We start from the raw sequence: 137505 nt of genomic DNA, 5'->3' as shown, positions 1-137505 counted from the left end.
TTTTTTTTGGTAGGTAAGAAGTGAATTTATTTAGAGAAACACACTCCACAGACAGAGTGTGGGCCATCTCAGAAGGTAAAAGCGGCCAACCCCAGAATTCTTTTGACCTTTTTTAGCCAAAGTGAGTATACATCATATATGCTAAGTCTCATGCTTTATTTTTTTTTAACATGTATCAGACATCTTATATGTCAGTTTATTCTCTTTAATGCGTATACTGTATTCCATTATATGGATGGACCATAATTTACTTAACAAGACCTTCTTAAGGCCATTTAGTTTATTATCAGTTTCCCAAACTGCTAGGAACATCCATGTACCTATATCTTTGTGTTTTTGTGTAAATATTTCTGTACAGTAAATTTCCAGAGGTAGAATTGCTGAGTCAAAGGGAATTTAATCGATATTGCAAAGCTAAGTGAGGTTAAACACCTTTTCAGATGTCTATTTGCCATTCTTATTCCTCTTGGGTAAACTTCCTGTTCATGTTCTGTGGCCATTTTTTGATCAACTTGGAGATGAGTGAAGTTCAGCAGAGTCAAGGCTAGGTTTGTCAGCACTCTGCTCACCCTGTGATCCCTACACCTACGTAACGTGTTCTGCCTCTCTGATGTCTGGGGAGGGCGCATCCCCAGGAAATGTCTAATGGCAGTCACAGCCCCAGTTACACCTGGACCAGGTCACCTTGAGCCTGTCATCTCACCTCTCCAGGCCTAGGTTTCCTCACCTATGCAAGAGAGGTTGAAACTGATGGAGCTCCACTTCTAGTTCTAACAGTGTGAGAACTTAAATCCATGGAGAAAGAGGGACCTCCCGGGCAAACAGCTAGAGCAGGGGCTTCGAGCCAAGACAGAGAGACTTACAGATGCCAGGATCGCTGCAGGTGAGGGTCCCATCCTCAGGGACCAGGTGGGCATTGTACCTCTGGTTGGAAAGCACCTCTGTCATCTCCCCTGCCCTCTGCCGCTCCCCCACTTTGGTCTTCAGGAAAATCCCAAAACCGATGTCCGAACCATCCGACATGAACTGCCACCTGCAGGGGACACCCACCCACTTAGACGTGATTCCGTCTGCATGTTCCCTCTCTGGGGTCCTGCCACCAGGGCTTCTCCCACCCCAGCCCACCGCCAGCACCTATGGCCAGAAGGCTCAGGTCTCCTGGAAGGGTCCAGAACCCTACCTGAGGACGCAGCCTGGAAAGAGAATTTCATACTCCACTTGGTGGGAGGAGCCCCGGGAAATCTGCACACTGTGTTCGTACTGCTGTTTCAGCTGGTCTCGCACGTAATACTTCTTGGGGATGTCACCCCCATAGTTGATCTAGAAGCAGAGCACGGAGTGAGCTGGAATGTGCATTTGAGCCAGGTGTCTCTGGTCACCTCCGGCCCCTGGCAGCCCATACCTTGGATTTACACTTGGGGTCTCCATCAGGGTCCGTCATGGTGCCCCCATACTCCACAGGCAGCTGGTCAGGGCTGACATATTTCAGTAAAACCTCCTTCCAGTTTGCTGGCAGGAGAGGGAAGGAAGGAGAGAAAAGGATCACCACCAGGGCAGGAGTTCATCACAGCCCTGGCAGTCTACACAAAAGAGGCAGAAAAAACCTGTCTGCCCCCGCACACAGAACATGGGCATTGGAAGCACAGGACGTGCGCACAGCTCTGCAGGGGGTTCAAGAAGAGCTGTCACCCAGATGACTGCCCTGTTCTGGACCAGGAAGCAGGAGACAGAGGTCCTGTCCCCACTGCCTCTGGCCAGCGAAGCAACCTGAGGCAAATAAATCACTTCATTCTGAGCCTAGTTCCTCCTGCCCTGCAAGGTTATGGTGGGAGTGAAGTGAACTAAGTACTTGAGAGGGTGTTCGTTGTAAACTGTAAAATGCCGTACCTGTATGAGAGTGTATTATCACTCCCAGGAAGAGGGGATACAAATATTTGAAGTGCAAGCAGGAGGGAACAAAGAAAGGAGGGGAGGGCATTCCACGCAGAGGGAACAGCGCATGTGGCAGGCAGGAGGGCAGTCAACATGATCTGCCCTAGTTAGACTGAGCGTGAGGGCATGACCACTGTCACCTACTGTGCTCACTCGTGATTTATTGAATGAATGCATCACTGTAGACCGACCCCTTAAATGGGCTCCCTTGGCTTTACCCCAGCCACAGTTTCACTTCTCTTGTTTTGTAGGCTGTTTGGCTACCAGTGATTTGGTTTTTTTTTTTTTTCTCTTTAAATAACCAAGCCCTTTCCTGACTAGGAGAGTTTGCCTCAAGTGCAACCAAGGCTGAGATCCATTTCTCTGCCAGATTCCTAAACAAGTATCAGCCAAGGACAATATTTTGATACTGGATGGAAACCTTTCCCTGCTGACGACAGAGACCAGATATAGAGAGCAGCTCCAGGTCACAGGGTACCACCGAGCATCCTCTGTGGCTGGTGCTGCCCGTAAACCCACAGGGATGGTCCAGGGTCTCCCAGCCTTCAGATTTCTAGGGACTTGAGACCATGCAACTCCAGGGGTGCTTTAATCTGTGCTGAGTACCAGTGACCAGCCCAGGGTGAATTTCTCCCCTCCTCTATTGAAGATCCGGTACCTTCCCAGCCCGAGGCGGGTTTGGTTGAAAGGGTTTCAGGTGTGGGTGGGGGAACTGACTGAACCTCCTCTGCAGCCCCGCTGCCAGGAAACCGAACTGGCTCATGCTCATGGTGGGTGGGAGCCACAGAAAAGCCAAAAATCATTAGAGCCTTTTCCTCAGACGTTGTTTCTTCACCCAGTTCAGCTGGAGGGTTGGAATAAGGCCAGGAGGATTCTTCCCATCTCACAGAGAGGAACTGAGGCTACAAGGACAGAATTTGTTGCACTAGAGCCAGGACCAGCACCCAGAAGTCCTGTGCTTTCCAGACTGCTTTGCACCACACCCAGGCTCAGCACACATTTGGAAAACCTCCACTTTCAGTGTGGTGCCTGAAGGTGAACATTCAGAAACCTTCAGGATTCCCTACCCCCAGTTCAACTCCACAGGTGGCATTAAGCCGTCCACGAGCCAGTCCCAATCTCCCTTTCTAGGCTTTTCTCCCACCACCCCACATCACGCTCCAGCCAAACTCGACTCCTGCCTGTCCCTGGCTGGCTTGATTCCCATGGGTCTTCCTTGCTGGCTTCCCCTCGTCCCCTGATGTTCTCCTGCTGCCGTGCCTATCCAGTGTCCGTCTGCTCTCTTCCCCGCCAACCTCGCAATCGCTTCTTCACTCCCTGGTGGGCTCCTCTTTCTCTTCATGCCCTTGAGCCTGGATATTCCCCAGGCTTCAGCCTCTGTTCTGTGGGCAGTCTTACCTCCTCTCAAGGTTTTAGCTGCTGTCTCTATCTAAAACTCCAAATCTCCAGACTGGAGTTTGCTGCTAAGCTTCAGGCCCAGGCATCCCCAACATGTGTACACCTCACAGACTCCTAGAACTCAACTTCAAGCCTTTCCTTCTGACTGTATTATTCCCCAGTGGAACTAACTGCATCAGAATGACTGCAATGCTGTCACTCATGCCAGATACCAGGGAGCCATTCTAGATTTCTCTTCCTCCCTTCCTACATCCAGTCAATTGAGTTCTGCTGTTCCACTTCCTACGAAAGTCTGAAATCCATCCTCTCCTCTCCGTCCCTACAGCCCCCGCCGTGGCTCAGGCTTGCAACACCTGGTACGTGGGCTGTGGCCACGGTATACAAACTGGTATCTGTCCTGAGAATCAGGTCCTGTACCCCACCCCCTGCCCCGGCTCAGGAACTCCTCTCTGGTGCCCAGTGGCCGGTGGAGTTGTGTCCCAGCTTCCCGACACAGTGCCCTGGATTCTCTGTGACCCAGCTCCTGGCACCTGGCTCCCTCTCCACGTCATCTCTCGCACACCCTGCCGTGTGCCCTCTTCAGCTGCCCGTGCCATGGTGTGTAAGATCTTTGCTCATTGTTCTTATTTCTGCCCAACAGCTTCCTGCCTTGCTTCACCTGGCTACCCTACTCATTCCATAGCTCGCAGGTGAGGGAGGCATCGCCCCCTCCCCAGGCTGGGCGGGGTGAGTGCCCCTGCTCAGTGTTCCCATGGGCTTTTCACCTCCTCTCTTTTACACGTAACATCTTGCGCTGATATACATCTGTTTGTGTCTCCCTTCTCCGAGAGGCCACAAGCTCTTCAAGGGACTCTGTCTTACCTCTGTGGCCTTGACACCTACCTAGTCCAGGGCCAGGCACACAGCAGGTGCCCATCCAATGAATCCATGCGTACTTGCCCTCAACTGAAAGCAACCTCTGCTCCTGTGACCTCCCTTCTCTGCCGCATCTATGCCTTTTCTTTTTTTCTTTTTTTTTTTTTTAAAGGAATTTTATTTATTTTTTGGCTGCATTGGGTCTTTCTTGCTGCACGTGGGCTTTCTCTAGTTGCGGTGAGCAGAGGCTACTCTTCATTGCAGTGCGCGGGCTTCTCATTGCGGTGGCTTCTCTTGTTGCGGAGCATGGGCTCTAGGCACGCGGGCTTCAGTAGTTGTGGAACGCGGGCTCAGTAGTTGTGGCTCGCAGGCTCTAGAGCGCAGGCTCAGTAGTTGTGGTGCACGGGCTTAGTTGCTCCATGGCATGTGGGATCTTCCTGGACCAGGGCTCGAACCCGTGTCCCCTGCATTGGCAGGTGGATTCTTAACCACTGTGCCACCAGGGAAGTCCATCTATGCCTTTTCTAGTTTGTGTCCTAGCTTTCTCTTAAAAGTCTCCTGTTTCACTGCAAGCTTATTGAGGACAAGGACTTGCATTCCATTCATCTTTGAATTTCCCCGGAGTGTCTGAGAGAAAGAGTTCTTAGGAAAACAGACAGGAAGCCCCTTGCTAGGGCCCAGCCTGCTCCTGGGTCCCACTGCTCCCAAACCAGCAGAGGGAGCCTTCGCCCCGGCAGCTCTGGCTCTCTAATGCCATCCCCAGCGGGGCTGCAGCCATGCCGTGGAGTGGAGGAGGGTCTGGGCTACTCACCCCCCAGGACCATGATCTTCTTACGAGTGTCCTCACTCAGGAAGGGTTTGATGAGGTTATAGGCCACAGGAAACAGCTTGGGGGCTGGAACAGAGACCAGGCCATGTGAGGCCAGGAGCAGTCCCCACTCTGTCCCTAACAGTGTCCACCATAGCCCCCAGTGTCTGGCTATGCACTCGCTGGTGCTGTGGAGCCCACACAGGCAGCCCTATGTGAGGCTCGGCTTTCCTGTCTGTACAGGGGGGATGGTCTTCCTTTCTCACGGGGCTCGGTGGCTCAAAGGAGGTAACGAATACTAAAAGCTTTGTGAATTACAAAGTGGTCTGCGTACATCATGGGTCGGTCTTCTGAACAGGTCCTAAGACCCCACCCTCCACCCCTGACTTCGGCTCACTCTATTTCACTCTCCTTAATCTGTCCCAGTAATATTTTTGGCCCCTCTTTCCCATTGGGCTTCATCACAGGTAGTTGCCAACTTACCTTTAATGACAAAAAGACGCTTCAGTGTTTCGGGGTAATTTTCCTCAAACATGCAGAGAAACTGTGGAAAGAATCCAGTGGGCTCAGAACTCTGTGCCAGGGAGGGAGGCCCTTCTTCCTCTGGCTTCCCCCACCCCACAGGGCCTCCTAGCAGAGGGACCCACCCCCCCAACCCACCCCCCGACCCTCACCTCTCACCCTCCACCACCCCCGAGCCCTGGCCTTCACCTCTCCATAGGCCTCCACAGCTGGCTTCCAGAGATGTTTGAGACCAAGCCCCTCACAGTCATAAATCAGGGTGATGGTCTCTATCTTGTTCCCCGTCTGCAGGGGACAGAGGAACAGAAAGTCACATCAGGCTGCCCCCCACACAACACACACACGGAAGCCCACCCCGGTTCAGGGAAAGTGCTGATTGTACCCTGCACCCATACTGCAACCAGATCCGGCAGGGCCGTACCTAGGGTTTTCCGAATCGAGATAATTACCCCAGGCCGGAACTGCGGCCTAGACAAGTCACCCTTCCCGTTTAGATCTCCGTGTTCTCATCCAGTAAACAGCTGGGTGAACTTAGATTACATCTGAAGTTGCTCCTGTTCTGCAGTTTGACCCGGTGGCCCCCCTCGTCCTCTGCACCCCGTGCAGCCACTCATCTCGCAGGCACAGATGCTCTCTATCCAACCTAAGCCCTTAAGGTGCATCTCTAACGCTTCTCTGCGTGCCCAGCCCCACAGGGCCTCTGCGCACACTAGGTTCTCAGTGAATGTGGATGACAATGTTGAAATGTCCCCAAACGTATCACATGGTCTCACTGGATCTTTACGACTGCTGAGGAGGAGGGCAGGGGAAAGGACCATGGCAGCTCCGCCTCGCTCTTCAGTCTTTTTCCAGTAAGAGAATTAGCTGTCCTTAGCTTTGTCTGAATTCAGAGTTAGGGAAGCACAGAATCTGAGCTCACTGACACCAGCGGCACCCAAATACTTGTCCAGGGATAGGGTGGTCCCTGACAAGGATTCCTCTGGTGCCCAGATAAAGGAAGAAAAGTAATGATAACGTAGCATGTTTTCTATGAAGCTAAACTTTACCCAATTAAAGGACGGCCCTTTATTCTGGGACAATGCCGTCCCTATAGTTTGGTGGGTTAATTATGACAATTAGGGACATAGATCAGTCCCTAAAACTTTGCAATTTCACTGGTCTATGAAACCTAAACATCAGGGCCTAAAGCTGCCCTTAAAGCCACGTGTGACACCCACACTTCTGCGTGACCACCTCCACCGGGCGTAACTCCTCTTCAGCCGTGCTGGTCCCCTCACCTTTTCGGTCTGGCAGGCGCACTCCCGCAAAAGCAGCTCGCAGTCCCGCATCTTGGTCTTGACCAAGTCCTGTTTGGTGGCTGAGAGGAGCAGACCCTTGGCATCCAGAGGTCCAATGATGTCGTACCAGATGGGGCAGCCATCCAGGTCATAGCCGCACATGCCCCCTGAGAGATACTGTTGGACCACCTGGGCCCAGACAGAGATGGGGGTGCCTGGTCAGCAGGCCCCGGGCAGCCATACCTTCCCGGTGTCCAGGGCCTTCCTCTGGGTTCATCCGCCCCTGGGTGCCAATGGATACTCATTCAATGACTTGGCATTGTCAGACCTTTCCTCTGAGGGTCCCAGTCCCATAGACCCAGGATACAGATCATGGGTCTAACAGACCTCACGTGGTGTGGGGCGGGATAATCTGTTCTCACCTCTGGAGGCTGCCAGCTCATGATGTTGTCAATGTCCTTTTGCTTTCGGACCTCCACATGCTGCAAACACACGAGGGCTTTAAAAAAGCAGGGCGGGGAGGGGGTGGTCCTTAACAGGCATCTAGCAATGGGTGACAGCACGAACAGACCACCGGACCACAGGTAAGTCACGAGAAGGCAACCAGCAGGAATGGAAAAGAAGGAAGTGCCTGTTTCAGAGATCTCAGCAGAACAGATTATAATTCTTGGCTGGCCCAGAACTATGAAAGCTCTGTTTCCAGGGAAGGGAATGCACTTTGTCCTGGAGGATAAGGCAGTACGGGTCGGCTAATACTCAGATATGTCACATAAGCCACAGGCGGTGATTGGGGTGGGAGGGGGTGGACAGAAGTCCAAGCACGGCGTGATTCTGATGGGCAGAAATGGAGGCAACAGTGGGCTTCGGAGCCAAATGGGTCTCACCTTGCGGAGCATGGCCTCAGACTTCTGCAGGTCAAAGCTTCTTGCTATAACAGGGAAACATGGTCAGGGTTAGGATAGCAGCCTGGGCGCCAAGGATGGGAAGATTTCCCTGCTCCTGTGCGGAAACGCCTGCTGACTCTCAGATCACCCCACATATAGAAGCTAATGTGAGGACATTCACTGCTTCTAGAGCACCACAGCCCCTGGGCTTGTGGGGAAAGCAGGTCAAGGTTCAGGGCAGGTGGGGGCAGCATTGCAAGTTCAGGGTCAAAAGAGTTTTACCCTAGTGGATGCAATCAGGTGAAGGGTCTTATCTCCTGTCAGGGAAAGCAAACCCTGGGCCCCCTTATCATTTACCCTTCTCCTTCCACAAAGTTAATCTCCTCCACGGTCTAACATCCAGTCCTGAGAGCTTGACCTGCGGTTCAAAGATGAATACAGCTGCCGCATAATCTGGGGCAGGACTGGCAGAACATTCCAGTAGGATGGAGGGGAGATGAGCCTCCAGTCAACCTTGCCATATCCTCAGAGGACCCATGCATACCCCAGGGGGACACAGAGGGCCCTCATCCTCCCAGGGTTCCCAGAAAGTTTCAGAATTAGAGTTCACCTGGCTCAACTCAATTTCATGTACAAACCCTGACATGCTGTCCTGCTCAAACTTGAACACAAAGACCTCCCTGCCCGCCAAGGCCATCTGCTCCCAAACAATCCAAGCTGCCATTTGCACACAGCCCTCACTATTGTACTGAGCAGAGACCCTCTACAGAGACATTCAGAGAGGAGGGGCGGGGGTGCTTCCTCAGCCACGTGACCACCTTTCCAATACTCGCAAATTCTGTGCTGCCACCCTGAGTGCTCCCTGCTATCATGCTGCCCGTCCATGGATCCTTTAACCATCCTTCAAAGCTTGGTTTCAAGTCCATCAACTTCCCTTTGGATGTTTTCCAGTTTGCCAGTGCCCCTCTTGAAGTGTGTGGTCCAGAGCACAGGTGTTGCCTACCCTTCTCCAATTAAGCCTAAGAACTTTCTCGGCAACAGGCCAGGCCCTTAACTCAGGCGAAGCTTACAGTCAACTGAAACCCCCAAATCCTTTTCACCTGTGCTGCTTATGAATCCTCTACCCCATAGGTTGAGAGGTGGTTTTCTGGATCTATCCCTATCAGATTTCATCTTGTTATGGCCAGCTGCATTTCATCTTTTTTTTTTTAATTTTTTAATTTTTGGCTGTGTTGGGTCTTCGTTGCTGCAGGCAGGCTTTTCTCTGGTTGCAGTGAGCAGGGGCTACTCTTCATTGTGGTGCGCAGGCTTCTCATTGTGGTGGCTTCTCTTGTTGTGGAGCATGGGCTCTAGGCACACGGGCTTCAGTAGTTGTGGGACACGGGCTCAGTAGTTGTGGCTCATGGGCTCTAGAGCGCAGGCTGAGTAGTTGTGGCGCATGGGCTTAGTTGCTCCACGGCATGCGGGATCTTCCCAGACTAGGGCTCGAACCCATGTCCCCTGCATTGGCAGGCGGATTCTTAACCACTGCGCCACAAGGGAAGCCCCTGCATTTCATCTTTTAAAGAGTTTCTGAGATCCAGATTCTGACCAATTTTGCCATTTGACCTATGAACTGTCCCTCCCAGCTGTATGTCCTCTGTGGGTCTGATTGACATCCAGATCTGCTGACAGCCCTGGAACCTGGGCCAGACAGGCTGCCCTCTGGACTGTCACCAGCCCCTTAATCACTGCTCTTCGGAAGTGGCCGAGCACATGCCTTGACTCTGCTGTCCTGAAATGCAGTCCACTCACCTGCACTCAAGGATACGACAAGAGATTTGACCAATGCCATACCCTGTCATGTGTGCTAGACACACGTTTGCAGGAATGAGCAGCCTTCCCTCTTGGGAAGTTCCTTCTCATGGTCACCCTTCACATGCCATTGTAGCAGCAGGGGGCAGCTTTCAGAGGAATATAATCTGGGTTTGCATCTCAGCCCTTCCACCTTCTTCCTGTTTGACCTTGGACAAGATACTGCACATCTCTGGCCAAATCATCCAGTGAGCTAGAAACACTTGGAAGATGCAAGGCACCATGCTATCATGTTGGGGTAGCCCAGCTGGACCTGAAAGTGGGAATCCTCCATGGGAGGGACACGCCCAACTGTGAGGAGAGTCATCTTCCTTGGGAACAGGAGTGGTGGTGAACTTCGGGCCCCCTTATCTCAGGGAGGCTCTCCAGTTAACCTTTAGCTGCTGGGGTCCAAAATCCAGGGTCTTTTAGGGCCCTCCCCAAGTTTCCATTGCCCCTGGCAGTACCGGCCTGATGCCTCTCCAGGGCTCCTGCCGCCCTGGTCAGGGGCAGCTCAAAGCATGGCTTAGGGCACTGCCAGAGAGGCCGGCCTGGGAGCAAGCTGTCCTGGGTTCTTATTTGATCTCTTCCTGTCCTGGAAAACAAAGAGACTCAGACCTGCTCTGCCAGGCTCACAGGTTTCCTCCACCTCCTCGTTTTATCTTGCCATCTGAGCCCCCTCGCTGGGGTGCCCAGAGCTCAGGCCCACTCGGGGGGAGGCAGTGATCTGTGTGCCTGCTCTCGGGCCTGGGGCCCAGCAGAAAGCCAAGCCCGTGTCGGGGGAAGGGAGGAACCCAGTGCTCACTCGAGAAAGGGAAGAACCCAGTGCTCACTCACACCTAGATTAGCCAAAGACATTCGGCTGGCATGTGCCTTGCAAATGTTTCCTTTAGATGAAAAGGAGAAAAAGAAAAGGTTTCTCTAAAAAAAAAAAAAAAAAAAAAAAAGGGGGAATTCCCTGGTGGTCCAGTGGTTAGGACACCGAGCTTTCGAGCTTTCACTGCCGAGGGCCCAGGTTCAATCTCTGGTCAGGGAACTAAAATCCCGCAAGCTGTGCGGCATGGCAAAAACAGAAAAGAAAAGAAAAGCAAGGCGACAAAAACCCTAATTGAAATTCACAGTAGAGTCTGACCAGGCCTGAGCTCCTGCCCAGGGAAATGTGAGGCACCAATAAAGTGCAGAGGAGATATTTCCTTGGTTTGAAGAGGCAGAGCTTGGTTTCAGGAGGCAGCTGTGGCTTACTGGAGAGGACGATGGCCTGGGAATCAGGGGCCCTAGGTTTCTGCCCTGATTCTGCTTCGCATTAGCTGTGTGCCCTCAGCTAAGTGCCCTCTCCTCTCTGAGCCTCAGTTTTCTCATCTGGCAAATGAGGATAACTGCACTCTTCTATATTCCTGCAAAGAGAGGGGTTATCCCAGGACTGGGGAGTTGGGGTGCCTGGGAAACCAGGGCCCCAGGCCAGCCCTCTCTCAGATAAAAAAAGAGCTGCGAAGCTGTTCAATTCAACAGCTCTCTGAAACCACACTTCCCCCACCTCACAGTAGCTGGGTAGTTTGTTTGATCATCTTGCAGCTGGCCCTTTAATGCAGCGCTGTCTGCCCACTCTCCCCACCCGCCCCCTTCCAGCTACAGCCCTTCAGCAAAGGCTGGGCCAAAATGTCCTCCAGCTCTGGACTGACTCCACCGCCGCCTCTTTGCTGCCTCTCCACCCTCTCTGAGTGGGTGGGGTGGGGGGAGTTCACAGCTTTTTAGGGGGAAAAGGGCAAGTGGCACTTTCAGAGGCACACAGGGTCTGCTCTGGGGGGCCTGCTAGCTATCAGCCTCTCAAGAGTGTGCCAGCTCTATTCAGTTTCTGGACAGAAAAGGAAAATACATCTCTTCCCCTGTCCCAAGACTCGCAGGGTATACATGTGTGTGTCTGTGTCTATAAATAAGTAATTGGCCATGACTTATACTTTAATATTTTGGGCTCTGATTCTGTTATCACGATTTAATCTCTGTTAATCTAACACAGAGGAATTTTCTCTATTATTTCTATGTCTGGCAATAAAGTTTCTACAAAGCCAAAAAAAAAGTGTGTCACAAGAACCAGAGAGGGTGGCACATGACTTGAATCACAGGAGAGGAGGAGAAAGAAAAGAACAGAAGGATTTCAGGAGTTGCAACATGGGGTTGAGTCTGACCCTGATGCTAGTAGAAACGTGTACACTGCATCATCACGGGCATAGCACGGTCACGTCCCATCTTGCCATAGGCAGGGCACCCTGTCTCATCCAGCTCTCCCAGAGAGGAGCCTCAGACAGATGTTCACCCCTGGACCAGGTACCAGAGCCAGGCCAGGGCAGAGCTGGAATGGACCTCAGGGCCATGGAGCCAGATGATGGCTTGAGGGGAGTTTTGTTAACCTAGGTCAGGCTGAACCCCACCCACCGTGTTCCCCGTGCATTCTGCCCCTCCTTCAAGCTGCCACAGAGAGGGCCAGTCTCTCCCACGGGCCAAGACTCTGGTTCTAAGCTTGGCTCTGCCTCCAACTTCCCACAAGCTTGGGGCCTTTCTTGGCTTTTCCTCAACCTGTTTCCCCACATCCATCGGCAGAGTAGATTCATCGAGTGGATGGAAAGGGCACCGGGCTGGGAGTCAGCTGACCTGGCTATAGTCCTCTCCCTGCCTGCAGTTCAACACTGTGCGACTTGGGGCAAGTTACCTCACCTCTCTGAGCCTCAGTGTCGTTATCTATCCAACAGGAGGGTTGAGGTTATATCATTGCCAAGAACGCTTTTGGTTCTGAAGGTTGAATACTCCAGATTCTGAGATTGCCTGGGGCAGGGTTTCCAGAGGGTGCTATTCTGTTCCCCAGCCCAAGCCCCTGCCCCAGCCTCCCGCAGCCCCTTTTTCCTCACCTCGGAGCCAGCGCAGGAGAAAATAGTCATCTGGATTCGGCAGACTGGGCAGCACATCCTGGACATTCTCCCGAAACTGTAGGGAGAGGCAGCTGGGTGAGTAGCAGGTCCCACCCTGACCGCCCTCTGCCCGGGACTCTCCATAGAGGTTTTTGCTGGACCCCTGCTCAACACGGGTCAACTCTGCAGACACTGGCTGAGCACCTGAGCAGCGTGGGACACTCTGTCGGTCATGCTGGTGGGAGCTGAGTAGCAGGAGGAGGTGAGAAGGGAGTAAGACACTGCCCCTGCCTGGCTGTGCGCACTTACACGCTCCAGTGTGATGGCTGGGCAGAACAGCCCCCAGCTAACCGCCACAGTAGACACTCTGGGGTGTGCCACAGCAAAAGCGTAAGTTTACCAAGCATTCCCCGTGTGCCCAGCACCGACCTCGGTGCTTATTCATTCTTCTAGAGATATTACTGCTCCCGTTTTACAGATGAAGTAATTAAAGCTCAGAGAGGCCAAGTAACATGCCCAAGGTCGACAGCTAGTAATCAGCAGAGCTGGGATGCAAACCCCGGTCTGTCCCAGGCCAGAGCCTGCACTCTTTCCACCATGGCCTGTCCCCTTAGTAATGGAATGGTGAGCAATGTGTCCAGGGAGCAGAGAGAAGGAAGAGTTTGATGCTGACTGGGGCCAGGAAGAGGGTGGTCTCACACTACTTCATATAAAAAATGACATTTGAGCTGGGCTTGAAGGACTCCAAAGGCAGCAGGAGGAGGAAGGAGGGCAATCCAGGTGGAGGGAAGAGTTCCAGCCAGAAGTCATGAAGGGGGAAAGTGTAGGGAGTGCCAAACAAGAGAGCTGGACAGTGACCCCAAGGATGGCCACGCCCCCTCCAACTGCTCATTACCCTGCAGGTGAGCATGCCCCCACGTGCTGTGCTGTCCCCAAGCCTCCTGCTCCCAGCCACTCACCTTTCCCTAGTCAGTGACCTACAGGGCAGCCACAGAGAGGATCAATGAAGACCCGCCACCTCTGCCCCTTGCCTAGGTCAGCCAGGGCCTCAAACCATCCCATCCCCCAAACAGCTCCCAGACCCCCAGGGAGACTGGCATGAAGCCACCCCTTACCAAGGACACTACCCAGCCCCTGATATCTAGTTTAATCACCACCTAATCCCTTCTCTGCCTGACTTCCCCTGCAGGTCAGCAGTAAAATCTGAAACCTCCCTACCCGGCCTCCCTGGGATGGGGAGGCCCAGCCTGGGGCAAGGCCTCCATGGGACTGGAGCCTCTGCCCCACTACCACGGCAGAAGACACCTGCCACCCGCCCCCTCCACCACTTTCTCAGCAATGGAAAACTGCTGTGGAGGCTCCAGACCTAAGACTGGACCCAAACAGCTCCAGCTCCAAGAACAGCCAACCTTCCCTCTCTCCCCAAGGGCAGCAGGGGAGATCCAGCTGGTGGGAGAGGGTCCGGCTCTGGAACTGTTGCCCCCTCCTCCGCCCAGGCGCCAAGGCAAAGCTAGGCTTACCTCCTTGCCTTTTGAAGAGCATCAGCCCCAAGTCCCCAGCCCGGGAGGGGCCTGGGTTGAGGGAGGGGCCTGGGTTGCAGGACGGGGTGGGGAGCTGGTCTCAACTCAAACTAGCCCCAACCCAGTCAGTCACCGGTAGGATCCTAGGCTTTGCACTTGAAGCTGCTCCTTTCCACATCATCTGGTCCAACCTCCTCAATTCCTTTCCTCAAGGAGCGAACAGAGAAGGACCGGTTTTGCCCAAGGTCGCTGAGAGACTTGGTGCCAGAGCAGGAGCCATCCAAGTCTCCTAAGAAGCCCTCCGGCCCTTTCCATCGTGCCACTGCCCCTGCAAGAGGAAAACCTCCCGGAAATGGGAGGAAACCTAGGGCCCTGCCCCTGCCCCTGCCCCCAGGGCCCGGCTGCCAGTCCCGAGAATGAACTTTGCCTTTGTGCCCTCAGCTGCCTCCGTGGGCTTCCAAGCAACCACTTCTTCCCAGGTGGCAGCGCCAAGGGCTCGCTCGCGGCTGGGGCCGGGACGACCAAACTTCCCCGGGGTCCCCTCGGCGGACGGAGGGGAGCGAGGGAGGGGGCGACCGCGGACCGCTCGGTGCTGTGGCTGCCGCTCCTTCCGCCGCTCGCCGCAGACCCGCGCTCGCCCCCCATCCAGCCCCTTCCCAGCCCGCTGCCGCCAGAGGATGGGGTCCATCGCCCGGGGCGGGGCCGGGCCGGGACGGGGTGAGGGCTCACCTTGGCCAGTGCCTCCTTCTGCCTGGGGCTCAGATCGCCGACTCTGCCGCTCATCGTGGCCCAGGCTCTGGGCGCGGCGGTTGCGGCAGCAGACAGAGCACGGACTCGTTCGCCGCCGCGGGAGTAAAGTCCCAGCCTTTTGCCGGGGCCGCGGTTGGCAGCCAAGCCCCGCCTCTTAAAGGATCCCAAGGGGCGGAGTAGGGAGAGATGCGCTGGGCGCAGGAGCGTCTGACGCGGGTACCCTCCGCCCTCCTGAAGCGGAGACCTGAGCAGGAGGCGAGCAGGAGTGCCCACCCGGTCCGAGGCCCGTAGACATGAGAAGGACAGGAAGTCTGTTGTTCCAGTCCCCAAATTACCCTTAGCTTACACTGTGACCTTGGAGGAGACACCTGAACTCTCTAGGCCTTACTGTCCCCAACTAGGTGCTATCTATTGAGCTCTTCTAAGATCAGGTCCCCACGGTGCAGGACCTCTCCCTCCAATACGAGAGGAAGCTTGACTGATGCCTCTATAGGGGACCAGGGGACCCCTAAGTCTAGCCATCGCCCTGCCTCCAGGACAGTGGCCTTGGCCTTTTCTCTCTGGGGCTTCTGCCCTCCTCCTGTCCTGCCATGGATTTTGGACCACTGCTGCAAACCCAGCTTGGGGCCTTTCAGTGTTAACAGCCTTTCCCCTCCCCCTTCGGGGCAGGCAGGCTGAGGGGGGGTAAGGAAGCCCAGACCCCATCTCCCCACCCAGAGCCCTGTCCTCCGCTTCTGACCTTCGCAGCTCTCTGAGAGGCTCATAAGGTGCTGGCACCCTCAGCTGGCATGGAGGGTTGCTTCCTCTCTGGGAATCAGAAGACCTGGGTTTGAATCCTAATCTTCCCCTTGTTTATATGAGACTTCAGGGAGCAACTTCACCTCTCTGAATCCAAGCTTCTTCATTCCCTAAATGGATTTGGATGATCTGGACCCTGAGTCAGCATGAGAGGATAAAGCAAGCTAATGTACATAGCTTGCCCTGCACTCAGGGCAGTGCCTAGCACAGGGTTCCCCTATGTGACCACTCCTTTGTCCGCTCTGCAGAGCTTCCCTTTGCTGCCTGCCTGGCCAGGCTTCAGCCTCGGGGTGGAGATGCAGGGTGGACGTGGAGGAAGCCACAGTGAAAGCGATGGCCCAATGAAAGCGGGCCTTCTATCAGCTTATCTGCTTCCCCCCCCAACTCACAGCCAGGGGCCAGAGCTGTGGGTTCCCACGTAGCTAGCTGCAAGTCTGATTTGCGGGACAGATGCCATCTGACTGTCCTGCCATGCCCCTTCCCCATACAATGAAGCCATTTCCTACTTTCTGAGCTCACCAGCCCTCCCTCTCTGTCTGGGTTCCCCCCTCCCCTACTCTAATCCTACCTCCAGGGTAGCAGCTGGTCACATGCCTTGGCCATTCTTTCCTCCTACTGCGTGCCAGGCCCTAGGTGCTGTTCTGGGGATCCCGAAATGAGTCAGATGCCATCCTGCACTCTCAAAGGTAAGACACAGGCACCATCGACTAGAATACAAGGACGAGATAAATGTCCCAAAGAGAGCCGGCAAGTACCTGGGAGCTTAAGGGGGGAAAATTTGCTTTGGGTTGGAATAATCCTAGAAGGCTTCATGGAGGGAACAAAATTGGACTGGGCCCTAAAAATCTGGGATGGGAAGGAAATGGAAAGGAGATTCATTCATTCCATGCTGGCACAAAGGCACGAGCAAAGTTCTGGTGGTAGGTAGGAAGCATGGCTACAACCAGAGAGGAGGGGAGAGAAGGATTGCGCCAGGAGGACCAGCAGGACCTTGATGTGGCCCTGCTTAGGAGCATCTGCCCGGCTAGACCATGAGGTCCTTGGGCACAGGACCCTGTTTACTCACCCCTGAATCCCCACAAGCCCCTCCCCCCACCACAGCATCCTGCACTCAGGGGCTGTTCAATAAATGAATGCCGAATGAATGAATGAATGTAAGAAACACTCCCATAGGCACAGAGCTAGGTCCTGGGGGAGCCCTGGGAAAGAGACTCAAACATAGATCATTCAGGGATCAAGCAGCTCACCTCACTTAACAGCCGTGGAAACAGGCCCAAAGAGGCCATGGCCTGCCTAAAGTTGTTAGTGGCGTGACAGATGTGGAGAGCTTCGCGGGGTGCCTGGCCCGTGGAAGGTGCTGAGTCGCGCCCTCCTCTTACTGCCTGGAATTCATGCAGAGCGAGCCTAGAAGCCTGTGAGCATCACACCTCCCAGAGCAAAACCCCTGCCACCTCTGTACTCTGCACTCCAGGAGAGTGGAAAGCAGACCGCCCCTGGCTCTCTGGGTTAGAAGGCAGAGGCAGGCTACAGCAGGCCCATTAAAGACCCTTGGGAGGACTTCGCTCTGCACCTGGCGAGGCCTCCACCATGGAGGTCTGCAGCCAGGCGCAGAGTGAGGGTCTTGGGTCCAGCCTGGTGTCTGAGAGGCCCCCGCTCCACCCCTGTGAAGCATTTTCAGGCAGTCCTAGCAGTCCTGCCCTGGTTACAGACTCATCAGCTTTGGCTCAGGGCAGGGCACAGCCAACTTCCTTGCATGCCTGGCTGAGATCTTTCTTTTAGACCCTTCCAGGGGCAAGATGTTCTTTTCAGTGAAGGACCTACTCAAAGGAAAATAGAACAACTGCTTAGGTTGGTTCAGCACTTTACAGTCTACAAGACACTTTCAGACCTAGCTTGTCATTTAAGACCACGGTGACCCCCTAAGGTAGGTAGGTCAGGTAACTTCTTGAGGAATCTGAGGGAGGGAGGCAGTCATGTGAGAATGCCTGCAGTTGTGACTTGAACCCAAGTCTCGGGCTTCTAGGCCAAATGCTCCCAGGTGCCCACGGGCTGGGGTTTGGACTAGCCTGGGAACTGCCTAAAGAGGCTTCCCAGGAAAGCACAAGGCAAACATTCACCCAACAGGAAACAGTCCCCAGCCCCAAACAAGCCCCCTCTCCCAAGACATCTGGATTTACCCACTATAAAGGCCTAAATGAAGTACCCTTCCTCCAATCTGCCCTTCCCAGGCCCTGGGGCTGCCTGCTTCTCCTTTGGCCACTGAAACTTACCTATCTCCAGCCCACTATGGAGCGGCTAATCTGATCAAATCCTAGAATCAAAATCTGGATTATATATTTATTTATTTATTATATATTTATTATCTATAATTAAACTCCTCCAGGCTGGTTACTAAGAGAACTCCCTCCTCCACATCCCCACCTTTTCTCTATCCCCCCAATCCTGGTCTGGCAATTCTCCCTCCCTGTTAGGTATGTTGCTCCCCTACTCAAGAATCTGCAATGGCTCCCTAGTTCCTTCAGGAGTCAGCCCAACCTTACTGACTTGCATTCAAGGCCCACCCCGAGCTCATCCCAGCATCCCTTTCGGCCTTGACTGCCACTTCTCCCCACTGCACACTTTAATTTCAGTCACAGAAGCTCCAAGCTGCTCCTCAGATGCACTTCTGCCCTCCTGCCTCTTCAGAGCTGCTTCCCTCTCCTGTTTCCTCCTGCCAGATCCTCCCTGGTCTTCAAAGCCTGATCCAGGGATGTTCCCAGGAACTTCTCCCTGATCCACCCAACCCAGCATGACCTCTGCCAACCAGTAGCCCCTCTGTCTTGGCCTTGACACTGACTGCTTTGTGTTGTAGTGGTGACTGTCAGGAAATGGCCTGACCCAGGAGAAAGAGCCCAGCCTCACAGATCAGGCAGGCCGGAGGCGAGATCCAGGCCCTGCCACCTGCCAGCTCTGTGATGGGTGTGCTGTTCTGAGTATACCCTGCCGGGCATGGCATGTGGACAGCTGAAAGAAGACTGCTGGAACCCAGAGATTTAGGAGGCATATTGGGTAACAGTTCTAGTCTTGGGAGGTAGTGCCCAGGGCTTGAGATTCCTCTGGGAGGCGGCTCTGAACACAGGCAGGAGCGCTGGACTGGGAGTCCAGAGCCTGGGCTTTAGACCACATTCTTTTTTTTTAACTATTTATTCATTTGTTTGTTTATTTATTTTCTCTGCACCGGGTCCTAGTTGTGGAACACAGGATCTTCGTTGTGGCATGCAGGATCCTTTGTTGCAGCACGCATGTGGGATCTAGTTCCCCGACCAGGGATCGAACCGGGGCCCCCTGCATTAGGACTGCAGAGTCTTACCCACCAGACCACCAAGGAAGTCCCTAGACCATGTTCTTCAGTGAATGTGCTGCAGTGACTATTCAGCAGGGGGCCTCCTTGGGGCCATCTGCCCTTGACCTGGGCCTTGGATGACTCTTCTCTAAAACAAGGGCATTGACCAGGAGGTTGGAGGCCCCTGGGTGCCCTGCCTTCTGATTCTGTGGTGCCAACGGGGAAGGGGTGGTGCGGAGATTGGCACGGGGATTTGAGAGTCAGAGAGAACTGTCCTTTAAACCCTTCAACAAATATTTGTGGAACACTCTACTTCCAGGAGGCTGGGGTAGCTGGAACTCTCTGGAAAGCCCTTGTACTTGTGGGTGGCCATGCAGAAAGGCCCTGACTCTGAGCCTCCTCCCAGCCCTGCCCACGTGCTGCCTCAAGTCTTTTTCCAGCAAAGTGGGGAAGGAATAAAGAAATCTGTACCACCCAAGACTACACGGCCTGGACAGTGGAGGTGACAGCAGCAGAATGAGGAAGCAGTGGTGAGGGACCCACTCCTGTGCCTGCCCCTCCCCCCCACCCAGGCAACCCAGACTTCGGCTCCTGAGTGGAGCTTGAAGCTAGAGCACCTTTCATGCCTTTGCTCCACCAGCACTTATGCAGCGGGTGTGGGGCCAGGCATGGGGACACCTCAGAGGATGAGGCCAGCAGGTCCTGCCCTCCAGGAGTTCCTGGTCCACAGGGGGATAGCCAAGGCCAAAGACCATTCGGTACAGAGTGGCCAGTGCCGCCATAGGGGGTGCAGAGGGGAGGGTCCCCGTCCAGTCAGGGGACGGGATCATCCTTGGTTTCCCAGAGACCTGATAGCTGAGCAGGGTTCTGCCAGATTGGAGGAAGCAGGAGGCCTGGGGACCATTCATTCATTTATTCAAATGTTCATTCATTCATACATACATTTGTTCATTCATTCGGCACTTATTTAACTGAGCGCTGTGCTAATCATGGAGTCAAAAACTATGCCCGGGGAAATTACAGTATTGGTGGGGGGCATGCCCAGACTGAGATCAGGCTGTGGAGAAGGGAGGGGGCAGTGGGGGCCAGATAATGAGTCAGGGCGTGGGGGGATGTGGCTGTAGGAGGGCCGGGCGTCAGGAAGGACCTCTGAGTGGTGGGGAGGGCCTAGTCTGAGATGTTTGAGCAAGGTGGGTGGTCTTTCTTCTTCTCGTGACTGGGCATCCTTGATGTTGAACAAGAATAGAAAATCCACCAGGGTAAGTTCAGACTGTGGATGAGAGTGCCTTTGTAGGTTGAAGGGACACACGTGGATCTCTCTTGGGGAGAGGGTTATATCTAGGGGAGGGGGCAGGATAAGGAGCCCTCTTTGCAGGCCCCTCGGGTTCCAGCTGCAGCCCTGCCTAGTTGCCCAGTATACAGGATGGCAACCTGTCTATTACCTCACGGTTTTTTCTCCCTCCTGCTTCCCCCACTGACCCTCCACCCCCCACCCCCAAATAAGGAGGCCAGAAGTGTTCAGGCACTTCCGTCTAGGAGGTGGCAGCCTGAGTTCCCGATGACTTCTGCTGCAGCTTCTTGATCCCCTGCTCTTGCCTCTCCCCCTGCACTGATGTTGTGAAAGCAGAGGCAGCAGACCTGGACCTGGAGCCAGGAGACCTGCGGCCAAACCCTAGCTCCTCCGGTGGCAAAGTCACCTACCTGCTTTCTCTGGGTGCCTGTCACCTGGGGAGAAAAATAATCCTTGCCTCTCTCCCAGGGCTGCTGTGAGATTTCCAAGCGAAATAATGGCTGGAAAAGTGGTGGGTGCACAAATGGGAGGGATTATCAGTACTATAATCTATTATGTGTTATTTCTGAAGGTACAACAGAACATGAGAAACCAAGCCCGCCTGGCTCCTCCCCAGGAGCCCACTTCCTCCTCACTTCCGCAGTCTACCCTGGCTTTGCAAAGACACAAATCCTCTCCCTGCCCCACTTCCCACACCCGAACCCCCCTAATTAAGTCCTTTACCTTCCCGGGTATCATTGTCTAATCCCTAAGCCCTTTCTCACCAGTCTCCAGTTCTCTCCAGGAGTCAAATCCCTTTAGAGTGAGGTGGCCCACTTAGCTGTGAACCAAGAGGCTGGGGGCAGGGAGCAGGCATTTCAGGGCTCCTGGAGGGGAGGGGTGAGGAGGAGAAGGGAGGGGAGGGCAGGAGGGGTGCTGGAGACTCTGCCCTGGCTCTGCCATTAACTGGCACAAGCCTGGAGGCTTCCCCTGGGAGGAGTGGGTTGTCATTTCTACCCACACCCAAGACAGAATCCAGATTCTACAGCCAGACTTTTCATTCCCGGCCAGTGCCTTTGAGAAGCAGGACAGCTCAGGGTAAGCCCACCGACTCTGCAGCCAGACCACCTGCATTCAGGTCCAGGGTCCATCACTTACTGGGGTTACTTGACCTCCGTGCCTCAATTTCCCTTCCATCAGATGGCAATGACAATCTTACTACCTCATGCGGTGGTGATGGGATTAAATGAGCTAGTTCAAGCAATTCGCTTGAACAGTACCTGGAACATAGTACATGTATCAGCTGTTTTACTTGAACTTCCTGCTTCTTTCCCCAGATATTTTTGCCATTCAGGTCTTAAACCTCACTACACTGCTCTTGGACAGTCCTTCTTTCCCTGGCACTGAAGCTGAAGCAGCCCCCAGCCCTGGTCACTCTCTAATGCTATTTTTATCTCCTTCAGGTGGCACTTACCATGGTCTGAAATACATGGTTATGGTTGACCATCTATTCTCAAGGGCAGGAGCCATTGCTGGTCATAGTCATGGCTACAAGCCCAGTGCCTAGAACCCCGCAGGTGGTCAACATCCATTTGTGGGCATGACCCAACACTCACTCTGTCCCCTTAGGACTGGATCCTGACCACCCTGACACACCTTCTACTCTGAAGCCCCTCCTCTTGCCACACCACATTTACATTCCTTATCTGCACCTGCCCTGTATGATCTCAGGTGGGTCAGCACCCCTCGCTGGGCGTCTGGGTGAGTAGATGGAGGTGATGATGAAACCAGGCAACCAAGGGACAGTCTAAGATTTTTCTAAGATGATTTCTTATATGTTCTGGGGCTTGTGCCTATAAGGTGAAGAGATCTCAGGGACCTCTGAGTTCTGAAAATCCAGTCCTCCCACCAGCCTAGCCCTCTGTTGCTACAACTGGGCTTGAAGCCCCTGTCAACTGAAAAAAAAAAGCACAATCTACAAATTATGTTTTATTCGGTGGCCAAATCTGAGGACTTAAACCCGGGACACATCATCTCAGATAATTCTGAGAAACTGTTCCGAAGAGGAAGGTGGGGAAGCAAGGATACAGAGGAGTTTTTGCAACAAAGACCAGGTAGTCAGAACATCAAAAGATTCCTGTTAAGATAGGAAAATCAGATATCTTAAGTTAAGGAATGTGGCACTTTTCTGTGTATGGGAAGAGTCTGGGCTCACTGAAATCATTTCTTTGATATGCACCTCAGCTACATGGGGCCAGCATCCTTTGTTTTCTCATCCTGAGTTCCCTCAGGGCTCACTGGTGGAGTGGCTATAATGTGGTAGCTTGATGGCTGCGACATCCTTTGTTTACTGATATGGCAGGCAGCCTTTTTAGTTCACACCCCCATGGGTGGTACATTCCTGTGAACAAGGCATTGCCTTCCTCAAGGCCCCTTTGTAAAAACAGCAGAGACCAACATTGGGCCCCAGTGTGGCCCCATTCCCTGGAGACTAGCCTGCCACCTGGTGGCAGCTCAATCACATTGGTGCTCCTCCATCACAGGGGCCGAGGTTCGTGCTCACTGGAGCAGACCTGTATTCTGAACATGGATTTGCCTTCCCTGCCCTTCATCCTTCTGCCAGCACCACCATCCGTGGACTCATGGGATGCTTGACCATTTTATGCACAGCCTGGAATCACAATGAAGAATTAGTTTCACAGCAGAGGAAGAGCAGCCCTGGGCTCGTGCCAGCCTCACCACGTATCACGTTCCTGGTACCAAGTCTAAACCATTTCCCTGCCCCTGCCCCATTAGTGCTTGGGGTAAGGCACCCCATGTCTCACACTTTCATTAACGGCTTCATTTCTTTCTCTGTCCCCTTGCAACTTTAGGGGGGGTGAGGAAAGATGGGGGATGGGGGGGCCTCCTCCACACAGTTCACAGCCCAGCCCAGAGCCAGGAAACCTTGTATTCCAAGACACAAGCCACTTGGGATCACAGCATGCCTGGTGAAAAGACCCACCCCCAAAACTTTTAGTCCAACTCCCAGTTGCGGACCCAGGCCAAGAAAAGGGAAGCGGCTTGCCTGGAGGCACAGGCTGAGAAACTGATGGCTCTGTCCCTACCAGCTCCCTACCCTGCCCCAGAAGTGAAGCAAGCCAGGATTTGGGGGTTTGGCTCCTCTGGAGGGGTCTGCAGGGCTGAGCATCCTGTCCATCCATCCCTGAGAGTAGAGTGGCCTGAGGGTCAGCACCAGGCCCCGTGACCCACCTCCTCCCCCAGCTGGGATTCCTTCTGGGATCCCTTCCTCCCCTGTGGTCTCTTGTCTTTATTTTTTAATTTATTAATTTTTAATAAATTTATTTATCTATTTTTGGCTGCGTTGGGTCTTTGTTGCTGCATGCAGGCTTTCTCTAGTTGCAGTGAGCAGGGGCTACTCTTCGTTGTGGTGCACGGGCTTCTCATTTAGGTGGCTTCTCTTGTTGAGCACGGGCTCTAGGCACGTGGGCTTCAGTAGTTGTAGCATGCGGACTCAGTAGTTGTGGCTCGCACGCTCTAGAGTGCAGGGTCAGTAGTTGAGGCGCACAGGGAAAGCCCGCATGTGGCAACAAAGACCCAACGCAGCCAAAAATAAAAATAAAAAATAATAATAAATTAAAAAAAAAAGAGAAATGGAAAAAAATTGTGATGATAACTCTTAGGATTTACTCTGAACAACTTTCATATATAATATTCAACAGTGTTAATTCTATTTATCATGTTGTACATTATATCCCTAGTACTTATTTATCTTATAACTGGAAGGTTTTTTTTTGTTTATTTTTTTGCGGTACGCGGGCCTCTCACTTCTGTGGCCTCTCCCACTGCGGAGCACAGGCTCTGGACGCGCAGGCTCAGCAGCCATGGCTCACAGGCCCAGCCACTCCGCGGCATGTGGGACGCGGGATCCTCCCGGACCGGGGCACGAACCCATGTCCCCTGCATCGGCAGGCAGACTCCCAACCACTGCACCACCAAGGAAGCCCTATAACTGGAAGTTTGTAGTACCTTTTGACTGCCTTTATCCAATTCCCCCTCCCCCAGGAGAGATTTCTTACTACATAAAAGCAGATTATAAAGGAAAATATTGAAAAAAATTCATCCACAATAAAAAATGAAAAACTCTGTTAACCCAAACATTGTAATAAAGCGGCAGGGAAAGCCACCAAATGAGAAAAGGTATTTGCAACCAAATGATTCATATGCAGAATATACAAATACATAGATATGGGCACAAGATACAAATAGGCATTTGCCAAAAGAGGAAACAAGAATGGTCAATAAATATGAAAAGATGCTCAACCTAATCATTAATCAGAGAGATACAAATTAAGGTCTTATGAGAGATCAACTGGCAAAAATTTGAAGTCTGACAATGCCAAGTACTGGTAGGAATGTGGACCTGTACACTGCTGATGGGCGTACAGCCTGGTTGTGCTGGTACAGGACAGCCACGCTGGTAATAATTGTACATCAAATAAAACTGAAGATGCACACTCTCAGGAATTCCACTCCTGGGTATACTGTGCACTCTAGAATAGTGGTTCTCAACACAGACTGAACATTAGAATCATTTAAGGATCTTCTAAAAACTACTGATGCCCAACCTCTACTCCAAATCAACTGAATTGTTATCTCTGGAGGTGGGGCCTTTGTTGTTGGAAATGCTAAAAAGCTTGCACACCAGGTGACTCTGCTGGCTGAGAACCATTCCCTGGGCATGTGCAAAACATCCCTATTTGAATAGTAAAAGACTGAAAACAGCCCGACTCACAATCACTAAAGAGATAAATCGTGATATCTTCATGTGTAGCATACAATGCAATAGAGAAAAATGAATGGACTAGGTATGTGTATCACCATGGATAATTCTAACAGAATGCTTAGCTCAAAAAGCAAGTCTCCAAATAATACATGCTATTTAAGTTCAAAAAAATCGACTTTAGGTCAACATACAAAAATCAGTTGTGTTTCCATACACCAGCAATGAATAATCCTAAAAGGAAATTAAGACAACAATTCTATTTACAATAGTATTCAAAAGAATAAAAATATCTGGGAGAGACTTCCCTGGCAGTCCAGTGGTCAAGACGCCGGGCATGGGTTCCATCCCAGGTTGGGGAACTAAGATTCCCGCGTGCTGCGCAGCGCAGCCAAAACAAAAAGAATTACCATCTGATCCACTTCTGGGTATATCCAAAAGAATTGAAGGCAGGGACTCAAACAAGTGTTTGTACACCAGCATTCATAGCAGCATTATTCACAATAGCCAAAATATGAAAACAACTGTTACTGAACCAGGTTCGTTTTGCCCGTTGCACAAGCCAAAACGCTGGGACACTGAGGTTTGCAGCAAAGAAAGGGTTTATTCATAAGACAGCCAAGTGAGGAGATAGGAGTCTGCCTCCCTGAAGGCAAGGGGCTCCGGGGTATTTATGGGATGAAGATAAAGCAAGCAGGGCGGTCTGAGGCATGGGGAGTGTGGGGAGTGTAGGGAAAGGCGACTGGAAAAAGGGGCGGTAATCTTCATTCTGCACAGGTGTAACTGAACTACAGGTCTCTGCACGTTCACAGCACAATCTGAGGGTGGAATTTTGGCCCTCTGACATCAAAAGGTCACCAAGCAGGCACTCGAGCATGCCCAGTTGGAGGGTCAGTGGTCCTATCCAGTCTTAACCAGCTCACCTCGAACTAGGCACAGCTGACTGGAAAACAACTCGGGCAAATCTTACTGTTTAGGCCACTGCTGCTTGGAGAACATGCATCTTAAAATGACCTTGATTAGTGAAGGCAGGTGAAATGGATTTGACTCATTACCCACAGTTTTGCAACCAAAATGTCCATCAGTGGATAAATGGGTAAACAAATTTTGATATGTCCATAAGCTGGAATATTATTTAGTCATAAATAGGAATGAGGTGCCGACATCCATGACAACATGGATGAATCTTGAAAACATTATGCTAAGTGAAAGTAGCCGTACACAAAAGGCCATGTATTATTGTATGATGTGTCCAGAATAGGTAAATCCATAGAGATGGAAAGCAGATCGGTGGCTGAGGAGAAGGGGAAATAACAAATGACTGCTTCACAGGTACGGGGTTTCCTTCTGGGGTGACGAAAATGTTTTGGAACTGGATAGAGGTGTGGTTGCCCAACGTTGTGAATGTACTCAATACCACTGATTTTCTGACTTTAAAATGATTCATTTTATGTTGTGTGAAACTCACCTCAATAGCAAAAGAAACCGGAGGACTGTCTGTATTTTTAATGAATGCATTCACTTGTAACAAAACTCTAAAAATATCAGGCAAATGAGAAACACAAAGTTCAGTTCACCAGTGTGGGATGTAATTGGGGAGGGACACCCTCCCTAGCAGTCTCGGCAGATTCTTAACCACTATGCCACCAGGGAAGTCCTCCATTTCTTTAATTTTGTATCTATCTGAGACGATGGATGTTCACTAAACTTATGATAATTTCATAATGTACGTAAGTCAAATCATGATGCTGTAGCCCTTTAAATTTATACAGTGCTGTATGTCAATTATATCTCCATAAAGTTGTAAGAAAAAAAAAATCTCTCTTGACCTTGAAGTAACCAAGATATTCTCCTATGTTTTTTTTCTAAAAATGTTTAGGGTATTACTTTTCATATTTAGGTCTTTAATCCACATGGAATTGATTGTGTATGATGTGCAGTAGGAGTTTAATACCATTTATTTTCCTTATGGTAACCCATTCCCTTAGCACAATTTATCAAACAGTCCATCCTACTGCACATCATACACATCCTCCCCTGTCCTCAAATGCAACGCTTCTTCGTACACAGCCATGCTTTTGTGTGCGGGTCAGTTTCTGGCTTCTGCGTTTGATGCCCTATTTGTCTGACTTCAGGCTGGTATCAGACTGTCTTATTCTCTCCATCTTATTCTTCAGGAGCATCTTGATAGTTCAACGTTGGTGGTTATACAAGTGTTCCCTGTAAAATTCTTTCCATTTTTATGCATGCTTGAAATTTTTCATAATAAAATATTGGGGGAAAGAGTGTCATGGCTCCTCAGGCCTTTGCCCTTTTATCATGATACAATTTTTTAAAAAATTTTCAGACTGAGCCAGCTCCCAGCAGCAGCAGCCCCTGGGAGAGAAGGATGAATTTTAGGACCGTCCATGGAACTTTCACATTCCGGTGGGCATCAGACATGACTTGTTGGGGGTGAGGCAGTGCTGGTCTTCTATCGTGCCCGTTTCAAGGCCTGAAGACCCAGCCTCTGGGCCCCACTGTGGAACTGTGTTAGCTGGGGGTCCCTGGCCCCTCTCTCTGCCCCTCCAGGACCCTTGCCTCAATCTCGCCCCTCCCCACCCCCGGAACACCTGTCAGGCCAGTCTCTGGAGTTCAGTCTGGTGGAGAAATGGAGAACCAGGCCAACCGTGTGACCATCAGGCGGCTCCAGAGCAAGGGCTAGCGTCCAGACCCCCAGAAGTTCCTCGTTGCTGCCCTTCTGGGGCCCCGATCGTGCCTCCGGCTCCCCAGGTCGCCAACTATCTTCCAACTATCTCCGTCGGTCTCCCTTCCTCTGGTCTCCGCCGTCTGACAACCAAAAGCTGGGAGCGCCTCCTCTGACTTCCCACCTCTGCCAGTTGACCTGGGCTCCGCCCGGCTGCAGCCCCGCTGACCGCCGGCGCCTGTGTTCTCCACGGCCACCAGGGGGCGCGCGCGGCCGGGTCTGGGAGCGGGAGCCGCCGCGAGCCCACCCCGCCTCCCGGCGCTCCTCCCCGTCCGGCCACGCCCCCGCCCCCGCCCCCCCCGGCGTCCCGCCCCGTCCGGCTGCGGCCTGGCTCCCTCCGCTTCCCCACGCTCCCAGGACCCCCGGCGCCCCTGTGTCCGGCCATGGGCCCCGCCGCTCGCCCCACGCCGAGGTCGCCGCCGCCGCCTCCTCCGCCGCCGCCGTCGCCACTGCTGCTGCTGTTGCCCCTGCTGCCATTCTGGCTGGGCCTGGCGGGGCCCGGGGCCGCGGCGGACGGCAGCGAGCCCACTGCTAGGGAGGGGCGGGGGGCGGCCCGCGCCGTGCGGGTGGACGTGAGGCTGCCGCGGGAGGACGCTCTGTTGCTGGAGGGCGTCAGGATTGGCCCCGAGGCCGACCCGGCGCTCCCTCTGGGTGGCCGTCTGCTGCTGGTGAGCGCCGCTGAGCCATATGGCCCCCACCCCGCCGTAGACCCTGCACCCAGATCCAGCCTTCATCCTGGACCAAGCCCTGTCAGCCCAGCGCCCCTTCCCCAGGCTGCCCAGGTCCCCAGCATTCCGGCTTCCAGAACCTGAGATCAGATGCCCTCCCCTCCAGACTCATTCCCAAACCCTGGCCTTGCATCGCTTGTGTGACCGATCCCCCTTCCTCCCCCTCCTCCTTCTACCATGGCCCCTTGCCCCACAGATGGACATCGTGGATGCTGAGCAGGAGGTGCCCGTAGAAGGCTGGATTGCAGTGGCATACGTGGGCAAGGAGCAGGAGGCCCAGGTTCACCAGGAGAGTCAGGACAGCGGTCCACAGGCCTATCCTAAGGCTCTGGTTCAGCAGGTGCAGGGGGTGTATGTGGAAAGGGGGCTGGAGGAAGGGTTTTCAAGGCAACTGCTAGAGCCAGACTACCAGGTGGGCCCCTAAGGAGCTTCCAGAGAAGCCCTGGGCCTGGCTGGGGCAAGGGACCCCAGGGGTAGACTGGAGTCAGTGTGGTTGGCAGCAGAGAGGTGGGAGGAGGCTAGAGAGAGTCAGGAAGCTCAACCAAACTCTGAGAGTATACAGTGGGGAGTTCCTGCTGGGGGTCGGTGGGCAAGCCTGCCCTGCTTGGACCAGGGAAAGCACAGTATTATTTGGGTCCCACAGAGCATCTGGGGGGAAGGTGAGAGGAATAAGGGTTTTTGCCCTTGATCTCAGGGAGCTTATAGCTGATCTGTCCAAAGGAAATGCTAACCGCAGAGCCAGGAGCTGAGAACAACTATGACCACAGGTGGTGAGACAGGTGTGTGGGCAGGGTGTGTGCTAGCCTCTGCCTCTGTCCTGCAGATGCGGAGGGCGCTCTTCCTGGGAGCCTCTGCCTTGCTTCTCCTCATCTTGAACCACAACGTGGTCCGAGAGGTAAACCGGATCAGGCTTTTGGGGCACATAGGCTGGGGAATGGGTGACCCGGCCTGGCTGACCTCCCTGTCCCCCTACAGCTGGACATATCCCAACTTCTGCTCAGGCCAGTGATTGTCCTCCATTATTCTTCCAATGTCACCAAGCTGTTGGAGGCACTGCTGCAGTGAGTTGGGGTTTGGGCTCAAAGGACTGGGCTTGGGTGCTAGGGTCCTTGGCTTTGTCGTGGGCTCAGGGGTCCTGGGACCAGGGCCTTCCCTGTTAGTCTGAGACTGTAGCCTCCTAGTCTGAAAAACGGGTGAGAGGACTAGAAGGAGATGATTCTATGGGCTCTATAGGTGGAGGTGATTGGCTCCAGCAAGGAGGAAGCCAGATTCCTGATTGACTCTTCCCTGTGCTTGAGAGCCTCCTTGGCCGGCTGTTATGAGAACTAGAAAAACCACTGGCTGGGAAAGGCGTGGGGGCCAAAGCAGAAGGGCTGTGGGGTGATACTCAGGGGTATCCTTTTCCCACAAGGCTGGGGTGAGTGGGTCCGGGCCTCTCCTCCCAAGAGCCCTTCTGTCTGGCCCCTTTGGCCTCCCCTCTCAGGAGGACCCAGGCCACAGCTGAGATCACCAGCGGAGAGTCTCTGTCGGCCAACATCGAGTGGAAGCTGACCCTGTGGACCACCTGTGGCCTCTCCAAGGACAGCTACGGAGGATGGCAGGACTTGGTGTGCCTGGGAGGCAGTCGGGCCCAGGAGCAGGTGAGTGCCTGGAGAGAGGAGGTGGGGGTGGGGGGACCACACACATGACTTGTCTCCAGTCCTGCGGCGTCTTGCTGCCCTGGTGGGGAGGACCACCCCTTGCACCTCCCAGGGCTGCTGTGAGGGTTCAGGGGCTGGGTGGGTGCTCCGTGTGGTGCCTGACCCGGGGTCATGCACAGTCAGCTTTAGCTGCTGCTGTTGTCACATCCCTGTCCCTCTCAGAAGCCTTCTTTGACTCCCTATCACCTGCAGAATGAAATTCAAACTCCTTACCTGGCTTTCACAGCTCTCCTGATCACTCATCCTTCTTTTTTCCCAGTCTTCTCCCTACACTCCAGCCACTCTGTGCCATTTACCGGTCTCCACTCACGCCCCGGTCTCCTGCCACCGGGGCTTGTCTGTAGGCTTGGACATTCTCTTTCTCCAGCTCTGTATGTCCCAGTCCAGCCAGAACCCTCACAACTCATCCTCCTGCCTTCTTCGGAAAGCCTCCCTCACATTGGGCTCCCAGCCCCCCTACTGCTTTTATTTTTATTTTCTTAAATTCTTTTTTAATTTTTAAAAGAAATTTATTAATTTAATTTATTTATTTCTGGCTGCATTGGGTCTTCGTTGCTGTGCGTGGGCTTTCTCTAGTTGTGGTGAGCTGGGGCTACTCTTCGTTGTGGTGCACGGGCTTCTCATTGTCGTGGCTTCTGTTGTTGTGGAGCATGGGCTCTAGGCATGTGGGTCAGTAGTTGTGGTGCGCGGGCTCAGTAGTTGTGGCTCACAGGCTCTAGAGCACAGGCTCGATAGTTGTGGCACATGGGCTTAGCTGCTCCGTGGCATGTGTGATCTTCCCAGACCAGGGATTGAACCCGTGTCCCCTGCATTGGCAGGTGGATTCTCAACCACTGCGCCACCAGGGAAGCCCCCTCATAGGCCTCTTAGGGCAGCCCATCCTGTGTGACCGTTGGGGACTGTGACTGTGTCTCCCGAAGGCCAGGCTGTGTCTTATTTGTCTCTGGCTTTCCCAGTGCTTGGCATAGAGAGGGTCAAAGGTATTGTGTCTGCAAGCATTTCTCAAATCCCCACTCTGCAGGGCAGGTTTTCCCCGCTCTCCTGATGAGCAGCCTCCAGCATGCCTCGGTGGATGGGGAGCCGTGCAAGGCAGCTTCAAGTCAGGCGGACTTGGAATGAGGCTCTGAAACCTTAGCTGAGCAATGTTAGGCTGCGTGTTTAACCTCTGGTCTCACGTTCCTCATTTGTGAACAGGTATAGCACACGGCCACAAGATTGTTGAGATCGTGTATGTAAATCTCACGGCGGGCACTGAGCAGATGGGTAGCTGCTCTGCTACAGTACCTTTATTGTTATGAGTGCTCGAATAAGTCAACAGTCACCAAAGGTGACTGTTCTGATATTCTAGGACACTTGGGGGTCCGTGAGAAGGGCTGTGGAGGGTACAAAAGGCCTTGGAAGACCCGGGCTCTGCTGTTCAAGGCCTCAAAGACGGGCAGAGAAGAGGAACTTACACGGAGGCAGCCCAGAGCACAATTTCGCTTGAGCAGCGTGAACCGCAGTTCTGCAGAGCGAGCGGGGAGTGAGGCTGCGGGAGTGGAAGGAAGGGCTTTCTGGAAGAGGAGAGAGCCCGCCCTCTCTCCCCCTGGAGGGCAGCCCACATGGACTTCTGGGAGGGGCAGGCATTTGGTGAGGGGCTGTCAGATGAGAGACTGGGAGGAGTTGCAGGCAGAAAGCCTGGAGCTCAGAGAGGATCAGACTGGGAGCGTGCCCAAGAGGCCAGTAGGTGGGCATGTACTGTCGGTCAGGTCAGGCTGGCTGGTTGTGAGGGCAATGCTGAACAGCCTTGGCCTTGCTGCTGGCTGGGGTGGGCCAGTACAGGTGTTGGGAGCCCACGGTAGCTGAGGTGTCTGAAGGACAGCCAGGGCCAGCTCTCAGCCCCAGGGCCCAGTCACCACTCCTCCAGCCTCTGGGCATCCAGAGTTGTAGTCACCATGTATCAGAAAAGTCTGATGACCATGTCCTACTGCTCTGATGGACAAGGCCCAACTCTGCCCTCCCTCCTCACCTGGGAGTCCCCAAGATGCACCGAGCCTGGGGAGATGGGGTCTCTGGCCTCCAGTAGAGCTCCAGGCCAGCCACAGCCTCGGCCCACCCAGAACTCACTGGCCGCTCCAAAGCACAGAGCTCCAGGTTCTGCCCCAGAGAGTTTACAGTGTAAAGGTCGTGCGAGTCCTGCCACGTGTCAGCCTGGCTCAGCATGGCAGGGGGTATGAGGACAGGGCAGCTCCAGCCCTGGGCTCATGTGGCCCTATCAGGGGAGGAACTAGGCCAGAGACACTGTCACCTGTTGGGGTGATTACTGAGCTGGTGAGGGGCATGGCCCTTCAGGCATGGTGAAGGCGCCTGAGCTCAGCCTAGGGGCTTCGGGAGAGCTTCCTCAGCAGGTGTCACCATCCCTCCATGGATGAAAGGGGACGCGGACACAAGCCAGGGGGCGAGGGTGGGACAGAGTGTGAAGCTGGGGCTCATAGACCTCTCTTGGCAGTGGCCCCCAGAGTGCTTCCACCCTGAACCAAAGCAACATCTTATGACCCTAACAGCACCCAACCTTGCCCATCAAATCATTTCTCAGCCCCTCTCCCACCACGTGTTGGCAGTTGAACTTCAGCATTGGCTGGGGAAGAACATGGTGGCAGAAAAGTTTTTTGTTTTGTTTTGTTTTTTTTTTTTGCTGTACGCGGGCCTCTCACTGTTGTGGCCTCTCCCGTTGCGGAGCACAGGCTCCGGACGCGCAGGCCCAGCGGCCGTGGCTCACGGGCCCAGCTGCTCTGCGGCATGTGGGATCTTCCCGGACCGGGGCACGAACCCATGTCCCCTGCATCGGCAGGCGGACTCTCAACCACTGCGCCTCCAGGGAAGCCCAAGGCAGAAAACTTTTAAACGAATGCATTTATTAGTTGTGACACGTCCGCAGGCCCGTGTGCTGGTGGGTTAGCGGCTGGGTCTTGTTTCCTCCGCTGTGTCACCTCCTGAGCCAGCTGTTGAGTGGTCACAGCCTGTCTGCCACACTGGATTTGGTGGCAGTTCAGTCTAGGTCAGTGTGTCCCCCTGGGGGCCTCTCAAAGGCGAAGTGAGGTACCTCAGACGTGGTTCCCTCCCACCAGCGGGAGCTGGAGGACCGCTGAGGGCAGAGTGGGTATGAGGAGGGTGGCAGGGGAGGTGAGGGGGGAACATTTGCCTGGCAGGGTTGGTCAGGGAGAGCTTCCAGAGCAAGAGGTGTCCAAAGCCATAAGCCAAGGGAGGGAGCGTGGAAGAAGAGCATTAGTTCCCAAGACCTGGAACAGTGTGGAAAGGCACAGACGTGGGAGGGGCAGGGAGCATGGGATGGGGGAGGGGGGAGGGGTGGAGATCAAGGGCCTTGAGGGCCCCCTGGTAGAAGAGTTTGGGTTTCCTCCTGAGGATGGGGAATGCGGAGGAGGTGGGAGGGGAGCATCAGAGGGAAGGGTCAAGTAGGGGTGCTGTGTAATCGGGTTTGCAGGTGAGATCCCTGTGACTGTGGGTGGGACCTGGGCGGGTGAGGCCTGAGCAGGGCACCTGAAGAGCAGCAGAGTGGGGAGGAGAGGAGGGGCGTGCGGGGCCTCTAGGGAGTGAGGAGACAGGGCCTAGGGACTAGCGCCCTCTCAGGCTGTGAATGCTCAGCCTGGATGGGCGTGGGTGGGTGGGTGATGGCTCCCAGACCAGGAGGAGTGCTGGGTAGGGATGGGGGTCCTGGGCTGGGGAGTCTGTGAGGCTGCCAGTAGATGCTTCTGTGAGTGCATAAACACCGGGTTTGTTGCCCAGGATTGGCCTGGGCTGAGCACTGATGTAGGGTGAATCTGGGGCAGCCCCTGAGAGAGCACGGGGCAGGGGCGGGGGACAGCAGCTTCAGAAGAGGAAGCCTGGCGCCTCCGGGGTCATGGTGCCCATGGACCTCATCTGCCTAGTCCTTGGGGTGGATTTACTGGGTAAAGAGGGTGGGGTGGCTCCAGCGCCCCTGACACCCTGCTCTTCTCCCCAGAAGCCCCTGCAACAGCTGTGGAACACCATCCTGCTGGTGGCCATGCTCCTGTGCACAGGCCTCGTGGTCCAAGCTCAGCGGCAGGCATCCCGGCAGAGCCAGCGGGAGCCCCGAGGCCAGGTGGGAGCCAGCCCTCGGGGGCCCTCGGGAGCCCTGGTGTCCCCAGCCCTTGGGAACTGTGTGCCCTTACCCCACAGGTGGACCTGCTCAAGCGCCAGGTGGTGCAGAGGCTGGCGTCCCTCAAGACCCGGCGTTGCCGGCTGGGCCGGGCGGCACAGGACCCCCCGGAGCCTGGTGCTGAGACCTGCGCCGTGTGTCTGGACTATTTCTGCAACAAGCAAGTTAGTGCCCTGGGCAGAGACCAGCCTTCGGCTGACACGTGATGCCCCCTACCCTGCTCCCAAGAGACCTGAGAAGTACCCCAACCAGGCCTTCACCCAGCCCCACCAGAGCTATGGAAAGCAGCATGGGGGTGGGGCAGGTCACAGGGGTTTCAGTTCCCCAGCTCAGGTGTGGGCGTGGGGCCTGCTACCCCCACTGGAGGCCTATGCCTGTGGCCTGAGCCATCTCCCCGACTCTGCAGTGGCTCCGGGTGCTGCCCTGTAAGCATGAGTTTCACCGAGACTGTGTGGACCCCTGGCTGATGATCCAGCAGACCTGCCCGCTGTGCAAATTCAACGTCCTGGGTGAGCACCAAGGGTGGGGGCCCTTGGCCATCTCCACCTGGTTCCCACCTGACACCTCCCTCCCTGATATTTTTTCTCCTCTCCTGCAGGGAACCGCTACTCAGATGATTAGCTGCCCCAGCTGGATCTCTGCATGTGGGATCTCTGCATCCCTCCATCTGCATCCTGGCCCTGGGCCCTTGGTGCCTGAAACAAGACGGCAGGGGGAACAGGACAGAAAACCCTATGGGTGGAAGGAGGGATAGGGGCCTCCCCTGCTGAGGGGCAAGGTGCCCACCACATCCACACTGGGATGGAGGGACCACAGCCCCCAGGCTGAGGATGCAGGGCCCAGACCCAGCAGGAAGAGAGGCTGCTTTGGGGCCTTTCTCTGCCATCCTGGGGTGTGCCTGCCTTCCACTCAGACAGCTCCCAGGACTCTGGCCAGGGACCTGGGGAAGAAGGTGTGGGCAGTGCTGCTGTTCCCAGGGCTCTGGGAGCTCTCTGACCTGCCTGTCAGGGCATCCCTGGGGCCTGAGGCTGCAGTGGCCAGGTTTTGTGCTTATTTATTGGGGGTGGGTTGGGAGAGGAGCTATCTGGCCTTGGGGGCACTCTAACCTGACCACGTTCCATGACACATCTTGAAGGCTATGATGTTTAACCTAGCAGCCCTTCCACTGCCTGCTAACCCTTGGTCCTTGGGTACCGGCAGCTGCAGGTCCCATGGCCTGTCCAGCTGGGCTCCCTTCTGGGGCCTGGCTGGGACCAGAGGCCTTAGAAACCATCTAGTCCTGTGCTTCTCCGTGGGGTTACAGGTTGCTGACCAGGATACTTGAAGCCACAGGATAAATGTGGTACATCTTACAGGGGCATCCGTTTTTTTAGATTTGGGGTACGGGAGATTTAATATTAAACATGGATATATTTTAACATAAGATGTAAAATTTGTGTGGATGTTTTAAGATAAACAAGTTGCCCTGGAGTCTACTGCCCATGGGAGGCAGATTCTAAAATGGCCCCCAAGATTCCCCCAGCCCTCATGGACACGCCTTATGTGATCCTGGCACTATGACGCTGATGGATTTTACTCCCATGATTAGGTTGCTTTATGGCACAGTTGACCTTAATATGGGAAAGCATCCAAGTGGGCCTGACCTAACCACGTGAGCCCATTAAAAGTAGAGTTTTCTCCAGCTGGTGGAAGGAGAGGAATTCAGAAATTTGAACCATGGAGGGGATTCAATGCCTGAGAAATTCTCTGTTGCCGACTTGAAGATGGAGGGGCCATATGGCAAGAAGCTGGATGGCCTCTCAGAGCCCAGAGTAGCCCCGACAGCGACCAGCAAGGAAATGGACATCAGTTCGACAGCTGCAAGAACCAGAATTCTGCCCACAATCAGAATGAGCCTGGATTCTGCCCCACACCCTTGCAAAAGAAAGGCAGATGCTTTTTTTATTTTATTTATTTTTTATTTTTGGCTGCGTTGGGTCTTTGTTGCTGTGCGCGGGCTTTCTGTAATTGCGGCGAGCGGGGGCTACTCTTGGTTGTGGTGCGCGGGCTCCTCACTGCGGTGGCTTCTCGTTGTGGAGCACGGGCTCTAGGTGTGCAGGCTTCAGTAGTTGTGGCATGCAGGATCAGTAGTTATGGCTCTTGGGCTCCAGAGCACAGGCTCAGTAGTTGTGGCACACGGGCTTAGTTGCTCCACGGCATGTGGGATCTTCCCGGACCAGGGCTCGAACCCGTGTCCTCTGCATTGGCAGGCGGATTCTTAACCACTGCGCCACCAGGGAAGCCCCTGGCAGATGCTTTGATTTCAGCCTTGTAAGGCCCTGAGCAGAGAAACCACCCACACAGGGCCCGGACGTCTGACCTACAGACCTGTGAGCTACTGAATGGATGCAGAGAGGAGCCAGGCTGTGACAGGTCCTCCCCCTGCACTTGGGCCTGGGCCCCCTGCCTCAGGGAGCACACCTGAGGGCTGGCTCTCACCTGGGAGGGGCCCAGTCCAGACAGCCCAGGCTCCCTCAGCGAGCCCCCGGGCTCCACAGAAGCAAGAGTTGGGCAGCCTGTGGCCATGCCAGTTCAGCTACGTACACAGCTCTTCTTGACTTTTCTCTGTAAACTGAGGTGCTCTACTTGTTGGCCTCCTGACCAGGGAAAACTGTCATAGAAAGCCGAGAGCATCCCCCATCCCACCCCCACACCCAGAACTCCTCAGCAAGGTCTTAGTGCCTGTCCTTCACAGGCGGGGTAGCTCAGGACAGGCTGGAGGCTTCGTGAGGAAAACTGGACTACTGCAGGCCTGGTGTGCCTGGCGGCATCAGTGCCCTGGCCCCAAGGGACAGGCCTGGGAAAGCCAGGGCTGGCTTGGGGTGTCCCGCTCTCTGGCTGGGTGAAGCCTTGCCCTGCCTTCAGTGGCCTGGGGGTCCAGCCTCCTGGATTTAGAGAAACCCTTTCTGACTTGTGTTTCCTGAAGGTGAGGCGTTCCGCAGTGAAAGGGGGGCTGATTTTCTTGGATCCTTAATGTCCCCATGCCCAGGTTCACAGCTGGGTGGTCCCTGCCTGCCTTTGTGAGCCTGAGCCAGAACCCTGGCCTCTGACTCCTTCCTTGCCTCAGGTGTCCTCACTGGGCCCACCGTGGCGGCTGCTCTCCTTCCCCTGCGCACCCCCTACCCTGACCCTGCTCTTTATTGGTGGGGGTCACTGAGTCCATGTTACCCCTTAGTCTTTGCAGTGAGGATGAAAAGACTGCCTTTCACATCGCCCAGGTGCTAGAAGCTTCTTTCTGCCCTCAGTGTGTCCTCTTCCTCCACTGTCCCTGTCAGGAGGGAGGCAGGAAGCTCCCATTTACTGAGGGTGCACAGTGTGCCAGACCTCTGCTGGCCAATGACCCACATGGCTGGGGACTCAGGACAGGGAAGGAAGGACTCTTGCTCTGCTGAGCCAGTGTGGTGAGGCCAAGGTCGCTGTGAGCAGATGGCCTGGGCTTTATTACATGGGGTGGGTTGCCAGCTTCCCGCCCTCCAGCCCCACCCCACTGCAGGCTATGTGGGCCGCTCCTGGGGCTGGTATGCAGGGCTGGCCTGGCCCCGGCTTGGTGACAGTCTCCTTCTCAGCCTGGCCAAGGCCCGGATGGGGTTCTGGGCACAGTTGGTCGAGTGGGTCACATCCTCTAGGGAGGACTTGCTGGGTCGACTGCAGGGCTGCTGAGGCGGGGAGGCCTGGGGCTGGCCCTGCGGGGTCCTGCCCGCACTGGCCGTCCTGCTGCCAGGTGAGTGCTGCCTGCCCAGGGGCCTGAGGGAGGATCAGACGGCAAGATCCCCTGTGAGCGAGGGGGACCACCCCACCCCCACATGCCCCACCTCTGACAAAGCCTCACTCACCCTGGAGATGCTCTCTGGGCCTGGGCTGGGGGCGCTGCTCTGTGGATTCCCTTGCTGGGAGGGGCCCAGAGCTGGTCCTGTGGGATCAGCTGCAAAGAAAACCAAGCTCAGAAAGGCCCAGGATCCCCTCTGCAGCGAACAGAGAGGGTGTCATAGAGGAGGCGGGAGGGCCTGAACCTGTTGCCATGGCCCCTTCCTCTGAGGGGCAGAGTTTGGAAAGCCTTCCAGGACCTGTCCTTAGCCGTGGTAAGGGTGGGAAGGTTTGCTTTCTCATAAGCCTCCTGGTGCACTTGAAATAAAGGTTCAAAGGGCTAGAGGGGGGATTTGGAGCTGGAAGGCACGGTAACATCCTCATGCCTTCCTGAATCGTGGCAGATGGTTCACAAAAGCACAGCTTAAAGCCACCTGAGAGCCCCATGTGCAATGAGCTGGGCTGATGGCAGAGTCCCTGGGGGAAGCTGAAGACCTCTGCTGGGTTGGGGGCCTCTTCCAAGTCCCCAAGGGCCGGCCCCTTTCAGGTGGGGGAGCCATGCTGCCCACCTTGAGGGCCCCCTGCTGGGCCACCTCCCGGATCTTAGACAGCATGGATCGCAGCCGCCTGTTCTCCTCCTGTAGGACCCGGATACGGATGTCGTTGGCCTGCACCTGCCTCTCCATGTCGTCCGTGACGTTGCCAGAGCCTGTGGAGACCCACTTTCTGGCACCCCACCCCATCAGGTCTGCCTCTTGTGCCCAACGAGACAGGACCTCAGAGGGCAGACACGCCAGCCGGTACATGCCTAGGGTCCCCGTGCCTAGGGTCCCCTGCCGGTGGCCCTGCAGGTGGGTGGGGTCAGCATACTGGACCTCCCACCTCATCTTTTTTCTCCTGAGGCCTTGTTCCCCCCCTTCCCCTGCACTCCCTACTCCCCTGCCTGCTGGGAGGTGACCAAAGCCTTGCAGAATTTGAGAGCTGAGGGGGACCTGGAGCTCACCAAAAATTTAGCACATAGGTAAGAAAGTGAAGCTCTTCCAAGGCCACCTGTTTCCGGAGGGCCTGGGAGACAGTGACTCGTTCAAAGCCACAGCCGGCTCTTGGATATGAGTCTCAGGAATTCAGCAAGGATGTTCTTTCCCACTGCTGGGGGGACAGATGCTCCCCCTGACTCTGAACCCAGGCAAGGTGCTGCCTGCTCTGGTTATCAGTTTCCTGGTTTGTCACAAGCGGCTGCTACCTGCCTCGCGGGGCGGTTGACAGGGTAACACAAGGGCCCAGCACTCACAAGTGATGACTTATCATGACAAGCTAGATTGCAGTGGATCATCCCAACAGCTCTGCACGGGGATTCACCCCAGAGCTTCAGGGGACTGGAGGGGTTGGGATGAGAACCCAGGCCGCCGGGCAGTCAGTCTTCCACTGAGATGGGTCCCTAGCACTCCCATGGACACTGGACAGTTGGGGCTGTTTCCCTGGAGCTGGCCCCATGGTGTAGTTTGGGGAGATGCCAGGACAGGGGACATGGAAGCTGAGCAAGGACTGGCCTGTGACGTGGTAAAGAGCACAGGCTACACAGGTAGCCAGACCTGGGTCTGGATTTGGCTGGGTGACCCTGAGCAGTCAGCTCCCCACTGGGCCTCTGTGTCCCCATCCACACAGAGGAGTGGGTAACACGCAGAGCACCTGTGGGGGGGGGGGCTCTGCCACCCTTGCTGTGGACCCATGTCCTGCCCTGATGAGCCCTCAGCTGCCCACCCCCAGCCCCGGCGTGCCCTCTGCACCAACCCCGGGCCCCTACTTTGGATCTGGGCTTCCACAGGCCTGTGCAGGTCCGGAAAGGCCACCAGCAGCCTCTCCCGCTCCCTCAACTCCACGAGCTCACGTTCTCGCTCCGAGATGGTCAGCTGCAGATCCGCTGTTGCCTGCTCCAGGCCTTGCTTCTCTCGCTGCAGGCTCTGCAGCAGCTCCTGGGGCAGGGGAGGCTCAGAGCTGAGGACCGGCTCCCAGCCCGCTGGGGACACCCCATCACCTCCACTCCCCAGGCACGGGGCAGGCCCGCAGGTGCTTAGCTGGCTGCAGGTTCCTCCAGAGAAAGGGAAGTACCGCCCCTGCCCCCTCGCCCTGCCTGCTCACACCTGCTGGGCCCGGAGCTGGCACTGCCCCTGCTCCCTCTCGCTCTGCACGTGCTGCAGTTGCTTCTCCACGTGGACCCGCTGGGCCTCGGCCTCAGCCAAACTGCCCCTCAGCTCCTCACGCTCCTGGTCCAGGGTGTCCAGCTGCTGTAGCAGGGCTCGCTGTTTGGCCTGCAGGGACTGAGCCGGGATGGGCAGGAGGGAGGCCATGAGGCCCATGGGGCCAGGCCCAGACACGCAGGACAAAGGAGGCAGCTGTATCCAAGCCCACCCCATTGTGCTACATCTGTCTGTGCACATGTGTGCAGTAGAAGGGGTGGAGGGAAGAAGGGAGCAGACCCCAACCCTGGCAAGGCCAGGACCCCCAAGCTTGGAGACCTCGCCCCCACTTCTTTCCAGTCACAGTCGCCACTCAGGAATTCTCCTTAGGTCTCCAGTGTCTCCCCCCTGTCAGTGGGGAGCCCTTTCTCTCCCCTTCGTTGCAGGAGACCAGGCGCTGACCTCACCTCCTGGTGGCGGACCATGCTATCGACACGGACCTTCTCCTTGTCCAGCTCTGTGCTGGCCCAGCGGATCTGCTGGCTGGCTCCGTCCAGCCGCCCTGCCAGCAGCTGCACCTGCTCTTCCAGCTGCTGCACCTGCCTCTCAGCCTCCGCCCTGTGCTGAGCCTCCTCTTGCAGCTCCTGGGCCTTCGTCTCTGCAGGATTGAGTGGGCGGGGGAGGGGGTAGAGCGGGGGAGCCCTGGGGAGTTCCTGCACTGCCTCTGACCCAGGACAAGACCTGGGACCGGGGTCAGTGGTCACAGCACATCTCTGGGCCTCAGTGTCCTCAGCCACAAAATGGGGCTCTGAACCCTGCCTGAGGTGGGTTCTGAAAACAGTAGGTACTCTCTGGGTGGGAGGTAGCATCACCCAACAGTGTGGCCTCTCAGACCCAGCTTCCTCTGTGGTTCCCTTTAGCTTTGCCCCCAAAGCCAAGGAGACAGAGGGTGCTGGTCCAGCCACCGAGCACATGGCACACAGTACAGGGCTCCATGGCAGGGCTCCTCACCCACGGCCCGCGTAGACTCCCGCTGCTGCTTCAGCTCCCCCTCCAGGGTGGACACCTTTGTCTTGAGGTCACTTGTTTCTATGGCAGCCGAGAGAGAGGCCCTTCAGAGGCTCCCTTGGGCCTGGCTGGCAGCCTTAACGCCCAGTGCACCCCACAGCATGGTGGCAGCCCTAGCCAGGGTGGAGGAGTGCCTGGGCTTGTGGGAGGAGTTCTGGGGAGGTGCCAGGAGGCCTGGGTCCCTGTCCACTCTGCTTCCTGTCGGCTGGCTGACTCTCTGGGCTTCAGTGTCCTCCATGGGGGTGACTTGCCCAACTCCCTCAGGCCTCACAACTTCAGCAGGAGCTGGCCCACTGTGAGTGCAATAGCTGCGTCTCTGCCTGACGGCTTCTACTGAAGCCAAAGAGGGGCCTCAGCTGGCTGGAGCTACCTGGGGGATGAACTTCCCAGGAGTCCCCTTTGGTGACCGACAGGAGTGAGTGTATGAATCCGCCGCTCCCTCACCCCTCTCGTGGGACGACTCGGACTTCTACACAGGCTCCTGCGTTCCCCAGTGGGATTAAGCTCCAGTTGCCCACAGTGTAACCGGCTTGATGAGCACACCCCTTTTCCCCTGCCTCCCCTTCCCTGCGTCTGCTGCCCACTGCCAGTCCAGGTTTCTTCCACACCGACTCCCAGCACCCACAGCCCCGTTGCGGGGTCTGCTCCCGGGGGAGCCCATGCTCAGGCTGTGGCAGAGCCTGGCACTGAGGGTCCGGCCTCAGGCACAGACCTGCGAGCAGCTGCCGCCTGTCGCGCTCCCACTGGGCCAGGCGCTGCTCGGCCTCGTCCGCCTGCCGCCGCTGTGCCCCCTGCTCCTGCTGCAGGGCCTGCTCCAGCTCGCCCACCTGCTTCCTCAGTCTGTCCTTCTGCCCCTTAGCCTCCTCCAGCTGGGCCCTGAGGGGCCCCACAAGCTGAGTGAGGGCCCCCATGTGCTTGCTGAGGCGTGCTAGGTCTTTGCTCTGCTCGGCCGCCCAGTGGCCCACGGTGGTGGCCGGCAGCGGCCTGAGCCCCATGCTGTCCTGCACGAGATGCTGGAACTGGCCTAAGGATGAGGGCAAGTTCTGGCTCTGACACAGGCTGATGACCATCTTGCCCACCTCCTGCAGGCTGCCCTGGACGCTGGTGCATGCATCACAGGGCACCAGGGCTGTCTCCATGGTCTGGGAGTGGACACTCCTGGTGTTTTCGGCCATCCTGGCTAGACACTGCAGGGAGACGCTGACAGGGAGTCTGTCCAGCTCTTGGCAGGTCTGGGGCAAGCCTGGCATTGGTGAGGTGGGCTTGATGAGCTTGGCAGTCACAAATTCAGGGCTCCTGGCTGGCTCGCCCTTGGCTGTGGGCTTGGAGGTGGGGGTCTCCCCTTGGTTTGCCCTTTTCTGTAGTCAGGAAGAGAAAGGGAAAGCAGGTGAGGGAGATGGGCCCTGGAGGTGACCAGCTCTCTGGGGATTTCTCTGACAGCAGCCACTCCTGATGCTCAGACCTTCAGATGATATCTGATACCAAGGTGAGTGAGAGAGCATGCCTTCTCCTTTCTGCTGCCTCAGCTTACCAAGCCCAGGCTCCATGCTGTTACATGCATGGCACTGGGAGGGTAATACAGTGACAGACACAGCTGCCGGGTACTGGGCCCTTGCTTAGTGGACTTGTTTGCTCTTGTGTTGCTGAAGCCACTGTCAGTTTCAGTTTCCTTCCCATTATGGTGACAGTGGTCCTGCCCACCAGGTGGTTGTGAGGGTTACGGAATAACCCATAACAAATGGGGTCGATACAAACACCATTCCCCAACAATGCCCTGGGAGGTAGGGACTGTTATCACCCCCACTGCACAGATGAACAAACTGAGGTTCAGACTAGGTAGGATTTTTCCAAAGCCCCACAGTGTAAACTGCAGAACCAGATGGCCCACACATGACCCCCAAGGCCTGCATTGTGAACTGCCAGGCTGCATGGGCCTTGAGTGGGGGCTCCAGAGTGGAGCCAGCGACAGATGCGGTGCACATGTGGTGTGCGAGGAGCCTGGGGCAGGTGGACTGATGTGAGGGTGACTGCAGTTGGGGAAGTGGGTGGCTGACCCACCTGGGGGGCCACCTGCCGAATGAGCATGACCAGCCTCAGCAGGCTGTTCCAGAAGCGCCGCACCGTGAGCCCCACGGACATGCAGGGCCTGGCAGCCCTGGCGGGGGGCACCGTCTGCTCCACGCTGAGGTTCTCCAAGTAGCTCGCGCAGCTCTGAAGCAGCAGCAGGAGCCTGTGGGCAGAGATGGCAAGGTTGGCTGGGGCAGAGCCCAGCACCAGTGTGCCCTCACACCACACGACCGGCAGCCTCCCGCTCTGGGAACCAGCCCGGGCGTCAGGGACTCGGAGCGTCTCAGAATACACTCTGCCTGACCCAAGAGCCACTTCTTCCAGGAAGCCCTCCCTGAAGGCTAAGCTTGGGGCCCCTTCGGGGCCTCCTGGGTGGCAGCACTTCTGCCTGGTTGCTCCCCACTGGACTAGGAGGCTCTGGGAGGCTGGGCCTTGCCTTGGTTGTGTTCAGAGTCCTCAGAAAGTGCTGGGTAAGTGGCTGCCTTCCACCGTGTGGCTCAGAGCCTTCACCTTGCAGAGGACCCAGCTGAGACCCCCAAAGCGGAGGAGGCTGCGCACGGCCTCAGGGTGAGTGTGCAGGGCAGTGTGCCCTGCGGTTTCCTGATTCTAGTTGGGGGTGGGGGTTCTCCTGTGGGATGAGCTGCTTCTGCCACAATGGAGACTGGAGTGAGAGAGCCAGGTCCCTATCCTACCCTGAGTCAGGGGCTAATTGTAAGGAAAAGGGGTGTTGGGAAGAGAAGTAGGTATTTGCATGGGAATCAGGCTGTTTTAAAAGAAGAGATACTGTGTTTACAAAACATATGGGCAGATAAGTGACCTCAACTTGTTGCAGGTGCAGGAGGGTCATCCCAAACCAACTGTGCCCTTGGGCAGAGAGGGCCTGGGGGAGGGTTGCTGACCGCTCCAGGCCATACCCCTCTCTAGGCCAAGGTGTTCTCCTCTGTGAATGGGGACAATGAATGAGCAGCACTGGAGGGTGGAGAGTGACCTGGACAGACGGGCCAGGCGAGGGGTGGGAAGGCGGGTCAGCTCCAGCTTTCTAGAAGGCGGATGGGTGAACTGGGCCCTGACGGGCTCAGCCAGCACAGGGACGAGTAGGCGGGGCACTCCTAGCAGAGGGCACAGCAAGGAAGGAAGGTGTGTTCTGGGCTCACACATGTTCAGCCCCCTACAGGGTCCAGGTAGTGCTTTCACACCGTCGGCTCCTCCAGGCCTCTGAGTGGTTACCCTGGCTTCTAATTGTCTCCAGGCAGGTCATCCCCAAACTGCTGGGGTCCCTGCCTGTCTGGCCCCCGTGACTTCATTAGCATGCAGGGTTTGGAGCACATGGAGCCTGGGCTGTGGTCCCCAGGGAGTGGAGGCTGACGACCATGCTAATGTGAAAGACAGTGTAGAAGTGGTGGGGCTGCAGGGGAATCCACTGGCCTCCTTCCCAGCAGGGCCAGGATTTGGAAAAGCACATCCCGTGTCTGGCCCTGTGACACATGGAAGGGACAGGAAAAACAGCCTGGGATGGAAAGTCTGAGCAGCATCTGTAGTGTCCTCGACACACAGAAACCTTAAGGAAGCAGCTGGCGGTGGCTGGAGAAGTAGCCGTCAGAGCTGTGGTGTCACAGAGACCAACAGGGTGGCCAGCAACTCCCTGAAGGTGGACTATAAGACACACGGCACAGGGGCTTCCCTGGTGGCGCAGTGGTTGAGAGTCCGCCTGCCAATGCAGGGGATGCGGGTTCGTGCCCCGGTCCGGGAAGATCCCACATGCTGTGGAGCGGCTGGGCCCGTGAGCCATGGCTGCTGAGCCTGCGTGTCCGGAGCCTGTGCTCCGCAGCGGGAGAGGCCGCAACAGTGAGAGGCCCGCATACTGCAAAAAAAAAAAAAAAAAAAAAAAAGACACAGCACAGCGCGACACAGGTGAGATCTCTATGAGGGCCCTGAACCAAGCTGGCCCCCGACAGCATTCAGTCAAAGGTGATTGTTGTCATCAATGTCATCACCCCGCCAGAAGCGGATCCTGTGGCTGCTACTGGTTTATGGGGTGGGTGCCAGCATCTTGAGATGACCAGGTTTGGTCCAGGCTCTCACCTGTCGATGACCAGCTCCAGCAGCACAGCGTGGGACAGCTGCGTGAACTCGGGGTCACCTGGCACGTGGTCGTAGTGCTCTAGCAGGGCCACCATGTCCAGGTCACAGGCCATGCGGTCAGGGAACTTCCAGGAGGGGAAGTGCACGGGCCCGGCACGCGAGAACACGTCCACGATGGTGCCCTGAAGGTCGGTGAGGTCCCTGCGCAGGCTGTCCATGCAGGCCTGGCTGCCCAGCAGGTGTGCCATCCTTGTGGCTCCTGAGGTGGACAGAGAGGATCCCCGTTAGCCAGAGCCACGTGGCTGCTGCTGGAGGAAGCTTCTGAAAACCCCAGAAAACCTGCTGAAATCCAACCTCGACCCTGGGGAGAAGTCGGTTCCCTGGCCCCTTTGGGACCTGCTTGTGGGTGACCTCACCAGCCTCTCTCTCATCCACCCTACCCCACACCCACACTACTGATTTCCTCGGTCCACAAGTCCCTCTGAGGACCTGTGTGTGCCTGGCCCCTGCTAAGTGCTGGGTGGATACAGCTGTGTATGAGGTTGTACTTGCTGTCCTTCCCTCCCTGAGCAAAGCACTGGACCGGCTACTGACAACAAAAAGACAGTTGTAGCTACAGTATGACGGGGAGCACTGAACCACCCCTGGCCACTCTCGTCTCCTGCCTGGACTGCAGCAGCAGTTCCAGCTGGGCCACAGGCCTGCCCACTGGAATCTGATCCACTTCTGCTATGGAGACCTGGGCCAAGCCTATCTGACCACATCACACTGGCCAACAACCCCTCAGGACTCACTTTGGCCCTTGGGAGAAAGGCTACCTCCAGGCACACCCCTCCCCTTGTCCTCTCTCATCACCTCCCCTCCCCTCCCCTCTCCTCCACTCCACATACCATCAGCTACAAACAGCAGCTCCTGTGCAGGCACTCGTTTCTGAATCCATGCCCATCTGTCTCTTCCATCTGAGTCATGCTTCCCCCATCCAGTTCCCATCACCTGCCTAACTCCTCTCATCCTTCAGGGTTCCCGGACATCACCTCCTCCAGGAAGCCTTCCCTGAGCACCCTCCAGGCTGGCTTAGATACTCCCTCTGGGCTTTCCCCATCTTGGCCCTGATTGGTCTCTGCAGGAACGGCCTCTGCTCTCTAGGACAGGTCCTCACCGCACCTCAGTCACTGTGGTATCCCCAGTATGGCAGCCTGGGGCCTGGCCTATTGCAGATGCTCACTGACAAATGAACGACTAGTAATTGAACGGAGAAAAGAAAAAGAATCCACAAAGAAAATTTAAAATACCTTGACTTTGGGAGGAAAACAAGTCCTGAAGTGTAAGAGAGGAACACCTGAAAATTTGTATGGATAGCTATCCTAATCATTCTAGTGACGGGGGTCCATTATATGTTGATACAGGGGTCCCAGTCCTGCCCCTTTCTGGCTGTGTGGTCATGGGCAAGTCACCGCACCCCTCTGAGCTCCAGCTGTCTCACTTGTAAGATGGGGACACCATCCCCCATCAGGCCAGGTGGTATCTGCAAGTAACGTGCTTGGTCCAGGACTTCCCTGGTGGTGCAGTGGTTAAGAATCCACCTGACAATGCAGGGGACACAGGTTGGTTCCCTGGTCTGGGAAGATCCCACATGCTGCGCAGCAACAAAGCCCGTGTGCCACAACTACTGAGCCTGCACTCTAGAGCCCGTGAGCCACAACTACTGAGCCCTCGTGCCACAACTACTGAAGCCCATGCGCCGCAACAAGAGAAGCCACCACAATGAGAAGCCCGCGCACCACAACAAAGAGTAGCCCCTGCTCACCACAACTAGAGAAAGCTCGCAGGCAGCAATGAAGACCCAACACAGCAAAAAACAAAAAAAAATAAAAAAGTGCTCGGTCCAGGGCAAGGCACCAGTAAAAGTTCTGCAGCCATAGTAACTATTATTACTGTGATTACTATTACTAGCAGTAACAACAGCAAAGACCATCCTTGTCTGGAGCTGCTGTCTACCTTCCATATTTCCTTTTCTCCCCTGCGGCCCGCACAGATTGCTTCCCTTCCATCTTTGCCGTGTGTGGACATCTGAAGACAGTGATTTGGATGAACCATCCCTGGCCCTTGACTCAGAAGGTCTGGTCCCTCCCGTGGCTCTTTGCAGGCCTCTGACAGCAGGTGTCAGAGCCAGCAGCCCTGTGGATGCTGAGCCCTGGTCCCTCCCCACCCTGCAGTGGGGGCCCCTTGTCCTTTGTGGTTTTCTCAGCAGCAGAAAGTTCCTTGCACCAAAGCCCCACCCTGCAGTAGGGGCTGCTTGGGCAGGATTTAGGCCCCCAGGAAGTCCAGGCCTGGCAGGGAAACCTCTCTTCCTCCAACCTGTTTCCATCTCCCAACCTTCCTCATTGCAGAAAATGGCACCCTCACTGGAAGCACCTGGGCACTTCCTCGAATCCCTTTCCTTTATCCCCACATCCAGGCACCCAGTGCTGCTAGCTCCACATCCCACCCACTCTGAGAACCCGCCACCTCTGTCCATCAACACTGCTCCACACCCCCCACCTCCCCCAGACCACTGCCCCAGCCTTCCTGAGGGTCGCCCTCTCCCCTCCCCAGCACCTCCTCGCACCTCGGCGTCTCACCCCCGTAGAATATGCTTCCTCCCCATACTCTGTCTAAATAAGATGCCTCCCTCAGATCCCCGGGCTGGTGAGGTCCCCTGTTACACATTCTCAAAGCAGCCTGTGCTTTTCCCTCCCAGTACACACCACAGTGGCATGGAATCATTGAGTCATTATTTGCAGTTGGGAATCTGTCTCCCTGCAAGCACGTAGACCATTTTTTAGTTCACTGCGGTATGACCTGGCCACCTGGGCTGGGACCCGAGGGCCTGCCTGTGCCCACAGGTGCAGGGAAACCCAGAGGCCCCAGGGTGGTTCCTGAGGGCAAGCCAGCCTCTCCGGCCTCCCAGAGGACTGGGCCCTGTCCTCACCTCTGCACAGGTGCCTGTCCGTGGAGCTGGATGTCTGAGTGCCCCCAGCTCTTGGACTTGCCTGCGGGCTTTCGGGCTCAGGGTCAGAAGCTCAGCCAGGTGCCTGGCTTCCCGTGTCCAGCTCTGCAGTCCCTGGGACTGGATGTAGGGAGAGTGAGGGAGTGGGCACTCAGGGAGGGCTTCCTGGGAGTGGGGGGCAGGGAGGAGGCTGTCCCAGAAGAAGGGGGTTGTTTCAGGCTGGAGGATGGGGCGAGGGAAAGGGCAGGTGGGGTTGCCAGCCTTGAGCCTGAGCACCGCTGGCTCTGACTAGAGGACCTACTGTCGGCCACTTTCCAAATCCACCTTCTTTATTTATTTATTTTTATTTTTTGGCTGCACCACGCGGCACGTGGGATCTTAGTTCCCTGACCAGGGATTGAACTCGCGCCCCCTGCATTGGAAGCGCAGAGTCCTAACCACTAGACCCCCAGGGAAGTCCCCAAGTCCACCTCCTTTAAACAGATGAGGAAACTGAGGCTTTGGGAAGTTAGGGGGCTAGCCTAAGATCACTCAGGGAGCTGAGACTCTTGAGTCCTACATCTTCAGGCCATACTACTTCAGGCCAGCACTGGACAAAAGAAATATAATGCAAGCCATGTATGGGTTTTAAAATTTTATACTTGCCACATTAAAAAAACTAAAAAGAAAGAGATAAATTAATTTTAATAACATATTACTTAATACACCCAAAATATCTCTTCAATGTTAAATCAATATAAAATATTAAGTCTATTTTTTTGCATTAAGTCTCAAAATCCAATGTCTATTTGACACTTATAGCACATCCCAATTTGGACCAGCCACCATTTTCATATACAGCACCACATGGGCTGGTGGCTATTATATTGGACAGTGCAGGGGTAGGGGGTCAGATCCTGTGTTCATTAAGCAGATGGTGACTGAGTATCTTCTACATGTTGGGCATTGTGTCAGGGATAGGGACAGAGCAGGGCACACAGAGCACTGTCCCCCAGGAAGCACCATCTATGTCTGAGGGTCTCTGCAGGGGGCAAGTCTTGGTGTGTCAGCTCTACAGTTCCACCCACAGGTGGGGTGATGAGTCCCCACAATACACACACACACACACACACAGGTCCACTTCCCACATACAAATGTTGCCTCAGTGATGGCCTCTCATAAGATATTGCCACCCATGAGGTGTTATGTCCCCAAAGAATGAGGCAGAAACAAACAGAAAAACCGACTGAAACATTCTGAAACACAACATTGAAAAACATCCGAGGTTACCCTACGTCGTTTCTTCTGAACAGTGGGGATTTGCAGATACAAGCCTGTTTTGAGAAACACGTGTGTGTGTGTGTGTGTGTGTGTCAAGTGAAGGAACATTTGACACAGGCTTTCTCTGTAATTCCTGGGTCCTGAGTAGAACCCTCTCCCTTTAGCTGCCAGCCCCGCACTGTTCCTGAGATCACACAAGTGCTGGCACTAATTGAGCCACCACTACCCTGGTGTGGGAGCAGCAGGTAACTCTGCCTCTCCTCAGGCCCCTCAGCCCAAGGTGGACTTTTAACTCGCAGAGAAGTGAAGGAGCCTTTCCTGCACTCCCGTTTAACATTCGAGTCCTTTCCCTCTCTTCTCCCGCTTCTCTCTCGAGACCGCTGGGACCCTACCCCTCAGGTAAAGATTATGCCTCCCTCCTGGCCAGTGCACCCATGGAAACACTTTAGAAAGTCTAAAACCATCTAAATGGCAGTGTCAGTCTCTGACTCAGGAGTGCTAATTGCCTGGATCCCTGGGGACGCTGAAGGAATCCAGTGAAGACAAAGGAGTAAGTAACTGCACTAATAGAGAAGAATGGGCTGGGTTTGGATTCTCACTCCACCATGTGAACTGAGGATGTGAACCTCTCTGTCCTCACCTGTAAGTAAGTTGCTATATGAAATAAATGATGGAATGCATGTAGTGTTTGGCACATGGTCTGGTTCATGGTACGTGTTCAATAAATCCTAACTATCATTATAATTCAACAATAATAATAAGAATGACATAAACCAGCTATGGTGTGTATGTGAGGAAGAGAGACGGGGAGGAGACTTGGGAGGGCATCTTTTCCTATCCCCCCTCCCCCACCCCCCATTTCACAGGTGAAGAAATTGAAGTCCAGGCCAGGGTTCAGGAGTTGGGAGAGAGGGGAAAGGGAGGAGAGGATCTCAGGAGGTGAAGCGAAAAGGGCGGGATTCGAGGTGTGCTGCGGAGCGGGAAAGTGGTCCGCAGGGACCAACCTGCGGGCGTGAGGGGTGGAGCCTAAAGAGGAAGCCTTGATTTGAGTTGGTCTACGGGGTTTGAGGGGGGGACTATGAAAGCCAGGGGTGGAACTGGAAAAGGCAGGCCCGTGGGAAAAGGGACCCGTGGGAATTAGGGATTGAGATTTGGGAAGGGGGTCTGAAAGAGGTGGGCCTGAAAGCAAAAGAGGGGGCTGGGGGAATAGGGAGGCGGGGCTTTGGCCAAAGTGGGAGGCCAATGGGAGAGAGCGGGGGCCTTGGAAGGCGGGGGTCGGAGAGAGAGAGGAATCTTCTGGTGGAGTAAAGGGTAGGGGGGCCGGGGCCGTGGGGTGCGTGCGAGGGCGTCGGCGGGAGATGTAAAACGTCTCACCAGTCTCCGGCGTCGCAGCCTCAGCCACTGTGTCTGGTCGGCTCATCAAACTGCCCCTAGGCGCGCCTGCCGCTCCTGGGATCCCCGGCAAAACGCATCCCGACTCCCCGACCGCTGCCACGGCAACGGCGTCTATCGAGAGGGAGGGGCGGGAATTTACGTCACGGAGAAGGGGCGGCCCCGGAAGTGCGTCAGCCTCGCCCCCCTCGGCGACGACTCGCTCGGCCGCCGCCATCTTGCGAGCTTGTTGTACTGTTGGAGCGGGGAAGCCGCTTTGACGCCACACCGTTCACCTATACAGAGGCGGACTGGCAGCCCTGAGCATCGCAGTCATGCCGGCCGGACCCGTGCAGGCGGTGCCCCCGCCGCCGCCCGCGGCCACCGAGCCCAAACAGGTACCACGACCCCCGCATCTCGACCTGGGCCCTCCCCTCGGGCGCGGGCCCTCTTTACTCGTGCAGGAAGAAACGGCGATTTGCGAGGGCTTGGAGGGACTCCAGGTCCCAGGAGGCAGCGCGCTTCCCGCCTACCTTCTGGTAGCGAAGCAGGCCTGTTAGGAGTTCTCAAAGTGTGGTCCGCGGACCGGCTAGCATCACGTGGGAGTTTATTAGAAATTCTGAGTTTCCACCCTAGACCTTTTAAATCAGAATCTGCATTTTAACAGGCTCCCAAGGTGATTCAATAAAATTTGAGAAGCACTGATCCAGCGCATCCACCGGTCTTCTGTGTTAATTGGGCCCACCGGCCCCCAGTCTTTGCCCAGGAGTCCCTAATTTCTCAGCCTGCACGGTGCATCTTGGAACGTTAATTCTCAGCATCTGTGTAGTGCTTACTCTAAGCCAGACACTGTGCCAGGCTCTGACGGAATGAATGAAGCGCAGTTCCTGCTTTATTTAGGGAGCTCACACACTAGTGGGGAGACAGATATAAGTGAATACTCAATAAATGTTTATTGCCTCGGTTACCATAAATGATACAGTTTCAGCCAGCCCTTCAAAAGATCTCAGTCAGCTAAGGAGGAAAGACGTGGGTCAGTAATTGCAGTGTGATATAAATATCAAGTACAAAGGAGACAGGAATTCTAATCAACATTGCTTTGGTGGGATATAGGGGAGATTAAGGTAGGTGAAGCCCACCGGCGTGAAAGGTAAATTGCGTTTAGAAGAATGAATCAGTAGTTCACCAGATAGGTGATTGGGAAGGGAAATACCATTCTTTATTCATTTAGAAAAACTTTATTGAGCACATCCTGTATGCTGACCACTGCAAATACCTATGTATCCCTGGCATTTTCCCAGTATCTTGGGGAAAAATAACCAAGGTAATACCAGATAAGTGCCAAGATACCAAGGTGGGAATCAGATGGTGCCTCTTGTCAAGAGTAAAGAAGGTTAAAGCATAGGGTTGGGAAAGTGGTGGTTAAGAGGTGTATTTCTGGGGATTTGAAGTTTTCGTAGCAGGCTATTGGGAGAAAAGGAAGGGATGTAAGCCGGATAGTGACATATTTGTGTTTCAGAAATTCAGGTAAACAGTGATGGGGAGAATTGCTAGGAGGACAGGTTAGTCATGTTATTCAAAAGATGTTGAGAGCCTGGCCTAGATTGTGGCTGGGGCATGGGACAGAGGGGATGGGCAAGCTCAGATCACAAAAGGGCTGTGGTGCAGGCTCTCCCTCCAAAGTGATGCATTCGAATCCTGGTTCTGCCATTGGGCCAGTTAAGGTCTCCATTCCTCAGTTTGTCCATCTGTAAAATGACAAGACAATAGTATAATAATAAGAGTACTTAATCTCTTAGAGCTCTGTAAGGGTTATAGATTTAATGTGCTTAAAGTGCTTAGGAAAGTATATGGAACCTACTCTATGTTTGATAAATGTTCTTATCATTGAATGTGTAGGCTGAGGAAGGGAGAAGAGACCCACGTTTCTGCCCGGGATGACTGGAGGCATGGTTGGCCGTTCATGAGGAAAGCGGTTAGAGATGAAAGTGCCCAGAACTGCTGGATCTAAAGCTTTGTGGCACATAAGAGTGATGTGGGACGTTGACGGGGGTAGAATGGTTCAGCCTATAGGTGCTAGGGGAAGTGGAGGACGTTTTGTAAGTGCCTGACTGAGGACAGTGTGTATAGTGTGAAGAGAACCAAGAACAGAATTTTGGGGACCCCCTAACACTATAGGGCAGGAGGTGAAACAGGAGCCAGGAGAGAAACTTGGATGGAATGGTGAGCAAGAAGGAAATACAGGTGAGAACGGGACCTGGGAGTTGAGAGTTTTGTGAAGGAGCGGTCACTGGTCACACGGCCAGATAACTGATGTAGCTGGCTGTAGGCCGTCATTTTTGACTTTGGCATGAGCACTTGAAATGAAGGGGGATCAAATGGGAGCTGAGCAAGTGGGAACGGCAAGGCTGAGAGAACTCAGGCTGTTTAGCTACCAGAGGAAGGCGGGGAGAAGGCAGTAGCAGAAAGGAGCATGAGGACAGAGGAGAAACTTTGTTTCTCCAAAATGAGAGACTTGAACCTTTGTTTACTAAGGGGAAGAAGCTGGTGAGGAAAGAATATTGGAATTTATGGGGCAGTTAATGTTGAGTATTCCAGTGGAGTTTCACGAAACATTTGAACATTAAGTGATGGTTTAGACTACGGAATGGATGCAGAGGGAAAGGGCATTCAAGGCAGAAGAAGTGGCCAGCAAGGAGTTTCCCATTTCTTTATTCAGCAGACAATTCTTACATATCCCGTATCAGGCACATCCAAGGGTGGGGATACAGGCATGGCCTTCTGGATTCGGGAATGTGGTTTCTCAGAACGTGGTTAGATTTCCCCCCTCCATCTGAATCACATGGACACTTGGTAAAAATGCAGATTCCCAGTGTCACAGAGATGCTCTAGCTGGAGGGGAGCCAGAGAGGCTGCTCTTTTCATTGGTTCCCTGGGGAAGTCCCATGCAAGCACAGAGCAGTTGAGAGAGTGGCTCTTCTGGAGCAGAGGTTCCTGACTCAAGGAAAGTCTCGATGAATTGGGCGGGAGAGCCTGTATTCTCAATAATATCCTAGAGGAGTTTAATGGTGGGCATCTGGCACCAAGCCAGGAACTTTAAGACCTTCCTTTTCCTGTTTTCACAGCCCACAGAAGAGGAAGCATCTTCAAAGGAGGATTCTACCCCTTCCAAGCCAGTGGTGGGTATTATTTACCCTCCTCCAGAGGTCAGGAATATCGTTGACAAGACTGCCAGCTTCGTGGCCAGGTAACATAGCTACTCCTGCTCGTGTGGGTCACGGGTAGATTTTAGCATCAAGAGCTCCTGAATTTGCACAAGGGTAACACTTGGGTTTTTAGAGTGGTATTGTTGGCTTAGGCCTGTCAGCTTATCTAAAACCACAGCATGGTGTGAGGTAGGCAGTGGGCAGGACTGGCATCGCTAACATGGTATGGTGGTGGCAGAGTACAAGGCACACCCAGCTCCAGAGTCACCAAGAACCTGTGCTTCCAAACCGAGCCTGAGGAAATACCTGGAACGCTGCTTTGTCATGGATAATGTGTGTCTGTATCTGAGCTGCAGGCCTTAGGAAGACAAAAGGGAGTTGATGATTCTCATTGTGCAAGGACTGCATTTCCTTTGACCCATCTGCAAAACAGAATAAAATAACACCTAGAATTGTTGTGAGGCAGGGGTGAGGGGACTGAGTGCAGTTCGGGTACATCATGTAGCTGTTACCTCAGATGGCATGAAAATCCGCTTGATTTACTCTTGTTCCTCCCCATTACACTTCCTCAGATGGAATCTTCTTGATGGCCACTTGACTCCAAAGGTCAACCATCCCCTAGTTTAGGGCATTTCAAGTATTCCTTTGGCAGCCAGCAGGCCACATCCAGCCTACAGATCTTTTTGTTCATTCTCAACAATATATAATTTTTTAACTTTTGAATTAGTTGTCACTGTTTAAAAATGAGATTGCACAGTAAATCTGGATTTCTGGCTTCTCTTGATGAATTGGACGGCTCCTTGCGTGGAAGCAGTAGCTGGCCTTGAGCAGACTGTTGCCCTCAGTCAGGGCATATGCTCTCCAGGGAGCCACACCTTGACCCTGAGGCAGCATCCCCATCACGATACATCATTTAACAGATGGGTCCTTCCTTTCTCAACCTCTTTTTAAAATGAAACATAGAAAGAGGTTACTCTGGTTGATGTCTTTCACTGTGTCAGACTACATGCGGGTGAACCTTTCACATTTCAACAGCTTTGACCAACCTGGATATTGGGTTAAAACAGCTCTGTGCTTGATTGAACATTATTAGGCCATGTCAGATTTAGGGCAGCAGGTGTTGTGTTTATAAGTTTAATATTTCATAGCAACGCTTATTCTTCCCCTTGTCCCCTGATTTTTTTTTTTTTTAATTAATTTACTTTTGGCTGCATTGGGTCTTCGTTGCTGCGTGCAGGCTTTCTCTAGTTGCGGCGAGCAGGGGCTACTCTTTGTTGCGGTGCACGGGCTTCTCATTGTGGTGGCTTCTCTTGTGGCAGAGCACGGGCTCTAGGCATGTGGGCTTCAGCAGTTGTGGCACATGGGCTCAGTAGTTGTGGCTCGAGGACTCTAGAGCACAGGCTCAGTATTTGTGGTGTGTGGGCTTAGGTGCTCCGCAATATGTGGAATCTTCCCAGACTGGGGCTCAAACCTGTGTCCCCTGCTTTGGCGGGCGGATTCTTAACCACTGCGCCACCAGGGAAGTCCACCTCCTGATATGTTTTCCTATTTAAAACAATAAATAGGAAAAGAGTGTAAGAGGAAGAATCACCACAGTCTCAAGACCAGAATAGCTTCTACTAGCTGTTTTCACTTTTTCCTGTTTCCTTCTGGCCCTTGGCATCCTTTTTTAGATTCTTGTAATACTAGTAGAGATACTTTCATATCCTGCTTTTTCCATTTGCACTGTGTTGTGAGCATTTTCCTGTGTTGCTCCATGGTCTCCTGGTGCTGTGTGGTCCTCTCTGGAAAGGATGCACCATGTTAAGGTGATGGGCCTTCCTTGACTTGGCTGACTCCTCTGTATTTTCCTTTGAAGTTGTTTCCAACATTTCAGTTTGGCAAATGAAGCTATGGGGAAGTCTCTGAGCATTTTCTTTCCCTTTTAGATTGTTTTCCTAGAAGAAAATTCTGTGTGGCACATTACTGGCTAAAAGAGCATTTTTAAATATTTCTTATTTTGCCAAGTAGCTTTCCAATAATTTTGTGCCAGCCCCAAAAATAAGAATATCTCCAACTTCCCTTAATAAATCTATATGTCCACATCTCTAGATCTATTTTTGACTATGATGATTGCCTTATAGGCATTTCTGAAATCTGTGGACTTGCTTTTGTTTACGTTGCCGTGAAGGGACAGAGCAGCATCTCACTCTGGGTTAAAAGCAGACATGCAGGACCCTCTGCTTTACTTCTGTTGGGTTCACATGTATTGATTGATTGAGCATAGAGTAAAAAATCACCAACCCAGTGTGGTTTTCTAAAAGGAGTTTTTTCTCTCTAGGTTTGGTCTTCTCTTCCCTGTATTTTACTGTCAAGAAACTAAGGGAAATTACTCTTAAAAAGTCCCACCAGCTAGGTTGAGTCAGAATCATGTCTTTTTCTGCTGAAATCTATTCCTTGTTTTAGAGAATATAATTCTAAAATTAACATTAAGCTAATTTAAAGCAACAGAGTAGCTTGGAATGAACATGCCTGCGTTCTCGTATTATATTTCAGATTGTTCCCAGATGTGAGGTTATGGCTTAGGAGGCGGTGGTAGAGGAGACAACCAGAGCCCCCTTTTCTAGCAGCCCTTTGTATGGTGGCCTAGTTTAGCCATATTTAAATGCACATTTACCCTCGTCCTTGTGTGGCTTGCATTATTTAAGGGGGTGGAAGAATGCTTCTTCCTCAGGCATGGGGTTTCAGCTGGACTAATGCATTGTCACATCCAGACCTCAAGGTGTTAGTCACGCTGCAGAGTGTGACCAGAACTTGTGGAGGAGCTAGCCAGGGTGCTGATGACCACTGCCATGGTGGCTAAACTGGGGCACAGCGTCACCTGCACCCTGTCTCCTGCCCTGTCTTCAACTGACAGGGCCAGGGTATGAAAGTGGAGTGACCCAGGTGCCACCAGCCTCTGGAGCTGTCCCTTGGTGTATTTGGGGCACCTCTGAGTGCAGGGCTCTGGTCAAAGGAGTGATGGAAGTCCCCCAGATCATCTCTCATCTTTATAGGACAGCCCCTTCTAGCCTTCATAGGAGTCACAGTCCGTGGCATTTGCAGGCCACTGTATGATTCAAAAAGACTTTGGCATCTCATTAACTAATTCGATTTTCTCTGAATTTCAAAGTAGAGAGAGAAGGTGGTTTTTGCCATATTTTACACATGGGAGATTGAGTCAAAGAGAAGTTTGGTAACTTGGTGAGTCAGTAGTGAACCCAAAACTTGAATGTGTCCACATCTTGTGTCTTTAAGGTTAGTGCATTTCCACAGATGTTGTGGATGTGTGACACCTTGAAATATTACTGTTGGGATTCTTTAAAAAAAATAAGCGTTGCCTACACATCATGAGAGAGACATTTTTCATTCTGAGTGTTTAAAGGCATACAAATTGGGGGACTTCCCTGGTGGCGCAGTGGTTAAGAATCTGCCTGCCAATGCAGGGGACACGGGTTTGTGCCCTGGTCTGGGAAGATTCCACATGCCGCGGAGCAACTAAGCCCGTGCGCCACAACTACTGAGCCTGCGCTCTAGAGCCCGCAACCCACAGCTACTGAAGCCCGTGCTCCTAGAGCCCGTGCTCCGCAACATGAGAAGCCACTGCAATGAGAAACCCGCGAGCCACGATGAAGAGTAGCCCCCACTCGCCACAACTAGAGAAAGCCTGTGTGTAGCAACGAAGACCCAATGCAACCAAAAATAAAAAATAAATTATTTTTTTTAAAAATGCATACAAATTGGGGACATAGGGTGTATGTGGGAAACTATTCCAGATACAGAGAGAGATGGGGACCTCCCTGCCGTTCTCACCACTCCCCTGTCATCTGAATGCACCTTACGCAGCAGCACAGATGTGGTCCTTGGAGAACAGTGTTTCCTATATGAGCCTCACCCAGTAGTAAATGAGGTGATTTTAGCCAATATTTGGACAAGGCATTAAATCCCATTAAATTTTCATATTTTTTTTTTCTTGTTACCCAAAGGACAAAGTCTCAGTTTGGTGCTAGCATATCTTTTAATACCTCCCCAGCACTCAGTCATCCCATTTTTAACTAAGAGAACTGGCCTCAGTCTCAGCAAACTTCAGGTAAACTTTAACCATGTTACTTTGTTTTCATTGTATTGAATTTTATGACTGCCTTTTGTTAGTAAAGCCATAATGATTTTTTTTTTTTTTTTTTTTTGCGGTACACGGGCCTCTCACTGCTGTGGCCTCTCCCGTTGCGGAGCACAGGCTCCGGACGTGCAGGCTCAACAGCCATGGCTCACGGGCCCAGCCGCTCTGCGGCATGTGGGATCTTCCCGGACCGGGGCAAGAACCCCTGTCCCCTGCTTTGGCAGGCGGACTCTCAACCACTGCGCCACCAGGGAAGCCCAGCCATAATGATTTTTATCTGAAGTAGTAATACATGCCTTCCCACCCCGCCTCAGCTGTGCCATGGCTTGTGGGATTTTAGTTCCCCAACCAGGGATTGAACCCAGGCCCTCAGCAATGAGAGCACGGAGTCCTAACCACTGGACCCCAGGGAATTCCCGTGCCTTCTTAGGTACTTTTTTTTTTTTTTGGCGGTACGCGGGCCTCTCACTGCTGCGGCCTCTCCCATTGCGGAGCACAGGCTCCGGACGCGCAGGCTCAGCGGCCATGGCTCACGGTCCTAGCCGCTCCACAGCATGTGGGATCCTCCCGGACTGGGGCACGAACCCATGTCCCCTGCATTGGCGGGCGGACTCTCAACCACTGCGCTACCAGGGAAGCCCAGGTACATTTTTTTTTTTTTCCAGGTACATTTTTTAAAGTAAATACATTTTATTAAAAGAAAAAAGAAATAGTCCAGATGGTTTTGGAAATGGCAAGACTGGCAGAGGAGCTGCAGGAATGATGGAGGTCTGGAGACCCTGTGGTAGAGGAGGCCTGCTCAGGCCGAAGGAGGCAGGGGGCACTGGCCGCTGATGCCAGGAGTCTCGAAGAGGACCTCTGCTGTGTTGAGGGATGGGCTAGTTTGAGTGATGGGTGGTGGCAAGAATGGGGCTTGCATGGGCAGTGTTCTGGTCTGAGCAGCTGCAAGGGTTGTGGTATTAGTGCTTCTCTTTTTTCCTTTTTCTAGAAACGGACCTGAATTTGAAGCTAGGATACGACAGAACGAGATCAACAACCCCAAGTTCAACTTCCTGAACCCCAATGACCCTTACCATGCCTACTACCGCCACAAGGTCAGCGAGTTCAAGGAGGGGAAAGCCCAGGAGCCCTCGGCTGCCATCCCCAAGGTCATGCAGCAGCAGCAGCAAGCCACCCAGCAGCAGCTGCCCCAGAAGGTTGGAGCCAGCCCCTCCCTTCGCTTCCCCAGGGCTAAGGGAGGCTGGGACAGGGAGGGGAAGATAATGAACTCTGCTGTCCAGACCTCACTGCCACCCAGAGAGAAACTTGAGGTCTTTATCCCCATCTTACAGAGGTAGATGCTGAGACTCACACAGCAAAGTGTTGCTGACAGTTGGCATTTGCTGAATGCTGCCCTTCACGCTCTGTGCTCAGTGCTTTGGGAGCCTTGTCTCATTGGTGCCTCACAGCGGCTACATGAGGAGGCCAGTAAAGTGACCATTTTTCAGATGAGGAATCTGAGGCTTAGGGAAGCACAGTTTACCCAAGGCTGCAGAGTCAGGACCCTAAAGTCCATGCTCTCAGTTCCTACTCTTTTCCTTGACCGTGGCGTGAGGGCAGTGCTGCAGTGTGGCTTGTGGACCCCTTCTTGGGCATCCCTCTCTACTGTCTCACCTTCCCAGGGCCCCTCTTTCTGGCCTGCCCTAATACCCCCTTAGCACTAGGGACGATTAGGGCTGTCAGTGAGGACAGGAGGGGCCCACACATTTTGCCTCCTGTGTAGACTTGGACTAGTCCTTTCTCTTTGCTTCACTCCTGAGCCATGGTGGCAAAGGTTGCCCCTTGTTTTACAGTGGGAAGTAAAGTTGGAATAGGTTCTGAGACCTTGTGTTGCAATTTACTACTCCTAGGGCCTCAGGTGACCTCAGTTTCCTCATCTATAAAAAGAATTCACAGTACTTGTTCTGTCCACTTCGTGGTTCCTGTAGTGGCCAGATGAGGTAACAAACGTGGAAGTCTTCTGGCCAGTGGGGTCTTCTGCACACATGTAGAGCTTACCACATCCTCTCTCTCCCTTGGGCGGGGTTTCATAAGCTGTGTTCCTGTTAGATCTTCTGCCACCCAGTTTTGGTGCTCAGTTTCAGGGCAGCAGCAGCGATACAGAGGGTCTCGGTTCTCATTCAGAAAGCCATTTAGCGAGTCGAGGCTACAGTTGGCCAAGAAATCGGTGCCCTTGTGAGTTAGGATTCTCTCACACCACGTGCCAATGGCGTGTTCGTGATCAGCAGAAGTATAGAGGTCTGTGCCGTCTGCCGGGGGTGCGTCCCCGCCACCTCTCTGGAGTCCCACCACCCCTGTGCCTCTTGCCTCACATTCCCTTTGCATCTTAGGTTCAAGCCCAAGTGATCCAAGAGACCATCGTGCCCAAAGAGCCCCCTCCCGAGTTCGAGTTCATTGCAGACCCCCCCTCTATCTCAGCCTTCGACCTGGACGTGGTGAAGCTGACGGCTCAGTTTGTGGCCAGGAATGGGCGCCAGTTTCTGACCCAGCTGATGCAGAAAGAGCAGCGCAACTACCAATTTGACTTCCTTCGCCCGCAACACAGCCTTTTCAACTACTTCACGAAGCTGGTGGAACAGTATACCAAGGTGCCTGGGCAGGGCGGGCTCCGGGGTGCTGGGCCCAGGGAAGGAAGGCATCTTACCATCAGCACTCTATCCACTCACTGTCTGCAAGGACCCCGCTCCTGTGTGGGGCCCCCAAGCAGATGTTAAATATCCCAGTTCAGTATAAAATCTTGATTTCTATTCAGTTTTCCTAGTAAATGCAATGTAGACTGCTGTTTCTAAAGAGAAAGGAAACGCGCGATTGATAACTCATTAGGTGAGTGCCTGCTGCGTGATAAGGCCAAGTGATGCTAGTTGCTTTTATGTACATTTAAATTAAATTTCAGTTGCCTCAGTAGGGCTTGAGAAGAAGCAAGCTCTTAATAGTTGCCTCCTATTATTACCTAATTTTATCCTCACAAGAATCCATAAGGTAAGTGTTTTCCTTCCTATTTCAGAAAGCTCAGAGAGGTGAAGTACTTACTTGTGGTCTCTCAGCTAGTAAGTAGCTGCAGAGATTTAACCAACATTTGACTCTGAAACCTCTGTTGTTTTCCACCCTAAAAAGTACCTTGAATTAGAAGTATCATTTAAATAGGCATTGGGAATCAATTTAAAATAAATAAGTGTAGCCAGTATTGAGTACTTATATTATGTAGTATCTTCTCATTTAATCGCTAATAACCTATAAGGTAGCCACTGTTATTATATTTATTTTACAGAAGAGGAAACTGAGGTACAGAGAAGTTAACTTGACCAGGGTTGCACAGCTAGGGGGTTGCAGAGCAGAGACTTGAGTGCTGACATTTTTATTCCAGACCCTAAGATCTTAATTATCATGCTGCGTTGTTGCAATCAAGAATACAGACAAGTCAATACTGGTATTTAAAATAATCAGATCGCTAATTTATTAAAAAGTACACTGGTATAGATATGCCTGTGGAACATTTTTCTTGCTACACACATAATGGAGGTTGTCTTTCCTTTTTAGTGGCATGGTTTGCACATCTGTTTTTGATATCTAGAAACAATATGTTAAAGATCTGACTTGAAAGGTTATGTAATGACTTTCTCTAACTTCATTCACGTTAAGTATGTAACTAGAAAGAATGACAAAAATGTTTGTGTTTAGGAAGTCCAGAAGCTAGGAGAGTAGCTGAAATAACAGTCATTCAAGTCATAAGACCCAAGGGTTATTGTAACTACACAGTGTCAATTTTAAGTGAGCCCTGGGTTAATTTCTCTTCAGTGGACTGCTTCCAGAGTTAAAGGTCCGCAGATTCCTTTTTATTCTGTTAACTTTCTTATTCCTTCTCCCTCAGAATTTGGGTATTGACATTCATTACTCTAATCTGAGGGCACCGGTGTGTCTCTAGGCCTGGGAACTCTAGGAGCAGATCAATTCCTGAGGAAGAAGGACAGAGAGGATGGAGAGGGGCTGAGCTGCTTTTCCAGTGAGAGTGGATACGCTTGGGGCAGTTGGAAAGACTGACTGTTTTAAACAAAGCCAGCATTTGTTCTCAGCAAATATGCTTTGAGTGTCAGACACTGTTCTAGGTGCTGGATAGGTAGCAGTGAGCCGAAGACAGGGAAACCCCTGTCTTTGTGGAGACTGGTCTAGTGAAGGGGCAATAAGCAAGTGCAACGTAAGTGTATGTCGGATGGTGATAAATACTATGGAGAAAATGGTAAACAGAAAGCAGGGGATAGAAGTCTAGGGAGGTGGAGCCTGTGGGCTGTAGTCTTCAATAAAGTCATCAGGGGGCCTGTTGGCATGTGCAGAAGGGTAAAGGGCAGATCCGCCCCCTGAGAGCAGTCATCACATGCTGACTGTATGCTCAGCCATCTGGTGGTGGTTTTGCATACTTTCCTGCTACCCTTGGCAACCTTTTAAGTTGGTGATGCCAACTTTAAGTGGCAGTGTCACCATTTTGTAGAAGAAAACCAAGTTACAGAGGTTGAGTAACTTGCCCAAAGTTGCACAGGCAAGTGGAGCTGAGATTGGATCCCAGCATCCCATGCTTTCCTTTCTCCTGTGCCTTTCCACAGGCCCAGGAAGGCCACTTCTTTGTCCCGTGTTGTGCTGCACTGATAGTTGCTTTAAATCTTATGTGTTTCAGATCTTGATTCCACCCAAAGGCTTATTTACCAAACTCAAGAAAGAGGCAGAGAATCCCCGGGAAGTTTTGGACCAGGTAAACTAAATTTCTTATAACCAGTTACTGACGGCACTAACGTTACATTGTGTAGGTTCTGTTGTGTGTTTGGAAGTAGTCTCCGAACCAGTACCTTGTTATGGTCCAGGCACAGTCGTGGTGGGAGGAAAGGCCTTGAGTCTACAAAGACCAAGAAACCTGGATTCTCTGCTCTCCAACTTTCTGCTCTACTGTCTACTTCAGTCTCTTCTTTTCTTCTGTTGCTAGAAGCCAGCTTTTGAACGAGTTCTCTGGTGACAACTGCCTTTTGAAGTCCCAGGTTTTCAGAGTCGAAGAGAGAGGGCATATTGGTGCTGGCTGTTCTGGGTGACTTCTGTTTTGCAGGCTTTCAGACTGCTGCTGCTTTTGTGGGCACTTGGTTGTCATGCAAACTTCTGGGAGGGAGTTTGCTAGCCACTCGCCAACTCAAGCAGAAAACTTTGAGGTTATAACAAACAGCTACCCAGACAGAAGGTCTCTGTGGTATTTCATATTTTCATCCTGTCCAAACTCTGGGCCTGGCTGAAACCAGATACAAATACCATAGTCTGCCCCCGGAAGTTCCCCTTTATGGGCAGATCAGCTTCCTGTACTGAAGGAGACGTTGGCTTTGGTGAAGGCCTTGGAGATGATAGCCTCCTCAGGAGCAGACCCTGATTCAGCTCAGCACCACGCTGTTTCCCATCCCTTCAGGTATGTTACCGAGTGGAGTGGGCCAAGTTTCAGGAGCGTGAGAGGAAGAAGGAAGAGGAGGAGAAGGAAAAGGAACGGGTGGCCTATGCTCAGATTGACTGGCATGATTTTGTGGTGGTGGAAACAGTGGACTTCCAACCCAATGAGCAAGGTAGGTCTATGAGGAAGGTAGGTCTGTGACTCCAGTTAGGGGAGCCAGGAGCTTGGAGCCATCCTGGGAGATCTCTTCCAGCTGTCCCCAGGGAGCAGCAGAATCCCTCAGAGGGTTCTATGGGTATCTGTTTCTTTTCTGCTTCTGGAAGACTTCACTTCTACCCCATTGCCCCAGTTAAACCCAATTGAACAAATATTATCGTGCCTGACAATAATGGCCCAACGGGTGGGCCTCTGGAGATAGGAGAGAAATCAGACAGTCCCAGCCCTCAGAGAGCTAACAGTGTAGAGAGAGCAGATAGATGGGCCTTTGATAAGGAGCGTCTGTGTGAACCCTGCCTTTGACTCTGGCTCACCCTTTGCCAGGGAACTTCCCTCCCCCCACCACCCCAGAGGAGCTGGGGGCCCGAATCCTTATTCAGGAGCGCTACGAGAAGTTTGGGGAGAGTGAGGAGGTTGAGATGGAGGTCGAGTCTGATGAGGAGGACGAGAAACAGGAGAAGGCGGAGGAGCCTCCGTCCCAGCTGGACCAGGACACCCAAGTGCAAGACATGGATGAGGTATGCTCCTGGAGCCCAGGGAGATGGGGGTGCTCTCCTCCAGAGAAGTCCAGCTCCCTTGTGAATCTTGAAAGGGAGTGTGGGTTCCTGAAGAAGGAGTCCTGGCTGAGTAGCTGCCCAAGCCCAGGCAGCACAGAGCCTCTTTCCAGCTCAGGCAACAAAGATTCATTCATAGGCAAGGATCTGAAAGCTGTGCTGGCCGTGTTCTGTGACCTTCCTCCTTTGCCCAGGGGCCTTGCTCACTGCCGACCCCAGGCTGGCTCTCAGTTAGGGAAACCTCTATACCATGTACTTTGACGCTTTTGCGCTGAGGCCCAAATGATCAGCAGTTTCCAGAGCTTTTCTTTTTTTCTGGGTTGGGGCGCATACCATGTGGCTCGTGGGATCCTAGTTCCCCGACCAGGGATTGAACCCATGCCCCCTGCAGTGGAAGCATGGAGTCCTAACCACTGGACCGCCAGGGAAGTCCTGCAGAGCTTTGCTTAAGTGGCTTTTGGCCTTGTCTACCCCCATCGAGGCAGGCCCTCCAAACAGGCATAGAGTCTGCAGAGCCAAACTGCTTTCCTCCTCTCGGAAAGAATTTGTGTGCAGCCTGAGAATAAAGATGCATGTGTCTGGGAATTGACGTTTTCTCTCCCTCCCAGCATTGCTTCTTGAGCAGCTACCATTGAACGCTGACTTGTTCCCCGCACCCCTCTCCAGCACGTTAAGTGCCCTTGGCCTCCTGTGACTGCCTGGTGCCAGCTGCTGGAAATGCCTGGGCAGAGTGTTAGCACCACAGCCCCCAGCACTCCCATTCATGCTGTGAGGAAGCAGCTTGGCCAGCTGCCGGCTGGCCTCGGCTGCCCTGGGAGGCTTAGCACGTGGATGCTGACTGGCAGGGGCCTAGGCTCTTTGCCACCCTGAGAGCCACCAGGGCTCAGCTGCAGGGAGGTGTCTTCTCAGCCCCTCTCTGAGTCCTGCCACTACTTTGCTTTTCAGGGTTCAGATGATGAAGAAGAAGGGCAGAAAGTGCCCCCACCTCCAGAGACACCCATGCCACCGCCTCTGCCCCCAACTCCAGACCAGGTCATTGTCCGGAAGGACTATGACCCAAAAGGTTGGTTCTGCTCTTCTGCCCTCATGTTCCTCAGACCTGTCCATTTTTAGGAGGGCTCGAGGTGGCTTGTCATAAAGGCATTGATAGCTTCTCTGTCATAGGCCTCACAATGGGGAATGGGACTTCGTCATCTCTGGTGCTCTGGTGCAATGCATAGTGCCAGGTGCAGCGTGGCACTGAATGGATATTGCACGAATGAAATAGCACCCTTTTAACCTGGGCTGCCACCCAGTATTCTCACTCAAGGATCTCTTTTGCTTTTTAGCTTCCAAGCCCCTGCCTCCAGCCCCTGCTCCAGATGAATATCTCGTGTCCCCCATAACTGGGGAGAAGATCCCTGCCAGCAAAATGCAGGAACACATGCGCATTGGGCTTCTTGACCCCCGTTGGCTGGAGCAGCGAGATCGCTCCCTTCGTGAGAAGCAGAGTGATGATGAGGTGTACGCACCAGGTGAGGTTGGGGGGCATCTCCCACTCTGTCCATACCCCTTCTTTGACTCAGCCCCATCTCACTTTGGCCCATGGGGAATCTCTGATCAACTTTATGCTTTAATCAAACATAGAAGGTAACAACTGAGGTCAATAAAAGCTTTTGAGGATAGATGTAGCTTATGACACTACAAAATAACTTCCTGTTTTCTAGAAGAACTCTTCATAGGAATTCTTCCAAAGGCAGGCACTTGATGTGGATAGCATGTGTCCATTGACATCCTAGTGCAAGATCTCACTACAGCTGGGAGAGGTGCTCACTCTCAGGGCTGTCTTAGAATGAAGGCTCTGATGGCTGGAGTACACTGAGCACCTTGAAATGAGACACGGTGCCTTGACTGTGTGTGAGAAGCAGCATGATACGGAGGGAGGAAACTGTCCCGGAGGCAGGAGACCAGGCTTTTATTCCTGACTCTGCTACTTGCCATGCCACTCATGTGACCCTGTCTTCTCAGTTGCCTTTTGTAAGTCAAGGGGTTGGACAAGCCCTGGTTTACAGGCTTAGTGCTCATTGGGCAGCCTTCCCTAGGCTCAGAGGACAGGCGTGCTGCATTGGGACCCACAGATAGCCTTGTCCCATGAGAACAGCCTCCACCCTGCACCAGTAGAGCTGCTGTGTTGTCAGAAGGGCATCTGGTTTAGTTTCCCTTTCTGTCCCCTGCCTCCGTTCTGTGACTATATCCAGGTCTCGATATTGAGAGCAGCTTGAAACAGCTGGCTGAGCGGCGTACCGACATCTTTGGTGTAGAGGAAACGGCCATTGGTAAGAAGATTGGCGAGGAGGAGATCCAGAAGCCAGAGGAAAAGGTGCAGCTCGGATGACTCTTAGTGCCTTCCCCGCCGTCAGACTCACACTTGGGCTCAGTTCCAGGAGCCCTGACAAGCTGTGGCTTTGCTTTCCCATGCAGGTGACCTGGGATGGCCATTCCGGCAGCATGGCCCGGACCCAGCAGGCTGCCCAGGCCAACATCACCCTCCAGGAGCAGATCGAGGCCATCCACAAGGCTAAGGGCTTGGTGCCAGAAGATGATACCAAAGAGAAGATTGGCCCCAGCAAGCCCAATGAAATCCCCCAGCAGCCACCACCTCCGTCTTCAGCCACCAACATCCCCAGCTCAGCCCCACCCATTACCTCGGTGCCCCGGCCACCTGCGGTTAGTCAGCAGCCACCCTGTGACTGGTCTTTCAGAGCTGGGTTCTTGGGGTTAGACATTGCAGGCTGAGAAGGGCAGCTATCTCACAGTGGGCCCAAGCGTTGAGTGGGTCAAGTCGAGAGAAAAAGAACCCTTTAGTTAGGAGTGGGAACCTCCAGCCTGATCTTCTATCTGTGTGGGAGGCTTGGAACAGGGAGGGAGGCGAGTGGCAAATGTGAGAAGTAGGCTTGGGTCAGGGATGGGCTGGAGGGCTTAATGGGTCTTGGAGGACTGCTGGCCTGACTCCAGGGGGCTAAATGGAGGTCAGTGTCTTCAGTGGCTCTCTCAGTGTTTGCCAAGAGCAGCTGGTTGAGTCCCAAGTGGAAAGAGGGTTGCCCTGGGCCTCTCTCAGCATAGTTCCTGTCAGGGCCCAGTGTGAGGCTGCACTCACAGCCCCAGGGGGCTGAGTCGAAGCTATCCAGCCCCATCCTCAAAGCTGCAGGTGGCGAGTTGCCAGCTGTGTGTGCCCTTAGAGTGCAGCCTTGGCATCCTGTGACCTGTGGGTCTTCACCCCCACAGATGCCACCTCCCGTCCGTACCACAGTTGTGTCTGCAGTACCCGTCATGCCCCGGCCCCCGATGGCATCAGTGGTCCGACTGCCTCCCGGTTCGGTGATCGCCCCCATGCCACCGATCATCCATGCGCCCAGGATCAACGTGGTGCCCATGCCTCCCTCGGCCCCTCCTATCATGGCACCCCGCCCACCACCCATGATTGTGCCGACAGGTCAGTGGGTCAGGACTACAGGCCAAGCCCTGAGCAGAGCAGTGGCTGATGGTATTGCCAGCTGTTCCAGCTGGTGGTCTAGCCCAAAGGAGAGCCTTGAGTTCACCATGTGAGAGATCCCTGAGCTGGGAGCCAGGAACTTACGGCTCCTGGGGGAGATAGGCTGATACGGCAGAGCTGGGGTCTGTGCACCCAGAGGGGTCAGCCTGGACAGGCACAGAGGCCTGATGATGCTTGCTGTTGACTGCCACCTGTTCCATCCATTGGTCCTGCCCTTCCTTCAGTTTCCTGCTACCCAATCTGGGCAGTCTCCCAGGTCCCCCTGCCAGGTAACTTACTGGCTGCCAGATTCAGTAAGGAGTGGTCCTTCACACCTCTGACTGGGAGAAATGGGAAACCTTTGCAATCCCCTTTTCACTCTCACCAGCCCTGAGTCCTGGGCCCTTCCTCCCACTCACGTGGCTGCTTATTCCTGTTCTTGCAGCTTTCGTGCCAGCACCACCTGTGGCACCCGTCCCAGCTCCAGCCCCTATGCCGCCTGTCCACCCACCACCTCCCATGGAAGATGAGCCTGCCTCCAAGAAACTGAAGACTGAGGACAGCCTCATGCCAGAAGAGGAGTTTCTACGCAGAAACAAGGTATGCATCTCAGAGTGCTGCCCACAGCCTGGAGTGTCTAGATGGGGCGAGGGGGTTGTCCAGTCCTGCTCCAGTCACACGCTCCCTGGCCCACCCTATTCTTCCATGGTTTTGGCTTCTGGGACCTGGGCCAGCCATTGGAGGCCCGTGAAACTTCTGAGCACACACTAGATGGGGGGGTCAGCAGCCAGAACAGACAGCTGTCAGTAGTCCCCCTGGTGTGAGCTGTCGCAGAGGCCAGCAGGGAGACCCAGCTGCACAGGCAGTAGGACTCAGGTGTGAAAGGGGTTCTGGACACTGGAGGGAATCCTGGGTGCGATTCTTAATTTCTTTGTGGCCTTTGCCTCCAGGTCCAGCCCTTAGAAGGTGGTGTGTTGTGGGGATCCTGTGGGGGTACTAGAAATAAGAGCTGGGAATCTTGGCACTGCTGGTGCCTGGGGAAGCTCCAGTGAGGAGGCAGAAATGTTCTGCCCCGCCCAGTGCATTTGACCAAAGCTTTTTTCTTTTTTCCTTTTTGATGGTAGTTTCCATTTCTTGAGTACCTACTCAAGTGTTGGGGCAGAGCCACACATTTTACAGGTACTTGGTCTGTTGAATGCTCACAACATCACCATCTAGCAGTTGTGATCAACTGCTTTACAGACATGGCGTTGAGGCTCAGAGAGACCTAGTTAGCAGGGAAGCTGAGTTGGGAACCCAGGTCTTCTGACCTCGCAATTCATATTCTTTTCTCCTGTGGTACTTCTTGAGGCTTGCAGAGCACTTTCATGTCTCTTCTTCAGCTCCAGCCTTACCAGTAGGCAGGGATTTTTCTAAAGAAGGGAAACCAATTCTTGAAAAGGGGGAGTGATTTGTTCTGTGTCACAAGTGGTGTCAGTAGTGAAACAGGCCAGAGTCCAGGAGCCCTGATGGACAGGTGACATTGTCTCGACTGGCCCAGGAATAGGAGAGCGTAGTTGCTGATTGACTCAGGCCTCCCCAGGCATAATGGCCACCTCCTGTTTTGCAGGGTCCAGTATCCATCAAAGTCCAGGTGCCCAACATGCAGGATAAGACGGAATGGAAGCTGAACGGACAGGTGCTGGTCTTCACCCTCCCACTCACAGACCAGGTATGAGTTGCTCTCCCCAAGTGGTATCAGGTACAGGGGAACCAAAGAGTCAGGGGGAAGCTTCCTGCAGCTGACCTTAGCAAGAGGTGACTGACCTCTCCTCGGTCCCATAGGTCTCTGTCATCAAGGTGAAGATTCACGAAGCCACGGGCATGCCGGCAGGGAAACAGAAGCTGCAGTATGAGGTGAGTTGGGTGTCTGTAGTCCTTGCCCCCTCTGTTGTCCGAGAAGCTAATAAATCCTTGTGGAATCAGAGGAGTGGGGAGACACCTGGGTGTGGTCATTTGAGTCCATCCTGGAAGTGATGATGCTGGTGGGGGGTGCTGGGACAGGTTAGTCTGACAGGGTGAGGCTCTGGCGGGGTCACAGCACAGTCTTGTATGGGGTTTGAATGCCTCAGTGATATCTGGGGACCAGACTTCGGAGTGCTCTGGTAGGTTTCTGTCCCAGTGGTAGAGCCATCCCAGTCAGTGTGGTCTCAGGTAGCCTGGCTTTGTGCTTGGACACAAAGGTGATAGTCCAGCTCACCTTGGTGCCTGCCAGGTCACAGAGGACTGCTGTGTTCTCCCTTTTTGGACTTAGACAAATCCCCATTCTGGGCCTCAGTTTCCTCCTCTGTAAAGTGAGGCTGTTGAACTAGTTGATCTCTAAAGGTCTTATGATTTGAGAGTCAAAATTCCATGGGGTTGGTCAGGGCCAGATTTTTGGGGTCTTGACAGCATGGCTTGGTCGGAAGGAAGGAAAAGCAAAGCATTCTGGGAGGAAGCAGAGACCTTCATTCCTGCCCTGTGCCACTCCCTTTCCCACCCCACCTTCCTTCAAGCCCTTGTATTTGCCAAGTTCAGAGTGTTGGGACTTGTGAGGCTGCTCTCTGAGTTCAAGGCCAGATTGCCCTGGGCTGAGGCACTACATCTGTTTTCTAGGGCATTTTCATCAAGGATTCCAACTCGCTGGCTTACTATAACATGGCTAACGGTGCCATCATCCACCTGGCGCTCAAGGAGAGAGGCGGGAGGAAGAAGTAGAAGAGAGAGACCTGCTCTCAGGTCCCAACTACTGCCGTTTTGCCTCTCCTGTCCCCTACCCCTGTCCCAGACCCAGGAGACCCTGCCTTGCACATTTGTTTCCCTCTTACTAAGTTTGGAAATCCAAATTGTCCTGCAGAGTTTCCCTCCCCACATTGATCAGAGAGGGCTTTCTCAGGCATTCTCCTCCCCAGTGGCCCCTGGAATCCCTTTGTGTTTGGGTCTTGATTTGAGGGGTCATTTCTTCAGGTAGCCCATTAGGGAAAGTGAAACCAGGGATGTCCTATAGGATGTTATCATAGTGCCAAGTGACACTTGGCTGGTAGAATATGGTTGTTATCATTAATCATTTTGTATCTTGCCATGGGCTAATAAACCTCTCCGACCCTTCTCGTGAAGTTAATGTCATGAGACTTGTCTCCTGGCCACCTGTGCCCTGCCCAGACCTAGGAGCATGGCACAGTGCCTTGTGGCTCCTCTTCTGCTCTGAGGAATGCTGGGCTTTTAACTACATTCTTGCTGCCATCAAGTCTTCTATGACTCTTTCTTCGATATATTTTTATTGCCTTTTTGAAACACATGGATCCCCCAAAGGCATAGCCCTGTACCTATAACAGACTAATACATATAACATGCCTTCCACATGCCAGGACCACAAAAGAACACAGATGGGATGTAGTTCCTAGGTCAGTGGGCAGCATGCAGATGAGACTAGAGGGTGGCAGTTTCCTGCAGGCCAGGGATCACTCATCATCATCTGATAAGTGACCTTGGGCAGGTTGCTTATCCTGAGTGAGCACAAGTATATGATGAGGTTTTTTGTTTGTTTGTTTGTTTCTTTTTTTTGCTCTACACGGGCCTCTCACTGTTGTGGCCTCTCCCGCTGCGGAGCACAGGCTCCAGACGCGCAGCCTCAGCGGCCATGGCTCACGGGCCCAGCCGCTCCGCGGCATGTGGGATCTTCCCAGACTGGGGCATGAACCCGTGTCCCCTGTGTCGGCAGGCGGACTCTCAACCACTGCGCCACCAGGGAAGCCCTATGATGAGGGTTTTTTTAAAAAATGTGTTTATTTTAAAAATACTTCATTGTGCCAAGGCCATGAACTATTTTAAGAACTTTATAAAATTTAGCCAACTACTCCTTATTGTTTTAAGCACTTTATCAATTTTAACTCATGTAAATTTTTTAAATTTTTTTTGGTTGCACTATGTGGCTTACAGGAGCTCAGTTCCCTGACCAGGGATTAAACCCAGGCCATGGCAGTGAAAGCCTGAAATCCTAACCACTAGGCCACCAGGGAACTCCCTAACTCATGTAATCCTGACGTGGGTGTTCCTGTTTTACACTTGAGTAAACTGAGGCACAGAGATTCTGAATCACATGCCCACTGTCACACAGTAAGAAGATAAAAGGAGAATGTGTGCAAAACACTTGTCAGTCCTTGCCCCCTAGTAAGGGCCAGACACAGGCTGTTATTTTTGGAGTTGTGCTGTCACAGGGAGTAGGTGCTGCTGTGGGTGGGTGTTCACAGGGAGGAAGGTGAGAGCCTGTTGATAACCATTTCCTGGTTTTAAACCTAAAGTTGATTTCATTCTGAAGATCTCATGTGTTTATCCCCTGAGACTTCCTAGTGCCTTTTCTTTGCAGTCCTTCCATTTCATCCTGTGCAGTCATCTCCCAGGCTCAGAGGGGTGAAGCCATTCCCAAGGTAACAGTATTCTAGTCACCATCCCCTCCACCCCCTCACCAAGCTCAAAGCTTCCAACTCTAGACCTAGGGCTCAAGTGGCCCTTCTGCAGTGCCAGTTATGTGGCTCCTTTACAAACTGCTCACATTTTAAACTTGGTCAGTGGGATGTTATTCCTCACTCTGACATTTGCTTCCCGCCTGGTAGCTAGAAGTTTCCCCTAGGGGCCAGGGCTGAAATTTGGCTTCCTGAAGCTCCAAGGTTTGGGTGCCTGAAGTGAGCCCACTGCTGGTTGCTTTTCCCCGGCTAACACCAGAAATCCCCTGAACACCCCCTGGGTCTTGTTCCAAGAGGGAAAGGGGTCAGTAGAGCTGGGGGAGTCCCGTACTCCAAGCTCTTCTTTCTTCCTAGGATTGGCTCTGGGGCCAATCTCTCCTTCACAGGTTGGCAGATCTCACCGGCCTTCCATGACTGAGGCTGCGACTGGAGGCCAGGAATGCTGCTGGGTGGAATGTGAGTGAATGGGTCCTTTGAGCTGCTCTCTGGGGCCCAATCTCAGCTTCCTGGAGTTCCTGAATGAACATCTGTCCTGGCTCACTCAGTTGCAGAAGACCCATTGACCAAACCAGCTTTGCAATCGTCAGTGGCTGCAGGCCCAGCGTGCAGCCCAGTGCTCTGCACTTCTTGTTTAGAACCCGCAGCGTGTAGGCATCGCCTTGCTTGCACAGTTTTTCTGATTCTCATTGCATTCCTCTGAGGATTATCTGGCCCATTTTTTTAGATAAGGTGGATACCCAAGTCCAGTGAGGGCTCTGGAAGGCCAGAGCAGCTCTTCTATTCCTGGTGACCACACTGTCCTCACCACTTTGCCAGACCAGACTGTGAAATGGGGAGAAATGCTCCTGTTGTGAGATTGCTGGGAAAACCGGGCATGTCTTGGTGCTTTCAGGCTCACTGTAATTTTAAAGACTTGCATGAAGAGGGCTCTAGGAGGAGTAGACATTAAGAAATTTCACTTTCAGTTCCACCAGCTGCTTGAAATGAGCACTTATTACCATGTAGCCCAGAGGAGGCTACTAATGATTAGACCCATTTCACGTTTTAAAATTACATATTGTATTAAGAGAATGTGTACAAAAGTTATATTAGGATACTTGAAATATGTGATATACTGTAATTATAGCAATCTTTACAGATAATATTTCATTTATCCTTATAATGCAAAAATCAAAAAGGTAAAAAAGTACAATATAGCTCATGTTTAAAAATGTATGAGGGGCTTCCCTAGTGGCGCAGTGGTTAAGAATCCGCCTGCCAGTGCAGGGGACACGGGTTTGAGCCCTGGTCTGCGAAGATCCCACGTGCTGCGGAACAGCTAAGCCCGTGCACCACAACTAGTGAGCCTGCGTTCTAGAGCGCATGAGCCACAACTACTGAGGCCACGTGCCACAACTACTGAAGCCCGTACGCCTAGAGCCTGTACTCCGCAATGAGAAGCTCACTCACCACAACGAAGAGTAGCCCCCGCTCACTGCAACTAGAGAAAGCCCGTGTTCAGCAATGAAGACCTGATGCAGCCAAAAATAAATAAATTTATTTAAAAATAATAAAAAGTACATGAGTTAGTATTTAAGATTCTTAAAAGTTACTTTTTAGAAATAAAAGTGAAATGTAAGTTCTTAAAGTTCAGATTTTTAACTGATTTGGGGATTTGATCTTAACTATATGTAATTGTTTTATTTTAAAAATACATGTAAGTAATTCTAGGTACCCTGAGTCATACAATCTCGAAGCAGGACAAGTTACACTCCTGTTCTTTATCATATTACAAGAAGGTACTACTGTTGCCTTAAGCTAAGTTCAGTTAAGCAAGTCTGTGTTCCCTAGCCCTGAGCTGTGGGGATGATTAGATTAGGGATAGGCATGTGTCCTCGTATGGAGTGAAGGAATGCAGCCTCCCACCATGGAGCAGAAGCTATCAGAAGAGTCATCCATTGTATGTATGTATGGAGGAAGCATGTGAACCTGGAGCTGCTGCCATGAGGGGCTGTAGCTTGAGGATAAAGCAACCACAGGAAAAGAAAAAGGGAAAACAAGGCTAATATCCTTGGTGACAGTCTCTGGATCAAACTGCTCCTGAAGCTTATGTACCTGTGAATGTTTTTAAGCTCTGGGACCCACTAAGTGCAGTTTTGGGTTAAACCCATTTGAGTTGTGTTCTCTGCCACTTACCAAAAGATTCTTAACTGTTATCTTCAGTGTAGGGATAAAGAAGCTTTATAGTTTGCCTACTTTTCATAGGTTCCTGGGCACCAGCTACGTACCTTCTGAACCTCAGCTCTGCTCTCATTATGGATAAAGGCTGATATCTGGACATCTGTCTGCTCCTGGCGAACACTGACAGATTTCCTAAGCACATTCCAGGATCCAGGAGAGGGGACTGTGCAGGGACTCGTGTTAGGGCCTGAGGCAAAACTTCTAGGAATGACCCCAGTAGGATGAGACTCGAGTTTGTTTGGTTTTTTTTTTGCGGTTCGCGGGCCTCTCACTGTTGTGGCCTCTCCCATTGCAGAGCACAGGCTCTGGATGCGCAGGCTCAGCGGCCATGGCTCACGGGCCCAGCTGCTCCGCGGCATGTGGGATCTCCCCAGACCGGGGCACGAACCCGTGTCCCCTACATCGGCAGGCGGACTCTCAACCACTGCGCCACTAGGGAAGCCCCGAGCCTCGAGTTTTTCAACACGTTGCTGTAGCCCTGGCCAAGCATCTCATCCTCAAAAGAACATTTACAACAGCCAGTCTACCAGGACGTTTCACAGCATTGCCAAAGGCCTCTTATTTTATACTCCAGTGAACCATGTGATTCTGTAGGGCATTCCTTTGGACCATTCATTCATTCATTCATTCATTTCTGCTTTCTTTCTCCAGTCTAACTACACCATCTTCTGAGCCTGCTTCCCTTTCAAGGGCTTTGCACTTGCTGCCCTGCTTCTCATACATCCTGCTCCCAGATCCCTGCACAGAGGCTTCCTCATTTCCTTCTGCCCCCACCTCTGCCCCCCCTTCCCCCAGGGGTTACTAGGGTAACATCAAATAAGTTAAAGAGCTCTGGATTTTGAAGTGTAAAGAGCTAACATTTATTACGTATCTACTGTGTGCTGGAAGCTTGACTCTTCAAGTAATTACTGACATTCCTGTTTTTCAGAAGAGGAAAGGGTCTGAGAAGCTAAACAATTTTGCATAAGAACATCCAGTTATTGAGGGGCAGAGCCATGAAGCGAAGTCTCCCAAGCAATGTGCCGTTAGTTAAATTTGGAAAATTCCCCTGCTGCAGCCACAGGCTGTGGTGGGAGACACTCAAGACAATAACGAATTTGCTAGTGCTTGGCAAACTACAAATGCCACGACTTCTGGCTACCATTTACTGGGAATCTCCATGTGCCAGATGTTTACCATGTACCATCACACTAAAAGTCTCAGAACAACAAGGAGATATTTTTTCATCATTTCCATTTTGCAAATAAGGAAATGGGCTCAGAAGTGATTTGCTCAAGGTCACACAGTGACAGCAGAGATTTGAATCCTGGGTGGTGGGGGTTTTTTTGGCCACACTCCCTGTGTGGCTTGCAGAATCCTAAAGTGCTGAGTTGTAACCACTGGACCACCAGGGAATTCCCCTGGGTGGTCTTATGTAAGAAAATCAGAAGCTGGAGCATCAAGGCCTTAACTTGAGGTCAATATCTAGCCAGTCTCCCTGGATGCTTCTGGCCTGCTCCTCCAACCCCACCCCAGATACCCCTGGAGTGAACATCACTGTGCATGTGCCTCACAGAGCTGAACGTGTTTGGGATATGAGCCTAGAACCAGAATTATAGTCAAAGGATTGTGGGTACTTTGTCAGGCTTGGTGCTTCACATCTGATCCATGTGCGTCTGACTCCTCTTTCTCCCTTCCCTGGGATAGGCCCACACCCTGTTGCGAGGCCTACTCTGTCCTTCCTGGGAGCTGGGACTAAGAGCCCACCACTCTGGAACTACTAGAGAGGTGGAACACGTCCTCCCAGACTGAGAGTTTAAGACCAAAATAGCATGTGTCTGCTGTTGCCCTGTTTATGGAAAACAGAAGCCTATGGAATGTCAAGACTGCACAGTGAAGTTTTTAAGAATGTCTGGGCCACATGGCATTAAGGAAACGGCTGGTGAGATCACTCAGGCCTTAAGACCTCCCCTCTTAGGGCTGCTTTGGGCCCCTTAGCAACCTGTCCCAGGCTCTGCAGCTCAGGCCTGGCTCTTCTAGTCCCTTCCCCTCTCTGGGCCTGTCTCCTGATAGGTCTACAGGGGAGTGTCAGATGACAACATGGTTGTGACTTAAGAGCCAAAAAGTGCTGGACCTAAGTGAGGAGCTATCATCATGACTCCATGAGTTGATAATCCATGGGGTCAGAAGTAGGCTGCTGGGAGCTAAGTCTAGATACAATTGGCCTATGCTTCCCAGTAGAAAATGTTGGTAAGAGCTAGGTTCAAATCCTGGCTCTGCCACAAACTAGTTTGGGACTTCAGGCAGCTGACATCACTTCCCTGCACCTCAGTTTAATTGTAAAGTGGGACTAAAAGTAGTATCTACCTCCTTGCTAAAAGATTATAAGAGTTGGTGTGACCAATTTGGAAAACAGCTTGCCAGTTCCTGAAAAGGTTAAAGACCCAGCAATTCCCACTCCTAGCTATTTACCTAAGAGAAATGAAAATAAATGTCCACACGAAAGCTTCTACCCAAATGTTTATAGCAGCACTATTTACAATCACCACAAGGTGGGAACAGCCCAAATGTCCATCTACAGATTAATAGATGAACTGTGATATGTCCATACAATGGAATGGTTTTTGGCCCCAAAAAGGAATGGAGGTACTGATACATGCTACAACATGGATGAACTTTGAAAACATGCGAGGTGAAAGAAGCCAGACACAAAGGCCAAATACTGTATGACTCCATTAATATGAAATGTCCAGAAAAAGCAAAACTATGGAGACAGAAATTTTAGTGGTTGCCAGGGACTGGGGGAGGAAGGATGGGGAGTGACTGGTAAAGATAGGAATTTCTTTTTGGGGTGATGAAGATGTTCTAAAACTAGATAATGGGGATGGTTGCACAACTATAAATATGCTTAAAACAATTATACACTTTAAACGGGCGATTTTTATGTTATGTTAATTATATCTCAATAAAGCTGTTGGAAAAATAAAAATTAGAAGAGAAAGTAGGTAGAACTCGGGGCAGCGAGTAGCTCAATAGTCGTTGGTCATTAATCTTACTAATTAGGCCTCTCTAAAGCCCCAGAAACAGTGAGCAGGGGGAAGGAAGGGGCTGCTGAACTTATAGCTCAGCCTAGGTCTTTAAGCCGCCGAGTGTCCCTGGGCGTGTCCCCGGACCCATCCCGTGTCTCCTCAGAGCTCCTCATAAATGAATGGGAGGACAATCCCCACCCACGTCCCTAGGGTCTCGCGAGGAGTGTGGGGGTTCAGGAGGCAGAGGCGGAATTCCCAGAGGGAGCCCTCGGTCTCGGCCTGGGCGGTGCGGCAGGTGTCGGACCAGGCCCGGGCTAACCCGGAAAGGCCCGAGAAGCTTTTTCAGGTGTTCTAGTGATTGGCAGCCCAGGGGGGAGGGCTTCGGATGACGGCTGCCCCGCCCCCTCACGTCGGGCCTGTTGGCGCCAGCCTGGGGGAGGTGGGCGGGTCCCAGGGTCTGCGGCGCCCATTGGGCATGGGGGGGAGGAGGTGCCAGGGAAGGCCTAGGGCCCCGCCCCCGGCTTTGTGGCGACCAATGGGCGCGGCTCATGGGCGGGGCGTCGGTGGCGTCGGCGGAGGTCGGGCGGCTGAGGTGGCTGAGGTGGCCGCTGAGGCTGAGGCGGCGGGCGCGGCCGGGATGGCGAAGAGCCACGGAGAGAACGGGCCGCGCGCGCCTGCAGCCGGGGGGAGCCTGTCGGGGACCCGGGAGAGCTTGGCCCCGGGCCCCGACGCCGCAGCCGCCGACGAACTCAGCTCTTTGGGCTCCGATTCAGAGGCCAACGGCTTTGCCGAGCGCCGCATCGACAAGTTCGGCTTCATCGTGGGCTCGCAGGGCGCCGAGGGCGCGTGAGTATCTCCGGGGCTCGGAGCCGGGGGGCCGGCGGCCGGGGGCGGGACCCGCGAGGGGTCCTCGACGCGGACAGAACCGCTCTCAGAAAGGACAGACACGTCTCCCTTCCAACCAGGAACAACCGACCCCTTGTCTCCCTTGCCCCACCCCCACCTCCCCCCCAGCCGGACTGACCCACCCCTAGGAAGGGCCGACAGGGCTCTCCTCACCAGTGCGGGCTGGTCGACAGATACCTGTCCCAACCCCAGCGCTGCCACCCTCGCCTTAGGGCTGGCTGAGTCAGCCAGCCCCTGACAGGCTCACAAGTGGCCGCCCCTCCCCCAGCAGGCTGCTATTCTCCATACCCAGCCTCCCACAAGACCCACAGACGCCCTTGTCTCAGCACCCCACTACCCCCACTTCAGGGGGACACCTTAGGCAGACTTCAGAGGGACGGGCTGCTCTGCCCCCACCGCACTCCGGGACAGACTGACCCTCACCTCAAGACACACGGACCTCTGGATGAATTGACATTGGTCAGCTTGGGACAGACAGTCCCTTCCCCTCATGGAAGGGTCAGAGAGTGCCCCCCTCTCCCCCCTCAGAGGCAGGTTTCTCCCTGTCACCAGCAGCAGGTGGGCAGGCACTGCCCCTTCCCAGTACCCACAGGATGATGGTACCTCACCTCTAGGACAGACTGTCAGCTATCTCTGTGTATGCTGTGGAAACATGCACCTCCTCTCCAAATGCAGACTGTGGGGCAGGCAAGGAGACAGCAGGGTCCCTGCTCATAGCACACCCAGATCTCCCACACCCAGGCACCCAGCTGGCAGGCAGAGCAATGTGAGGCAGTGGAGCAGCACCTTCCCTCCAAGCGGAGTAAGCTGAGCAGCCACGTTCTGCCCCCACAGAACTCCCTGAGTCCAGTCCTCACAGAGATCGTATGTATGGGCTGGTGATGCCCTTAGGAAAGATGGACTCTAGACCCCATTCCCATCCCAGCTGTCCTATCAGGCTCTCTTATGACTTATGGAAGAGCCTTAACCATCTGTAAGATCCCCACCCCACACCCCATAAAGGTCCCTTCTGGGATTTTCCGCAGTCCCAAAGCCTCATATTCACCAGGCCTCCTTCTCCTTTGGAGAGTTGGAGAGAAATGCAGGCCCCTCCCCTAAGGAGAGTTCTCTTTTACCCACTGGATCTCTCTCCTCCAGCCTCTTCCCACTTGCTCACAGCAAACTAAGGCTAGTCCAGTCCAGGACTCAGAGAGCACCCCTTATTCTGATCCTTCACCCTGACTTGCAGCTTTGTCACAGTTCCCCAGGGATTAGCTTGGGAGAACCCAAAGGGTACTTAGGGTATATTTTTGAATTGAAGAGCAGACACCAGGGATCAGGGTCCTGGGAGGCATGAGGTCTAGAAAAGTGGGAAAGGAGTTCCCAGTTGCATTTGTGGGTGCTTGGAAGGAAGAGCTCAGATTTGCTGGTGAATTCTGGGAGATAAGAATTCCTACTCCATGCTTATCAGGCAGTTAACCAGGTATCAGGGTACAGAGCAGTGTGATATAGTGGAAAAAGGCCAGATTTAGGAAGAAATCTTGCTGGCTTTGTGACCTTGGGCAAGTTCCTGAATCTCTGAGCCTGCTTCGTCACTGTAAAGGGAAACAGTAATACCTACTTCCAAGATTACTATGGGGATTAAATAAGATGAAGTATTCGAAGGTGCCTAGCATAATGCCTGGCTCAAGTAGTGGCCCAGGAAAATGTTGTTTCCTTTCTTTTCCTTCTAAGGGTCTGAAAATTGATGAGAAAATGAGGGCGTACCTCTGGTATTTGTGGACAGAGAGGCCCCAGTGGAAGCACCTCCCTTTGGCTGTAGTCCCCAGCCAAGCAGCCAGACATCTGTCTTTCCCACCCTCCAACCGCAAACCAATGACACCGTCTGCATAATTGGTGTCTGTAGCGCTGGGACTGAGGTGGGATTCCACATCCCTTCCTCTCTGCCTGCCTCACTTTCTTGACCCTGGTGGTCAACCTAAAATCTCTGGTGTCTGAAAGCTTGGATGTTCCCTGTATAGTTTATATTGTTGTTCAAAAAAAGCCAAAAGTAAGTCCCTGCTCAAGACCGTAAAAGAGGAAGTTATGGGAAGTTTCAGGGTGACTGCCCTGAACCCAGTCTCGTGGTTGAGGGCTAGGAGACCATGTGCTATCCCAGAGAAGTGAAACATTAGCACTGATGGCTGCAGTGGAGATGGCAGGGACTCTGGCTCCAGATTAAAGGTCTGTTTCAGCCATCCTGGGCCAAAGGTTGTCTCAAGACTATCAGTTTTGGCAGTTGCCAGGGTTTAGGGGGATGGGGGAAGAAAGCAGATCAGAAGCTACCCCACTCAGGTGATTGCTAGGTACCTGGCATGAGTAGATCATAAAATCATAGACTGTTAACGCTGGAAGGGATCTTACAAGTTTGACCAGCTTAACCCTAACTTATTATACAGATGAGGAAACTGAGGTCCAGAGAAGAGAATAACTTGCTTAAGATCACATAGCACAGGGCTTCCCCGGTGGTGCAAGTGGTTAAGAATTCGCCTGCCAATGCAGAGGACACGGGTTTGAGCCCTGGTCCAGGAAGATCCCACATGCCGCAGAGCAACTAAGCCCATGCGCCACAACTACTGAACCTGTGCTCTAGGCCCGCGAGTCACAACTACTGAGCCCACGTGCCACAACTACTGAAGCTTGTGCACCTAGAGCCCGTGCTCCGCACGCAACAAGAGAAGCCACCACAACGAGAAGCCTGCGCACCGAAATGAAGAGTAGCCCCCGCTCGCCACAACTAGAGAAAGCCCACGCACAGCAACGAGGACCCAACGCAGCCAAAAATGAATAAATTAAAAAAAGAAACATCACACAGCACATTAGTATCAGAACCAGGACTTGAACCCAGGGTTTCTGACTCCCCAGTCAGGACCGTTTCCACTGCCTTTACCACCCATTAATATGGCATATGGCCCCAGCAGTAAATCGAGTGCTGGACAGGTAGAATAGAAGGTTCCTAGAAGAACCTGTCTGCCCTCACCTTCCCTGGCTCAGGTCAGCACTTTTGACTCCCTCAGCAGTGTGGGAGGCTAACAGGGATGGCCCAGCAAGGATAAGGCTGTGTTGTCATTACCACTTCATTAGACTGATGAGCTTCAGGACTGGAACCAGGCTTTTTTTTTTTTTTGCGGGGGAGCTGCGGCTTGTTGGATCTTAGTTTCCTGACCAGGGATTGAACCCAGGCCCTCAGCAGTGAAAGTGTGGAGTCCTAACTACTGGACCGCCAGGGAATTCCCTGGGACCAGGCTTATTCACTTTTTCCTCAGGCCTGCAGAGAAGAAAATGCTCAATTAATATTTATTTATTGAGTGACATTTACCGGCACACATTTCAAATCAGGAAGCTGAAAGTGAGCTTAGAGATGGCCATTCTCATATGGATAGGTAAACTGAGGCCTAAGAGAAGTGATTAACCTCACCTCTTCAGTCAATTAGGAGCAAAACCAGGAATTAAACCCAGAACTCTTGATTTCCAGCCCTAGGCCTTTTCTACTTCACCTTGTCCATCTTTTTTTTTTCTTTTTTCTTTTTTTGGCTGTGTTTGGTCTTCGTTGCTGCTGCCTGTGGGCTCTCTCTAGTTATGGTGAGCCGAGTGGGGCTACTCTTTGTTGTGATGTGCGGGCTTCTCATTGCAGTAGCTTCTCTTGTGGAGCATGGGCTCTAGGGCATGCAGTCTTCAGTAGTTGCAGCATGCAGGCTCAGTAGTTGTGGCTCGCGGGCTTAGTTGCTCCGCGGCATGTGGGATCTTCCTGGACCAGGGCTCGAACCCGTGTCCCCTGCATTGGCAGGCAGATTCTTAACCACTGCACTACCAGGGAAGTCCCACCTTGTCTGTCTGTTGAGCCTACTCTACAGGGAACCTTTGCTGGGCCCACGATGGTCCCTGCCTGCCCTTGAGCAGTAGCCAGTGAGTGGGGAGAGGCAAGAAAGCAGCCAGCCAGTGAAGGACCCTGTGGTGGCATGGGCACAGACAGGAATGCTGGCAGCATTAGTTCTTTTGGTTTGGCTGGCAACTGAGCTGGTTGTTGAAGCCCAGGAAGGACCAGAGGAGGAGAAAGAAGTATCCTCAGCAGGGAAGGGTGGGAGGAGTGATGTTACCATTCCTATCACTTCGGGGTAGGAAGAGCAGACCTGTTTGTGGGGGGGTGGGGGGTCCCTTTTGCAGCAAAGAGGACTTGGTCAGGAGGGGAAAGAAGGATATCAGTTGGATACCAGGTCTCTGGCCTGAGCAAGATGGCCTGAGAAGGGTGGATCCCTGACCTCCCTTTCCTTTTCCTATGTGATTGCCAGGACTGGCCTCCTGAAGCTGGAGTTTCCCACCCAGCTTCAGTCTGCTCAGTGCTTCAGGCCAGATAAGGTGAGGAGCTATGCTCTCTGGGGTCCCGTGGGTGTTGGCTTCCTGTTAGGGGATAGAGGGATCTGAACTGGGCCCAGGGAGAAACATCTGGAACAGCAATATTGTCTTTTGCTGATTTAGTTCCCCTGTCCCCTGGGCCCTCCACTACTCATAGCCAACTATGGCAGCCCTATGACTTTGGAAATCTTAGAACTGGCTTAATTGACATCCTGATAGTTTGGTCTGTGCCAGTTATTGTTGGGCCAGGGCCCTCCTGACAGGCCAGGGCCTGCCTCCCCGCTTTTCCACCACCTTCTGCAGTTTGTAAGTTCAGAACATCCTCTTTTCTTGAGCTATTACAGTTTCCAGGAGAGCGTGGAGCTGGCAGTGGAGTGGTCCCTGGGTAGCCCATCTGGAAAGAGACAGCTGCACATGTGGAGCCCCGGTCTATGACTCTGGGCCACAGATCCTTCATTTTCTCTCCTCCTTCTCTTCCTCCAGTTTCAAAGGAAAATCCGGTTTGGTAGCCCTGTGGGTGTTCTAGGCCCTCAGACAAGACTTGACTTGGTGAAGGAGGAGGCCAGCACACTAGCTGCTGCCCTGGGAAGGTGCCTGGGTGTCCGCCTGCTAGGAAATCCTAAGCTGTGGGAAAGAGATAAAGCGGTGGGCCTGCTTGATGTTTTGTCCTCCCAGCATCTGGGTCTGAAACAGGACCTTCAGGGGGCCAGTGAGGCCTGGCTCTGGTTCAGCCTTGCAATCTGTTTACACCGCGGTGGGAAAAAAAGGTGCTCTGTGCTCCCTCCTCACCTAAGCTCTGAAGTCTGGCTGTTTGTGTGACCTTGGACATATTGCTTCACTTTTATGAGCCTCAGTTTCTCACTGTGAAATGGTTATGATAATACTGACTTTGCAGGGTTGTTGTAAGGTTTAAATGAACTGATGTTTGAAAAGAGCCTGACAACACCATAGGTGTTGTCAATGAATGCTCAATGAATGTTCTACCTCCTCATAGAGACTGGAGTAGCTAGCGGTCCTGTCTTTTCATTTCCTACTTTCCATCTCTGGCTGTGATGATGAGCGTCAGTGAGGTCCATCCACTGTGGGCAGGAGTGAACCCTAACCCATGGTGAACCCTTACGTTCCCCTGAGAGGGGTGGTTATCCCATTTTGTAGATGAGTACACTGAAGTTCTAAGAAGAAAGCGCCCAAGGCTTGCCAGCTGGTAAATGGAAGAACTGGGGCTAGAACCTCTTTCTCGACACTGAATCCAGTGACAACCTTGCTAAGGTGGAAGCCGGAGGGGCGCCAGGTGCTCACCAGTCCCTGAGGCCCCCACACCCAGAGCAGCAGTTAGCAGGAACCTGGCTACCTCCCCATCCCAGTGTGGAAGGCAAGGCAGGTCTCTCAGTACAGTCGAAGTCCATGGCCAGCCAGGCCAGAGAAAGACCCAGTGAAGATCCTTGGGGAGGCCCTGGAAGCCTGGCCAGATCAGGCCTGTTCTAGCCCTCCCATAGGCCAGAGTCTACACTGCTCTTGACCCCAAAATACTGCGTAATGACCATCTGACTTTGATATCTAGTGTGTGCCTTTTGGAAGAAGTGTTTCTTTGTAGGTAAGGCAGGGATTATGCACCCCGTACAGGTAAGAAATCTGAGGCTTGGAGAAGCCTTGCAGTTAGTTAACAGTGGAGCCAGATTTGGGAGGGATCCCAGATCTTCTGACTCTCAGCCCACTGCTACCACAGCTACGTGGACCTGCCCATTCTCTCCCTCACTCCAAGCCAGTTGAACCTCAGGCCAGGATGCATTGCCCACCAGAGCAGAACCCAGTCGTCATCCACCCATTGTCAGTGTCCTAGCTGATCACTCTCTTTATCCTGCTGGCAGCACACCTGACGGGGAAGAGGCCTCCTTTAGCTGCTTTGTCTGCCCCTGGCAAATCTGCTGCCATCCTGGGCCCAGGGAGGGAGACCCTGGCAGGGAGAAAACTCCTGGCTGCTCTACTGGCAAACCAACTCTCCTGATGCTTGACCTGCTTAGAAGCCCCCTTTCGAGGATTTTAGGGAAGCTGCCAACTTAGGCTTTCCTTTTCTAATCGTTCTCTTTCCCTTCTCTATCCCACCCCACCCTACTCTATTCCATGCTCTGTCCAGTTCCTCAGAGGCTGGCACAGCTTACCTCTTCTCTGCTCTTCATGTAGGGAAGTAGGCAGCAGACTCAGGAGCCTGGGAGAGAAAGCCAAGGCTTTACTTTCACCAGTTTATCCATCTTAGCAGTGAGTTTATTTATCAAACATTTATTGAGCCCCTACTCTACCAGCCTCTGTGACAGGGACTAAGGATACAGAGTTGATCAAGACATCTGTGTCTTGTTGTCCTCAAAGCATTCACAGACTGGTTGGAAAATAGAAGCACAACCAAATCATTACAATGTTGAGCAATAAAGCCTGTAATGGAGGCATGTGGTTGCTCTGGGAATATATAGGAAGAAGCAGCAGCAAGCTCCATCCATAGGAGCCCAGAGAAAAGAAGTGGCATTTGATCCAGGCCTGAGAAGGAGCAAGGAAGGCCATTCTGTTGTATGGGAGGGGGACCCGTGTGCAGAGTTCCCCCAGAAGCCAGCTGTTTGAGAAATGTGGTGTGCCAAGAGGTGACAAGAAGAATGGGAGGCGGGAGGATGACGTGAAGCAAGGGGAGGGTAGCAAAGTAGGTTGGGCAGACTGTGACTAGCCTTGAATGTCAGACTGAGGCCTCCTGTGTTTCATCAAGGTCAGTCTGGTGCTGGCATGGAAGATGGCATAAAGAGGAGCTGGGCCACAGGCAGTGAGAGCAGTTGGGAGAGGTTGGGACAGCCCGAAAGGGCTGTAGAGAGGCCTGGAAGAGTCCTGGAGCTATAAGGATGAAGAAGTCAGCAAGTAGGGCTTGGTGCCTGATTGGCTGTGTAGCCTGAGGGGAACTGGGAAGGCTTTGGCCAAGCTGAAGTGGCCCTAGCCATTCCGGGGCCTCCTGACCACAGGGAAGGAAGGCCATCTGTGGCCTTCTTTTGAAGCGGACAGTGGACTGCTGCTGACTCTGCTTTGTCACAGCCCTGGGCTCCCCAAGGTGCCTGGCATGGCTGGCACGCTCAGGGCACATCAAGGGTTTCTTTGTCTCTCTCCAGTAAGAGTGGGTTTGGCCTGGTTGGGAGGGGGTGGGGTGAGTGGAACTGAGCTTTGAGGTCTCTGCCCAGTAAACATATTGGATGGCAAGGAAGGCTGCAAGAAGGGCTAGACTCCTCTCCAAGGAGAGAGGAGTAAGGCCTGAGGGCATGGAAAGCCTACCTTAGGGCGGTATGTAGCTGGGGAGGGTAGGTTTGGGGCTTTTAGGCACAGCCTAAGCTGATCAAGGGGAGGTAGATGGCAGCTGAGGGCTACTTCATCTCACCTTTATTCTGTTCCTGGAGCTGGTGCCTCAGCTGGGAGGTGGAAGCAAGTCCAGTGCCTATGAGAAAGTGAACTCCTCAGCCCTTCGGGGCACCACCAGCCATTTCTCAGAGATGATTCTGGCTGGATATGTGGATTTAGGCCAATATGGGAAAGGGTTCTGAACCCAGGGGTCAAGGTGCCAGTGCCGGCTCCACCACTGCCCCTGGTGGTGTGTGACTTAAGCACGTCCTCTCACCTGACCATGGGGCTAATGCTCCCTGCTTTTCATCCAGCACATACTACGTGTGCAGCCATGTGCTAGGCTCTGGGGACTTGGTCCTGCCGTCCCAAGACCTAGAGCCTAGCAGGGAAGTCAGACATTCAACAGTAGATAAAGGTGTGGTCTGTGTACAAAAGGATTGTGAGGATCAAATGAGATAACTGGATTAGGAGCATGTGTAAACAAACACTGCTGAACAGGGATCAGGAGACCTGAGTCCTGGGCTTCCCTGGGCCCCTAACTAGCTCTGCGACCTTGAGAAAGTTGCTTAATCTTTCTAAACCTCAGTTTCCCCTACATGTAAACTAAGATAGTTTTAATGGGTGATGTTGAAGAGGTCTTCTGCTTCTAACATTCTGAGACTGACCTTGGAGTATATGAAAGGGGCTTTGAGAAGTTTTTTATCAGGTACCACACAAGTGCAAGGGGTCGTCAGGGCACAGCCCAAAAGGCCAATGCTTCCAGCATGCTCTGTTCCTCTTATGAGAGGACCTCCCTTTGTCAGACCAGTGGCCCTCATGTCTTTGGGAGTGCAGTCAAATCAAAGAATGCTTTGATTTGTCTACCTCTTTGTTCTGCGAAGTGCTTTCTTTCTCATTGCCTTGCAGTAATCCTTACAGGAGCAATGGGAAGTCAGTAGGGTAAGTTTTATTTTGCCCTGTTTACAGACAAGGAAACCTAAGCTGAACAAGTAATGGAATTGTGCCTAGAAGCCAGGGTTCCTTCTTCCCAATTTTCCATCTTACCAAAGCTTGTTGCCACTGTGTGGCCTGTCCTCCCTCTTTCTGTCCCAGCCTTAGGACTTTCAGTCCAGCCCCAAGTGTCTACACTTTTCCTAGTAGGCTTCTCGAGTTGTTTTTGTTGTTGAGTTGTTATAATGGATGGCACACTTCCTGTCCCAGGTCTCCACACACAGCCCCTCACATATACCCCAAGATAAGGCAAGAGCAGCTGGGTAGTAAGGGGCCCAGGAACATAGTATGGAAAACTCTTGTTCCTCCTCTTCTGTGTGTCCAGAAGCCATCTTTCTTAGCCAGCCTCTTTTGGAGGATGCTGTATATTTCCCTTTCCTCTCTGTCTTGGTTTTACAAAAAAGGAGAAACTAAATTTGGACCTGGGAGATCCTGGGTTCAAGACACCAGCAGACCTGACTTCAAGCCCTGGCTCTGTCACTTTCTAGCCATGTGACCTCTCTGAGTCTGTAAATGGGCCAGGTGGTGGCATTGGGAGAGGGAACTGGCCCCATGCCAGTTATGGTTATGAGTATTAAGGAAGGCAATGTTGGTAAAGCACCCAGCACAGTGTATGCCACAAAGTAAGAGTTCAGTGGTACATGGTGGCTCTTATAATTCGAGTGTGAATTATCCTCTAAGGTTTACTTCAGGCCTTTGGCATAATGGTGAGAGAACAAGGCAGTGTGGGTGTGAAGATCCAGACTTCCTCATGTGCTCTGCCTACCCACCCTTGGACCTTGGGGGTAAAACGGGAGCCAATCCCACTCTGCTTGTGGTCTGGAGCTTTCTGTCCTGCCAGGGCAGGTTGGGAATCCCCCAATCAGTTCCTCATTGAGTCATTTGGAACAGAGCCCTCAGGTGACTCTGAAGACTCTGATGCGAGGGCCTGATCTTCTCCTTGGTCTGTGAAGATAAAGCAGAAGTGAGAACAAAATTGGGTCTCCTGAAAGATTCAATTCAAAGCATTCAAGTGTAGGGCTGCCTGGGGCCTCTGCCCTCTTGGGTAGTGGCAGTCACTTGGGGAAGGAGTAAGAGTTTGCTTCATAATTACCACCACCCTCCTGTGTTCCTTGTAGACTTTCATCCTTGGCTTCCTGTCCTGCCTCTGAGTGACCCCTTCCAACCTCGCAGCATAATCACATGGTAATGCCATTTCACAGAAGAGCCTGCATGGTGGACCATGCTTTCACCAATACCACCTCATTTAACTCTGTGAGATATAGTTATTATCATCATAATCTCCATTTTACAGAGGTAGACACCAAATCCTAGAGTGGTAAAGTGACTTGCCAAGCATCACACAGTATATGGCTCTGAGGTCACTAAGTTCCAAGCTCCCTGGGAGCAAAGCTTGTGCTCACCCAGCCTAGTGGATAGCAGTCAGTGCCAGAGTTGAGTGACAGAGCAGAAGAGCAGGGCCCAGGTATACCTCCCAGAGCTGTCCTCTGCTCACCCTGGACATTGGATAGTTACTGGCTTGCTGAAAACCTGAGTTTCTTCATCTGCAGAAGCCAGAGGAGGTGATAATTAGAGGATCTATTTCATGTGCTTGTTGTCAGGATTAAATGAAATAATTTAAGTGTTGAGCACCATGTCTGGTCCATAGCAAGTACCTGGTAAGTGTTATAACAAACATTCAATTATGTTAATTGAATATAGAATTATAATGTTGTAAAAGGCCATCATCAAGCACATCTGAACTCAGCCCTGTGCTGGGCTTCAAAGAAGATCCAGAGCTGGTATCAGGCCAGAGAGGGAGTGCCCTTTATGAAGCACTTTCTGTGCTTGTGCTTTTCCCATCTGATCTCAAGGTAGAGGATAGTATTCCCATCTCAGTGGGGAGAAAACTGAAACTCAGAGTGCCTGAGGTCACAAAGCAAATGAATCTGTCAACACACATTTATTGAGCACCAGCTTAGGTACTAGGCTCTGTTCTAGGGCCAGGACACACTGTGGACAGTGTGATTGGCAGAGCCTCTGTCCCCCAGGAGCGCACCTTCTCGTGGAATGCTGCCTCAGTGGAGTGGACAGTCGAGCGGAGAAGCCAGACTCGCTCCACTGGACTGCTCACATTCCCCAAACGAGCCAGGCCCTTTTCCATTCACTTGTGCTTTCCCATACTGGGTCTTTTGCCTGATGTGCTCTTTCCCCTTTCTTACCCTGGCCACTTCCTGTCATCCTTCAAGGACCATCTCAAAAGTCAGCTCCCCTTTAAAGCTTTCCCTAACTCCCCCCACCCCCACCCTGAGGGCTTCTTGCAGTCTCCTAGCACCTTCTACCCTTCTAGTTTTTCTGTGATAGCACCTCTGTGTGTGCTAGTTATTTACTCACCCGTCTGTCTCCTCTGCCAGATGGACCTCCCTAAAGGCAGGGACTACGTTTTATTCAACTTTGTAGATTCAGGGCCTGGAACACAGGCTCTAGAGAGATGTGTATGGAATGTAATGAGGTGCTGATTGTGTTCTGCTCCTGGAGTGGTTAGGAAAGGCTTTGTAGAGATGAGAGGGTATTCTGAAGGAGGCCTCAGAAGATGAGTGGGACTGAATTAGAGTTGGGGGAGGGGGAGGGAGGGCAGCTCAGAGAGACGGCCATCTAGAAATAGGGCTGGGAAAAAAGAAGGATGTGTAGAGGGAATAGGAAGGCCTAGGAGCCAGGGCCTGAGGTTTCTGTTGAACAAGGAGGGCAGTAGGGAGCCTTGAAGGAGTCTTGGCAGAGATAAGCAGTGAATCAAGACTGATTTGATAAGCTCTATCAATAAAATTTAGCAGTTTTGTAAGGATGGGTGAGGGGGGCTGTAATTGAGTCATGGGGGCCCCCAGGTGCCCACAGTGAGATTGTGACCTGAGGACCCAGTTGCCGGTGGGGAATTTCAAGTGGTACTCTGCCCCATAGGGGTGGGGAGTTGGGGAACGGATGTCTTCTGTTGAGAATAGTCTCCATACCTCTCTGCATTTGTCAGGGAGAGCTCCCCTGGGAGTTTTTGCTAAGGTCTGTGCCTTTCCCTAGCTGAGTGGGGGTTGGGGAGGGGGATTCCTTGCTTTTTGGAGCCAGCAAGGCTGGTGCTTAAAGGAACCATTTCTTGCCTCTGACATGGGGGGGGGGGGGAGGGTGGGGCTGTGCAGAGTGGAGAGTTGGGCAGAGGCCCATGGCACTGAGGCCAGAGAAGGGTGGAGAGAAACTGTTTACCATTGTGCACTGACCCAGGGCTGGAAGGAGCAAAGCCAGGGAATTCCTTATGGGAAAGGGAGGCAGGCCCGGAACTAGCTTGTACCAGGAGTGGGGGAGAGTGAAGCAAACCAGACTCTCTGTCTCACCCAGACAGGCAGCCTGGACACTGCCCTACCTCCAAGTCAGGGGTTGCCAGGCCGCAGGAGGGAGCACCAGGCTGCTGCAGACCATCTTCCTTTTCTACCCTGACTCACAGCGTCGCCTTGGGCAGATCACTTACCCTTTGGTCTCCAGGCTTCCCTGGCTGTTTGGGGAGTGGGTGGACTCCTTAGGTAACCTCACAGGCCTCCCAGCCCTGACCATCAGCCATTTGCACACCACCAACCCACCCTCTCTTGATTCCAGTTTCCTGCCATTGGTTATTATGGAGCTGGCATAAAAGCTATTTATACTTTAGTCATTACCACCTCTTAGGTTAATGAACTCCAGAGGTTGTTACTGAGTGTGCAAAGTAGGTCAGCCTCTTGTTTATTCTCACTTCTTTTTCCAGCTCTGGGTGGGAGAGGGGAGCTCCCCCATCTTTGTTGTCCCTGGATCTGTGATTGCACATCCATTTCCCAATTTTCTGCACTTTCATCTTGCTCATTCTTGCCGTCTTAGCACAGCGGGTAGTGGTTCTCTACTTTACTGGGTGATAAAGGAAAAAGAAGGGAATGTAACAGGTATTGAGGCCCTGTTACATGTGGGTCACTTTATATTTATTGGATAGTTTAGTACTCAGTTGGCAGCCTCTACTTCCAGGCTGTGTAACCTTGGACAGATTATTCAGCTGTGCTAAGCTTTAGTTTTCTTGTCTATTAAGTAGAGATAATAAAAACTACTTCCTTGGGGACTTGTGTGCCTATGTAGTGCTTGGCAGAGCTAGTACAGAGCGAGTGCTGGAAATGTATCAGCTCTTACTGTCTCATGTGGTCTTTACTGCTGCCCTCTGAAGGGGTGGTATTGCCCCCATGTTACAGGTGGGGAACCAGAAGCTCAGAGAGTGGAGTAGTCACAAAGTGGCAGAGCTGGGTCAGAAGCCAAGAGTTACAGTCTATGTGTCATTGAGTAAATGACTTAATCGCTTGGGACCTCAATTGCTTCATGGGTAAAATGGGGATAATTGTGCCCTGCTGCGTGTGTGTATGGACCAGTCAGATGAGAAAAGGGATGTGAAAGTGCTAGGTAAGCTGCAAATACCAGTCACCTAAAGCTACCATTAGCTGACCACCCACGAGGCTTGGTCCTTATACACATCTATTCTTCATTTAGGCCTTATAAAGTATGAGGTATGTGTATGGTCCCACTTGAAGATGAAGTTGAGACTTAGAGGTCTGTCTCCCAGTTGGAGGATCTGGAATGGAAACCTAGGTTGGTTGGCTTCAAGGTCCCCACTCTTTTTACTCTCTCCCACACTCCGCCTGGCCTTCCCGATGGTTGAGATGAGGAGGATCAATCCTGAGGTCTGTGACCTTGGGCCTTCTGCTTGGGCTGGTTTAGAGAGTGAGGCTTGGAGGAGGCGGTTACACTGGTTCCTTGGGACCAAAGTTTATCTGACACCTTTCGATAAAGGGGTCACGGGCACAGGCACCACACCTGGCTGAGTCTGCCAACCGGAGGGGCTGAGGTGTGCTTGGGTGGAAAGTATTGATACATGGCTGGAAGGACAAGGCGGAGAGAGCCCAGGTCTTGAGTAGCCTTGGGAACTGGTCTTCTCCCTCTGAGCTCTTGGAAGTCTTTAGCTTCTGGGTCTGGGGAGAAGGCTAGGGAGCCTGCAGAGCCTGGTGTCGATGGAGTGTCACTGCTGCCTTGGGCCATGGCATGGCACAGCACGGCTAAGCCTAGCTCAGCCTGAGAGCCCGACAGAATCTGGGCTTAGTCACTCTCTGGCTGCCCACTTCTCTCTCCTCTGTGCCTCTCTCCCTTAGGAGGTGGTGGCCGAGGGTGTGCTTGCGAGCTTTGCCCATCCAGCATATTGGCCTCACTGAGCATTGCTACGTAGGGGCAAGCCGCTCACTGAGACAGTCAGAACACTAGAGGAGGGTTTAGACTGTCAGAGATAGGGGGTTTCGGGGCCAGAGATAGAGCTCCACAGTGGCACCTGGAGAACGGCCTGATTTCCTCACAGCCTTCCCAGGGGAGTGAGAAGCAACACATGAGTCACTATGGCAAAGGAAAGCCCTGGTTTTGCCACTTAATAGCTTTGGACTTTGCCCAAGTCATACAGTCTCTCTGACTGGGTCAAGTTTCTCATGGGTCTAATGGAAATAGTAATTAATCTATGAGGATCTCACTGGGCTATTAGGGGCACAAATAAAATTGCTGTAGGCAACAGTGCCTTGTAGCCCTGAAGGCAATACAGATGAAAATAATATCATGGAGAAAACCAGGCAGGCATCTGTTGAACACCTGTGAGGTACATGGTGGGAGTTACAGAAGTTCAAGACCCAGTCCAGTTAGGGAGGGACAGTGCTGAGCAATATGACCAAGTTGTAATGAAATGCTCATTTCAGACCATGTCTTGATTCATTAGTGATTTAGTGCTGAAATCGGTTTTAGGGATTGTGACCAGCATTAAAAGAAGAAGAAGAAAAAAGAAATAGAATAGGATATAGGGCTTCACTGGTGGTGCTGTGGTTAAGAATCCATCTGCCAATGCAAGGGACATGGGTTCAAGCCCTGGTCCGGGAAGATCCCACATGCCGCGGAGCAACTGAGCCCGTGTACCACAACTACTGAGCCTGCGCTCTAGAGCCCATGAGCCACAACTACTGAGCCCATGTGCCACAACTACTGAAGCCCGTGTGCCTAGAGCCCGTGCTCCACAACAAGAGAAGCCACAGCAATGAGAAACCCGCGCACCGCAGCGAAGAGTAGCCCCCGCTCGCTGCAACTAGAGAAAGGCCGCGTGTAGCAACGAAGACCCAACGCAGCCAAAAATAAAATAAATTTAAAAAAATAAATTAATTAAAAAAATAATAGAATAATATAAAAATTGAACTGAAAATATCTGGTACATTAGTACATATAATAGTAAATTGTTTCATAAAATGTATTTTGGTTATATATGTGTGTGTGTGTGTGTGTGTGTGTGTAGTCTCAGTCTAAAATGTATTTCTTACTGGGAGTTTCAGTTTAAAACCTTTGAGAAATGGTGTTCTAGGTCAGGATGAAGGTCTTCAGGTTGGAGGACAGCCAGTAAGATCTGGGCAGGCATGGAGGCTGCGTGGAGGCTAAGGGCTTGATCTTTGCAGGCAGAGGAGTATAGTACACAGGAGCATGGGCTGTAGAGTGAGGCAGGCCTGCGTTTGAATGCAGCTACATGGCCTTGAGCAAGGCACTGAACTTTACTAAGTCTTGGATTCTACTTCTGGAAAATGGATATATATAAGTGTTTTGGAAGATGTTGGTAAGTAGTAAATGATGTACAGGTGGTAACTACTATTGCTGCTGTTATTGTTGAAGTTGTCATTTTTATTATTATATTGGGCCCTGAAAGTGTTGCTGTGACTTGGAGAGGGGAGAGGAAAGGGCATTCCAGGTAGGGATGGGTGGGTGACAAGGGATAAGTACATGTGTGCCTGGTGTGGGGCTGATCTGGCTGAGAATTGTGCAGCCTTAGAAGGGGGTATTGAGATTATAGATAGAAGATACCAGGAAAATTTGGGGGAATTAAGTTTTAACAGTAAAAACTTCAACAGTAAGGGTGGCTTTACCTAGAGATAATGAGGCCCCATCCCTGGAGGAGTTCCAGCAGAGGCTGGGCCACTAGAGACTGTTCTCATTAGGCTCTTTTGGTTGCAGAGACTCCGTCAGGTCACCTTAAGGTCAGAGGGGTTTTCTGAAAGGGTGAGTGAAACTCTCAGACCTGAAGCATCCCCCATGGGCCATTTGGTTCCTTAAACTGCCATTTGGTCAGCTTCCCTGTCACTGGATACTGGCTCATGCTCTCCCCCCACTGTTAGGAGGAAGCCACCTCAGGGCCTCTACACCTTTATGCCATTTGCAGGGATACCCAGACCCCAACTCCATCTCACGGCTCCTTTCTGGGCATCTTTTGAGGGTCAATTCACGATGCAGGCCATCCAATCGTATAGGGAAATAGCCTCAGAGAGGGCAAGGGACTATTGTAGAAGGGATTCCTATATCAGACAGCAGTCTGATCAGATGCCTTCTGAGATCCTGACTGACCAGACTGAAGGGTATGTGAACCTTCTGATTTTTTAAAAAATGGGTAGCCTGCAGCTTTTCAGGCACACATCCTGTATGTAAAGAGAAGTTTACCTGTAGTTAGAGAGCATGTAAAGTGCTGAGTGCTCCGTTCAACCAGACCTCCAGACCTCTAGTGTCTTCCTTCCCACCCTCTCCAGGTGGGTTAAACTCCTCTGCTGTTGGAGAAGGCACTCAAATGACCATATTTCCTCAGATTTTTCCCAATTTAAGATTTTAAAAATCAAAATGGATCTTTCAATTGACATGTACATTTAAAGCAGTGGTGGGTTTTTTGTTTGTTTCTGAGCAGATCTTACCAAATCAGTGGTGTAGTTTAAAATCAGTAGTGTCTTAGAATCCAGGAAATATGATTGGTTGTTTTGTACCCATTTGAAATTCCGGTTTGAGGTTTGATGTTGGGGCTTTGAAACTGCCAAAGCTGTTATCTGGAATCATTTAAAAGAACACCGAACTTGAACGTGTTCTCCTGTGTATTTGTAGTTGGGAGAATGGGTATCTCTAGGGCCTGCTGTCAGATCTTATCAATAAAGACAGACTGGAGGGTTGAGGTATCAAATGGGTGTATATTTAATCAGATGGGAATTCTCTGGAAACTGGTAATCTCAGGCGAAAGCCTTGCCCTCTTATGAGCCTCCATTTTCTCATCTGCTCTAGGGAGGGATTGGATCAGATATTATCCACATCCATAACTGCCAGCACTTCCTGTTAACTCAGTGTGGGTACCGCTTTTGTTTAGTCAGCTAGAAGGCTCATCCCCTGACTTGTATAAGTGAGTACTTTGTAGGTGATGGGAGGGGACCTTGCCTGTGATGCTGGGCCTTTGGTTTCCGCTCCCTGGGTGTTTTGGGGGCTGCCTGGAGATATGAATAATTTACATTCCTTTGTAATTTACCTGATCTAAAGGTATGGTCTCAGGTTTTCTCCTATGGGGAGGGATAGGAAGGAGAGTATCCTTGTGCCCTGGTTCTGTCTGTAGGTGGTGAGAGAGTCAGCAGTTCCAGAGGGTGGTAGCCTGTGTCCCTGTGTAGAAGGGGCCAAGTTTGCCCAAGGCTCTTGTCTCTCGTTGGCTGTTCAGCTCCAAGGCTGCTCTCAGGGCTGTGCAGTTCTCCAGATAAAGAACACTTAAGAAGAGGACCTGCCCTTTTGTGTCTGGGGACCTTTGCTCTGCCAGGGCCCCTCCCTCTGCTCTTCCAACCAGTAAAAGTTAGAGCAGTGCATTTCCTTCCGGGAGAAATAGAATCAGAGAATCAAGGCCTGGGCCAAACTCTAGCCCCACCATGTCCTGTTCCTGCGAGCCTCCTCCCAGCTGCCTGAGTGCCTCAACTCCTTCCTGGGAGGTCAGGCAGCTCCTTCCTGGGAGGTCAGGCAGCACTGAGTGCAGGCACTTGACTAGGATCTGACTTTGATTTGAGTCTGGGTTCTTCCACTGATTTGCTGTTTGACTCTAAGCAATATACCCTCCCTTGGTATCTTGCCTCTCAATAATGTCAGTACTTTTTTAACTGAAAAAAAAAAAAGGCACAAAAAAGTAATTTAAAAGATCCATAATCCACTACTTTAAAAATAATTTTAAGAGAGTGTGTATGTGTGTGTAGAGAAGTGCACATATATATATTTTTTCGGTGTTGTTTTCTTACCAATATTGCTCTGTAGGCTAAATAAGGAAGCAGCCTACAAACACTAGTCTCCTTCTTCTCTTTGCCCCTTAGTTACGTGAACTCAGGAATTTCCAGGGTCTCACTCCTTGGAAGAAGCTCACTCACTTGAAGCGCCCTCTAAGCCAGGGATTTCGCCTCAGCCTACCTCAGCTGCTTTGGTGCTGCCTGGCGTGGGTCTTCATGCTGAGCTGTTTTCCCCACCAGCTCTAGCGGGTATTCAGAGGCCAGTAGGAGGGCTGGGAGTTTGTTTTTGTCACAGGAGTTCTTCTAGGAGTGCTTCTAGGGTCAGGTACCCTGGCCCTAGAACAATGCCTGTGTAGCTGTGACAACTGCACAGTTAGTAGATGTACAAACACAAGTGGCATTTGGTGGGGCTTTGAAGTATATTTAGGATTTTGATAGGTAGAGACAACTCAGAGAGCATTCCAGCAAAGGGACTGGCATGAGCAAAGGTTGAGAGGTGGGAAAGGGCCAGGGCATAATTGGGGAAACTATGAGTAACTAGTTTTGTAGAGTGCAGAGGTGAGCATGTTATTTCTGTACTTGTTTGACTAGTTTTTTCATCCAGCTCTGAACCTTGCATGCTGGCCCTGCAAAGAGGCTTATTTATCGGGACAGACCCAGCATGGGAATGCTTTGCTGTGGTGCACAGGTGCAGGCATTCAGGCCTCTGCCCCAGAGAGGCACGGTGACTCCTGGCCCCTTGATGCATTGGGGGACTGAGCACTTGAACCTAGTATCTCTCCAGCCTATGCCTTCCAGGGAGGGGGCTGCATTCCCTCGCATCTATGTTAGGGTGTCCATGAGTTAGCAGCTCCAAAGGGAACTGCAGGGATGGAGGGCAGGGGGAGGAATGGAGACCGACCAGGCTGGTGGCTGGGGCCTTAGCCAGGGCCTTTGCTTCTCTTGGCACCTCTGACAGGCCCTGCCCTCTGCTCCACAGGCTAGAGGAAGTCCCCCTGGAGGTGCTGAGGCAGAGGGAGTCCAAATGGCTGGACATGCTCAACAACTGGGACAAGTGGATGGCCAAGAAGCACAAAAAGGTGAGGGTCCTGGCCTTGGGCCTCAGGCTGGGAGTCACAGCTCGGGGAGGAAGTAAAGAGGGAAGAGTTGCATCAATTTGGAGGAGCAGGAGCTTCTCCAACCGCCAGCTGCCTTAGGTGTCCCCACCTGCCAGCTTGGAAATGGGGACAGAAGCTGGCTGGAGGGCAGGTCCCAGGTTTCACTTGGTCCTCCTAGATGACTTCAGACACTCACAGAACTTTGTCCTGGAGTCAAACTTCAAAGCCGCTCTTAGCCAAAAGCCCTTCAGGCAGCTTTCTTCAGCTCTCCTGGGGGAAGTCCTTACTGCTGCTCACCACTTATCAGGGAGGACTTTATAACACTAATAATAGCCAATGTATGTTATACACTTGCAGTGTGCTGGGCACTTGACTTGGATAATCCTTACAACACCCCAGTGAGATTGGTGGTGGTAGTATCCGCACTTTATGGATGGTTACAGAATCAAGGTTTGAACCCGGGCAGTCTAACTTTAGTGCCTGCACTCTTCACCACCACAATAAGGGGCCTTCTTTACCCTCTAGATTAATTTGATGAGTTCCCTCTTAACCCCTTGGACAAAGCAAAAAGAAAGAAAAGTAACCTCACAGTTTAATGGTCTTATAAAAATGAAAATAACCTGTGGTCCTTTTCTAGTGGGCTATATTTAGGCACTAGCTCTATCACCCAGTAGGAACATCCTTGCCCACCACATGTACGTGTTGATACTCTTGTCTACCTCAACAGGGTCTACTTACTCCCTGGCCTAGCGGAGGCCTGTCCACAGTCCCACAGCTGGGTCTCTCTGCACAAGTACCCAGTGCACAGTGACCCCGCTGGCCTGCTGTTGTCTGCTGACATGCTGGTCTCCAGGCTGGCACAGCTGGCTGCAGGGCTTCGCAGAAAGCCCAGGACCGAAGGTCACATAACGGCTTGGGCCCAGCCCCACAGCCTCCCTCTCTTCGTGCCTGTGGCTAGCTGTGTGACTTTGGATGAGTCACTTCACCCTCTCAGCCTCAGTTTCCCTGGTCAAGTGGGAATAACAATCCTGTTGCAAGGCTTCTACTGTAAAGCCCTGAGCCGATGGGAGGAAAGGTGCACCCAGGCCAGGGCTCTTTCTTGCTGTTCTATGTGGGCTTTGGGGCATTCATTTTTTGCTAATATAGAAAAACTTTCACTTTAAAAAAAAATTTTTTTTAGAGCAGCTGTTCTTCAGCTGCTTCCTGCCTGACTCTGGGGTCAGTTTTCCTGCTTCCTCAGTTCTCGGGCTTTTATGCTGAGCTTCAGCTCCCTCTCCACTGTCTGCTGTGGTGACTACTGGCTGGCAGGGAGATGGCTGTGGAATTCTCACCCCAGCCTCCCTCGCAGATGGGGATTCCAGAGGGGAGCCTTGGGGAGCTCCTCTCAGCAGAGCAGCCAGCATCACTTCCTCTTCCCCTTTGCTTCCCTGGCACTGTGGTTAGAGGCCAAGGCTACTCCTGCCCAGCAGGGGCCACTGCAGGAGGCTGCACCCTCCCCTCCCCAGAGGCCCTAGCCCTCTGCTTCTCTCCTGCAGTGCTGGCCCTGGGAGCTCTTACTGCCTTGCTGCGCAGGCTTAGGCTTTCCCCATGGTCAGGAAGTTGTGGCACAGGAAGGACAACACCTGCAACAGGAAGTGGATCCAGACCCACTGCACTTATCCTGAGTCCCCAGGACTGGGACCAGGCCCTGCAGGGAGGCAGGCTCTAGCTGGAATTCTGTCTTCCCCTGTAGGGCTCTGCTCAAAGTTTGGCCCTGCCCTCCTGGAGTTCAGCAGGCTGGGTGTGGCTTCACATCTCTCCTTTCCTAAGGCCTTACCTCAGATAATGATAATCCCTTGTGCTTTCTGTTTGCTGAGCACTGTCTCTAGCTTTATCATTGCTGATCCCCACCTTTGCCTACTCCCTAAGGAGGAGATTATGATCGCCAACACCCCTGTGCTGAGGAGGATTCCAGAGGCCAGAGTGGGAAAGGCTGGCTGTATTCCTGGCTCTCCATCCCCACCTCCCCAGCCTTGGGCCTGGGTGAGGGTGCGGCCTCTTTGAGAACTTAGTGGACTGAAGGTATTCCTGGGCTCCCCTGGGGCAGGCCAAGTATGGTAGGGCTGTGATATGTGGGGGCTGGCTCCAGCTGAGCTTGGCCCTAGGGGAGCCTAAAGGGCCTGTGGCTCTGGGCCTCCCTTTGCCAAAGCCTGCCCAGACCAAGCGGCTTCCTTCAGGAGACCCTTGTCCCACAGCAGCAGGAAACTGTTCGTGGAGTCTGGGGCAGTTTCCTTCTGCTCCCTTCCTCTCCCCACTTGGCAGGCAGTCCCAGAAGCTCAACTTGGCTCCTATGACCAGCCACTCTGCTCTTCCCCTACTGCCCTCAGCCTGTCTGCCTGTCTCCTTCCTGGTTCTTGACTCTCTCTGACCCTTGGAAAGTTTTGCCTTGTTTGTGCTGGTCATCAGGAAGCCCGGGCCTTCTGTGCTCCCTCCTCTGAGAGCTTCCATTGGGACTCTTTGAGGGGGTTTCCAGGTGAGGGGAAGTTAGTTAGGTGAGAGCCTGAGGCCCAGGGCTTCTGTGTCAGGCATCCTTCTGGGATTGGAGGGGTGGAGATGAAGCCATCATTTATTGAATTCAGACTGTGTCAGGCTAGGCATGTCCCCCCTGCCACCACCCCACTTCTAATAGAATCCTAGTTGTTATCATTTTGATCTTACTGTTGATGAGAAGTGATTGGCTAAGTAAGGTCAAAGCTGTGAGTAGTGGGGAAAGCCTGTGCCATTTTATTTAGCAAGGGTTGGAATCAGGACTTGTACCCAGGCCAGCTGCCTCGGCCGCGGTCTGGTAATCCTGGGAGCTTAGGGTCAGGGAGAGCAGAAGAGAGGGGATTCTTGACCAAACAAAGAGGGAGCCATTTTGATCAGCTCCCATCTTCCTTCTGAATTCTGCTGAGGTCTTTTCTCTAGGCCGGATGTGTCCTGCCACATAGCTGCTTAAACAAACACTCCCATGAAAGTGCCCAGGCCATGTGTCTGGGCACATTCTGGGTCATCTCGTGAGCTACTCACCCTGTGGCTGAGCTGTGTTCCACATTGTGCAGATCCCTTCCTGGTGACATCCCATGGGGATCCTCTAACTTGTATGGTTCCATTTTGATTCAGTAAATAGTGATGGGGATTCATAATCCTGTGGTAGGCTTCAAGAATACCTGTGTTGAGGACTTCCCTGGCGGTCCAGTGGTTAGAACTCCGTACTCTCACTGCTGAGGGCCCGGGTTCAATCCCTGGTAGTCGGGAAACTAAGATCCCACAAGCCGCACAGCGTGGTCAAAAAATAAAAAGAATACCTGTGTTATCACTGGACCAGGGAACACGGGGACTCTGCCATCACCTGGTGGCAGCATATCTGATTGCAATATTGTAGCAACAGGGGAGAAGTCCTCTTTTCTCCCCTTTTCGGCTCTTGCTGACATGCTCACTGAAGGCCTGACAAGCACCAGCAGAAGGGGTGGGCTAGCACACAGCCTCTGGGGGAGCAGCCCAGTGGGATGCATAGGCACAGCCCTCGTTTTGACTTTCAGATCCGTCTGCGGTGCCAGAAGGGCATCCCACCTTCTTTGCGGGGCCGTGCTTGGCAATACCTGTCTGGAGGCAAGGTGAAGCTGCAGCAGAACCCTGGAAAGTTTGACGTGAGTTACCCTTCCTTCACCCTGTCCTCCCTTCCTCGTCTCTTGACTTCCTTTGCGTGGCAGTGATCCTCTGTGTGCTCACCTGGACCTCAGCAGTATGAGTGATTGATGAGATCACTTGTCAAGAGCCTGACTGCCAGGCCTGGTCAGTCTCTGACTCCTGGGGGTACTGCTCATCTGAGGTTCCAGTCCTGAGAAGGCCTCAGTGGGATGGACAGATTTGAAGCTCCCCACTTCCAGCTCTTCCTCTTGACAACCGCCCAGGTTTGCTCTCTTGGACTCAGTGGGCCACCTCCCAGACTGCCTTGGGCCCTGTGCTCTGGGCCTTTGGGGGCCTGCCCAGCAGGGCCACAGAACCCTAACACCTCTTGGCCTCCCGTCCTCTACTCTTTCTGCTGCCTTGTCCAAGCCAGCTAGACATGGTTCACCTGTGTTGCTTATGGGCTTGTCTGCACTAGGGATGGCAGAGCCAAACCAGTGTCCTTATAGTTTAGAAGCCAGTCAGGGTTAGAGAGGTTACCCTCTGAAGCCATGCCTTCCCCTCCTGCTGCCCCCTGGCTCCATGATTGCCAGTGTGAAGAATACCACCGCCATTCATGGGGCTTCTTGGGGCCCACGTGGGCTGGGCAGCTCCTCTAGCCTGCTCCTCTAGGGAACTAGGGGAGTCAGTTGGCTTCCCCGGGGTTGCCCTGGCTCACCTGCCAGACTTGGCCCCAGGCATCAGGGTATCTCCCAGGCTCTTGGAGCTGGTAACAGGCAATGAGACAGAGCTGCCAGCCACCAGCTCTTTGTTGACATGCTTCATGCTTCAGTGAACACTCCTGTGCCGCCAAACCTGTTCCTTGAGAAGAGTAGGCAGGGCAGCCTAGAGTTTCTGCCGTTGACCTGGAGGAGGTGAAAGCTGTTTGCTGGCAGCACTTGGCCCCGGGGGATCAGGGGTTGGTGGAGTGTCTGGCCGGGGTCAGACCTGAATCAGGGCGATTGGACTGTCCCACAGAGCACCAACATTGTGCCCCACTCAGGTGGCCTCTGGACTCCAGAGTCTTCCATCTCTTCCATTTCAGGGGGCTGCATTCTGGGCAGAGTGGGAGGTTCAGGGGTGGGAGTCTCACCCCAAGCCCATAGCTTACCTTTGGCTGCCAGAGCACAGGCATGAGAGCCAAGACTTGGGTGGCCCAGTCAGCCTCCTGGTTCCACAGTTAGCAGACATGAACGCATCCTGTGTGAGCAGCGGAGCACGCAGTTCTCTGTGCTTTACATGTCTGGGGAGTGGTACGTCCAGAGAGGAATTGACCACCTCTGTGGGGTCTTGAAGGTTGCTTGTGGGAGGAGGTAGATTTGCCAAGAAAGGCCTTCAAGATGCTCTGAAGCTGAGTGGTGGGTCCTCAAAGCAGTCCTGGGGGCCAGAACAGTGGTTTGTGAACACACCTGGAAGGACTTTGCCTGTGGGTGAGGTAGAGGAAGTGGACGGGGATGAGAAGCTCCCTCTGGCTGCTGTGGGCACAAGAGCCCAGAGGCAAGGGTGCAGTGATGGGGCTGGTGGTGGCAGCATATCCTGCTCCTGTGCTCCCCCACAGACCCAGGCAGCTGACCCCAACCTCAGCTGTCAGGGAAGGTTCCTCAGCCCCTGGTGGCTCCTTCTTCTCAGCATTTGCTACTTCTTCCTCCTTCCTTAGGCAGAGCAGGACCTTCCAGCCTTTTTCTTACTTGGTTTTCTTCTCTGGCTTCACTTCACGATGGCGCCAGCGCCTGCAGGCTCCCTGGGGGCTGCGGTACCTGCATCATCCCCAGTGGCCCACACCTGCCTTTGATTCCCCGTACCCTTTCTCCCTGCAGGCCCTTCAGCTACACCTTTTCCTTTCTCACCCACCCCTGTGTGGCCGAGTGCCTTGGTCTGGTGAGGTAGCCGGTGAGCATATCCTAGCAACTGACCTTTTGGGTTCCCAGGTCCCCACCTCACTGGAACCTTCAGGAGAACTTGTGGGACCCTCCTCTCCCTCCGACAAAAGCAAACCTGCATTGTACTCAGACAGTATCCAGCCCTGGGCCTGACCTGCAGGGTGCATAGGACACACACAGGCCCCCATCTTGAGGGTGTGCGGGGCTCTACAGGTTGCACGTCCACCTCTTCAGCCATGTGCCTGCTCCAGGGCCCTCCGTGGAAGCGCCTGGCCCCTCCCTCCACCCTCCAGCCTCCAGCACTGCGTCAGCTTTTTCTCTCAGTACTTATTCTCTCATGTCAAGTTACCTGGCACCCGAGGGTCCATATTTCAGTGCTGGGACACCCCCACTGAGGGGGCACAAAAGGCAAAAGGGACTTATATGAAGTCACCTGCTGGGCAGGTACCTGGGTCTACACCCATCCATGTGTTTGCTGAGGACCCAGCCTTCCTCCTGGGGGCCTCTCCTGACACTTCCCAGCATGGCAGGCTATGAGTACTTTGTCTGCTTCTCTGCTCAGCCCTCTAGGTTTCCTTCCTGTTGATTTTTTTCTTTCTTTGGTTAAAGTTGAGGTATGAACTTACGTAAAGTAAAATGCACAGATCTTGACCATGCAGTTCAGAGTTTGGACAAATAATAAATACCCATGTAACCAACAAGCAAGTCAAGATATAGAACATTTCAAATGACCAAGTAGTGACTGTTTTGTGTGTAGTAGCTTTGTTTTTATAAATGGAACTCATGCTAAAATGCTCACGGAAGTTCAAAGAAAAGAGTAAAAGTTTGTTGAAACCCCAGCACCCAGAGATAGCTCCAAGGCTAATGGTTTGACAGGTGTCATTACAGTGTTCAGTGCAGCAGGGCACACACACACACACCTTCCTGAATATGTGGCACCACTTGTACAGGGAGATGGGCAGCAGAGGAGTTGGGATTGACAGCTCTGAGTCAACCTGGCTTCCAGGCCCAGCAACACCGTTTTTCTAACCACGAGGCATTGGGCAAGTAGCTTTTCTTTGATCCTCAGTTTCCTCATCTGTGAACAGTGTAATGATAGGACCTGCCTTTTGGGGGTTGAGGAGGACAGTCAGTGAGGCCCACGGGTGCCGTCTTAAACTGTGCTCAGAGTGGTGCTTCCAGGTGGTAGCCATTGCTTTGATAGTCGCCTTCCATCTTAAGGGTGTAACATAAGGTGTCTGAGTCCTGAATGAAGTGCCTAGAGGTTATTTCAGGCCACAGCTATGATGGACACTCTTACCCACACTGGTCTTCCTGGAGCCTGGATCACCTGTCAGGGTTTCCAGGACTCTGCTCTGCTTGTCTCTGCCCCTGCCCAAGCTTTCTGACCTGTCCTTGGGAAGACCCAGTCTCTGATGGGATCGGGTGGACATTTTCCCTGGTGGTGGGTGCTCCTCCAAAACCTGGGACAGTTGTATCCTCCTAGCCATCCCTAACTCCTAAGAGATGCTCTTGACCTTGCTTCCAGGAGCTGGACATGTCCCCCGGGGACCCCAAGTGGCTGGATGTGATTGAGCGTGACCTGCACCGGCAGTTCCCTTTCCACGAGATGTTTGTGTCCCGGGGGGGCCATGGGTGAGCAGGCTGGGCCTTGTGGGCTGGAGGTGGCTCTTCGCCCTTTCCCTCAGGGGGAGAGAGGAGGTAAAATGAGTTCGAGGGTATCTTGGGGTCCCAGGAGTTGGGGGCCCCAAACTACACTGTTAGTTTCCCCTCTTTGGTTTGAGTCTGATGGGTCCTCTTAGTTTCTCCTCTTACGTCTGGGGCAACTTCATCATTTACTCCCCAGAGTGCTAGGGCTTGCCTGGCCTTGCCTTCTTCTGGAAACAGGTTTTGGTGGGGAGAAAGAAGGATAGAGAGAGTTGGGTGGGCAGAGGGTATGTAGGAGAGGAGAGATATGGCAAGCCAGGCCCTGGGACCAAGACAGACATCTGGAACAAAGCTGGTCTGACTCAGAGGCCACAGCTGCTGAGTGAGGGGCCCACACTTCCAACCCAGACACATCCTTACCCTGTATCTGGCATCTTGCCCTGGCCCTGACCCCTGCTTTCTTTTTGAGCCGCTGCCTTCACCTGTCAAATGGGGGAGGTGAGAGTCGATGTGCTACAGTGGGAGACTGACCCCTTGGTGACCACAATCAGGTCACATCCCTCTCCAGGGAAGTGCAATTCTGAGACAGGTCCGATCTGGTGGGGCACAGGTGAGGGTAGTGGGTGGCAGAGTCACACCTGTCATTCCTGCCCCGCTTGGCCTCTCCACAGCCAGCAGGACCTATTCCGTGTGCTGAAGGCCTACACACTGTACCGACCTGAGGAGGGCTACTGCCAGGCCCAGGCGCCCATCGCCGCCGTCCTGCTCATGCACATGCCTGCTGAGGTACCACCAGGCCTCGGGCGGGCAAGCGGCTGGCGGGCAGGGAACAGCCAGCAGCAAGGCCTCACGTCTCTTTTGCCCACAGCAAGCCTTCTGGTGCCTGGTGCAGATCTGTGAGAAGTACCTGCCCGGCTACTACAGTGAGAAACTGGTGAGTACTTGCTGGGCCTGGGCCCTGGCCTCAGACCCGCCCCAGCCTGGATGCCCTTTGTCTAGGCCTTAACTCTCTAAGCCATTCCTGTCCCCGCTTAAGTCCTTCCCAGCCTTCTGTTGCTTTCAGGCTGAAGTCCCAAGGCCTGCCAGGGTCAGGGCTCCCAGGCTCCAGCCTCATCAGTCCCACACTCCCTCCGTTGCTGCCTCCAGCCGCAAGGCTGTTGGGCAGGATCGCTGTTCCTCCAGTGCACCGAGTTCCTCCCTGCCTCGGCCTTGTCATAGGCTTAAACCTCTGCCCCTTTCCTTCCACTTCTAACTCTACTTTTCCCTCAGCTTTCAGCCCTCCGGAGCTGTCCTTGACTCTGACAGGTGGCACCTCCGGCACACGCTCCCCCAGTGTTCCTGTTCCTGCCATGTTCTGGTCACTCAGCCCCCTCCCTCTTCCCTCCCTCTGGTCTCATTGCTTCTGTAATTCATGTCTGTCTGGCCCTCTGCACGACATGCCCCATGAGGGGGACTTAGCTGTGTCTGGTTGGCTCATTGTTGTATCCCAGCACCCAGCATGAGCTTGACACCCTGCAACATTAGCCGCCTGAGGAACGAATGGATGCCTGCCTGGAGCTGGGGCCGGGCGTAGTTCCCGCCCTGGCTGCTGTGGGCCCATGGTTATGGCCCTGTGGCTTCACTGTCCCCCCAGGAGGCCATCCAGCTGGATGGGGAGATCCTCTTCTCGCTGCTACAGAAGGTGTCTCCCGTGGCCCACAAGCACCTCAGCCAGCAGAAGATCGACCCGCTGCTCTACATGACAGAGTGGTTCATGTGTGCCTTCTCGCGCACCTTGCCCTGGAGCTCCGTGCTGCGTGTCTGGGACATGTTTTTCTGCGAAGGTACTGGGCTGGGCTCAGGGGAGCACCCTTGCCCCCAGCCCAGCCCACAGGAGGCCTCTGTTTCCAGAGAAACTCTCTAAAGGACCCCTTGCACTCATTGCCCGCTTCCCCCATGCAGGAGTCAAGATCATCTTCCGGGTGGGGTTGGTGCTGCTGAAGCACGCACTGGGCTCCCCTGAGAAGCTCAAAGCCTGCCAAGGCCAGTATGAGACCATCGAGCGGTTGCGGAGCCTCAGCCCCAAGATCATGCAGGAGGCCTTCCTGGTCCAGGAGGTACAGCCCACACCTTCCCCTCGCCACCGGGAGGGAGGGGGAGACTTGAGGGCCCTTTGGCGGGGGGCCTGGTAGCCCTCTACCCCTGAGGCCTTGTGCTCAGCAGCCCAGAGCAGTGTGGACAGGCCCCATTCTTCTGTCTGAACAAGAAGAAGGGGAACAGGCCTAGGTTCTAGGGAATAAAAGTAGGTGCAACCCACCACCCGCATCCTCCCTGGCCCTACAACCACGGCCTTGGCTTTCTTTTCTTATTTTTGTGGACCATTTTTAAAGTCTTTATTGAATTTGTTACAATATTGCTTCTGTTTTATATTTTGGTTTTTTGGCCCCGAGGCATGTGGGATCTAGCTTCCCGACCAGGGAAGCGGTCCCGACCAGGGACCCCCTGCACTGGAAGGCAAAGTTTTAACCACTGACCACCACCAAAGTCCCAGCCTTTTTTTCTTTCTTTTGTGGATTTTTGTCTCTCTGGGGCTGTAATGAGGTGACATATATTTAGGCAAGTGGACTCATGAGCTTTCTCCTCTAAGGCAATGGGTCTCAAGTGCCTGGCTCACCTGGCACTCACTTCTGGGACTTGTGACCACCACAGGGTCCAGACCCGCCACCCTTCCCGTGGTCAGCCTTTAGTGACCAGGGCTTGGGGAGCTGAGGGAGAGCAGGGGCCCAGGCTGGGACGCAGAAAGGGAAGGTTCTTCCTGGTGCCCACCCGCCTGTCATTGCCCCCACAGGTGGTAGAGTTGCCAGTGACAGAGCGTCAGATAGAGCGTGAGCACCTCATCCAGCTGCGGCGCTGGCAGGATACCCGGGGTGAGTTGCAGTGCCACTCTCCACCCAGGCTGCACGGTGCCAAGGCCATCCTGGAGGCAGAGCCAGGCCCGTGGCCCACCCTGCAACCTTCACCGTCCATCCGCCTGCCCCCAGATGCCCCCCTCCCTGGTTCCAAAGGCAAGTACAAGCCGCCCAAGCAGGTCCAGAAGGAGCAACGGAAGCAGGCGAAGGCGAGTGGGCAGTGGGACAAGCCCCCGACCCCAAGTCAAGCCAAGGTGGCAGCTGCTGCGGGAGACGCATGTCCCCCACGGGATGTGCACCCAAAGGACCCGGTCTACCAGGACCCCCAAGACTCAGCTCCCCAGGACTCAGCCTACCACTGCTCCCAGGAGAGCCTGACGTCCCAGGAGAGTGAGGACACCTACTTGTAACCCTGGCAGCTCAGGCCCCTGGGCTGGGGTCTCCACACACCTACACGGTTCACGGACTGACACTCCAGGGCTTGCCCACTCTCTGAGGGCCTGGCTGCCTGGCCCCTGGGCGGCAGAGAGTCTAGCTGGCCCAGCACAGATTCTGCCTGAGCCTCCTTATTTATTTTCTCCAGAGTGGAGCTCGGGCCGGCCCAGCTGGGGCAGGCAGAAGTGAGGGCCGATGGGTGGGGCCTCACTCAGCACCCGCCTCCTGAGGGGATGCTCCCCAGGGCTAGGGCACTGACGTGAGGGGAAAGGGAGGGGAAAAGGGTGGGGTGCTCTTTGTGTAAAATAGAAACATGGTTTTGTACAGAAATAAAACAACGCTTGTATAGAGAGCTGCTGTGCAGCTAGGGACTGGGAAGGGGGTGCCAACCCTGGTGCTCAGCATCTCTTCTGCACACCCTCCAGAGCCCCCCATCCTGGTCACAGCCCAGCACTAGAACCTCTCTGAGAAGTACCTTTGCCAGAGGAGATGCCAGGTCTAGGGCCAGCCCTTATTCCTGGCCCCTGTATCCCCTTACTCCATCCCCTCTGCCCCATGGCCACCATCTGCCATGGATGAGGGAGGGTCACCAGTGCTGGGGCAAAGCAGGGCCTGCTCCCAGGCTTTGATGCCTACCCATCACAGAAGGGGAGGGGCTCCTTAAGGAGGTCCTTTCAGGGTCTTCCTCCTCCAAGGGCTGGCCTGGATGCCACTTCGGGCCCCAGTAAGGTACTGAGTGCTCATTCTGGTCAGGTGCTGGTGCCAAGGGTGGGTGATCATGAATGCCCTCACATGCTCAGCCCAGGCCTCCATCAAAGTTAGAGGGGTGCGGGGCGAAATCTGGATCTGTGATAAAAGGTCGCCTGCCATTTACTGAGCACTTATAATATGCCTGGCTGCACTGGTTGTGTCACGTGTTTGATCAGGTAGGCTTTATTATTATCCCCATTTTACAGATGAGGAAACAGAGGAGCTGAGTGGGAAAGATGAAGCTGATCCAGATTTGTACCCAGAGCCCCTCACTACCTCTCCTGACTAGGGTGACCGGACTCTGCCATCGAGGACCCATGCAGGAACTGTGGTCACAACTGATGACCAGAAGGGCGAGGACAGGGTGTCCCTGGGAGAGGCCCCCCTTCTGCTGAGGAAGCAGCTTTTCCAGTCAAACAATAGTGGCTGTTCCTGGCAGGCCACCAAGCTGGGCCAGGCCATGGGGGAGGGGGGAGAGAGAGGAGTAGAGCCTCCCTGGGAGCTTTTAGGCATTGCAGGGCCTCAGCCTGGAACATCTTGTTCTGGTACAGCTGGGGATACTGAGGCCTGAGGAGGTCAAGGGTCGCATGAACCTGTCAGAGCAAGCGATCCACATCCTACCTCCTACCCCTCACCCCTGTGGCTCCCTACCCCATCTGCACCTGCCATCAACGAGATGAGGGGTTCAGAGGACACTCCCCTCCCCCTGGCCCTCCAGGGGACTGGCCAGGATGTGGTGGCTTCAGTGTTCCACTGGGATCCACCATGCTGGAGAGTCCAGCGGGAAAGGTGCTGCCCCACTTTCATTCGCCTACAGTAGAGGCCCCCGAGCAGGCAGGAGGCCTGCTCAGGCCTGCTGGATCCCAATCAGACCTGAGGCCTGCTTTAACCTGTTTGGTTCAAAGCCTCGCATCTGAGGCCTGCAGACGCTCAGGCCAGACAAGGGCCCCTGGAGCGTGTTCCATCCTGCTAGGAGCCAGCCTAGGTGTGCTGGTGCCTGCTCAGCACTGGGGTTTTCGTAGACCTGAGGAGGCCAGCCCTAATGTTGAAATGAGCCCAAGTTGGCACTATCAAGCCTCAGATCTGGGGTGTCTGCCAGTGCTGGGGGGGGGCCTGCTTGGGCATGAAGCAAGTTTAGATGTGCTCAGGCCACGTAAGTTCTGCTAATGACTGCAGGCTTAAGTCTCTGCTGAGAGCTGAGTACCCAGTGAGCCCCAGATGCATAGCCCTGTTCCCCCAAAGTTTGAGTTTTGGGCAAGTGTTAGGCCTGGCCACCCTCAGCTCCCTACCCCACAGCATGCTGCTCAGAGGTGGCTGGAGCCCTCCCTTTTCTGAAAGTTGGGTGAGAGGAACAGATGTGGGGGCCACCAAGTCCAGGTTAGGTTTCACCTTGTCAGTCCACTGACAGGGTTCACAAAGCACGGAGGGGTACGTATCAACACCAGTCCTGGACAGCCCTTGCTGGGGGTCTTTTGTCTCCGCCACCCCAGCCAGCTCTGGTGGCCCTGCACCATGCTGAGCCATGAGAGGAAGGAGGGGGAAAGACGCCAGGACACTGTTGGCTGAGAACCACAGGGTCGCCTGGGCTGCACAGTGGACCCCACCCCTCCGTGTTCCACGGATTTGGGGGCAGCGTTCTGTCCCAGCCCAGCCCCGGTTCGTCTTGTGGCCCTCCAAGGCTCAGTGAAATTAATCATAAGATGCGGGCGCAAGGACAGAAATGACCCCAAGCATCCGCTGGCTCCGGACCCCACCGCAGCGGGCGTCCAACGGAAAGGGCGGAGCCCGGAGAGGGGGCGAGGCACGGGCTGGGCCTAGAGGACTCGACGCGGGTGGGGTCAGAGGGTGATTCCCGAGCCACTGACGAGGGGGAGGAGGCAGCAGGGGCGGAGTTCGGCGGGCTGGAAGGAGAGGAGTGTGGCTCCGGCGTTAGAAGGAGGCGTGGCCACCCTGGATTGGCCGCCCGTCCCGCACGGCGTGGCCGTCAGGGAGCTGGCGTAGGTGGCGGCGTGGACTCGGCCGCCCACCGGCTCCTTTAAGCCCCCCGGCACCGCCTCCACCGACCCGCCCCCAGCACGACCTGGGCCAGGTTGGCAGCGGGGTCGGCTCTGTGCGGGCAGCGATGGAGCTGCACATCCTAGAGCACCGGGTGCGGGTGCTGAGCCTCGCCCGCCCCGGTCTCTGGCTCTACACCCACCCGCTCATCAAGCTGCTCTTCCTGCCCCGCCGAAGCCGGTGCGAGCCCGGGTTCGGGGCACATATGGGGGTGGGCTCCACTGTCGCTTTGGGACGGGGTCGGGAGATTAGGACCGCCGCGGGGCCAGCGACAGCAGGCGGGGAGAGCCCTCTCTGCCACCCTCCCTCCCCCCGCCCCCGGCCGCCATCCGGCCTGGGCCTACGCTCCCTGGGACCGCCGCCTATCCGACCCCGTGAGGCCCCCTCCCAGGGCCGGTTAAGGCGCAAACAGCCTGGGATGGTCAATGCTTAACTCCTAGTGGTGTCAGGTGGGGGCATTCCTTCCTGGCGACCGCGGGGAGCTTTTTACAGATGCCTCCCATCGGGTCAGAGGGGCTGGTCTTGGGGGCCCAAGGTCCGACGCTCCGGGACTGTCGCCGCGGGTGAGCCTCTCCTCCTTCCCGGAATGGAGGGGCAGGGGGCTCCTGCAGAGGTCGGGGAGGCGGAAAGGAGTCCGCAGTTCCGGAGATGGGGCACACACCCCACTGTCCTGGGGAGAAAACTGAGGCTTGAGGGGGCAGGGAGGTGCCCGGCGGGGGTCTACCCGCCCCCTCCGCCCCACCCAGGCTGAAGATGCCCCCGCCCCCCAACCAGGTGCAAGTTCTTCAGCCTGACGGAGACCCCCGAGGATTACACGCTCATGGTGGACGAGGAGGGCTTCAAAGGTGGGGGCTGGGCTGGGGAGGGGGAGTAGGGGAAGGAAACTGCGTTCTTTGCCAGATTCTCACCGAATGTTAGGATCCAAGGTCGCAAGAGCTGGGGCCTTGAAGGAGGATGGATCTGGGTTCGAATCCATTTCCACTATTCACTGGCTGTGTGCCCTTGAGCAAGTCACTTCCCCTCTCTGAGCTGTTTGTTTCCGCTTATGTAAAGTGGGTATAGTTACGGTTCTGATCTTATAGGGTCCCACGAGGGCTTTATAATGGGGCTGTGTGTGGAGGACACTTAGCAGCCGCAGGCCAGCAACAGGGCCTCAGTTACAGTTCTGGAGCAAGAATCGGGTTTCTGTGGCTGTTTCACCACCACCCCCATCTGCCTTTGGACTATTTCTCCTTGGACTTCTCTCCCTGGTGTGGGTCACCCCCTCCTGGACTGGTCTGGCGACTCCAGGAGTCTGAGGGTTGGGGAAGGAATGCAGGCAGCCAGCCCAGGGCAGGATCCTGGCCGGCCTCCTAGCTGTGCTTGGGCGATTAGCAGCCCGCCTGGTTGTGGCCCCTGCTCTGGACTGGACGCCAGCCTGGTCCCTCCCTGGTCCCTGGAGCTGACATCTGCCTTTTACTCCTGCCAGCTTGACCCATCCTGACAGGCCTGGAGCCTCAGGCCAGCCAACTGGGGCTTGGTCCATCCCGCATAGCACCACTTCAGGCCTTAGTTTCCCTATTTGTGCAGCAGAAAAGTCTGGGTCTGCTCAGAGGGAAGGGCGTCCCCCAGCCAACGTGGTCTGCTGGCTCCCCCTGGTGGTGCCATGTGGTATAAGGCATCTGTGATCCCACAGGACACTGTCATCCCATTCTACAGAGGAGGAAACTAAGGCTCAGAGAAGTTAAATCATTTGCCCCAGGTCCGCAAAAAGTAAATGGTGAGGCTGGGATTGGAACCCAGCTCTGTCTGGATTTGGAGCTCCGATCTTAACTGGGAAGTTACAATCCCTGACAGGCCAACACCTGAAGCACCTCTCAGTCCTTGCAGACATGCAGGTCTCAGGAGCAGAACTTGGGGGAGGAAGACAGCTCCAGTCTCCAGACCTGACCTGACCTTGGTAGAACTCTCCAAGGCTCAGACAGGGAAACTGAGGGCAGGGTCCAGCCCTGTAGGCCCTGACTGGGCATGTGCCCCCTGCCCCACAGAGCTGCCCCCATCTGAGTTCCTGCAAGTGGCTGAGGCCACGTGGCTGGTGCTGAACGTGTCATCCCACAGTGGCGCAGCAGTGCAGGCTGCTGGGGTCACCAAGATCGCCCGCTCAGTAATTGCACCGCTGGCCGAGCACCACGTGTCGGTGCTGATGCTGTCCACCTACCAGACAGACTTCATCCTGGTGAGTTTCCTGCAGGTGCTGGTGCGGGGCAGGGTGGGCATGGGTGCCTGGGGACCCATGTGTTGTGCCATCTCCTGTGGCCCAGGTGCGAGAGCAGGACCTGTCCGTGGTGATCCACACGCTGGCCCAGGAGTTCGACATTTATCGAGAGGTGGGCGGGGAGCCTGTGCCCGTTGCCAGGGATGATTCCAGCAATGGCTTTCCCCGTGCCCAGCATGGTGAGGGCCGCCCTCTGACACCCAGGCCTGGGCAGGGGCTCCTCTTCCCACTGGGCCCCTTCCCTTGTGCAGGTGGGTCTGTGGGCTTAGGGAGACCAGCTGACACTGACCCCCTCATAAGATAGGGAGATGGGGCCAGGAAAACTCAGGCAGGTACCTGCATGTAGACCGTGACCCGGCACCCAGCCCAGGCCTCCTCTCTGGCTGGCCACCAGGGGGCGTCGCAGCCCACAGTCGCCCTTTCACCTGCCACCACCTTGTCCCTCCGGAGCAGGGCCCAGCCCCACAGTCCATCCCATCCAGAGCCCAGAGAACCGTTTCTGTGTCCTCACGCTGGACCCTGAGACGCTGCCAGCCATCGCCACCACCCTCATTGATGTCCTCTTCTATTCACACAGGTGGGCCTTGTTTGCGTTTGTCTCTTTGTCCTCATATCTTGTTCCCCGTGCTCTTTCCCACCACCTTCCGCCCATCCCTTGGTTCTGCGGATTCTGTGCCCTGTTCTGTATCTGGGGTTCCTGGCAGCCTGCGATGCACATGTATCGTGCACTGAGGTTCAGGCAAGGTCCTGATGCCGCAGCTGGAGCCCTCCCCTCTGGTGTGGGCAGAGCCACCCCTGAGCTGTGCCCTGGCAGGCCCTCCGGCCCTGGGTTCTGTGTCTTTGGCAAAAGCAGGGTTCATCATCTTCCCCCATCCCCACCTACACCAGCAGGAGGTCAGGGTGCTTGGAAGGGGAGAAAGTGGCCCAGGGACAGGAGGGTCTGCCCAGGGCCAGTTGTGCCAGTCCCTTCCCAGGTGTGGAGGCCAACAGGGAGGTGGAGTGGACAGAGCACCTGAGCCTACTCTCCCTCCCCAGTCCCCCTAAGGAGGCAGCCTCCAGTGGTCCTGGATCCAGCTCCATCACCTTCTTTGCTTTCTCCCTCATTGAGGGCTACATCTCCATTGTCATGGATGCTGAAACGCAGAAAAAGTATGTGACCCCTGACCCTAGGTGGGCCACAGGCCCTAAGTCAGCCCCAGGGAGGGAGGGGGTAGAGCGGCAGACTCCGAGGTCACCAGGCTGACCTGCCCAGGGAGCTCATAGTGGGGCAAGGAGGGGACAGGGGTGCCCTGCCCACTGCCCACCTGCCTCCCCAGGTTCCCCAGTGACCTGCTGCTGACCAGCTCCTCAGGGGAGCTGTGGAGGATGGTGCGCATCGGCGGACAGCCCCTGGGCTTTGGTGAGGGCTGCACCTCATGTGTCGGGGGCTTGGGAAGGGCTGGGGGTGGGGGTGGGGATCAGGGCGATCCACATGGACCTCTCCTCAACCCTCAGATGAGTGTGGGATTGTGGCCCAGATCGCAGGTCCCCTGGCTGCGGCCGACATCTCCGCCTACTACATCAGTACCTTCAACTTCGACCATGCCCTGGTGAGCGCTGCTGGCTGGGGCCAGGGCCCCTGGAGGGACGCTGAGGGGGTGGGGTGGCAGGAGGTGGCCCCAGCTGGCCCAGGAAGTTGGGCAGCCCTGACCCCTCCCTCTGTCCACCTGCCTGCAGGTTCCTGAGGATGGCATTGGCAGTGTCATCAAGGTTCTCCAGCATCGGCAGGAGGGTCTGGGCTCCTGAGGCCCTGAGGGGAACAGCAGCCTCCAGGCTCTCCCCTTGTCCTCAAGCTTCCAGAGACTTCTCAAAGCTTTTTACTCAAGCTCTGGGATGTTCCTGTCGGGGGACTCCTTCTTCCGCTCTGTGTATGTAAGCTGCGTGCAGACACTGGCTCTCACGTGGACACGCGTGTCTGCCCATCGCAGGGGAACACGGTGCTCAGGGCTTCCTCCAGGAAGCCCCTCAACCCATCACTCCCTGCGGGGCCTCGGCATTTGCACATTCCCTGCCTGAGGCCAGAGCCTTCCCCCTCTCAGCGCCCTGGGTGGGCCGGCTGCTCCCCAGAAGGCCTGATCTCCCTTCTGCCTCTGGCTCTGTTGCCTTTCCTGGCCAAGTGAATTCTGACAGTGCCTTCCCTTCCTGGGGCCTCCAAAAAAAGTATTTTTACATCTCTATCTCTCTTCTTTTTTAATCAACTTGTTAATAAAGAGCTTGTAGTGAGCAGGCCAGGCTGTGGTCCTTGGGGTTGTCCAGGCCTTGGCCATGCCTGCCCCACAGCTCCCCAGGGCCCCTCTGCCTGAGGTCCTGGACTCTCCCCGCTCTGCCGGCTCCGGGCCTCACCTCCCTCAGTTCTCACCTCAAGAGCGTAGATGAGCTATTGCTGTTCTCCAGACAAAGGACCTATGCGCTGGGAGGTGGAATGACTTAGCCAGGGTCACGTGATTCCTGTCCAGGGCTGCCTGGCTCTGAGGTCCAGGCTTTCTCTTCATTACTTGCTGCTTCTGAACAGCCCAGAAGGTTCAGAACAGGGAAGAGACTCCCAGACCCTCCTGCCTGGGGGTCCCCCAGCCTCCCTGGACCTTGGGTGTGGCTGGCCTGTTGCAGAATCCCCTCAAGGAGGGGAGCCCTAAAGCACCTCTCCTTCAGGCTGCTGCCTGCTTTCTTTTGGACCACGCCTGAGTTCTTTCTGTCCCTCACGGGAGCAGTCAGTTCTTGCAACTAGGGCTCTCCTGGGGCAGGGGTGGGAGGGGGCCAGTCAGAGTGTGCACCTGGGAGTCTGTACACTGGGCTTCCCCTGGCTGGGGGGACAGGACAGGGGCCTGGAGGCCACCTGGAGCCCCCTCTCCCCTCGATGGCTGCACGCTGGGGCCAGAGGCTCTGCACATCTGGGCCGGGGTTTCCTGTCACAGAGGGGCCACCTCCCTGCTCTGTGAGTTGGGATTCCGCTGTGGCCCGATGGGGCCCCACAGATGTGCTGGGGAGGTTATCGGGTACCCTCAGCCCAGACCCGCCCGCGCTCAGGAAGGGAAGAAGGGTGTGACTTCAGCGTACTCAGAGGTCGTGGTGGCTCCCCAGAAAAGCCAGAACGGGTCCAGACCTCTGGCAGTGCGCCCACCCTGCCCCTGGGAACCTGGGGGCTGAAGATCAGAGGAGCAGGGAGCGCAGCCCAGCCCGGTGAGTGGCGGTCGGGCGCCCTGGGCCAGCCCCTTCCCCTTGGCCTCCGTTTCCCCGAGTGCATTGAGACCTAGGAGGCAACTCCCTCAGGATCCTATACCCTTGGACCCTGGGAAGGGGGTGTTTGTTTGTAGTTTGTCTTTGGGTTGAGGAGGGTCCTGCTTCTCTCCCTGGAGGGGCCGCCCTGGGCCTTGGCTCGAGGGATGTCCTGGGCTGAGATGGGGATTTTAGAACCAGAATTCTTGGGGCTGCCTGACCTGTAGCTAGAGAGCTCCTGGCCGCACGTCCAGCTCTGGGGGTCTGTCCATCTGTCTGTCAGTTTGTGAGTCACTGCCTGATTTGGGTGTTTCTGTCATCCCAGTTTTCCAAGTGTGTGAGGTCTCACCTGGTCCCCCACACTGGGTCCTAACCTGGCAATGGTTAGATCTTGCGGCTGCCCGTGGGATTGGGCTGGGTGCGAGGCCACAGGCCTGCCCCGGTGGGCTGGTACAACTCAGGCCCAGGCCTAGAGGCCAGCATGTCCACCTGCGTCTCCACCACACGCATGCAATTGTGTGTGGAATTGTTAGCTCCCAGGGCATTAGGGTCCTTGGGGGTCACTGGGCCGGCTCTCGGCCTTCTTGGCAGGTTACAGATGGGGAGACCTGCTCAGGGAGTGCAGGAGACTGAGACCTCCCTGGGGTTGGGGCACAGGGCTTGGGGCACAGGGCTTGGGAAGTGCCTGGAGAACACAGCTTCTCTGGGAAGGGGATATTACCCTGGCCTTCTCGCACAGCTGATGCGCTGGGTGCTGTCTGACAGGTAGGTCTTGAGCTGTCCTGGGCCAGGGGAGGGGGACTCGCAGAACCACTTCCTTGTCCACCCAGGCTCCAGAGAATTCTAGGGAAAAGGAAGTCGGTCTGGTCAGCCCAGGCCTCGGGTTGGGTCATTTATAACTGAGGTTGGGGGCGCTTGCTGGCTCACCTGGAGCCCCAGTCCACCTGTCTGCCTCAGCGCGGCCACTCCTGAGCATGAGGCCGAGGACCACGGAGCCTAAGCGCTTGTTCTCAGAAAGATGCAGCCCATGCCCGGGGAGGGCCCTGCCCGCAGTCCCTCAGCCCCTCAACCCCACGTCCGGCATCTGCAGGGTGGGGGGCTGTTGGGTGGGTGGGGACGGGAGATGAGCAAACCTCAGGCGTGAAGAGTCCCAGGCTCATTTCTACCCTTTCTTATCTCCATGCTCATACAGAAGAAGTGACCTCTTCAGCCCTCCTTGAAGGCATTTGAGCAGAAATTCAGGGTTTAAGGTTTTCACCCCCACCCCAGCTGGGTAGGGCCGTGAGGTCCCACGCTCACCAAGTTGCTCCAGAGCGGGGTTATTTTCCTGCGTAGAGGGGAGAATAAGGCCACGCCCTCTCCATGTTCTACCTGGTCCCACCGGGTGGGACTGGTCCAAGCAGGAGGAAGGAGGGGCAGCTGTCTGCAGCTGACTGACTGTGAGCCCAGGGAAGCTGCTTCCCCATCCGTATGTGGGAGAGGGGAGCGGTGTGTTCCATTAATTCATGTATTCAACACACGCTCTCATTATCCCCCTTTTACAGAGGGGAAACGAAGCACTTCACAGAGGGGTGAAGTGACTTAACCAAGGTCGCACAGCTGGGCATGGCAGAACCATTATTCACAAAGAAGGTCAATAGTGCCCCTAGGGGCCTGGGGAGGTTCCCTGGGGGAAGGGATATTTTAGCTGAACCCTGAGGGACCGGGAGGATTTTGCAAGATCCCTCTCAATCCCAGCTGTCTGCGTTGGTGACTGAGTGTCTACCGCTGGTGGCAATGGGTGCGTGGCAATGGGTGTGTCGGCGGGCACGTGAGGCATAGCCCTGCCTCCTCCCTGACCCTGGGCTGGGCTGGGTGAGCCCGTTGGGCAGCAGGCGGGGTTTGTGTCTCACTTTCCCAGGCAGGCCCAGGTGCTGGGGTTCCCGAGCCAGGGGTATCTTAAATGGGGGTGCCCAGAGCTCCCTTCCCAGGGGGTTGGTCACGGTGCCACATGGATGGGTGTGCTGCACTGGTGTGTGCATTCACAGTGTGCAGGCCTTCATGGGCATCTACAGGCAAGTCTGTTTTGGCCAGAAAGTGTGTGTATGTGTGTCTGTCTACACGTGTGTCTCAGTGTCCGTGTGTCTCAGTGTCCATGTGTCCTTGTACTTATGGCTCCATGTCGGAGGTCTGGATGTCTGTGGCTGTGCATGCATCCAATTTCTTATAAACATCAGCTGTGTGCCTGGCTCCGTGTCTGCATGTGTCCTGTGTATGTGTGGCTGGTGTGTGCATCTATGCCTGTGTGTGAGCATTTGTGGCATGTATTTCTGTGTGTCTGTTTTTGTCTGTGGCTGGGGCAGTTTTTCTATGTCCACGTGTGCGTGCACACGTCTGCATCTTTTGTTTTCACATTCACACCTGTGCCCGTGTACACCCTCTTGTCCACTTTCCTTCTGGGGACCCACTTCCCTCAGGGCCCCCTGCTCTCCCTCTCCCTGATAGCAGAAGGCCCAGCTCCCTGCCGTCCCCTGGGGAGTGGTGGGCTGTGCTGCCCAGCCCCCCAAGCCCTGCCTCTTCACCACTGCCCTCCGCCCCTGGCCGCCTTCCCCCCAGCCTCTCCCGACTCCCTCTTCCCTCTTTGCCCACTTCTCTGTCCCTCTTCTGTCTACAGCCCAAAGGGAGCCTAGCCCTGCTTTCTGTCCCCCTGTGCATATGCCCCTCAGCCTGAGCTCTCTGCAGTGACCCAGCCCCAGTGCCCTCTGCAGCCCAGCACCCCCCATTTCCCAGGGTCCTGAGTCAGCCCACGGTTGTCCTTGCCTGTGTGGCCACCCCAGACCTCCCGCTGGTCTCCCTGCTTGGGTCTCCCTCTCCTCTGGCTGCAGAAGCATATTTTCCCCAGCACTAGTGTGCTCCCTCCCTCCCCTGTCTCCAGCCTTCCGCAGCCCCCCTGCTCTGTCTTTGAGACCAGCACCCCCACCCCCACCCCACCCCTGGCCCCCCTCCCCCTCCAGTGTCTCACCTATGCTTGCTCTCTCCTCACACCAGGAGCCTCCACTCCAGGCAGCTTCCAGGCCCTGTCCTGAGCTGGCATACCCTGGCCTTTTAAATTTAGGTGTGCCTTTTCTAAGTTGACAAGAGCCCATGCACAGGGACTTCCCTGGTGGCGCAGTGGTTAAGAATCCTCCTGCCAGTGCAGGGGACACACGTTCGAGCCCTGGTCCGGGAAGATCCCACATGCTGTGGAGCAACTAAGCCCGTGTACCACAACTACTGAGCCTGTGCTCTAGAGCCCGTGAGCCATAACTACTGAGCCCATGTGCCGCAACTACTGAAGCCCGTGTGCCTAGAGCCCATGCTCTGCAACAAGAGAAGCCACTGCAACGAGAAGCCCACGCACCACAACGAAGAGTAGCCCCCCCGGCTGCAACTAGAGAGAGCCCGTGTGCAGCAACGAAGACCCAACCAAAAATAAATGAATAAATACATTTATTTAAAAAAAAAAAAAAAGCCCATGCACAGGTGCTCACTGTGCAATAACACAGGAGGGGCTGTGGGAGACCCTCTGACTCTCCAGCCCCTTTGGAGTCGACTTCCTGCTTCCCAGCCTCTTGGTTTTCCTGGAGTCGTGTTCTTAACTCTGCCTTAAATTTTTATTTAATTGAAGTGAAATTCACATAATATAAAGTTGACCATTTAAAAGTGAATAGTGGGACTTCCCTGGCAGTCCAGTGGTTAAAACTCTGCGCTCCCACTGCAGGGAGCACAGGGTTCGATTCCTGGTTGGGGCATGATTGCGCAGCACGGCCAAAAAAAAAAAAAAGTGAATAGCTACCTCAGTGGCATTTAGTACATTCACAGTGTTATGCAACCATCACCTCTTTCTAGTTCCCAACACATTTTCATCACCCCAAGAGGAAACCTTATACCCCTTAGCTGTCACTTCCCACTCCCCTCCCCCAACCCCTGGCAGTCACCAATCTGTCTTTATGGATTTCAGTATTCTGGACATTTCCTGTAAATGGAATCATCTAATATGTGACTTTTGGTGTCCAGCCTTCTCACTCAGCATGATGTGTTTTGAAGTGCATCTGGGTGGGAGTGTGTGTCAGTACTTCATTCTTTTTATGGCTGAATCATATCCCATTGTATGGACATAACCACTTTTTTTATCCATTATCTGTTGATGGACATTTGGGTTCCCACATTTTGCCTGTTAAACTCTGCCTTCTTGACTGTGGGGATGCCCCGCAGTTGTGTTTAATGCCACACACTGTCCCCCTTCTCTTCCTTACACACTTGTCTGTGGACAGGGTGACCTGGCGCCAGCTGATCACACCCCATCACCCATTGAATGGCCACCAGCTGGCCCTTGGACAGAGCAAGCTTTGATGGCCTTTTCTCCCCTTGGAGCTGCAGGAGGTTTGTTTTTTCATATCAAGATAAATGCTCAGAGTTTCCTTAGCGTGTCCCCAAGAACAAGAAGAGGAAGAAAGCAAGTCTTCCCAGCACCTGTCCCAGGTCATTTCCTCCAGACCAGTAATCGGCATCCCTGCAAGTGAGTCCTGCCTCTGTGTCCCAATTTGTAGACAGCCCCATGAGGACCCTGGCTTGTTCCCCCATCTTCTTCCAGCTGCATTCTCTGTTGATCAAAGCTTCTGAGCTTTGTCTGCAGCTGGCACCCAGAGCAGGCGCAGCCCATCCTACTTCCTCCCTCCGTGCCCTCCACCCCTCCTGCCCCCAACCTCATGCTTGTGAGGACTAAGGACTCCCCATGGCAAGTGCCGGGAAACCGGCTCAACTAGCAGAAACGGGACTCTCATCACGTCCTGTGTAGTTGGGACCTGCCATGTGGTTGGCCCTGGCTTTCTGCAGGGACCAGGGACTCAGGGAAATCCCTTGGCCTTCCTGGCTGCACCAGCCACCCTCTTGCCCACTCGGCAGGACCCCACCCCCGCCTCGTGACGTCCCAGCGCAGGAACCCCAGCCACGTGAGGGAGGCGTGTCTCCTGGGTCTGCCGTTATTCCTGGGAAGGATTCTGATTGGACCTGCTCAGGACGCAGGTGCATTGCTAAACCCCGGGGTACCACGAAGACCAGGCTGGGTTGGACCCCTCCTGGGGCAAGAAAGGGGCAGCCTGGCAAATGGGTCTTCCAAGCCCCTCCATGTGCTGGATATCGGCCTGTGTGTTTATTCATCCTTCACGGTAACTTCACCCTCCTGTAGGTTAGCCTTGTCTTTCTTGCTGATTTATCCCTGGCACCTGGCCTGGTGCCCCCCCCCACTGTTACTTATTAAATACAGGTTGAATGAGGGACTGTACGATTGTCTCCTCCAGTGAAGACCGGCCCCTTTCTACGAGACTGTCAGGTGCCGCTTATGTAGAATTTGTTCTGAAATGAATTCTTTAAAGGAAGCAGGAGAAATGCCTTGGCTTTTTCTTTTTCAGTTTGTTTCTCCAGGAAAGTGTTGAAATCTGCAGTGGCTAAAGAATAGGTTTTGAATTCGCTTTAGAAAAATCATCATAAAAGAAAAAGTGAGTGTCTTTAAAGTCGAGGCTTCCTGAAAAAAGAGATCACATGCTTTGGTGTATTGTGAGTGATATGATTCTGATGTCCTTGGGGAGAGGGCATGAGAAAGGCTCCAAGAGGGCCTGTTCCCACCTGGCAGCGAGGTGGGCTTGCAATTTCAGAGGCCTGGCTGCAGGTGTACTGGATATGGGATGGGGCTGCACTGGGGCCCTGAAGCCTGGGGCTTCTGCAGATGGCCATGCATCCATCCGTTCACTAATGATTTATTGGGCACCTACTACGTTCTGGGGCCTGTGCTGTGCTCTGGAGACAGGCACCCTCTTGGAATTTACAGTCTGGCTGGGGAGACAACTCCACAGTTGTAAGAGTTTACAATTCTGAAAAATGCTACGGAGACGGGTACGTGGTACTCTGGGGTGGGGTCAGGGAGCAGGAACCAGACTGGGGTAAAGGAAGGTCACTGGAAGAGGTGAAGCTTGGACTGAAACTTGTTGTCTGATGGCAGTTCAGTAGGTGGAGTGTTCAGGCAGTGGGTACAGCATGTGCAAAGGCCCTGGGGTGAGAGCTCAGCTCCTCTGTGGGGCTGAGGAAGGTCAGAGAAAGTGGTGGGCTAGAGAGCTGTTGGGTGAGGCTGGGGAGGTGGGCAGGGCCTGGGGGACTGAGGTGATGACTTTGGCCTTATCCGAATGGCAACAGGAAGCCAGGCAGTGTTTTGAGCAAGAGGATGGGACCAAGCTGTGTTGTACAAGCCCCTCCGGAGGGGCTGCAATGGCAGCAAAGTGGTTTTGTGGTGGCTTGGTTTTCCCCTCCCTCCTTGCCTTCCTCCCTCCCTGTTCGACTTCCAGCCACACCAGCTGTTCTCTAAACTGGTCCAGTGAGGTCCTATTTGCCCATCAGCTCATGCAGTTCTCTCAACGTGGAATTTGCAGCATTTCTTTTCTGCCTTTCCGCCAATGAAACCAACGTTGTCTTTGCAAACCTGCAGAAATACTGACCTCCGTCGCCAAGTCCTCCCCAGGCAGCCACCCCCATGAGAGCCAACCTCCCCTCTCCCGGCTCTGGGAGCCGCTGGTTTTTGTTTCTGTTGAGCCTTTGCTCCCTCCCAGCTGTGTGACCTTCTGCCAAGTTCCCCACCTCTCAGGCCTCAGTTTCCCCACGTACTGGGCGGAGACCATGATTTCTGCCTCATTAGGAGGTTTTGAGGATTCAGAGATCTGGCCCACGTGAAAGGGCCAGAACTGGGCCCGGCACCCAGAAGAGCTGCAGAAATGGTCTCGAATGTCACCACTGGGCAGACAGCACGTTCCTGTGACATCAAGACATTTTTGGCAAGAATGTGATGTTTCGGGACTTCCGTGGTGGTGCAGTGGTTAAGAATCTGCCTGCCAATGCAGGGGACATGGGTTTGATCCCTGGCCCGGGGAAGATCCCACATGCCGTGGAGCAACTAAGCCCATGCCACAACTACTGAGCCTGAGATCTAGAGCCTGCGAGCCACAACTACTGAACCTACGTGCCACAACTACTGAAGCCCTCACGCCTAGATCCTGTGCTCTGCAACAAGAGAAGCCACCGCAATGAGAAGCCTGTGCACCGCAACGAAGAGTAGCCCCCGCTCGCTGCAACTAGAGAAAGCCCGTGCACAGCAACAAAGACCCAACACAGCCAAAAATAAATTTATTTAAAAACAAAAAAGAATATGTTTCAAAATAGGCGTTGTATGTTGTCATTATGAGAAAAGTCAGAACTCCATTGGACTTCCTGATCCAGTTTAATGATTAGGTTTTCTTTTCTTTACAGAGCCACCTCAGTGTTTAGAGCTGCCATGGGACCCCTGGGGCGTTATAGGGTTGTGGGTTCTTTGTGGTCATCTCGCCTGTCCCCAAATCTTACAGAGGGGCCCCTGGGCTCAGAGAGGGTGGCCTGGGGGTGGGGGCCGTCTGCACCCTCAGCTCCTGGTTATCCCACCTCAGAGTAGACGAATCAGCCCCCACCTGCCTTCCTCTCAGCCTAGGGGTTCGCCATGGCAGGGCCTGGTCTGGGGGCCGATGGCTGGCGTGAGGCTCCTGCACAGTAGCCAGTTCCCCCCCACCTCTGCCCTTCCCTGAATAGGTGTTCAGGCCCCTGGAAGGAGGACCAGTCAGTTACCCAACTGGGCGGAGCCACTGGGTGCAGGGGAGGGCATGGAGTCTCATCCCCATGGACATACCAGGTCCCAGAAGAACTGTGGCAGGTCTTGAGTCAAATGACCCCCCAGCTGACAGTGACCTCAGTGACCTCGTGGGGGCCCTGGAAGATCCTTGCTCACCCGGTGTTTATGTAACACGTGTTTCCCAACCGCCCTCAAAGTCACCCTGTGACATAAGCAAATGCGCACCTTCATCTGCCCCAGTGGCAGGAGGGATAAGTGGTCATCGGATACTTGCTATGGGCCGGGCACTGGCGTGCACTCTTCACTGAATTACACTGACCATCCAGTAAGGCAGCATTTGCTCCTGCATTTTCAAAATTGAGATACAATTCACATACCATCAAATGCATTAAAGTGTATAATTCAGTGGTTTTCAGTATATTTACAAGACTGTGCAGTCATCTAGTTCAAAAACATTTTCATCCCCCCAAAAGAAACCCCGTACGCATAAGCTACTACCCCTGTTCCCCAGATCCCCCACTCCCTGGCAACCACTAATCTACTCTCTGTCTCTATGGAGTCACCTGTTCTGGACATTGCCTATAAACGGAATCTTATGTGGCCTTTCGTCAATTTTTTTTTGGCCGCGCCGTGTGGCATATGGGATCTTAGTTCACCGACCAGGGATCAAACCCACACCCCTTGCAGTAGAAGCGTGGAGTCTTAACCACTGGACTGCCAGGGAGTCTCTATGTGGCCTTTTGTGACTAACTTCTTTCACTGAGCATGATGATTTTGAAGTTCATCCACATTATAGCATGCATCAGTACCTCATTCCTTTCTGTGGCTGAATAATATTCTATTGTATGGATAGACCACATTTTAAAATCCATTTTCTGTTGATGGGCAGTTGGGTTGCTTCTACATTCAGGCTTTTGTGAATAAATGCCGCTGTGAACAATTGTGCACAAGTTCTTGTGTGATTATATGATTTCAGTTCTCTTGGGTGTATACTCAGGAGTGGAATTGTTTGTTGCATGACATTTCTATGTTCACCATTTGAGGAAGAGACATATTTTTTCCAAAGTGGCTGCACCCTTTTCCATTCCCACCAGCAGTGCACAAGGGATCCGACTCCTCCACGTTCTCTCCAACACTTCTTATTGTCTGTCTCTGATTATAGCTGCCCTGGTGGGGGTGAAGTGGCATCTCATAGTTTCGATGTGCATTTTCCGGATTCCTAATGATATTGATCATCTTTTCAGGTACTTCTTGGCCATTTGTGTCTGGTTTGGAGAAATGTCTGTTCAAATCACTTGCCCATTTAAAACCTGGGTTGTTTTGTCTCTTTAGTACTAAGTTGTGGCACTTCAGTCTACAGAGGGGAAACTGAGCCTCAGAAAGGGGGTGTGACTGGACCAGGAACACTGGGCCCACAAGCAGATGGAGACCAGAACCTGGGTTGATCTCTGCCCCCCACCCCGCCGGCCTCTGCATCCAGCCCAGTGACCCCCTGCTCCAGTGTTGGCCTGCCCCTCAGGCCATGCCGAATCCTGTCCTTGCGTTTAAAGATGGAGGGCTCCCCAGCCGGAGGGTGGGCCGGAAAGGCAAGGAAGCAGCAGCTCTGAGGAACCAAGCCAGGCCTCTCTTCCCCTCCGAATCACGCGGACCTGCCTGACGTGGCCCGGGAAGAGGGGACAGCCCGGACCCTGTGGTCGGGGAACCTATTTATACCGGCAGGGCCGTGTTGCAAGCCCTTCCTGCTGGCGAGAGGGACGTCACCGGGCGCTGACCTCACCAGAAACGCTGACGCATCTTCCCCTCACGCTTTGCTCGGATGGGGAGCGGGGCCTCCTCACCTTGGGGGCACTCCCCGCCCTCTTGCACATCACGGCTCCGGGTTCCCCCTGCCAGTGTCCCCGCTCCCTGCTGCCCTCCAACCATGCCTTCTTCTTGCAAGCTTTTAGGGGCTGAATTGTGTCCCTCAAATTCGTGTGTTGAGGTCACAACCCCCAGCACCACAGAATGTGACTGTCTTTGGAGATAGAGCCTTGAAAGAGGTAATCGAGGTCAAATGAGGCTATTGGGTGGGCCCCACTCCAACATGACTGGTGTCATTATAAGGAGAGATCAGGACAGACATACACAGAGGGGTGACCATGGGAAGAGACCATGAAAAGGCGGCTGTCTACAAGCCAAGGAGAGAGGCCTTAGGATGAAACCAACCCCGCCGGCACCTTGATCGCAGACTTCTAGCTCCAGGACTGTGAGAAAATACCTTTCTGTCATTTAAGCCCCCCAGTCTGTGGCATTTGGTTATGGCAGCCCAAGCAAACTAATATATAAGTTTAAAGCCTCGTGCTTAGAGCGAGGTCTTTCAGATGTGACAGCCCTAGTTTGAATGCCCCCCTCCTCTTAAAGGTTTCTACAAAGGGCAACTGAAGGAGGGGCGACCTCAATGTCTCTGGGTCTTGGAGGCCTCTTTAAACCGAGGAGATCTTATGGCTTCTGGACCGAGGGGTGAAAGCACCGGGCTGTCCCACGACTGTGGAGGCCGGTCAGCAAGGAGCCCCTGAGAGGGGCACGAAGCTCTCCAGCCAGACCTGGCTCTCCTGCCTGGAGCCCGGCCCTGAGCTTCTCCGAGCTTCCGTTTCCTCGTTAAAGAGAGCTGAGGCATCCCTGCCGGCCGCTCTCCCTCCCAGGGCTGTAGCAAGATGAGATCAGGGATGTGAAATGAAGCAGGATCCCGGACTGGCCGGGGCCCCAGGAAGCCGCCTCTTGGAGGTGGGCACCGAGATGAGAAATCGAGCGGAAGTGACGTTCTTGGGAGGAGAATCCGGAACTGGGGTGGCGGATTCCACCCTCAGGGGTGGCAGAATCCACCCTCAGGGGTGGCAACGGTGTGATGAGGACCATGCTGGGCACCAGGGAGTGGGTGGGGGTGAGGAGAAGCCTCCTGGCGGTGGGGTGCCTCTGGTTTTGCCCACTGCTAGATCCTCAACACCTGGCAAAGCGCGCGGCCAAGTGAAAGTTTGTTGACTGCATAAATGAGCGATGTGGGTGTGTCTGCAGAGGGGAGGGCTGGTGGGAACGGCCTTGGTGGTGATGATGGGTGCCGGGGTGGTGATGGGTGGGAGCGTGCCTGGCCCTCCTCCTTCTGGCCACCTTGGCTTTCCTAGTCCAGGCTCCACAGGGCCTGAGCAGCTCAGGCCTCCCTGGCAGCCCCCAAGGGCCCCACCCTGGCTCCTCAGCCTTTGACATCCTCCTCCCCACCGAGCTCCTCAGGGTGCAGGCCAAGGACCCTCGTCCAGGTCTGCTGGATGTGCTGGGGCTGCCAGGCATGGCATGCAGGCCGGGGCCAGCCCCTCCACCCCCTCATCTGCCCTCTCCTAGGCCTCAGTTTATCCTGCGCTGAAGCAGCAGGTTGGCTCGGGAGGCGCTGTCTCTGGCCCCTTCATTCATCTGTGAGAAGCAGAGGACTGACTCAAGATCACTATCTTTCAGAGAAAGTGAAACCTGGTCCCCAACGGTCGCCGCAGCAACTCCCCATCTCCTCCGGCCCCCCACCCCACCTCCCGACAGCTAGTACTTAGAATCAGACTTTCATCTTTCCTTTTGCCTTCAAAGGGCGTTTGCCTTGTATGTCCATGACTGCAGCAGCCCTGTGAGGTGGCTGGGAAATACTTTTCGAATCCTCATTTTACGGTGGGTGGGTGGGGCTCTGAGGCCCAGAGAGGTTAAGCGACTTGCCTTGGATCACACAGCATGTCAGTGGGCTTGAACCCTTATCTCCTGTTTCTCTTGCCTCAAGTGCCTGGTTCTCCCTAGAGGGCCCTGTCTATAGAAAAAGAGCCTGGCTGTGGGCAATGGGCCTGGGATGGGGAAGGCTGGTTATGTGAGGGGTGCCTGGTGGGGGAAAGGAGATGGCTGAGAGCCCCACTGGAGGATGCAGGTCCTGGGGCCAGAACCACAATCTCGGGGCTGCCAGCCTGGGTCTGGCTCTGTGCCCAGAGCCCGGTGGTTTCCGCTCACAGATGTCCCAACAGCCCTGGCAGGAGGGCGGGAAGGGCACTCAAGAAGGAAGATGTCTCGCTCCCTTCAGCCCCAAACCACAGAGGCCTGTGAGGCCGATGGCTCCTGGGCTGGGACTGGGCTGTGCGCCCTCCAGGAGCCCAGCTGGTGGACTCTCCCCTCCACCCCGGGCACAGCCCCCTGCAGCGAGCATGGACCCCCTTGCTCCCTGCTCACCCCAGGAAGGCTGAGGCTGCGGTTTGCATCATCCTTGGGCGTGGGGCTGACCTCGAAGAACGAATTCGAAGAAAACAGGAGGAGGAGCAGGCATGCCACCGCACCCAGCGCCCATTGGCCGCCTGTGGAAACTTTGGTTTTTGGGGTCATGTTCCCAGAAGGCCTGCCCTCCCCCCTCCCCCTCCCCACCCACCTCACGAGGTGTTGGCCAATCCTCCCGGCGGGCATAAAGTGGCTGCCAGCCTGCAGGGCTCCAAGCCTGGAGGTGTCACCCCCGGCAGGCGCAGGCCAGAGCTCGGTCACCCAGCATGCGGGCACAGTGTATGCGGAGGACACCGCTCAGTAAGTACTTCCTTCCTCCCCACCAGCACCTGCTTGCTGTGCTCATAGGTGCCAGCGGGGAGCAAGGGCACCCTCTGTCCTCCAGGAATAGGGGAGGCCAGGCGCCGGGCAGAGGATGCTGAGAAGGGGAGAGAGCCAGGGGGTCAGGCAAAGAGAGGGATCCACTGAGAACAGAGCATCTTCACAGGGTAGAGAAGGATATTACCAGAGGGCTTCCACGGGGAGGGTGATGTACAGTCAACTCTGGGAGCAAGGGAGTGAAGGAAGGGGATCACTGCGGGAGAAGCCAGGGAAGCAGGTGGGAGGTGGGAGATGTGCTGGGGCAGAGGAGGAAGCCGCAGAAGCTGAGCAGCATCATGGTGTGATGTCTGGAAGGGCTGTGGAGCCTCCTTCTTGCCCCAATTTGGAAGCTCTGGGATGAATGGACACTGTCAGCCGGGCCTGGGGGCCCTGGAGCCCACACAATCACACAGCGCACATAGCCACACCCACAGGATGACATGCACACAGTCACGTGACGTCATCTGGAACCCTCGATCTCACCAATCTGGGAACCCCCACATGCAGCCCGGGGCCCCTGCCCTGGATGGGACACAACGGTTGTGTGTGGCCAGCTGTTTCCTCGAGCCTCGCACAGATCTAGACGCACACCCATGCAGGCACCCTAGTCCCACGTGCGCTGTGCCCACACCAGCCCCCCTGCCCGAGCCCAGCAGCAGGTACCTGGGGGGCGGCGAGGGGTGCCTGGTAGTCATTGTGCCTAGGCGCCTGGCCCCTTGGCCTCCCCAGCAGCATCTTCCCCAAGGGGCCACAGTTCTTAGGAAGGGAAGGTGGTGTCACTGCCTTCCGGGCCATTGCGCCACAGGCCCTTCCGACCACGTGGCTGCCAGGGCCTTGTGGGTGGGTGGGGGGAAGCAGGGGAGTGGTAATTATACCCGCCCCCCAGAATGTTCTGGCTCACAGCATCTCTGGTGGGCCTGACAAAAGTGGCCACTTACGGAGAGAGGAGGGAGGCCTGAGAGATGGGGTCACGGGCTGGCCTTGGGTGACCTGAGCAAGCCCTTCTCCTTTGGAGCCTTGGTTTTCCTGTCAGTCAAATGGGGGCATGGGCGAGATGGTCTCACGTATCCTTTCCAGATGGAAACTTTGGGTGGAAAGGCAGCCTCTCCTGGTTCTGCAGACATAGATCAAGGTGTCTAGCTGTCCTGGGCTGCAAAATCCTCCAGAGCGCACCTGCGTGGGGGGGTGGGGTCTGTTACAGCAGGTTCAGGGCCTGCAGCAGTGGTCACCCCTTAGCCCAGAGGACTTGCAGGGAGCAGCCCCACCTGGGCCACCCCAGGTCAGCTCCTGAGTTTGGCAGGCTTGACTCTAGCCAGGCCCCACCACCTCTTCTCAAAGTCTTACTTGGTGAATTGCAACCACTGTTTTGGGTGTTGGGCAGTGACTCGCTGGGAAGGTGGTGGAGGCCCCAGCAGGTAGCCCCGTGCATGCACCGTGCCCAGCCCCGCCCCCAATGGCAAAAAGCTGGGGATGATGGGCTGTGCCCTCTGAGGCCCGCTTGAGTGACCTCCTCTCTGAAAGGCACCCACCTGTGGCTTCCTCACTGAGGCAGGTGACATGTCCCCTCTCTGCCCCAGGTGTGATCCTCGGACTCCTGTTCCTGAGCATGACGGCCACAAGCAAGTGCTTGGGCAAGTACCATGAACTCCTCCTGCAGCTCCGGCATCAGGCGGGCCATATGCAGGACACCAGCACGCTCCTGGACCCCTATGTGAGTGACCGGCCCCTGGGGGCATCTGAGTCTCAGAGAACTGTGGGGTTAGGGCAGCAGTGAGTCCCAGAGAGGACAGGCCCAAACCCTACTCAATCTGAGGCTGGGGGGAAAACGAGTCTCCGTGTTATTCCTGGGCCACGGTGAACATCCCAGGCCTAACCCTGAGATGCCAAGTAGGCAGTGCAGCTCCCCCAGCTTAGTGGGCCTGGAGTGTGAACCCCAACTCCATTGCCTCATTCGTCCATTTGCCCCATGTGCTCATTGCACACCTACCACAGGCCTTGTTCTAGGCACTGGGATGTAGCAGTGAACAGTCCCACCCTCCTGAGCTCATGTCACCTCCCGTCACCTCCCCAATGACACACTTCATGCCACAATCACCACCTGTGTGGTCACCCCTCCAGCTCCCTGGCATACCTCTAACCTCACCTGCAGTGATCCAGGAGTCCTCGCCCCTCTTCGGCCTCAGTTTCTGGATCTGTACAATGGGAGGATTGGAAAGGGGGGGTACATGAGGTCCAGTGGTTCAAGGCTGAGCAGAGCAGGTTCATATGTGTGTGTGTGTGTGTGTGTGTGTGTGTGTGTGTGTGTGTGGTGGGGGCTCCAGCTCTCACCCCTGCATTGTCCTTTCCCCACAGATCCGCATCCAAGGCCTGGACACGCCAGGACTGAAGGAGCACTGCAGGGAGCGCCCCGGGGCTTTCCCCAGCGAGGACGCCCTGCGGGGGCTCAGCAGACAGGGCTTCCTGCAGACCCTCAATGCCACGCTGGGCCTCGTCCTGCACAGACTGACTGCTTTGTATCAGGACCTCCCTGAAGCCCAGCAGTTGGTGGGACTGAACATCCGCGGGTTCAGGAGTAACATCCATTGCATGTCCCAGCTGCTGCGCAGCTCCTCAGAGGCAGAGACACCTGAGCCCACTCAGCCAGGCCCCGGGCCCACACCACCGCCCACGCCGCCCTCAGACGCCTTCCAGCACAAGTTGAAGAGCTGCAGGTTCCTGCACGGCTACCACCGCTTCATGCACTCTGTGGGGCAGGTCCTCCAGGAGTGGGGGGAGAGCCGGAGCCAGAGCCGGAGCCGGAGCCGGAGACACAGCCCCTGCCGGGCCCCTGGAGACACAGCCCTCGCCAGGCCCTGCAGAGCGGGGGCCCGCAGGACGTGGCCCTTCCGGAGGGACAGGAGACTCATGCCGAGGGGACAGCTTCCCCGGTAGCCTTAGGGTGAAAGGTCAGCAGGTACTCTGCAGGATGGCGCAGCCCCAGGGCCTGCCATCCTGCTCCCCTCTGTTCCCCGCCTCTCAGAAGTGCACTTTAAGGGGTGGGAGCCGTGCAGCCCCTCTACCTCCTCTGGGCTGGGCTAGGGACATAGGGTCAGGCTGTTGAGCCCCCCAGCCCTGAGTTCCTCAGTCTGGTGGGGTGGCCAGGTCAGGTCCACACGGGGCCAACTTTCCATTGATTCAGGGGTCTGATGACACAGGATGACTCATGGCCAGACTGGCTGCCACCCCCTGCTCTGCTGCCCGGAGGCCTGCCGGACTGTCCCTCTCATGACTTGCAGGGCCGTTGCCCCCATACTTCCTCCTTTCCCTAGTGGCCTGGTTCCAAGGCGGGGAGGTCAGGGCCTGAGCTGGCCTCCTATGCCTCATCACGTCTCGGGCCAGACCCCTGGATGTCTGGATGACCTCACTTTAGGCAGCTGTGATGGGGCAGAGTGCACTAGAAAGAGCACTGATTTGGGGGGGTCCAAGGTTGGTCCCTAACTTGCTGTGTGGCCTCAGCAAGGCCGCTTTACCTCTCTGTACCTCAGTTTTCTCTTTGTGATTCGAAGGGCTTGGGGGCCATGTAAAGCCCTCTCTGCCTGTCAGTTGCTGGGACTCTGTGACATAGGGTGGATATCAAATTCTCTCCATACATGGGGATACGCAGTACAGATGGCCACTGGGCACAGACTGAGTTCTCTGGAAGAGACCTCCTAGCTAGCACCTGGAAGCGCCTGGTCTTGGGTCCTGGGTGCTGGCTGCTCCCCCTGGTGGTACATCATGGTATTTTCTTATGCTGAAACCATTGCCCTCCTGGAGGGGGTCCCAGAAGCTGCTGGGCCAATTCCTTGGAGGGACATGACTAATTTATAGATTTTTTAAATCAGTTTTTATCTGTTTCCTATTTATAAGGCTTATTTATAATGTGTATTTAATGTTAATATTGTGCCAACATATATTTAAAACTTGCCTGGTTTCTAAAGCCCCTGTGTCTCTCTGCTGCCTTGTGGGACAGGATTTGGGGGAGCCTCTTGGCGGGGGGTCCCTATGTGGTAAGGCCACAAGCACCCACCACCTGGGGCCTGGGCTGGGGGGTCCTTGCTCTATCCAGGAAAGGAAGTCGCACACCCCAGTCAGCTGGGGGCTCTGACTGTGGGGCATCTTAAACACAGACAAGGTGTTTGTTGTTTCTGAATGGGTCTCTCTTGAGAAGCTGGGGACCAGGGGTGTTGGGGTTTGGGAGCCAGAGGGGAGGGAGGAAGGATGGAGTGTATGGGTTGCTCTGGGCCCTTGTGGGTGTCTGGCTGGGGGTATGTGTGCTGATGTGTGTTGTGTGAAACAGACAAGATAATAATAGATCCTGCCTCACATGTGGCCTGTAACCTGGTAGGTGCTTGAAACTGCTTCCTGAAGGGCCCCAGGGTGGATAGGGATTCCACCTGGCTCTCTCCGGATGCTCAGGGCCCCGCCTCGGAAGGGTCATCTATAGGCTGATGACATGCTGAGGCAGCAGCTACAAAGGAAGGGCTCACAGAAGCCGATGAACGTGACCTGGATCAGTCCCATTTCTGGTGGGAACAGGACTTAACATGGGGTGGAAGAGAGTCCTGTGTGGGACTCCCCGCAATAGATATAACCCACTTTGCAGATGAGAAGACCGAGGCTCAGAGAGTTTGAGTCCTCAGAGCAAATTTACTGGGGGCGGGCACATTTTAAATTCAGGCCCGTTAGATGCCAGGGCAGGAGCATCCTCCTGTCACCTTTCAGCCTCTGTAACTCTGCTGACAATTTCACGAGTCCCCGGGGGCACGGAGCTCCCAAGTGTGGGGGCAGACAGACAACAGACAAGCAAAAGAACCAACAGGAGCATCTGAGGTTGCAGTGTGAGCTTGAGCTTGGCAAAAGCAAAGCGGTGATGTAATAGAGAGTGAGAGTCAGGTGACGTGGGTTGTCAGTGTGGTGCCTGGAAGAGGTGATGTCTACTCTGAGGACTGAATGACGCACAGGAGAAGGGGTGGAGCCTGTAGGTGGCAGGAAGAGCTAGGGCAAAGGCTCCGAGCATTCAAGGATGAGGATATAGTGAGTGAGAGCATTGCTGATTTATCAAAAAGGCCCAGAGAGGGGAAGCATCTTGCTCAATGTCACGGAGCGAGTTAGTGCAGTGCTGGGGCTAGAACTCCAGGTCTCTTACTCCCAACCAACAAGCGCCCAATATATTCCAGGCTGTTTACCAAGCACTTAGTAAGGGTCTCTACTGCCCCCCAATGGGCTCTCTCTTGCTCTCGGGCTCCTGCCACACCAGCCACTTTGGGGATCCCAATATGCCCAGGGTACCCTCCCACCACAAGGTCTCTGCCTGTGCTCTTCTCTCTGTCTGCAATGCTGTGCTCTGGTTTTTGGTTAGTGCATCCTCGGCTATTCTTACCCCCATCCGTGTTCTGGGTCTAACAACTTGGTTATTTTTTTCCTCAAAACTGTCGCGTGGGGGGCCTCTCTTGGTTTGCTTTGCCATCTGCCTCCCCCGCTAGCCTGGAGTCTCCAAGGATGGAGACCAACCACATCTGCCTTGCTCTGCTCTCAGCACAGTACCTGGCACCCAGCAGGAGCTCAGTGAGGAGCAGGGCAGGGAGCCTGGCCTAGACAGGCGCTACCCACGTGTGGCCAAGGGCAGGGGCTGGCCTCTGCTCTTTTCTGCTGCACCCCCAGCATGGGGGTGGGGGACTTTCCTCGGGCTGGGCTGCTGGGAACCTCTGGGTGGGAGGTGGCAGACACCAAAAGCCAGGCACCCTCAGGTTCCTGGAGCAGAAGGGGAGTTGGCACTAAGGCAGCATGTGGTTGCCCACGGAGAGGATAGAAGTTGGTCTGCGGAGGAAGAGCTGGGAAGCCCAGGGTAGTTGTTCTTCACCCCTGCCTGGGCCCCCTGCCAGCCTCTAGAGAGGTGGCTAAGCCCCGGGAGAGGTGTCTGGGGCTGCTTTGAACTGGAGCTGCACCCCCCCAGCAGGAAGCAGATCAGGGAGCCCCAGACTCTGGGGGGGGTTCTTGGGGGTCCTATCAGTGAGGACTTGTCAATTCCACGCTGTCTTCTGATGAGACCACAGCTGCAGGTGCCATCTCCAGCCTGGGCCCAGATCCACAGACCCAGCTGCCAGAGCATCTGCTGGGTGCCCTGTGGGTGCCTCAACGCTGAACTCAGCCCCAAGCCCACACCTTTCTGCTTCCTAATCGCCCCCACTGAAGTTCCAGAACCCCAGCGCACCTCCCTCAACCTCCCTTAGCCTCAACCTCTTCTCTCCCCATTGATCCTGTGATTTCTCCAACACCCTATCCCTGGCACGTGCCTCCTTCTCTTCCCACCGCCAGCCAGGTCCTGACTCCCTGGACACATCTCACTGTCACGTCTTCTGCTCACAAACCTTCGATGACTCCCTCCCATCCTGCTGCCCGAGGCATCGATTCCAAACTCCTCAGCACAGCCAGCCAGGGCCCTGCTCTCAGGCCCACCCAACTTTGCCAGCTCATCTCTGCATTTGCTACATGCTCAGCTGGCCCCCAACACATCCAGGCATCCTGACCTCCCAGTGCCTGCATTTCCCCCTCCCCCTCCTCCTGCCCTCCCAGGCCCCTCCTCCTTAACTCCCCATAGAGTGGCTGGCGGGGCTTCCCTGGGGCTTTGGGCAGGGCAGCTTGCAGGGGTCGTTTCTGGTGTCTGCACCTGGAGTCAGAACGAGCCCTCTTGGATCATCACCCCCCCCCCCCCCACCTACTACAGCGACAACTGCTGTGAGATCAGGGCTCCCATGACCATCCGGCATGAGGGGTAGCGGGGGAGGGGTTCTAATAATGCTTTTGTGCCACAGTGTGAAGCTGATCCCCCACAAGGCATGCTTTTCCCAGAGTGGCGATGTCCTGTGAGCCTGCAAATAGCATATGCTCCCCCAAGTGGCTCATGTGAAGGGACAAAGTAGCCACAGGCCATGGGCGAGCTGGTACAGGGTCAGGGAGATAAGGAGTCCTCGGGCAACCCTGCTGCTGGAATCGACCACAAGCTGGGTTTTCTTTTCTTTCTCAAGTTTTTCAGGGTGACAGTCACAGCCCCTCAGTCAACCCTGAACATGACACACACGGATGGAAAGTTTCCTGGGACGGGGGGGCCCTCCAGGGAAACTGCAGGAAAAAAGGCAAGGATGGGGTGCCAGCACTTATAGTCTGTCTAAAGAACAAACTCCCGGCTTGCAAACGGCAGATCTGGGTCTCTGGCCTCCATAGCCTCAGCGCCTTCGCTGCCCGCCAGTTCTGATGTGATTTGAACGCTCTCTCTCTCAAGGGACAGGAAAGTACTTGGGAGTTCAGCAAAATGACTTCAAACCCCAGCCCCGTGGCCCGTGTAACCTCCGGGCTGAGCCTCGGCTTCCCTGTCTGCACAACAGACTCAGGTAATTGGACACCTCCCAGGCCAGAGCAGAGATTTTCTGGGAAACAATGCAACGCAGGGTCTGTTGGCGCTGCCGTCATAAGCTGTCACAGAACAGGTGCCCGAGCCACGTCCTCTTTATTTTCTCTCCCTCATTTTCCCTTTTCCTTGTTGGTTTCTTTCTTCACAGCTCTTCTGTCTTTGTTCCTGTCCCCCCTTCTCACCGCCACCACCCACGCCAGGCCTGGGACCCGGAGTGCCCACAGAACCCCTTTTCCATGCTGAGGAAAGGGTCACAGTCCACGGTCAGAGTGGGGAGGCCCTGGGCTCAGCCAACCCCGCTCCCTGCTTCCTGGGGCGTCCCCGAGGGCTGGGCTCCACTGACTCGGGGAGGGGCGAAGGTCTCTGAGGGAGGGGGTTGGGCAGGTGGGGCCCCAGAGCCCGTGGAGGAGGGCGGACCAGATGGGCCAGGTGGCTCCCGGGTTCTGAGGTGGGTGCCAGGGCAAGGAGTGGTGGCTTGAGGGGCACCGTGTCCGGGGGGTTGGCTGCAGCCCTGTGACTCTTCCAGGGATGGGGACAAGGGGACATGGCCCTGGTGCACACGGCCTGTGGCAGGTCTGAGTCAAAACACCTAAGGCCGACCCCGGCCGGTCATGTGGAGGGCTGCCCAGTCATCGCCTTATGCCGGCCTGGATCACCCTGGCGGGCTGGGCGCGGCCAAGTCAGCCGTGAGTCAGGCCCCGGCGGCCTCGCCACGCAGCACAGGGCAGGGGCCGCCGGGCCCAAGGACGACCCCTCCCCACCCCTGGCCCTGCTTCTCCCCTCAACCAGCCTGAAGACCCTGCCCCACCTGTGTCAGGTGCAGTCTGGCCAGGGACCTGGGCTTCCCGGCCCCTGTTGCCCCCAACCCTTCAGCCAGGGGGTGGGGTGGAAGTGGGGGGAGCCTCGGGGCTACCCGGCCCTGGACGGGAAGTCAAGTCGGGGGCGGGGTGAGGAGCTGTCTCCAGAGAAGATTCAGCAGGAGAGAGAAGCAGAGGAGCCTGGCCCAACGTCGATGGTGCCCCACTGAAGACCCAGCAAGCACCCCGCCAGACGCTGGAGGGTCCGGTGCGGCACAGACCACGGTAGGCTTCCCCGAATTTATCCTCAGCACAGGCAAATATCACCTTTTCCCTCATGTGTCGGGGGCACCTGATGGCCCACCCGGCTCTCCAGGCCTCAGTCTCCCCGACCGCGTAATGGGCATGGTAAGATGTGCCCTGCACATCTCTCTGAGCCTGTGGAGGTAGAGTTCAGAC

General features: G+C 54.2%; 7 protein-coding genes across 9 annotated transcripts in view; 5 read left to right on the top strand and 2 right to left on the bottom strand.

Moving 5' to 3' along the window:
* SEC14L2 (SEC14 like lipid binding 2) overlaps positions 1-14792 on the bottom strand; it is a 19855-nt gene extending 5063 nt beyond the window's left edge. Inside the window, exons 1-11 of the mRNA XM_082667334.1 lie at positions 14659-14792; positions 12410-12485; positions 7677-7720; positions 7215-7274; positions 6793-6981; positions 5705-5800; positions 5477-5537; positions 4997-5080; positions 1403-1509; positions 1181-1320; positions 864-1033 (exon numbers count right to left, since the gene is read on the bottom strand). Coding sequence (XP_082523460.1) covers positions 864-1033; positions 1181-1320; positions 1403-1509; positions 4997-5080; positions 5477-5537; positions 5705-5800; positions 6793-6981; positions 7215-7274; positions 7677-7720; positions 12410-12485; positions 14659-14712 — 1081 coding nt within the window. The 5' untranslated portion in view covers positions 14713-14792. The remainder of the gene's footprint in view (positions 1-863; positions 1034-1180; positions 1321-1402; positions 1510-4996; positions 5081-5476; positions 5538-5704; positions 5801-6792; positions 6982-7214; positions 7275-7676; positions 7721-12409; positions 12486-14658) is intronic.
* Positions 14793-27981: 13189 nt separating this feature from the next.
* RNF215 (ring finger protein 215) lies at positions 27982-35606 on the top strand (the record flags this gene model as incomplete). The annotated part of the gene is made up of 9 exons (XM_082667853.1): positions 27982-28266; positions 28523-28666; positions 29150-29221; positions 29302-29387; positions 29810-29966; positions 34027-34146; positions 34224-34367; positions 34610-34712; positions 34802-35606. 9 exons carry the CDS (start codon positions 27982-27984, stop codon positions 34822-34824), a joined length of 1134 nt encoding a protein of 377 aa, XP_082523979.1. The 3' UTR covers positions 34825-35606.
* A 2130-nt stretch (positions 35607-37736) lies between these two features.
* Positions 37737-45699, bottom strand: CCDC157 (coiled-coil domain containing 157; the record flags this gene model as incomplete). Its single annotated transcript, XM_082667806.1, has 10 exons — positions 45441-45699; positions 43350-43521; positions 42004-42649; positions 41235-41312; positions 40691-40881; positions 40188-40364; positions 39851-40019; positions 38616-38755; positions 38076-38164; positions 37737-37986 (listed from the first exon to the last, which is right to left on the bottom strand). Exons 1-10 carry the CDS (start codon positions 45686-45688, stop codon positions 37737-37739), a joined length of 2160 nt encoding a protein of 719 aa, XP_082523932.1. The 5' UTR covers positions 45689-45699.
* Positions 45700-51295: 5596 nt separating this feature from the next.
* SF3A1 (splicing factor 3a subunit 1) lies at positions 51296-71263 on the top strand. Its single transcript, XM_082667805.1, has 16 exons — positions 51296-51458; positions 54186-54307; positions 59393-59600; positions 60774-61031; positions 63110-63184; positions 63878-64028; positions 64397-64590; positions 65572-65689; positions 65955-66140; positions 66864-66985; positions 67087-67332; positions 67891-68098; positions 68583-68737; positions 69747-69848; positions 69962-70033; positions 70772-71263. The coding sequence occupies exons 1-16, from the start codon at positions 51396-51398 to the stop codon at positions 70871-70873; spliced, it is 2382 nt and encodes a 793-aa protein (XP_082523931.1). The 5' UTR covers positions 51296-51395; the 3' UTR covers positions 70874-71263.
* A 7189-nt stretch (positions 71264-78452) lies between these two features.
* Positions 78453-108547, top strand: TBC1D10A (TBC1 domain family member 10A). Of its 2 annotated transcripts, XM_082668415.1 has the most exons (10): positions 78471-78692; positions 97563-97662; positions 101241-101348; positions 104776-104882; positions 105566-105680; positions 105763-105828; positions 106528-106717; positions 106836-106990; positions 107722-107800; positions 107915-108547. In XM_082668415.1, the coding sequence occupies exons 1-10, from the start codon at positions 78484-78486 to the stop codon at positions 108190-108192; spliced, it is 1407 nt and encodes a 468-aa protein (XP_082524541.1). In that variant the 5' UTR covers positions 78471-78483; the 3' UTR covers positions 108193-108547. The 2 variants fall into 2 exon arrangements, with proteins under 2 accessions (XP_082524540.1, XP_082524541.1); XM_082668414.1 differs by having other exon boundaries at positions 78453-78692; positions 107722-108547.
* Positions 108548-110941: 2394 nt separating this feature from the next.
* Positions 110942-115523, top strand: CASTOR1 (cytosolic arginine sensor for mTORC1 subunit 1). 2 transcript variants are annotated; one of them, XM_082668417.1, is made up of 9 exons: positions 110942-111202; positions 111797-111867; positions 113050-113237; positions 113323-113455; positions 113730-113853; positions 114312-114425; positions 114593-114675; positions 114794-114865; positions 114993-115523. In XM_082668417.1, exons 1-9 carry the CDS (start codon positions 111090-111092, stop codon positions 114998-115000), a joined length of 906 nt encoding a protein of 301 aa, XP_082524543.1. In that variant the 5' UTR covers positions 110942-111089; the 3' UTR covers positions 115001-115523. The 2 variants fall into 2 exon arrangements, with proteins under 2 accessions (XP_082524543.1, XP_082524542.1); XM_082668416.1 differs by having other exon boundaries at positions 114771-114865.
* Positions 115524-128726: 13203 nt separating this feature from the next.
* Positions 128727-131751, top strand: OSM (oncostatin M; the record flags this gene model as incomplete). The annotated part of the gene is made up of 3 exons (XM_082667693.1): positions 128727-128760; positions 130398-130531; positions 131173-131751. 3 exons carry the CDS (start codon positions 128727-128729, stop codon positions 131749-131751), a joined length of 747 nt encoding a protein of 248 aa, XP_082523819.1.
* Between the last annotated feature and the right edge of the window lie 5754 nt (positions 131752-137505).

This window comes from Grampus griseus (genome assembly GCF_964374135.1).
Source record: "Grampus griseus genome assembly, chromosome: 12".
In the NCBI taxonomy this organism is placed as follows: domain Eukaryota; kingdom Metazoa; phylum Chordata; class Mammalia; order Artiodactyla; family Delphinidae; genus Grampus; species Grampus griseus.
This window is presented reverse-complemented; position numbering and strand designations above follow the sequence as displayed.

What these genes read in the sequence shown, in the direction of transcription:
- SF3A1 (XM_082667805.1), top strand. Translation starts at nt 51,396, where the DNA reads ATGCCGGCCGGACCCGTGCAGGCGGTGCCCCCGCCGCCGCCCGCGGCC. An exon ending in AAGTGCAAGACATGGATGAG is followed by an intron (nt 64,591 to 65,571) that starts GTATGCTCCTGG and finishes TTTGCTTTTCAG; the next exon opens with GGTTCAGATGATGAAGAAGA. An exon ending in CCCTCCCACTCACAGACCAG is followed by an intron (nt 69,849 to 69,961) that starts GTATGAGTTGCT and finishes TCGGTCCCATAG; the next exon opens with GTCTCTGTCATCAAGGTGAA.
- TBC1D10A (XM_082668414.1), top strand. Translation starts at nt 78,484, where the DNA reads ATGGCGAAGAGCCACGGAGAGAACGGGCCGCGCGCGCCTGCAGCCGGG. An exon ending in GTGTCCCGGGGGGGCCATGG is followed by an intron (nt 104,883 to 105,565) that starts GTGAGCAGGCTG and finishes GCCTCTCCACAG; the next exon opens with CCAGCAGGACCTATTCCGTG. An exon ending in TCATGCACATGCCTGCTGAG is followed by an intron (nt 105,681 to 105,762) that starts GTACCACCAGGC and finishes TTTTGCCCACAG; the next exon opens with CAAGCCTTCTGGTGCCTGGT.
- CASTOR1 (XM_082668416.1), top strand. Translation starts at nt 111,090, where the DNA reads ATGGAGCTGCACATCCTAGAGCACCGGGTGCGGGTGCTGAGCCTCGCC. An exon ending in CTTTCCCCGTGCCCAGCATG is followed by an intron (nt 113,456 to 113,729) that starts GTGAGGGCCGCC and finishes CCTCCGGAGCAG; the next exon opens with GGCCCAGCCCCACAGTCCAT. An exon ending in CGGACAGCCCCTGGGCTTTG is followed by an intron (nt 114,676 to 114,770) that starts GTGAGGGCTGCA and finishes CTCAACCCTCAG; the next exon opens with ATGAGTGTGGGATTGTGGCC.